Source organism: Myotis myotis, unplaced genomic scaffold (genome assembly GCF_014108235.1).
Source record: "Myotis myotis isolate mMyoMyo1 unplaced genomic scaffold, mMyoMyo1.p scaffold_m19_p_19, whole genome shotgun sequence".
NCBI classification, from domain to species: domain Eukaryota; kingdom Metazoa; phylum Chordata; class Mammalia; order Chiroptera; family Vespertilionidae; genus Myotis; species Myotis myotis.
The window spans coordinates 41,119,897-41,255,942 of NW_023416323.1; the positions used below are offsets into that span (position 1 = coordinate 41,119,897).

General features: G+C 58.8%; 3 protein-coding genes across 15 annotated transcripts; 1 reads left to right on the top strand and 2 right to left on the bottom strand.

Moving 5' to 3' along the window:
* Positions 1-5,278: 5,278 nt before the first annotated feature.
* NOD2 (nucleotide binding oligomerization domain containing 2) lies at positions 5,279-32,729 on the bottom strand. Of its 13 annotated transcripts, XM_036346102.1 has the most exons (16): positions 32,471-32,729; positions 31,167-31,443; positions 30,963-31,021; positions 29,316-30,175; positions 26,684-26,818; positions 25,848-26,314; positions 23,608-23,713; positions 20,112-21,918; positions 17,539-17,622; positions 17,269-17,352; positions 15,709-15,792; positions 14,692-14,775; positions 13,772-13,855; positions 11,389-11,472; positions 9,034-9,117; positions 5,279-6,918 (listed from the first exon to the last, which is right to left on the bottom strand). In XM_036346102.1, exons 4-16 carry the CDS (start codon positions 29,320-29,322, stop codon positions 6,846-6,848), a joined length of 3,183 nt encoding a protein of 1,060 aa, XP_036201995.1. In that variant the 5' UTR covers positions 29,323-30,175; positions 30,963-31,021; positions 31,167-31,443; positions 32,471-32,729; the 3' UTR covers positions 5,279-6,845. The 13 variants fall into 13 exon arrangements, 12 of the variants coding, with proteins under 12 accessions (XP_036201995.1, XP_036201993.1, XP_036201997.1 ...); XM_036346100.1 differs by lacking the exon at positions 32,471-32,729 and having other exon boundaries at positions 31,167-31,645; XM_036346104.1 differs by lacking the exons at positions 15,709-15,792; positions 32,471-32,729 and having other exon boundaries at positions 31,167-31,645.
* A 1,750-nt stretch (positions 32,730-34,479) lies between these two features.
* On the top strand, positions 34,480-39,486 carry SNX20 (sorting nexin 20). The gene is made up of 4 exons (XM_036346883.1): positions 34,480-34,772; positions 36,467-36,577; positions 37,041-37,192; positions 38,467-39,486. Exons 2-4 carry the CDS (start codon positions 36,475-36,477, stop codon positions 39,133-39,135), a joined length of 924 nt encoding a protein of 307 aa, XP_036202776.1. The 5' UTR covers positions 34,480-34,772; positions 36,467-36,474; the 3' UTR covers positions 39,136-39,486.
* Positions 39,487-54,889: 15,403 nt separating this feature from the next.
* NKD1 (NKD inhibitor of WNT signaling pathway 1) lies at positions 54,890-108,036 on the bottom strand. The gene is made up of 10 exons (XM_036346884.1): positions 107,839-108,036; positions 107,683-107,715; positions 106,881-107,011; positions 71,813-71,879; positions 64,014-64,120; positions 61,418-61,513; positions 59,473-59,620; positions 58,962-59,046; positions 57,313-57,440; positions 54,890-56,353 (listed from the first exon to the last, which is right to left on the bottom strand). The coding sequence occupies exons 1-10, from the start codon at positions 107,861-107,863 to the stop codon at positions 55,761-55,763; spliced, it is 1,413 nt and encodes a 470-aa protein (XP_036202777.1). The 5' UTR covers positions 107,864-108,036; the 3' UTR covers positions 54,890-55,760.
* Between the last annotated feature and the right edge of the window lie 28,010 nt (positions 108,037-136,046).

Below are 136,046 nucleotides of genomic sequence, written 5' to 3' on the forward strand. Positions count from 1 at the left end.
CGTGCTTCCCGGGCTCCACCTCCCATGCTTGGGTTCTGGCAGTAGGCTTAGCTGTCAAAACACTTGCAGGCTGAGTTTGGGGCTGTGGGTAGAGAGCAGTCCAGAGGAGGGCTGGGAATAGCATCTCAGGGTTCCGGGGAAAAGCAAAGCTTTGGAATCAAACCGAAGTGTGAATCCTTTGTGCTTTCAATAAGGAGACGCGTGGCATGGGGAACTCACAACCACGCTGAGCCTCCATGTCCGCATCTGTAAAGTGGAGATCATCGTAACACCTGTCTTGCAAGGAGTGTTGTGAAATGCACAGCAGGCGCTCAGTCATGTCAGACCTCCTCCTGGGACCTGTACCGTTTCTGAACCCGGGTGGCCACCTCTCCCAGGTGGGAAAGAGTTCTCCCTGAGGTGCTGAGGACGGGGTATCCGCACGCCGCCTCACTCAGATCTGCGCCCTCTGGCCACCAGCCAGGACTTGGGGTGTAGTTAAGGATCTCTCAATTACAAGGGAGGTTTGTGATTCCCAAAAGCGCTCAAAATATTTAAGGAAGTGCTTTTTATAATCAGTCCCAGGGCCTTGCAGCATGCTTTGCGGCACTGGATACTCCTGTTAATTAATTCCTTCTCCTTTGACATTCTAAGTACCAATTATAGGAGAAGGTGATTAATAGTGAGGGAGGAAGAGGTGTGTGTGTGTGTGTGTGTGTGTGTGTGTTTAATTGTGAGAGGGGAAATTTCCCCCGTGGAAAGTGATCTCTCTGAAGATCGAGGGGATTGAAACCAGTGAGTACATAAAAGAAGTCACACGAGTGATTACTCACAGTCCCAGTACACAGGCCTCCCATGTCCCTTGACATAAGCATCTAGAATGAAATGGACGTCTTTTGAAAACCTAAGCCTCAATCCATGCTCGTGCCTCCCTAGTCCACCCTTATCCTGTCTCCCAAGCTCCATGGCCACACTGCCTAGAAAACAATGAAATAGGAAGCCACAGTCCTGCTTGCAGTGTGGCCTTAGGTGACACCATTCTCCTTCTAGGTCCAGATTCTCCCATAGAGTCGGAGGAGTCAGAGGTCACAGTCTGGCTGTCTATGAGAGAAGTTCTGCTCGGCCCGGCCCGTGTGGCTCAGTGGTTAAGCATCAACCTATGAACCGGGAGGTTGCCCTTCGATTCCCATCAGGGCACATGCCTGGGTTTCAGGCTCGATCCTCAGTTGGGGATGTGCAGGAGGCAGCCCATCAATGATTCTCTCTCGTCATTGATGTCTCTATCTCTCCCTCTCCCTCTCCCTTCCTCCCTGACATCAATAAAGATTTTAAAAAAGAAAAGAAAAATTCTGCCTGAAGACCTTTATTGCCTGACCCACACAGTGGGGCCAAAGAGGACGTGGAGTGGGAGCGAAAGATGTTAAGTCCCTTTAGACAGGGCGACACTCCCCCTTCCTCCCTTTGCCACACCCCTCACCACTCCCTATTGTTCCCCCTGGCATACTTCTGTCACTGACATTAATTACTGGCTCTGAGGCACTTGAGTTTGCCACGCCTGGACGAGGGCATCTTGGCATCCTCTGTGATGATGGTGTTTGGAGCCGCTGGGCTTTCTTCCTACCAGCAGGGGGTCAGTCCTCCTGTAGCACGTCCTCTGAATCACAGGGTATCCGGTGTTGGCTTCATCAGAGAGATATTCTTCCAAGCCAGGCCAATAGCCAGGGCTTATCTTAATCACCATCTCCTCCCCACTGGTAATGGCTGCCTGGAATACGTGAGGAGACCAAGGCAGCCATGGGGTCAAGGGACTCCCCAAGGAGCCCCTTGTTTCCTGGGGGTGGGGGAGAGCAGTTGAGAGGAGGGGGGTGTGAGGCTGAAAATGTCAAGAAAGAAGTTGTTCCAAGTTTTTTAAATAAAGGGGGGCTGTGGAGCTCTTGTCAGAAGGATTTTCAGGGTGGCTGATGGGGCGGCAGCAATGCTTAGGGGATAGGATCTGTGGGTTGTTCCAGAAATGATGATAGAGGGGATTAAACTTAGAGCCAAAAGGGGGAAGCCAAAGATCTCAATTGCCAGTCTGCACAGCTGTAGGCCCGCCCCCACATAATTCTCCAGGGGAAACTGCCCAGGCCGGTCCCCAATGGCGTTGGTGACCTTGCCCTTCCCCTGGGACCTGCCAGCCGGGGCCTGAGGCCCTGCGTTCCCTTGCCAGGTGCGTGCCCGATGGCTGTGCCCCGATGGCTGTGCGCTTCGCCCACTGGGCTGCAGCATCCCGTGTGGGGAGGGAGGCTCCCGCAGACGTGTTGGTGCAATAGTGAAATGACACTGTGGTCTCAACTCAGCCCGCTTGGAACCGAGGCTACCGCCCACTCTTCTGGGGGTGTATTCATTGCGGCATCTGTTTTTGGTGCTGGGGGGGTGGGGGGGGTGCGGGGGGAGAAGACACTCAGATTCACTTTTTTTTTTTTTCTGCTCTAGGATGATGGTGAACATGATGAAAGTCTAAAGCTCTTTTAAAACATTCTCCATCTTGGCCGGCGTGGCTCAGTGGTTGAGCATCAACCTATGACCCAGGAGCCCAGGAGGTCCTGGTTTGATTCAGGGTCAGGGCACATGCCCAGTGGCAGGCTGCATCCCCAGTAGGAGGCGTGCAGGAGGCAGTGGATCCATGATTCTCTCTCATCGCTGATGTGTCTGTCTCTCTCTCCTGCTCCCTTCCTCTCTGAAATCAATAAAAATATATATTTTTAAAATATACATTAAAAAAATTCTCCTGTCTGCCACCTCGTTTTCTACATGTAAGAATGACGTCTTCTTAGCCACAAGGAGGCCTCTGCCTGCCCCTGGGTAAGCCACTGGCCCCCGGCACCCACCTTTCAGGTGACCTCCCCATCCGAGAACTCTAGGACGAGGAGTCCTCCCTCATGAGCGGCCTGCACGGGCCCAGAACGCTGTGCGTGGACCTGCTGGATTTTTCAAAGTTAGGAACCTTCTTCTCGGAGCCCTGACAGCAATCGCACACCCGGTTCTCAGGACCCGTCTTCCCTGAGCCCTCTCCGGCTCCTCTTTCTCCACAGTCTCCCCCTGGGTCACCCCTCCAGGCCCAAGGACCCCTCGCCCTCTTGATGCTGAGGACGCCCCGGCTGTCCTACGTGGCCGTGACCTCTCCCACAGGGTCCAGACCTGCACGTGACCTGAGGTCTTCACCTGACCTCTCCCCTCGGGTGTCTCAGACTTGACAGTTCTAAGCGCAAGCCCCGCCTACTTCCATGTTTGTTTCCGACCTGTGGCCTCCCGTCTCCCAGTCCAAAACCTAGGAGTCATCTGGATTCCTCCCTTTCCCTCCTCCTCCTCCTCATCCAGTCCATTTGTAAACCCTTGGCCGTCTACCTCTGAAATCCATCTCCTCTCCATCCCCACGGAGGCCACCTCCGGCGGGCCCACCACCGCTTACCTGCAATAGCTCCCAGGCCGTCTCCCCACTTCCTCTCCCCCTCGCTCCCAGCCCCATGCATTCCAGCCCCTTCTCCACCCAGGGGCAAGGGAGGTCCTCTTTAAATATCACTGGGTCACTTCTCCCCTGCTTAGAACTCTCCAGTGGCCTGCGGTTATTCTAAGGTCAAGCCCCAGCCCCTGACCTTGGCCAGCGAGGTCCTTCCCGACTGGTCCTACCCACCTCTTCAATCCTATCTGGCCTTGAGCTCGTCTCAGACATACGGTGTGAGTTTCCCGTGGCTGCTGCAACAGATTGCCATGAACTCGGTGGCTTACCATGGCACGGATTTATTCTCTTGCAGTCCCGGAGGCCACGGTCCCAAAAGGGTGGCAAGGCTGGACGTGCCCAGCGATTCCAGGGACAAGTGTGTCCTGGCCTTTTCTGGCCTCTAGAGCTGCATCCCTCGGCCCAGGGTCCCTTCCTCCACCTTCAAGGCCAGCCGGGGAGCATCTTACGTCAGCGGCCACACTGTCTTGTTCTCGTGGGTCAGACTCCCTTGGCCTCTCTCTCTGGCTGCGTTTGGGGGTCTGTCCAGATCATCCAAGAGGCTCTCCTCATCGCAAGACCCCTAACTTCATCGCATCGTTACAGTCCCGTTCGCCATCTAAGCAACATTCACGTGTCCCGGGATTAGGACCTTCAGGGGCCATCGCTTAGCCAACCACACAGACCAAGCTCCTTCCCACAACAGGGTCTCTGTACTGCTTGTCGCCTGGTCACCTGTCCCTTGCCTCTCCCTCCCCCTCCCCCCTCCTCCCTACAACCGCCTGGGAGGCGGGAACCGTGTCTCTTTTGTCCACCCACCGATCTTCCCAACATGACTGGCTGATATGATTGCAAACTGAAATGAGGGAAGATGCATTTGGCCCTGCTCTCCCTTTTCGGGAGGGAGGGGAGAGGGAGAGACACTCAGATTCATTGGTGTTGCTCAGTGGTTAGAGCATCAACTCACACCCCAAAAGGTCACAGGCTCAATTCCAGGTCAAGGGCCTATACCTCCATCCCAGGCCCCAGTTGGGGTGTGTGCAGGAGGCAACCAATCGATGTGTCTCTCTCACATGGATGTTTCTCTCTTCCTCCCTCCCTCCTTCCCTCCCTTCCTCTCTCTCTAAGAAAAATCCGTGGAAAAAATATCCTCGGGTGAGGATTAACAACAAAAGAAAAACAGGAAGATGCATTCCCAACCCAAGATGCATGAAGAGGCTGCTGTGTGCGCTGGTCGAGAGAAAGCAGACCCACCCTCTCTCCCTCCTGGTCTCCTCTGTCAGCAACCACGGTCAGGACAGAGCCACGGCCACCGGCCGGGAGAACCGCAGACACGCTCACACACGGGAGCCCCGCGGGATGCCGCCGGCTAACGAGCCAGGCGCACGGAACCTTCCAAAGGAGCGGGTTTCTCGCTGGTGAGCAGCCACCTGCGCCCCTGCTCATTAACCGCAGCTCAGAATTCTTCCCCCTCGGCCCACCCGGCGGAGGCTGGCAGGGGACTGCTGTGCCCAGTCGTCTCCCTCCCTCTCCGGTTAAAAGGCGCCCGGAGCCACGTGGAGGGCACGGAGGGGGGCCCGGGGGCCTTTCGCCGGGGCCCCGGAGGGTCCGGCACAGCTCAGCACGTCACGCCGGGTTAGGCTCTGCCAGGCCGGGGCCCAGTCTGCTTGGATGGCAAGGCTGTTTTCTAAGACTTGCTTTCGCCTGCAGCAATAACTCACCTGGTCGGAAACACAGCGTTGCTTTAATCCTTGACAAGCTGCAGGGACAGGACAAAACACACGTTCGGTCGCGACGAAGACAGCTTGGGGGAAACCAGAGTTTTCTCACGCGTCTTTTTTTAATAAAAATATAAACTTGGGAGAATAAAATAAAGAGGTGTATAAATAGTAACCGGTTTCCACGAGCAACGCTGTTGAGCATAATCACGCGTGCCCGGCACCTGCGGGCTCACAAAGGCTCTGTGCGCCCTTCGGGAAACCCCGGAGAGCAGAGAGCGTCGGCTTGGTGAGGAAGGGGCTCTGATTTGCTTCTGTAAACTTTTCATCCGTGACTTCACATCCCGGAGCATCTGGCAAAAACCAATTGCCTCGCCCAGCCGGTGTGGCTCAGTGGTTGAGCGCTGACCCAGGAACCAAGAGGTCACCAGTTCCATTCCCAGCCAGGCACATGTCCGGTTGCGCTGTGTCCCCAGTAGGGGGCATGCAAGAGGCAGCCGATGGATGATTCTCATCATTGATGTTTCTCTCTCTCTCTCCCTCTTCCTTCCTCCCTGAAATCAATTATTTTAAAAATCAATCGTCTCTTAGGAGGATAGTTGGGAGTCTGATGTCCGAGTCCAGCTCACAGGCAGCCCCCGGAGGGAGACCTGCGGAGGGCGTTCCAAATCCTGGCGCGGACGGATTCTTTCAAAGCTGCCTCCGGATGGCGAGGTGATGCCACCGGCTTCCCTGGAGGACCGGACGTCACAGGAAATGAAAGTCCGCGTGTGGCACCAGCTGCCGTGCGGTCACATTCTTCTCGCAGATCTAGACAATCCGGGGGACTCAATAGCTGCCGTGTGTCCCCTCCATTAACGTCTTAAGGACCAGAAAGGAGCGCAGGGCGAATGGCAGCCCCTCCCATCATGGGGCCGGGAGGTAAGGATAGCAAAGCGGAGGACACTGGTCTCCGCAGTCCTCGGCCCCAGAGGAAACGCCACGTGCGCGTCCAGGGTGGGTGGAGGGACCGGATGGGGGAGCAGCCTGGATGGTTGACCCACAGCATAAAGTTCCTTCCTGCCCGGCCCTCATGGCTCAGGGGTTGAGCGTCGACCTATGAACCAGGAGGTCACGGTTCGATTCCCGGTCAGGGCACAGGCCTGGGTGGCGGGCTCGATCCCCAGCGTGGGGCGTGCAGGAGGCAGCCGGCCCATGATTCTCTCTCATCATTGATGTTTCTCTCTCCCTCTCCCTTCCTCTCTCTTTAATCAACAACATATACCAAAAAAAGAGAGTTTCTCCCCGAACACCCCCGGCCCCCATTGTGAGAGGCGTGGGAAGGGGCTCCTCACGGGGATCCAGGTCCCCACCAATAGGCTCTCGGCAGCCTTCGTGGGCCTCCTGACGCGCTGCATCCGCCGGAGGCCGCCCCGCCACACGGAGGGCTGCTCCTCTCTGCAGCCGTGAAGCGAGGGAAGGACTCGGTGGCCCACGGGGACCGTGGAGACGTCCACTCCGAGGGCATGGATGCCCCTTCTGTGCCAGAACAAAGGTCACTGTTGAGCTGGCCTGGGCAGGACAGGGCTCCGTCCGGACGGGCGGGCGGGCGGGCGGGCGCAGGTGTCATCCAGCCCCTGGGGCTGCCCGGCTGCTCTCACACACACCAAGGGGATCCTCGGCCGGAGACATCACAGCAGGAGCCTGGCGTCCCTGGGGCCCAGCGTCTCCATTTCCTCCCGAGAGAAGGCGTTTCCCCGGAGCCTTCGGGGGACAAAGCAAAGAGAGGGCGGAGTGAGGGCGGAACCCGGCATTGCTTTCCCACAACGGAAGCGGAACCCCTAAAAGCCACGGCTGCCCCTGCGGCCCACAGCCTCCGGGCGGGCACCCTCTCCCCACTGCCCAGCATCCCTCGAGGGCGTCGCGCCACAGCCGCTGGCCCCGGAGAAGATCGCATTCAAAGTGCGGCTTCCCCTGAACGCGTCACGTTTGCACCGTCGTGAAGTCGAAAAATCATGTCAAGCCATTGTAAGGTGGGGCCCGTCTGTATTTTACAACTAGGAGATTCCCCCCTAAAAGTCTATACTTCAGGGTTTTTAAATAAAATAAACTTTTTTTAAAAGCTGGTAACGCTGGCTCCCGGGGAGGGAAGTCTGCTGGTTTTGCCCCGCGTTGGCCGGGGCAGCGCACGCGCCCCTGGGGGTGATGGCACAGCGCTCGGGGGCGGCCCGGAGTCCCCGCTGGCCCCGGCCGGCCGCCGCTCTCCGTTGGCGGCAGCAGAGCAGTCCAGGCGCAGGGAGCACTCCCCAGCTGCAGCAGCAGGAAGCAAATCGCATCAGAACCCTTAAAATATCCGCCTGACGCGGGCCTGCTCGCCCCGGACACAGAGCGTGACATTCCCGAGGGCTGTGCAATGACTTCAAAACAAAAACAATGCACACCCCTCCTTGCGTGCGCCCGGGCCCTGCGGACCTCACGGCCCCGGGGATGACCCGCTCGGACAGAGACATGCTCTCCACCACACGCCGCTTTGAGGATCATTATTTTTAACTTCGCCATTTGATACCTGCCGTGGCTGCCACCTTGCCGTGGGTTTCGAGGGAGGGGAGAGTCTGCCCCTTGAGAGCAGGGCCGCCAGCTCCCGGGGAGGAGGCGGGTGAGGGACCGCAGGCCGGGGCCTGGTGCGGGCAGCGGGCGTGGCGGGCGTGAGTCAGCAGGGCTGGCGAAGTGGGGTCTGTCCTTCCCCTACTGTTTCATTCCTGGCACTTTCACTGGGGGTTCAGAGGTACCGACCAGCTTCTTTTTTTTTTTTTCCTTTTTATTTATTTTTTTTAGAGAAAACCCTGAAGTATAGATATGTTTATTTTGTTCATCCTCATCTGAGGATATTTTTTCTATTGACTTTTAGAGAGAGTGGAAGAGAGGGGGAGAGACAGAGAGAGAAACATCGATGTGAGAGAGACACATTGATTGGTTGCCTCCCACACACGCCCCAACCGGGGCTGGGGATCGAGCCTGCGGCCAAGGTACGGGCCCTTAACCGGAATCGAACCCAGAACCTTTCAGTCCTCGGGCTGACACTCCAACCACGGAGCCAGACTGGCTAGGGCTGAAGTATAGATTTTTATGGGGGAATCTCCTAGTTGTAAAATACAGACGGGCCCCACCTGACAACGGCTTGACATGATTTTTTGACTTCACGACAGTGCAAACGCGACAGGCGTTCAGGGGAAGCCGCACTTTGAATGCGATCTTCTCCCGGGCCAGCGGCTGTGGCTTGATGGCCTCGCGCGATGCTGGGCAGTGGGAAGAGCGTGCCTGCCTGGAGGCTAGTGGACGCGTCCTGAGCATGTTTAAGGCGGGCTGTGCTAAGCTGTCATGGTCAGTGTATCCCATGCACTTTTTAAAAAATGTATGTTTTCATTGATCTCAGAGAGGAAGAGAGGAGGAGAGAGAGAGAGAAACATCAGTGATGAGAGAGGATCATTGATCAGTTGCCTCCCACATGCTCCCTACAGGGGACTGAGGCTGCAACCCAGGCATGGGACCCAGCCAGGAATTGAACCCTGACCTCCCTGTTCCTAGGTCAATGCTCAACCACTGAGCCACACCGGCCCGACTCCTCTGTTACTCTTCCCATACTCCTGCCTACAACACAGCTGTTCCAAATAAATACTCATGGTTTTAAAATAAAAAAATGGGTCCCTCCTCAGAGACGTGAAGGTGTCTCTCCCAGACAAAGAACGACATCCGCCACGTGCAGAAAGCCACGGAATGTGAGAACTTAGAAAGTCTCAAGCTCCCCTCTCCCCTCGCCCCATTTCACAGATTGGAAAACCGAGGCTCAGAGAGGGAGAGAGGCCTGCCCAGGGCGCTTACCAGACTTCCTGGATGGTGTCATTCCTTTCCAGGGCCCGCAGGAGGGCTTCCGCGCCTCGGTAGGTGACGCAGTTGTTGGACAGCCTGCAGAGGAAGAGGCACCGGTGAGCTTCCCGGATGCTCGGGTGTCCCCGTGGGCCTGTCCTGTCGCAGGAGGTGTTGGGAGCTGGCCGTCCTGCTAAAGCCGCCCGCCACCCCTCCTCACGCCCCTCTCCTGCTGAGATGCCCAGGGAGCTCCCCATAGAGGCGCGGGGCCAACGGTGAGACGGCGGCTCTCTCCCCCACACGCCAGGTTCGTAGATCTGACTCGGGCTGCGCCCTCGGGAAGGTGCTAAGCACGGTGGCTAGTACTAGCATCTCAGTGCCAGACTTCCTGGGTCCCGGTCCAACTTCCTTTCTGATCTCAAGCACATGAGTCCCACCTTCCTCCCCTCTGACATGGACCTAAATCCACCTCACAAAGGATCAGAATTAAAGGACGGTTTGTTCTGAACCGCGTGGCACCGTACTTAACGGGTGGAAAAGAATCAATGGCCCCAGCCAGTTTGGCTCAGGGGATAGAGCGTCGGCCTGCGGACCCAAGGGTCCCGGGTTCGATTCCCGTCAAGAGCATGTACCTTGGTTGCGGGCTCCTCCCCGGACCAGGCCCTGGTCCTGGTCGGGGCTCGTGCAGGAGGCAACCAATCGATGTGTCTCTCTCACATCAATGTTTCTCTCTGTCTCTCCCTCTCTCTTCCACTCTCTCTAAAAATCAGTGGGAAAACATCCTTGGGGGAGAATTCATAAAAAAAGAATCAATGAACAGGGACATTTCATCTTGGGGGTCTTGGGAGACAGGTTAGGGATGGGGAAGGGAGGTGTCAGGCTGTCAGGGCCGGGGGGATCGGCGGGGGAAGAGGCACGGGTTCCCCATCCTGTCCTTCTCATAACCCTGTCCTTCTTCTCATAGCTCAGCTAGTCAAATCACCTCCCCCCCTGCCTCCACGCCCTCCACCACGGCGGCGACTTCTCAGAAACGGACGCCGAGGCCATGCCATGAGTAATAACAGCCTACCAGGTGGAGTCCTACTGTGTGCCCGCTGTTACCTCCACCCTCTCCCGCTCAGGCCCCGAGGGGCGGGCCCGATGGTCATCCCCGTTCACCCCTGCGTGGCCGGGCCCTCGTCCAAGGGGCAGAGCCGGGGCTGGTGGGGCGGGTCCAAACCCAGGCATTGGTCCACAGCCCACACTCAACCAACGCTTGGCAGTGTGGTTACAAGAAAGATGTAGGCGTCTTTCTATGGGGAACCCAGAGGCGGGTATCGCTTAGAGACGCTGAATGATAAGCCACGCCAAGGCAGGGTGGGACAGCCCCTGGTGCACGGCCTGGCCTCCCTCGGGGCCGACTGGGCAAGTCCGTGGCCATGAGAGAGCACAGTGCCCCCTCCCGCACACCGGGTCCGGGATGGAGGGGGCAAGGCCACCGGTCTCCCTGTCCTTGAGGCCAGATGTCCCGCCAGGCACATCCCGGCTGCACCGGACTCCCAGCCACTTCGCCCATAAGGAGCAGAAGCAATTTCCCCAAATATTTGGCAACTGCCCGGCCCCTCAAAGCGACACACACAGCGTCCCCAGAGCGCCGGGCATGTGGGCAAAGCAGTGCTCTCCCGGAGGCCGCGTCTGCTTCCCTCGGCCTCGCTTGCCAGGGAAAGCGCCCCCCTCCAGCGAAAGGAGCCATGGCGATGCCCTCCGTGCCTCAGCGAGCGCCTGGCACCGGGGAGGGGGGGGGGGCGGAACATTCTCATGTCCACACAGGCACGGACACACGCACCCACGAAAGAGCAAGCATGCCTGCCCGCTTCACATGAGAGACACCCTGGAGGTGACATCATGAGACGCTTCTCGCCTGGGCCAGAGAGGCCTGGAGATGGGGGGCCGTGGCACCTGCTGCCGGCAACCAGCTGTGTCCCCTCAGCTCCCACCTCCCGCTCCGACGGCTGCTCGCTGGGAAGGCCCCGTCCCCGCCCGAGGCCTTGCTGCCGACCGCGGAAGATGCTCACGTCAACATGAGGTGGACGGGCAGCACCCCACAGCCCGGCACCAGCGGATGGAGCCCGAGACGCCTCGGGGATCCCAGACTTGGGGACACGCCGTCACTGTTATCTTCCCTTCCCCGCCTCCCTTCACGGCTCTGTCACCAGGGTTTGCTGGGCCCGCCTGGCCTTGCAATCCCTGCCTGCGTTTTGGGGGACCCCCCCAGCAATACCAGCCGGTTCCGCCAGGCCGCCTGCTGGGAGGTAGCCAGGCGGGGCCCCTGCCTGGGTCTCTGGTTCAGAGCGCCCCTCCCCGCCGCTCAGGCCTGTGCGGGCCCCTTACTTGAGGACTTTCAAGCTGGGATTTCTCCTGAGCCCTTCGGCGAGGGAGCAGACGCCTTCGTCTCCGAGCTGGTTCTCCTCCAGGCTGCGGACAAGAGGAGAGAGGGCTCTGTCGAGGCGGGAACAGTCGTCATGGAAGGGGAGGTCGCTGGAGAGGAGCTGGGTCCCCCCACTTAGCAAGGCCAACACCCCCAATCCACACTTGCAGATAAAGTAAGAGCAGAGAAGGCAGGTGTGGGGGGCTCCGTCCCAGGGACATTTTGGGGAGAGAATGTCCCCAAATTCTCCAGGACGTAAGAGGTCCCCTCGTGTCCCAGGGGCTCAATATCCATTTCCTCTTTCTTTTTTTTTTTTTAAATATATTTTTATTGGTTTCAGAGAGGAAGGGAGAGGGAGAGCAAGAGAAACATCAACAATGAGAGAGAATCATGGATCGGCTGCCTCCTGCACGCCCCACACTGGGGATCGAGCTGGCAGCCCGGGCCTGTGCCCTGACTGAGAATCAAACCCTGACCTCCTGGTTCCTAGGTCGATGCTCAACCACTGAGCCACACCAGCTGGCCTTCTCTTTTTTTTTTTTGGTACTCTTTTTTTAAAAATACATTTTATTGCTTTTTTACAGAGAGGAAGGGATAGGGATAGAGAGCCAGAAACATCGATGAGAGAGAAACATCGATCAGCTGCCTCCTGCACACTCCCCACTGGGGATGTGCCCGCAACCCAGGTACATGCCCTTGACCGGATTCGAACCTGGGACCTTTCAGTCCGCAGGCCGACGCTCTATCCACTGAGCCAAACCGGTTCTGGCCTCTTTCTTTCTTATGAATGGAAGCCTCATTTCGTTTGGGGCAGCCATGTGCTTGGTCAAACAAACAACAACAAAACTCCCAATTCCCACTCCACTGCAGCCAGGGCCGGCCAAGAGACCTCCCCGTGGCCATGGCCGATGGGCCCCTGGGAACGCTCTCAAAAGGGGAGAGACCCAGCCGGCCCGTGCCTTGGCCCTCCCTGGAAAAGTAGACTGCATCCTGGAATGCACACGGAATGTTGGAGGTGCTGCAGCCCTCTTGTGGTCATGAGGCAACCGACCGTGAGGGTGAAGCCACAGGCGGAGGATGTGATGGGACAGAGAGAGAGTCCAGAGCCCCTCTGGCCTGTGGCCACCCACCGGCCCTGCGCCGCCTGCCTCCGGGACGCCTGTACGCAGAAAACTGAGTCCTCTCCTGGTTGAAGCCACCGTAGGGGAGGCTCTCCCTCACCTGCAGCCCACGGAATCATAACTGACGCACTGGCAGCGGGGCACCCCTGTCCCAAGAAGTTCCAGGTGGCCAAACCCCGGCAGGACAGAATCCCTGGTCCGTGGGCGGAGCCAGCGAGCCCTCCCGACAGCCAAGGCCCACCCCACCTCCACTCTGTGGCGCTGCCTGAGGTCTCGGTCCCTTCTGCTTCCTGGATGAATCAGCGACTCATCTGCCTGAGAGAACAGGGGGCCGCCCAGGAGGCGTCATAAGGAGGCTAAGCTGGTGGCAACTACGATGGAAAACCTGGAATCCGCTTCAGATGGGTCCTGCCTGTATGATTCACGGTCCATCTTTCAACTCCACCCCCCCCCCCCCAACTCCCCAGCTGCCCGGGCGGCACTGCCTCTCACGGCCGCTGCGCTCCGGCCACAGACATGATGGGCCGCTGTCAGTAGTGACGTCACAGGCGGCTACAGCGGGTGCGGCGGCGGCGGCAACAGCGGCCACACCGGCACTGTGACAGGGGAGCATGTGTGAAGCACTTACTAAGCTCGTCCCGGGCATCGCCTCGTTTGATTCTTACAAACGTGTTTCTAGTTGGAGAAAACGAACTATGCACTGAACTGGCCTCTGATCACAGCCGGCCTTGCAGCTCAGCCCCTTGATTCCGGAATCCGTGCTCTCACCGGGAGGCCACCTGGAGGCAGTACACACACCAAGGAACCCACGGTGCAGCTCAGTAAGAAGAGCGGGCGCCTCGCCCGGCCTGTGTGGCTCAGTGGTTGAGCATCGACCTATGAACCAGGAGGTCACAGTTCAATTCCCGGGTTGCGGGCTCCATCCCCAGTAGGGGGGTGAGTGGGAGGCAGCCGATTGACGATTCTCTCTCATCATTGATGCTTCTCTCTCTCCCTCTCTGAAATCAACAAAAATATATTTAATTTTTTTTTAAAAAAGGGGGGACGAGCACCTCAATGCCGACTCGGTAAGCTTCGTTCGCCAGGACACTGAGAGATGAGTGCAATCAAGCAATCACTCCATCACAGACCTTTGTCTCGTCCGCACGGCTGCTTCCCCAACGAGGCCAGGGAATGAAGAGAGGCTGGCCTCTGCCCCCCAGAGCCGAGACTCCCCCAAACTCACCAGAGTTCCTCCAGTGCCATGTTCTTCTCCAGCATCGAGGCTAAGGCTCGGGCACCCACACTGCCAATGCGGTTCCCCACCAGGCTGGATGCCATCAGGAGCAAGAACGGGTCAGAGCGGGGAGGGGCCTGGGAGATAAGCTAAGCCAGGATGCGTGGCACACACACACACACACACACACACACACACCACATACATACACACACATACCACATATACATACACACGCACCACACATACATACACACACACCACACACATACACACACACCACATATACATACACACACACCACACATATACACACCACACATATGCATGCACACACATACATACACACACACCCCATACATACATACACACACACCACACATACACACACACCACATATACATACACACACACACACACACACACCCCACACATACACACACACACACAGCCCCAATTCCCGCTCTGCTCCATTCCAGACATCAATCAATAACTGATTATCGCATTCTTTTCCACCAAGCCCAGGCAACCAATCGATGTGTCTCTCACATCAACGTTCCTCTCTCTCTCTCTCTCTCTCTCTCTCTCTCCTTCCTTCCTCCCTCCCACTCTCTCTCCAGAAATCAATTGAAAAAATATCCTCTGGTGAGAATTTATTTTTAATATTTGATCCGTCCCAAGACCTCCAACTTACAGACAGGGAAGCAAGACCCTTGAGAGGAGAAGGGGCTGCTCCAAAGTCACCCAGAAAGACTGCAGTGTCCAGACTCCAGCCCTCTGGCCTCTCCCTCTCATCCCTCTGCCCAGCACGGGGCGGGGGGGCGGGGGGGGGGGGTAAAAATGAAGTTCCGAGACCTTCGGAACTGGCCCGGCTCCCCCCCCTCATGCAGGCTCCCCAGGAGGACGGCGGGACAGACACGGAAGCTTACCTGAACCATCTCAAGCTCTGGTGGTCGCTCAGGGCTTCCGCCAAGGCCTGCGCCCCCTTGTCCCCCACCTGGTTGCCCCAGAACCTGAAGAGGCCAGCAGAGTCCGCAGTGTCAGGGCGGACGCGCCGTGTGCTCCAGCCAGGCTGTGTGTGCTCCAGTGGCTCCTCCCTCTCCGCGCCCGCCCGGGGGCAGCACCGGCCCCCCAATCCCAGAAGGGTCTCAGTGGGGCTCCCGGCTCCCAGCCAGGCGGGCCTGCCTCCGTTGTTCCCACGGGACGGCCAAACTTTTCCCTCTGACTTTTCGGCTGCTTCACGTCAGACTTACAGGACGGCAGAGGCCCACCCCGCGCACACCCTCCGGCACGGGGAACTCACTCCCCACGGCGATCCCCATGGTTGGCATTTAGGTCAGATCAGCTTCCTGGGAGCTGTGCCCACAAGTGCCTGGACCTGCCGGGGGGTGTGGCCCCGTCCCGCACACAGGTGGCTCCACTCCGGGGCCCGGGGCCTGTGGAGCTGTGCACCCCAGCCTGTCAGACACCCCTCCCCTCGCCGCAGGCCTGGCGAGCCTCCCGCCAGCAGGAGCTCCAAAGGGCCTGGTCCAGCCGCCAGCCTCCCCCGCGTCCTTCTCTCTCCTCCATCAGCACCTCCTCTGGGAGCTTTGGAATGTGACTGATTCCGGGGCCCTGCCCTTAGGGGGCTCCCCTAACTGGTCTGCGGAGGGGCCCCGGCCAGGGCTGCTTCAAAGCCCCGCTGGTTCCCAGGCACAGACTGAGGTGAGAAGCAAGGACCTGAGCTTCCTGCCACCTCGCGGGCACTGCCCTCCCCCCTCCCTGCTGTCCTCAGCTTCCTGTTTACTGGGGGGAAAGCAAGTGCCAGGCAGCCAAGGAGGCTACTGGCTCCCCACCTCGCCCCCCGTCCCCCCACCAGAGCCCGGGCTGCCCACGGGGCCGTTAGGCTCAGGAGCTTCCCCGGCCCCACACCCCTCCGCAGGCCCCAAGCCCAGACCCCAACCTACCCCAGGAACTGAAGCGACGAGTTGGCCCTGAGCCCCCGGGCCAGCACCTGGGCCCCGGCCTCGGTGATGTGGTTGTTCCCCAGCCTGGAGGGAAGGGGCGGAGGCTGGGAGAGCGCGGCACGGGGAGGCGGGTCTGCTGGGGACAGTGCAGCCTGGACAGAGGCGCCTGGACAGACGCCTTGGGAACCTGCCTGCAGGATGCGTGTGTGCTATCCATGTGGGGGCCTGCCCTGCCTACAGGATGCGTGTGTGCTATCCGTGTGGGGGCCTGCCCCGCCTGCAGGATGCGTGTGTGCTATCCATGTAGGAGCTGCCCCGCCTGCAGGATGCGTGTGTGCTATCCGTGTGGGGGCCTGCCCCGCCTGCAGGATGCGTGTGTGCTATCCATGTGGGGGCCTGCCCTGCCTACAGGATGCGTGTGTGCTATCCATGTGGGGGCCTGCCCCGCCTGCAGGATGCGTGTGTGCTATCCATGTGGGGGCCTGCCCCGCCTGCAGGATGCGTGTGTGCTATCCATGTGGGGGCCTGCCCCGCCTGCAGGATGCGTGTGTGCTATCCGTGTGGGGGCCTGCCCCGCCTGCAGGATGCGTGTGTGCTATCCATGTGGGAGCTGCCCTGCCTGCAGGATGTATGTGTGCTCTCCGTGTGGGAGCCTGCCCTGCCTGCAGGATGCATGTGTGCTATCCATGTGGGGGCCTGCCCCGCCTGCAGGATGCGTGTGTGCTATCCATGTGGGAGCTGCCCTGCCTGTAGGATGTGTGTGCTATCCGTGTAGGGAGCCTGCCCTGCCTGCAGGATGAGTGTGTGCTATCCATGTGGGGAGCCTGCCCTGCCTGTAGGATGTGTGTGCTATCCGTGTAGGGAGTCTGCCCTGCCTGCAGGATGCGTGTGTGCTATCCATGTGGGGGCCTGCCCCGCCTGCAGGATGCGTGTGTGCTATCCATGTGGGGGCCTGCCCCGCCTGCAGGATGCGTGTGTGCTATCCATGTGGGGGCCTGCCCCGCCTGCAGGATGCGTGTGTGCTATCCATGTGGGGGCCTGCCCCTCCTGCAGGATGCGTGTGTGCTATCCATGTGGGAGCTGCCCTGCCTGTAGGATGTGTGTGCTATCCGTGTAGGGAGCCTGCCCTGCCTGCAGGATGCGTGTGTGCTATCCATGTGGGGAGCCTGCCCTGCCTGTAGGATGTGTGTGCTATCCGTGTAGGGAGCCTGCCCTGCCTGCAGGATATATGTGCTATTCGTGCTGGGGGCCTGCCTATGGCTTCTGAGACTCCATTCTCCACCAGCACAGGGACAGGAGGGGCAGAGCGGGAAGGGGGGGATGGGCACAGGCAGGAGCCACAGGAGGCAGAGGTCCCAGCAGGTGGTTTCCCAGGGGAGCGAGGTGACTCACTGTCACACTTTCCTCCCGGGTCAGTCCTCAGCCCAGCAGGCCCAGGGTTTGCTGGGAAGTCACAGCATTAGCAAAACCCTGCTCCCTTCCCTCTGTATTCGGCAGGAGTCACGCACCCAGCAGGGGCCGAGCCCTGGCGGACAGAGCTGTGGGGGGAGCCAGGCTCACCTCAGTGCCAGGAAATTCTGCCGGCACTCCAGGAGCCGCGCCAGGGCCTGGGCACAGCCGTCCGTCAGCTTGTTGTTGAATAAACTGGAAAGTTCAAAAGAGAGACATGGAGACCAGACACGGCGGACAGTGACCCCCCCAAACCCAGGGCAGCCTGTTCCCCAGGACAGGAGGCACCTGCACCCTTCAGCCACGCAACGCCCGCCCAGCCCGCCCCAGCTCACAGCCGCTCCCGGGACCTGGCCCAGCCCGCGGCCCAGCCCAACTCACGCGAGCTTCTGCAGCTCCTCACAGCGCAGGGCGTGCTCGGCGAGCGTGCACAGGCCGCGGTCCGAGATGTTATTATCTCTCAGGCTGCAAAACACCAAGCAAATCAACTGGAAAAGGGAGCTCAGGAAAGGGGGAAGAAACGAACCAGACCTCAAAAGGGACGTTCGCTCATCCCCAAAGCGCCAGCATCTGCGCTTCGGGAAACGCTGCCGAGATGGAGCCCCCCAGGAGGCCAGACTCCCCCATCCCTGGCCAGCTGCCCACGTCATGCACGGTGTGGGGGACGGCTCAGAAACGGGGGACCCAGCACTCCTGCTAAAGAACACTGGGCTCCTTTGGGAGTCACGGACCTTGGGGAAGGGAAACGGCCGTCAGAGGGGCCTCCTAGAAGGTTCCGAGGTGGAAAAATAATAATAATCCTATCTAATAATAGACAAAGATTGAAATTAACCATACCTTCGCTACACCTCCCATTGGCTAATCAGCGAGATATGCAAATTAACCGCCAACAAAGATCTAGTCTGTATATATAAAAGGCTAAGTGGCCCACCGTCCGACCAGCCTGCCAGTACATATGACATGCACTGGCAATTTAAAAATCAACGTTGACTCGCGCAAGTGTAATCATGACACATTAACTCTGTGTGATCTATGTATGTTATTAGATCCCATTTATAAACTGAGGCTCACGGACCCTACCTAAGGAATGAAGGTCACCGCTCAGGGATCTGTGTGTTTGGTCCACAAATTAAAAAGCTCTGCCCGGCCAGCGTGGCTCAGGGATTGGGTGTCGACCTATGAACCATGAAGTCCCGGTTCGATTCCCGGTCAGGGCACATGCGGGGTTGCGGGCTCAATCCCAGTGTGGGGCGAGCGGGAGGCAGCCGGTCCATGATTCTCTCTCATCATGGATGTTTCTCTCTCTCTCTCCCTTCCACTCTGAATCAATAAAAATATATTTTTAAAAAAAAGAAAGAAAGAAAAGGACGTCTCCTGCTTCGGCCGAGAAGGTATGGCGGCCTCGTGGGTTCCAGGAGAGGTTGGTCCCTGGATGAGGGCCCCGTGAAGCCGCCTGGGAGGCCGTGAGTGGATGTCGGCGTTAAGATCCAACTTCTGCTTTCTGAGAGGCTAGAATAGGGGCAGGACATCCCCTCCCGAGGCAGGAAGGCAGGCTGGGGAGCCTGCATCACGCTGGCCGTCAGACAGGGGCACACCCTCTGCGCTCATCCGGCCCAAGATGGGGAGAGAGGCCCACAGGGCCAGGGTAGTGACCTTCCAAAGGGGAACTCACCCTCAGATGGTACTGGAGGCGGCGAGGGTGACGCCAAAGCCTCGTCCAGAGCCAGCGCTACATGAGGAACAAAAGCTCAGGCGGCCTGGCCGGCGGGGCTCAGTGGTTGAGCATTGACCTTTGAATCAGGAGGTCACAGTCTGATTCCCGGTCAGGGCACAGGCCTGGGCTGCGGGCTCGATCGCCAATGTGGAGCATGCAGGAGGCAGCTGATCTATGATTCTCTCTCATCATTGGTGTTCCTATCTCTCTCCCCCTCTCCCTTCCTCTCTGAAATCAATTAAATATATAGGTATATAGATACATATGTAGATATAGAAAAAGCTCAGGCAGAATTCCACAGTCAGGTCCCTCTGGGGCCCCAGAATTCCCGTCTGGTCAGGATTTTAAAGTCTCTGATGGGGCACAAGTCACCCGTGATTTGGAGCAGTTGCTGACACAGGCATCTACGGTGAACGATGCTGCAAGTGGTGTCCAGGTGGTCAGGGGGCCTCTGGAGCCGTCCACTGACAGGCTGCCAGGAGGGAGCGGGAACTCAGAACCACGGGGGTGCGGCTTGTGTCTCCCGGCTCTGCCACTTCCCACTCGAGCCTGGACAAGTCACGTCACGTCTCTGAGCCTCAGGTGTAGGCTGATGGGGAGAAGAACGTCCCTGCGACAGCCGGGGTGGCTGTGCGGCTCAGAGGTTGCTCTGGGGAGTGTGTGGCACAGTGCCCATCACCAGGCTGTCCTATGAGTTAGGGTGATCGTTGTCATAGATTTAAACAAAGGCCCAGGCCCAGCAGGAATTATATGTATTACATGCAAATTGTATGTAAATAGTGTGATATATGTAAATTAATTATATGTAAATTATATGAGTGTTTTACCACGATGCTGTGCACCTGAAATAAATATAAAAAATAAAATAGCCCGGCCGGCGTGGCTCAGTGGTTGAGCATCGACCGCTGAACCAGGAGTCGCGGTTCCATTCCCGGTCAGGGCACAGGCCCAGGGTTGCAGGCTCGATCCCCAGTGAGGGGTGTGCAATCAGTGATTCTCTCTCATCACTGATGTTTCCACCTCTCTTTCCCTCGCCCTTCCTCTCTGAAATCAATTAAAAAAGCATTTTAAAATAATAACATAAACGAAGGCCCAGACTGGAGGAAGGACCCGGCCGGGGCTGTACAGAGAGGCTGCAGGCTGGCCCTGACCACCGGGATCCCCACAGGTGCCCCCACACCTGCACCTGCACGGTGACGCCATCCTCACCTCACCCACCAGCATCGCCCAGGACACTCACTACAGAGCCTTGCAGACGCCCAGGCAGGGCAGCAGCTGCTCCACGCCGACGTCGCCCACCGAGTTGTGGTCCAGCTGCAGGGCCACGGGCCGCCGGAGGTGGCGCAGCACGAAGGCCAGGGCGGCGCACTCGGCAGGGCCCACGCTGCAGAAGGTCAGCTTGAGGTGCCCCACGTCCAGGCCCCGCACAGCCTTGCGCGCCAGCCGCTCCTCCCGCAGCTCGTACAGGCTGCGGACCAGCCAGAGGAAGCCGGGCAGGGCGTGCATGCTCTTGGCCTCGCCGGGCAGGGCCGGCGGGATGGAGCAGAAGTGCTTGCGGAGGCTGCGGGCCAGACACCGGTGGGCACAGGCCTGGCGCCGCAGCAGGGCCTTCTCGGACGCCTGGCACTCGGCCAGCAGGCCCCGGTGCTCCCTGGACAGCAGCCCTGCCAGGAAGGCGGCCGTGATCTGGAGGTTGTGCGGCTCGGCCTGCTGCAGCCAGGCCTCCACGCCGCCCTCCTCGCTCGGCGGGCCCTGCACGCACAGCGCGGGCAGCAGCCGGGCCAGCGGCGAGCTCCCCGTGGGGCGGCAGTTGAAGAGGTGTCTGAGCGAAGAGGGCCTCACGTCGGTGCTGAGCACCAGGTAGAAGGCGGCAAAGAAGCACTGGAAGGTGATGTGCAGGAACTCCAGGGGCGGCGGGCTCCCGGGCGCCACGCTTTTGGCATGCACCAGGAAGCCGAGGGAAACGTCCGCCCCGTCCACGTGCGCCGCCTGGAGCTGCTTGGCCGAGAACACGTAGCAGCTCACGCCCAGGCCCCAGAGAGCCAGGCGGCCCAGGTGCAGGAGGGTGGGGAGCCTGCCTCTGAGAAGGCCGGGCCCCGGGCCGTGGGGGGCCGCGTCCGGTGGGGAGGCGTGGAGCAGGAAATGCTGCAGGATCAGCAGGTACATGTCCGTGGTGGTCCGCGGGGACCCCCCGCCCTGCAGCAGCAGCTCCTGGTGGCATTTGGACACCATCCAGGCAAAGACGGGCAGGTGGCACAAGCCGTGCAGGGCTGAGGTGGCCCTGAGCAGGCGGACGAGGCGGTCGGCCAGGCCCGGCTCGCGGTGGCGCTTCCGCAGGTACAGCTCGATGCCGTCCTCTGAGAAGCCCCTGAGGTGGAGCTCGGCCCGCACGTAGCGGCGGAGGCCGGCGGACACGGCGTCCGGGCGGCTGGTCAGCAGCTTGCGGGCGTTCTTGAGCAGGTTGCCCTGCAGGAGGTTGAAGAGCAGGTTCTGCACAGACGTGGGCTCGGTCGGGGAGCAGTGCCGCTCGCCGTCCGTGAACCTGAACCTGAACTCGTCAAAGCCGTCGAAGGTGAGGAGGACGCGCTCGGGGTGGGCGAGGAGGAACTGGAACACTTCCTCCTGGCCAAGGTCGGGCCAGCAGCAGTGCTGGAAGAGCAGGGCGCGCACGGACAGGGGCTTGGCCAGGCGCTGCAGCTGCCGGCAGCTGAAAGGGAAGACGAAGAGGAAGTCCTGGAAATCCCGCCCCGACGCCCACAGCAGGTGCAGCCGCTGCAGGAGCGTGCTCTTGCCGCTGCCCGCCTCGCCCACCACCAGCACGGTGTCCGCGTCGGCGTTGAGGCGGCCCCCGGAGCGGAAGAGGGCGTCCAGGCCCAGGGGGGCAGGGCTGGTCTGCGGGGCGCCCGCCTCCGTCCGCAGCTCCAGGGCGTTCTCCGTGTAGATGTCCTCCAGGCACAGGTTCTCCGCCCCGTCGTAGGAGCTCAGGAAGCGCGACTGGGCCGAGACCGTGGTCCGCAGCTTGGACGCGTACTTCTGACACGCAGCGTCTGGAAGGCAGAGGAGGAGGCTGAGCGGGGGCACCGGAGCGGAGGGGGGGCTGCGTGGGGCGGGGTGGCCTGACAGGTGGCCTCACACGTGGGAGACAAGAGCCAGCGGGCTCTTCAGCCACAAGCCGTGGACTTTGAGGACGGTCACCCCACCTTCCTTGCCCTCGGTTTACTCCCCCAGGAAGTGGGAGAGGCGGCCACGGTCCCTGCCTCCGAGGGATTTTATGTGGATCCGTGAAGATACTTCAGGTCAAGACCTTCATGCAGCGCTCGACACAAAACAAGTGCTCGGAAGACCCTCGTCAGTGCCCTCATTACCAGCGACATCGGGGAGAGCAGCCAAGGAGGAGGGCTAGGCTGGGTCAGAAGGCCCGCGTTGTGCCCTGGCCGGTGTGGCTCAGGGGTTAGAGCACCGGCCCAAGCACCGAGAGGTTGTGGTTTTGATTCCTGGTCAAGGGCATGAACCTGGGTTGCCAGTTAGATCCCTGGTTGGGGTCATGCAGGAGGCAGTCAATCGATGTGTCTCTGTCACATCAATGTTTCTCTCTTTCTCTCCCTCTCCCTCTTCCCTCCCTTCCTCTCTCTCTAAAAAGTAATGGGGAAAATATTCTCGAGTGAGGATTAAAAAGAGGAGGAAGAGGAGAAGGAGGAGGATGGGGGTGAGGGGGGGCCTGCATTCGAACCCCAAGCAGCCTAGGGGAGTCCCTGCACCACCCAGCCCAGCTGGATCACTCGGCTCAGCGGGGTCTTTCTAAAGGGAAGCAGAAGGTGTGAGGGCTGAGGAGCCTGATTTCTGAAGTCAGACACACCTGAGCTTGAGACCTGGAAGCCGAGGGCCCCCCCTGAGCTTGGGCGAGCCACTTTTCTGGCCTCGGTAGTCTCATCTGTGAACATGGGAACAATCCCCATCTTCAAAGATCGTTTCAGGAGGAAACGAGATCAAATGGAGCTTAGAAGAATGCCTGACCCGTGGCAAACTTCCAAAACGAGACCCACACCGACGGAAGCCAGACCCACCCTCGCCTGCCCGCTCTGCACCGCCCGCCCCAGGCTCCACATCTGCACAGCAGAGAAGCCACACGGAGACTGTAAACACAGCACCGGGCAGGGTGCCTGCAGGGCCGTGACCTGTGCCCTGAGAGCCGCCACCTTATCTAAATCCACTTGTTCTCGGGTTTCTGAGCGTCGGTGGCTGCCTCGCAGAGATCAAAAGGTTCCAGCCCCACGTAAGGGCTGGGGACGTCTGATCACTGCAGGGCACACCTGAAACTCAGGCACCACTGTCTGTCAATGGGGACTGAAAAACAAATTTAAAACTGAAGGAGAGACCAGCCCTGTGCCAACGTGTGCCCGTATCTCCTTGGCGCACCTCATGAGGGCTCGGCTGGTGAGGGGCGCGTGTAGTCAGCCCTCCACACACAGCAGCTCCCCCGGCCATTCAGGAAATAAGAAGCGCTAATACGATAATAGTGATATCGCCCACATGGATCCTGTTCATCCCCCAAGAGCCCGATGACACGGGGGCGGAGTTACCCTCAAGATGAGGAAGGACACTGCGTCTTAGGGAGCCCCCCAGCCAGGAGGTGGGGTTCTAACTGATGTCCCGCACGCTGCAGCTTCTGCTCTTACCCACGCAGCTGCACAGCCCTGCCCTCCTTGGCAGATGGACTAAAAAGAGCAGGGATGTACCTTCGAGAGAGAGGGCCAGCGGGTCCGGCAGCTCCTGCACGTGCTGTAGGAGGAAGGTGGCCAGCCCGTTGGCCTTCACCGCGGCCAGGTCCAGGAGCCTCCGCGCCTGTGGGGGAAGCGGACGTCATTCCTTCTCCAGGAGGCGGTGGAGGTGTGTGGGGAGGTCACAGGCATCTCCTCCCGCACCACACAAGCCAGGAGAGCAGCCACTCGGCAGCGCGGGTTTAAAGATGCTCCCACCACGGCCCTGGCCGGTGTTGCTCAGTGGATAGAGCGTCATCCTGCGGACTGAAGGCTCCCAGGTTCGATTCCGGCCAAGGGCATGTACCTTGGTTGCGGGCACATCCCCAGTAGGGGGTGTGCAGGAGGCAGCTGATCGATGTTTCTCTCTCATCATTGATGTTTCTAACTCTCAATCCCTCTCCCTTCCTCTCTGTAAAAAATCAATAAAATATATTTAATAAATCAATAAATAAATAAATACAGATGTTCCCACCACCATCGGGCGGCGAGATGCACACACCCACTCGGGTCCCCTCTCCAATAACGGATTGCTCATTGCAGACAGGCAGCCACTAAAAGAGTGGATAACTTTAAAATAAGATAAACGGACAAACAAAACAGGTCACAAAAAACAAAGTAGGTCCAGCCCCGGCCGGTGGTGCTTAGTGGTTAGAGCGTTGGCCTCTTCACTAAAAGGTAGCGGGTTTGATTCCCAGCTCCGGTCAGGACATGTGGGAGGGAACCAATCAATGCGTCTCTCCCTATCAATCAATCAAAGGAAAAAATATCCTCAAGTGAGGATTAACCCCCCCCAAATAGGTCCAGAGACAGAAGCATGGAACAGACAGACAGATCTCAGACGAAAGGGGGTGGGAGAGGTTAACCAGAGAACTTACATGCACACACGCACAGCCCATGGACACAGGCGATAGTGCGGTAAAGGCCAGGCTGGGGCAGGAGCCAGTGGAGGGGGACAAAGCGGGGGGCAATGGGGAGCATCTGTAATTCTCTCAACAACAACAATAATTTTTTTTTCAAAAGGACATCCGGCCCCTGACTCACACGGCCCCCCAGCACAGGGAACCTGTATGTCCAGGGCTCACTAATGACCTGGCCCCCCAGAATCCCAGAAGGGCCCTTATGGCTCCCAGAGAAGGTGAAGTCAGACCCTGTCCCCGAGACCCTGAACTCCCCTCAACCCCCGCTCCTGGGAGCCTCATTCCCAAAGGAAAGGCAACACTGCCCTTCCCTCCCACAACTGTATGTGTGCTCGCGACTCTGTTTTTCAAAACGAAAGGATAGGGTCGTGGTCGGCAAACTGCGGCTCGCGAGCCACGTGCGGCTCTTTGGCCCCTTGAGTGTGGCTCTTCCACAAAATACCACATGCGGGCGCGCGTACAGTGCGATTGAAACTTCGTGGCCCATGCGCAGAGGTCGGTTTTCGGCCTGGGCGAGTCTATTTTGAAGAAGCACTGTTGATATTTGCCTCTGTTGACTCATGAGTTCGACGACCACTGGGATAGGGTGTCGGGCCTGGTTTTGTCAGGCCCTAAAACCATAGTGAAAGCAAAGCAATGACTCACACAGAGTCCGGCTTGCGGTTGCCGCTAGCAGCTGTCATTGAGGACGGGCACAGGTCCTCGCAACACCCTACTTCTGCCCCGGGGTGATGGGAACACCTATGTTCATACCGTCACATGTGAAATCACGCAGCACAATCCCATATCAGAAACCCTAGGTGGCATTTAATCCATATCAGGACTTAGTGTGCTTATATGCATCATTAAATACAGATTTAATTTAAGGAATTGTTATGATCTGTTGAGCTGTTCACTGAAAACAGACAGCCATAGCCCAGCCGGCGTGGCTCAGTGGTTGAGCATCAACCTACGAACCAAGAGGTCACAGTTCAATTGCCCTTCGGGGCACAGGCCCAGGTAGAGGTCTCAGTTCCCAGTGGGGGGCGTGCAGGAGGCAGCAGATCCAAGATTCTCTCTCATCATTGATATCTCTCTCTCTCTCTCTCTCTCTCTCTCTCCCTTCCTCTCTGAAGTCAATAAAAACATATATATATATATATTTTAATGCAACAACTTCCCCCCGCCTGGCCCCCTCCTCAGGGGACCCTCTGGCCCACGGCTCCCCCTGGGACTGGCTGCACGGAGACCAGCGAGTCTGGTGTCGAAGCAGCCCCTTTTTCCTGAGAATGCTGAGTGCGCAAGAAGCAGGCGCCTTACCCGCTGGGATGACGTGAAGATGGGCAGCCTGATTTCGTCACACTCGTACGGGCTGAGGAAGCCCCGCGCCTGCGCCAGGTCCAGCACGCCCTCCACGTGGCTGTAGAGTCTCCGGACGATGGCTGGCCGGTGGCACTGCAGGTCCCGGGCCGGGTGGGGGGAGTGGGGGTCCCAGTGGCCTCGCAGCGCGGGGGACCGGCCGTCGGCCTGCGCCTCCTGCACCGCCGCCAGGAGCTGCTCACAGCCCCAAGCACCCTTATTCCATACGGTGTCCAGGAGGCGCCTGGCCGAGTGGGAGAGGGGCTGGCCCAGGACGCGCAGGCCCTCATATTCCTCCCAGGACAGCACGTCCCAGGAGAGCAGCCAGTCCAGGACGCTCTCGAAGGCCTCCAGGGACCCCGAGCCCAGCAGCCCCACCAGCCGGCTCCTCTGGGCTTGGAAAGCTTCCTGCGTGCACATGTCATGGCCTGCGGAGGAGAGGCGGTCAGCAGGCAGGCGTGCGGGGCAGGGGCAGGGGAGGGGCCGGCCAGCCCACCAGAGGCCAAGCCTGCCATGGTTCTGCCCTCGGACATTCCCCAATCCAAGTTCCCCATTGCACAGATGCACAAACTGAGGCCCAGCGAAGGCAAGAAAGGACCCGCAGAGGGTTTGAAGTGGGTGGGAGTTCAATCAAGCTCCCCTATCCATGCTTCATCTGAGCCAATAGGAAGAGCAATGGCCCCCAAGGGATCCAGAAATTAATTCTCTCTGAGGCGGCGACAGAGGGCTCCCCCATACTGGCTGGGTTCTGGCCACAGCAGCTCCCCCTTCAATAACGGCTGACGTTCATTAAGCACCTACTATGCACCAGGCACCATTGTAGGCAGTTTCCTGCGGGAATTCATTTACTCCTTCCGTCCGCTCTGAAGTCGATGCTATGGTCAGCCCCATTTGACAGATGGCAAAACTAAGGCACAGAGAGGCTGGGTGGCCTGCACAAGGGTTCCAGAAGCATGCCTTTAATTCCCTTAGAGTTGGGGTCCCCCCACCACCACCCCACGCCTGTGCAGGGAACCCTCTGCTCCCCCAAGAGACAGAGCCAGAACACTGCTGTAAAGAGCCGAAACCCAGCGAAGCAAAAGTCACGGTGCAGACTAAGTGGTGTCAAAGCTCATGGGTGCACTGATCCCTCCCCCCTGCCCCGGGGCCTCGCCGCCCTCAGCACCAACCATTGTGTGCCCGTCACCCCTCTGTCCACAGCCTGCTCTGGGCTCAGAGCAAGATGGTCATGAATCAAAATCCCACACGGGGAGGGGCAAGCCTGGGACCGTCTGTGCCCGCCGGCACACGCCCGCCACGGTGAGGGGACGGAGCAGCCTCCAACCAGAAGCCTGTGCCCGCGGGGTGAGGAGACCCAGGCACATGAGAGAGGCAACTGATCCATGTGTCTCTCACATTGCTGTCTCTCTTTCTCTCTCTCTGTCTAACCCCATCCCTTTCACTCTCTAAAAAAGTCAATGGAAAAATATTTTTTAAAAAGCTGAGCAGGTGTGGGTAGAGGCAGGGCCCAGCAGCTCGGGCCGGCCTCGAGCAGGAACAGCCTGGCCAGGTGACACAGGACCGGCAGGTCTCGAGCTGCCGGGGGGAAACCCCAAACGGATGGGCCGGAAGCCAGTGTCGGCCAGCCAGTTGGGCAGAACAAGGTGATGCTGGGCAGTCCTGGCAGAAAGCCTTGTGCAGCCACGTGACCCGCACTGACAAACCCCAGGGGAACCGAGACACGCCCATGGGCGTGCTCACCCACCGGGGGACAGACAGGCAGGGCCCTTCCTGAGGACAGAGTCTGGGGCAGCTGATGGATGCCTGAGCCACACGTGCCCAACTAGGGATATCAGGACTCTGTGCATACCGGGGAGGGGGGTGGGGAGGGCAGGGCAAGGCCATCGCATTTGTCACTCTGCCCTCCTACCAGCAGCTGGGAAGTCCCATCTCTGCCCAGGCCCTGTTCCAGAAACATCCGAGCAGGGAGATTCCCCAAGGACCAATTTGACCAGTGCCCCGTCTGCCAGCAGGCATTGCTGTTTCGTCTCAAACATCCAGGAGGGAGGACCTGGCCTTGTTGCTGTCCTCACTGAGCAGCTCAGGAAGCTCCTCGTTATGTCTAGCTTAAGTTTCCCCTGCTCCACTGTCAATTGGGAGACAATAAAAAACAAAAAAACACAACAGATCTCTGCCCATCACTTATTTGATAAAAACTGTCCCTAAAATCCTGCCTCCTGCCCTGTTATCACCTGCTCGGGCTTCCCCACTTCAGGCTAAATACAGCTGTGCATCGTCACTGCCTTTTCTTCTCCGCCTCAGTTCCTACCCCTTTGGCGTTGTCATAGTTTTTCCTCGAGGAAGGTGAGGCCCATCCATCCAGAGGAAAGCGCATTTCCACGCTGAAACGTGGAAAAGGGGCAGGCCCTCCCTAATCCCCAAACCCAGGCCCAGGCCCTGCGCCTCCCTCCTTCCTGAGACCACAGCCAGCCTGGGTCCCCGGGGCCTCGGGCAGCTGATCTGCTTCAGTGATGAAATCCCAGCCGCTGGGCCCTCAGGAACAGAAGGCGGCTGTCCTGGACCTCAGCTGGGGCCCCGTCTCCCTCCCTCCTGCAGCGACCTCCCCTCCTGGTCCCCTTAACCCGCTTCTCTCAGGGGTGCAAACAGACCCTAACTTTACCCCTTCTGGGTCCAGTCCTATCTCTCGGGCCCTTTCACAGCAGGACCCCTTGTCTGCTGTCCTGACTGACCACTCCAGCCCTTCCAATCGGGTCTCCCCTACCCCCCAAAACTGCTTTTGTCCTGGTCACCCCTGACCTCAGAGTGAGCCCCCGCATTGCTTGGTCCTCAGCCCTCATCCCGCTCAATCGGCCAAAGGCATGTGTCCTCATGGCTCCCCCCTCCCCCTGGAAGCCCCTGCCTCGTGGCCTCCACGGCGCCCCAACGCTCTGAATTTCCTCCCTGGGCGCTCTTTCTGCCCCTTTGGCTCGGTCCTATGCGGGGAGCCCCCGAGCTCCCTGGTGGGACCCCTTCCCCTTCTCCCCGCTCTCCGCTCCCCACCCCCACCACTCTCTCCCTAAGGGGCCTCCACTGCTCTCGCTGCTTTAAACGCCAGCAGCAGCGAGGATCCAGCGAGGATCGTCCGGGCACTCACCACTCACAGGCAGGCGTGGAACAGACGGGGAAACTGAACTGAGGCCGGCAGAGAGGAGCGAGGAGCCCCCGCTGGGACCTGAAGCCTGGCCTCGCCCCGAGCCTGAGGACTTCGCATCCCAGGGGCTCCCCCCACATACACACAGACCCCGCCCCCAGATCACCGCCTCTCTCTGGATCTCAAAGGCTCTCGGGGCCCAGAAGTTCTACCCGTGTCCCCAAGCCCCCTCTTCTCCTGGAGTCACAGTCCGCCAGGGGGCTCCCTAACCTCCGGATGCCCCCTTTCCAGCTACCTACCTTCCATTCAGATCCCGGGACCCCCCAGGGGAAACCGAGGCAGCCCTTCCTCAGCCCCGCGGCGGCCAGAAGGGCTCAGGAACCAGTGTCTGAATCCTACGGGCGAGACCCTCGGCGCCCGCCCTCTCCCGGCGCCGGGCCGTGGAGCACGCAGCTCGGGGAGGCGGGGGGGGGGCGCCCCGATTCCTCCTCTAATTGGTTGGGGCCACGTCTGGAGGATCCCAAGGCTCCTGCACTCAGCCCAACTCACGTCGGGCCCGCCACGCCCCCTGCCCGCGCTCGCCACGCCCATCCTGCGCCGACCACGCCCCTCCTGTCCAGCGCCTCCACCCCCGCTGCGCCCGCCTCCCCAGCTCTGCTGAGTCTTGCCCGCTGCCTGCAGGGCTGGGCCACCTGGCTGCGTGGCCCTGGCCCTGTGTGTCCCCCTTTCTGGGCCACCTTTCAATTGGAGGGAACCAGAGCGTCTCCCAGGACAAGCCCCCCTTCTCTCTCTCTCTCTCTCTCTCATACACACACACACACACACACACACACACCCCTGTGAAACAGAAGCCAGGAAAGCTCTGGGTGACAAAATACAGCGCCCTCGGAGGGGTCAGCCAGCCTTGGTATAGTGAAGACGGGGAACAGCGCTTTGGGGAGTGCGGTGGGTTCCATGGCAGGTGCGCCCTCTTTTGTCGTGTTTCTTTCTGTCCCGCTGTGTGCGTGGAGGAGAGGGTCCCGGGGCGGTACCAACAGGGCTCGCACACCTGACACTGCCCAGAACGTCCTACTGTCCCCAGCCAGCGCCACCGGTTCTCCAGTCCAGGCGTGAATATAAACGTTCCTCTTAAAATACTTGTGTTTGGAGACGTTAAAATCTAAAGTCAATTGAAAGGAAAAGAACTGACATTCACATAGTTATTATGGGCCGGGCTTCACATACACCAACTCAGTTAATCCCGTCTCGGGGCATTGGCTATCATTACCCCTAACTTATCGGTGAAGAAACGGAGGCACCGAAAAATGAATTAACCTACCCAAGTAGTGACAGCAGAGCCGGGATTCACCCCCCCCGGGCACCTGGCGCCAAAGTTCAGGCTCTAATCCACACACACACACACACACACACACACACTGCCTCCAGGTGAATTCCTCTCAGGTAGCACTCAGTAGGTTGGGGTTGGGAAATGCTGCATTAGAAGGACTGAAACTACCCCAGCGACAAGCTAGAAGCCTCCTAAATGCCCCACAATAGGAAATCGCTTAAGAAAACTGACAGGGGCCCGGCCAGCGTGGTTGAGCATCAACCTATGAACCAGGAGGTCCCGGTTCAATTCCCCGTCAGGGCACATGCCAGGGTTGCCAGCTTCATCCCCCACGTGGGGCATGCAGGAGGCAGCCGATGCACGATTCTCTCATCACTTATGTTTCTATCTCTCTCCCTCTCCCTTCCTCTCTGAAATCAATAAAAATATATTGTGGAGGGCGGGGTGGGGGGGGGGGGACTGAGAGAGCAACTGGAAAACTTTGCCAACTCATCTTGCATCCCCCATGGCCCACCTGGTAGGAAGTTTTCCAGCTTGACCTGCAAAATACACCCAGAACGCAACCGCTTCTTGCCAGACCTCCATGCCCACCGGGGTCCCAAGCCCTGGCATCTCTTACCTGGGTGACAGCAGAAGGTCCTAGCCATTGGCCAGGCTTCCAGCAGCAGCAATGCGAACCTGTTTAAAAATAAAAGTCTGGGTACGCGTCACTCCTCTGCGTCAGTCCCTCCAGGGTCTCCCCTTTCAGAGCAAAGGCCAAGGAGGGGCTTTAGGATTGCTGTTTGCACCCCGCACCCTTGGGGAGCCCCCTCCTCACGCTCACCCTCATTCGCTCTGTGCCGCCTGCTGCTCCTGGGCTGTGCCAGATGCGCCACCACCGCTGGGCCTTTGCATCCACTGTTCTCTGCCTGGAATGCTCTTCCTCTAGACACTTACATGGCTCCCTCTCTCCCTGGCTGATTGTGCGTTTTTCTCCATAGCGGTTATCTGCTCACCGAACGCTATGGATTTTCTTATTTGCTGTCTTGGGTGTCAGTCTCTCACCCATATAGGCATGGTATCCTTTTGAGTTCGTGTTTTCATTTTCTTTGGACAAATACCTGGGTGGGGAACTGCTGGGTCAGATGGTGGAAAAACCACTAGGATTTTTCAAAGGCTTGGGTGTGCATGCCCAGTGAGGAGACATAAAGCTGACATGACTACCCACACCTCGCTGGCTTGGGTTTTCGATGCCAGGCCTGTGGAGGCGCAGCTGTCAGTGATCAATTCTTGTTGCATTTACCCCCCAAAAAAGTGTGTGAGTGTTGGGGTTCCCAACTGGGAGACGCCTGGGGGGTGGGGAGCGGCAGTGTACCGTTTCCCGTTGCTTGCTCAATGGCGCAAGGAGGATCCTCAATTACCTCATGTTGCAATTCCGGAAGCTGACACGCAGAGAGGGGCGGCGGCTACCCCCCCCGGGCACCCAGTGAGTCAGGGCTGAGCTGGAGCCCAGCCCCAATCGCCATCCTCTGCGTCACCCACCCATGCATTCATTCATTCATTCATTTATTTGCGCAAGTTCTCATTCCTTCATGCACACAGCACCATGGCAGGTACTGCTGTAGGGACAGACCGCCAACACGGAGCCCCGCCTTCCGGGTGTGGGAGACCAGCAATGAAAAAGCGAACACATAGGCAAACAATGCAGGTCTGGACAGAGGGGCCAGGGAGGCCGCCAAGGGTGAGACAACCACGCTGCACGCTGAAAATGAGAGCAAGGCGCGGAGGAAGCAAGAGAGGGCATTGCGGCTGCAGGAGGTGCCAGGGACGGGCTGGGCGTGTCTGAGGCCAGAAGGCAGTGCCCACACTGTTGAGTATAAGTGACGCTCGCAGGGGGACCACACGCAGTGGGGGGGTGGGGGGGTGCGTAGGGAGCCAGGCGCAGGAGGGGTCTGGATTACCACGAATGCCGGGAGAAGCCGCAAGGGCCCAGGCAGTTTGAATTCTAGAAGAGCCACCTGGACTCCGAGATGCCGGCCTTCCGTTCCCTGACGCCCCGGGACCCCTCGGTGCCCCTCCTCACCACCTGGCCCCAGCACTCCAGGGGGGCCCACCCAGTCCTTCCCCCCTCAGGACAATGGGGCCTACCTGCCTAGACACGGGGAGCTCCTCACCCCAATCCGTGCTGCCGAGAAGCCAGCTCCTGGCGGTCACCTGGGCCAGCTGGGCTCCTCCTGCCCGGCCAGACCCCTGCGTCCGGGGTTCCACAGAGCGCCTCCTGCCCCCTCAGAGGAAGCAGTGACTTCCATGCTCTGCCGGGGCTGCTGGCTGTGGGTGCGAGGCTCGCAGGATGGCAGGGAAGGGCTGTCTATCTAACTGGCATCTTGCAGGTTCAGTCCAGGTGGGGGGCGGGTGGGGGGACTGGGGAGCTGCAGGACAGGGCCAAGGAGGGAGGGGAGAGTGAGCTGGCCTCACTCCACACCGACCCTGGGACCCCCGCCCCCGGCTCAGCGGGCCATCTGCGGGCAAGATAGAGTTGAATGAGGTGCAGCCCCACACTCAAGGGCTCACCCGCTAGCAGGTCAAGCCACAGAATGCAGGAAACGCCGCTTGAACAAAGCAGACCAGAAAGAAAAATTATCCAATCAAAGGTGAGCCATGGCTCTGGCCAGTGTGGGTAAGTGGTTAGAGCACTGGCCCTGGCACCAAAGGGTCGCGGGTTCGATTCCCAGTCAAGGGCACGAACCTGGGTTGCAGGTTGAATCCCTGGCCCTGGACGGGGCACCTGCAGGAGGCAACGGATTGATGTGGCTCTCTCACATCGATGTTTCTCTCCCCCGCCCCCTTCTACTCTCTCTAAAAATAAATGGAAAAAAAGTATCCTCAGGTGAGAATTTACAAAAATAGTGAGCCATGGACTTGAACAGACACCTCACCAAAGAGAATAGAAAGATGGCAACAGCCCGGGAAAAGATGCTCAGCACCACTGGTCAGGAGAGGATGCAACGGAAAACCACGGCGAGGTGCCACCGCCTGCCCCCCCCTCCCCCCGTGGCCAGGAGAACGGCTAAATGAGAGGCCGAGCACAGCAAGTGCCGGCGAGGATGTGGACCGCCCGGGACGCCCATGCACCGCGGTGGGGATGCAGCCTGATACCGCCGTTCGGGTTTGACACAGTCCAGCTATTCATCCCGTAAGACCCCGTCATTTCACCCCAAACACACACGGGCTCTCGCGTGCATGTGGCAGAATGGTCCCAGCAGCATCGAAAGTGATGAAACAACCCAAATGGGCAGCCACAGGCCAAAACGAGGCCAAAGGAGGAGGCATTGAAGCGATGGAGCAGATAAACATCACAGAACCCCAGCTACACACCAACACGCAGGACTCCCAGTCACATACACGTGCCGTGGAAGAAATCAGACGCAAAGGCATACAAATCGTACGCGTGGCTCAATGTATAGAAAACCCCAAACATGAGCAAATGCAGCGATTGTTCGGGGTCTGTCCACAGGTGGTCCACTAAGAAGAGCAAGGACGGGGCCCCGTGGGAATCGGGTGGGGAGGGACGGAGTCAGGAGAGGCACAGAGTGGACTCCCAGGTTGTAGTCTGCGTCTTGCCCCCACCTCCCGCCCTCGAGGCCGCAATACCGGTGGCCAGGAACCACCTCACTCCCCAGGGTTCCGGCCTCCCTGGTGCTTTCTGTCCGGAGTGTGGGCTGCGGCGTTGCCCAGAGAAACGGGTCACGAGGGACGGCGAGTCTGCCCCACCTCCTTCCACACCCCACACTGACTCTGGTCCCACCAGCTCTGTGCTCTTAGCCTCCGTTTCCCCATCTGTCAAAGCCTAGCTCGTAGGATAGGACAGCAAACACGAAGGTTTGGGAGCCCTGGCCGGTTTGGCTCAGTGGATAGAGCGTCGGCCTGAGGACCAAAGGGACCCGGGTCTGATTTGATTCCGGTCAAGGGTATGTACCTCTCACAGCCGGGTCCCGGTCAGGGCTGGTGCAGGAGGCAACCAATCGATGTGTCTCTCTCACATCGATGTTTCTCTCTGTCTCTCCCCCTCCCTTCCACTCTCCCTAAGCATCAATGGAAAAATGTCCTCGGGTGAGGATTTAAAAATAAAAGAGCTTTGGGAGCTAAGGTTCGAAGGCCAGTGGTTGTGGGGGGCTCGGAAGGACAGCCAGGCCACTGCAAGGCTGTGGGCAGCGAGGCCCCGCTCAAACCCGCAGGGGTTTCTGCTCCCCTGCCCGGGCGCCCCACTAGCCCGTCCTCAGCAGCCAATGGGCTGGGGCGCCCGGAGCAGGCCACACAGCCTAGTTCCTGTTTTCAAATGGGGAACTTAGCAAAGTCACGGCCCGGAGCCCGAATGCAGAGCTGAAGGGGGCCCCATGACACCCCTCCCGGATCCCTGGACACCCACGGGGCCAGAAGCCGCAGGTCAGAGGTCAGTGTCGGATCCCACATTTAGTGCCCCTCTACCCCCGGGGGCCTGAGCCGGGCAGCCCGGGACCCACCCTCAGTACCTGTTGGGGGAAGGGTGGCCCGAGAGGGGTGGGTGGCAGCCTCGGTGCACCTTGGGACAGCCCAGGGAGCCGCTCCTTAACCCTCCGCGGCCTCAGTTCCTCCGGAAGTGCCAGGCGCTTCTGCAGCCCCTCTTGGACCTGGGGAATATGTGTTTCTCAAACGGTGGTGCCAGGGAACCCCTGCACCAGCCTCGTCCTGGGTGACTTGGGGAGTCCAGGGCCCACCCCCAGGCCTGCCAGACTGGACTCTGGTGCTGGGAGCCAGGGAGTCTGCTTTCTCCAAGCCCCCAGCACCCCTCCCCCGAGGAGGCTGCAATGGCAGCGGGGACAGTTCCAGCAGCGTGGCCCCCCCCTCTGTCCAGGCCACAGGAGCACAGGGTGCAGACCAGGCCTGGAGTCAGACAGGCCAGAGCTCAAGCCCAGCCCCACCCCAGGACCCACCCGCAGACCCAGGCCACCTGTACCCTTCGTGTTTTGAATCCCTGCTAATGTGTTCATTTGTCCCTTTTTCTAACCTGCCTTAGACGTTTACAATGCTGCTCCAACTTCTACCTTAAGAGTCGTTTATTTCTCAATTAGTTCTCAAAGCACCTACCGCATGTCAGATAATGAGAGGGACTGTTAGACAGTGCGGGGGGGGGGGGGGCGGCCAGGGGGGCCTGAGCGGATGCTGCCCATGGACACCAGCCTCAGGGAGTGGGTTCTGTTTGTATAAAGGAAACTGAGGCACAGAGAAGGTAAGGAACGTGCCAGGCACCCGGTCATGTCATCCACAGGGGTTACGGCATAAACCAACCCGGACAACCGGGCACCCCGCTGCCTCCCCGTACCTCCCACCACCCCCCCCCCAGCAGGTGGAGGGGACCCTGAAGGCAGGCAGGCTACCTTCTGTCCCACCTCAGGCCCTGCCCACCACCGACAGCTCTGAAGTCTCGGTTCCTTCACCATAAAGCGGAGGTCCCACGCTCCTCCACCCCAGATTCCCGCGGAGGGAGGGAGCGGGCACTGCGGCCAGAGGCTCTGCCAGGGCCTCGCGCACTCCCCAGCCATGGGACCTTGGGCCAGCCCTCCTCTGTTCCTGGGAGTCCCCACAGGTTTGGGGGGCAGTGAATAAGACAGTGGGTGTGAGAACCTGGGGGACTAGGAAGTGGGGGAAGAAGTGGTGGGTGGCCCTGGCCGGTGTGGCTCAGTTGGTTGGAGTGTCGTCCTGGGCATCCAAGGGTTGCAGGTTCGATTCCCAGTCAGGGCACATGCCTGGGTTGCGGGCTCCATCCCCAGTAGGGGGCATGCAGGAGGCAGCTGATCAGTGATTCTCTCTCATCATTGATGTTTCTCTCTCTCCCTCTCCCTTTCTCTCTGAAATCAATACAAATATATTGAAACAAATAAATAAAATAAAATAAAAAATTCAGAGCAACGGGTAACATGAGGATCCTAACAAGAAGGCAGGACAGCTCGGCCTTGGGCCCTGGTTTGGCATCCGGCAGTGGCCAGACAGCTGGATGGGCAGCGGAGGCCCAGCCGTGGGGACCATGAGACGGGTCCTAGGCCTCCCAGGACCCACCAGGGCCCCACCCCGAGTGGCTCTCACTGTTCTCTCTTGTCCCCCTGGCAGCCCGGAGCATGGCAAGTGCCCCGCACCCCGGGAGCCCCGGATGGGCAGGACTCATGGAAGCGCCCACCGCCGGCCCTGGCCTCCCGCCTCCAGGACCTGAAGGGGACTCCGGTGAGCAGAGGCATGGGGCGTGGTCGGGGGAACGGAGGTGGGAAGACATTGAAACACACATGTGGGCACCTCAGCAGAAGCCAGGAGACAGCAGGGCACCTCCCTTAGCTTGGCCCATCCCGCAGGGGACACGGAGCTGGGCCGCAGGGGCCCGCCTACGGGCCGGAAGTGGAGCCTGTGACACACGTTGCATTTTGCAACCAGAGCCGCCTGGGGAGGAGGGGCCACTTCAGGTCATCCGTCCGGTCCGGGGCAGGATGGGTTCAGCCAGGTGGGGCCCAGGGTCGGGCTGATGCCCAGCTCGCCCTGTTCTTGGGGGGATGGGGGCGGGGGGAGTCGCAGCTCTTCTGGGAACCCCATGTCCCATTCAGACGGACCCAGGCAGACCCAGGGACACCCCCCCACAGGCCTGGCCCCCACGTGCACGGGCCTGGTCCAAGGCCTCGGGGTGCTGTTCTTGCAGACGGGGCCGGCAGCCCGAGCGCCCACTCCAGCATGACCACGCGGGAGCTGCAGGAGTACTGGCGGGGCGAGAAGGGCAGCTGGAAGCCCGTGAAGCTGCTCTTCGAGATCTCCTCGGCCCGCATCGAGGAGGAGAGGCTGTCCAGGTTTGTGGTAAGCACCGGGGCGGGTCTGCGGGCTCACACACACGCACCCGCAGTTCTGCTGGGGAGATGCTGGGGAGCAGGGCCAAAGAGCAAGATGGCGCGCTGGGCACGTGCGAGCTGCGTGAGGCCCGGAGGCCTGTGAGCCACGGCCCCCGATCCCCACGAGGAGCGAACCCTTTGTGCCAGGTGACCTGGGCTTGGGCATCTGGGTCCCCGCGCCGTGTTGCCACATCCCTGTATCAGTGACACTGTCACTTACCTAGGAGTTTCCTTTAAAATGGGTCACGTCTTGGAAGACACTACATAGATGCATCTCTAGGAAAAAGCCTCCAACAGGAAAGCCAGGCCCCTGCGGTAAAGAGAAGGCGATCGTGGTGCCCAGGCCGGTGTGGCTCAGCGGGCAGAGCATCGGCCTGAGCACTGGAAGGTCTCGGGTTTGATTCCCAGTCAAAGGCACGTGCGGGGGTTGCAGGTTCAATCATGGCACAGATAGGAGGCAACCAGCTGATGTCTCTCTCACATCGATGTTTCTCTCTCTCTCCCTCCTTCCCACTCTCTCTAAAAATCAATGGGAAAAATATCCTCCAGTGAGGATTAAAAAATAAATTTCCTGGTGGGACAGCTCTGGCGGGGGGAGCTGAGGTCACAGTGGACGTCAGCTTGTGTTGGGGGAGACCTCACTGACCCCAGAAGGGCCTCACCTTTGGCGCAGCTCCTCCGGGCGCGTGCAAAGACAACCAATCGACATGAATGTTTCTCTCTGTCTTTCCCTCTCTCTTCCACTCTCTCTACAACAGTGGTTCTCAACCTTCCTAATGCCGCGACCCTTTAATACAGTTCCTCATGCTGTGGTGACCCCGAAACATCAAATTATTTTCGTGGCTACTTCATAACTGTAATGTTGCTACTGTTATGAATCGTCATGTAAATATCTGATATGCAGGATGTATTTTCATTGTTACACATTGAACATAATGAAAGCATAGTGATTAATCACAAAGACAATATGTAATTCTATATGTTTTCCGATGGTCTTAGGCGACCCCTGTGAAAGGGTCGTTCGGCCCGCAAAGGGGTCGCGACCCACAGGTTGAGAACCGCTGCTCAGGTTGAAGATGAACATATTACCAAAAAAAAAAAAGCGGGCATTTTCAGGGTGTGCTTTAAATCCCGATCATCATTCTTCCCATCGCCAGGCTCGCTCTGGCAGTGCAAACCCTCCTTGGGATTCACTCCGAGGCCATCTCTCTCTCTCTCTACCGCCCCCCCCCCCCCCCCCAGATGTACCAAATCGTGGTCATCCAGACGGGCAGCTTCGACAGCACCAAGGCCGTCCTGGAGCGGCGCTACTCCGACTTCCAGACGCTGCAGCGCGGCCTGGCGCGGGCGTTCCCGGAGGAGATCGAGGACGTGGCCTTCCCCAAGAAGCAGCTGCTGGGGAACCTGGCGCCCGGGCTGATCGCGGCGCGCACGCGGGCCTTCCGCGACTACCTGCGCCAGCTGCACGCCATCCGCTGCGTGCGCCGCTCGCGGGAGTTCATCGACTTCCTGACGCGGCCCGAGCTGCGCGAGGCCTTCGGCTGCCTGCGCGCCGGCCAGTACGTGCGGGCGCTGGAGCTGCTGGGCCGCGCGCTGCCGCTGCAGGAGAAGCTCACCGGCCACTGCCCCGCCGCCGTGGTGCCCGCCCTGTGCGCCGCGCTCGTGTGCCACCGGGAGCTCGAGCGCCCCCTGGAGGCCTTCGCGGCGGGCGAGCGGGCGCTGGAGCGGCTGCGGGCGCGGGAGGGCCACCGCTACTACGCGCCGCTGCTGGACGCCATGGTGCGCCTGGCCTACGCGCTGGGCAAGGACTTCGTGTCGCTGCAGGAGCGGCTGGAGGCCAGCCAGCTGCGCAAGCCCGGCCCGCGGGGCCTCACCCTCAAGGAGCTGGTCGTCCGCGAGTATCTGGGCTGAGCCGCGAGCTGCAGACCTGGGATCGCCATGGCTCTTCGGGCTGCTGGGGCGCCTCTTGGATGGAATAGCCACGTGGGGGCACTTGTCGTCCTCCATTTCCCCAGCTGTGTCCAGCTGAGCCCCCCTCCCCTCCCCTCCGGAGTCCTTGGAGCCTCTGCTGTGTCCTGGGTCCTGTGTCCCTTAGATGCCTGGCTCACTTGACCTCAGAACCACAAACCCAGCCCCGGCGGCGGCGTGGCTCAGTGATGGAGCGTCAACCTGTGAACCCGGGAGGTTAGGGTTCGATTCCCAATCAGGGCACATGCCCAGGTTGCAAGCTCGATCCCCAGTAGGGGCCGTGCAGGAGGCAGCCGACCCATGATTCTCTCTCATCATGGATGTTTCTGTCTCTCCCTCTCCCTTCCTCTCTGTAATCAATAAAAATATATTTTTTAGAAAGAAAGAATGCCCAACAGGGATTGGGGAGGGGGGGTTAGTAGAAGATTCGGGCAGCCAGCTGGGCGAGCTAAGAGTTGGCCCGGGATGTCAGGGTCCAGGTGGCATCAGCCCACTGGGTGCAGAGGGACAACGAATGAGGGACACGTGAGTCTAATGGGGCACTGGTGGGGATGGGGAATCTTCTAGAATCTGCACTGCAGGTTTTGGGTCTGGATACACACCCCGTGGCCTAAGTTCTTCCACAGGGAGGTCTTGGCAAAGTGGGGGGGGAGGGGGGGCTCGGGCAGGCACCTGGCACCGTGAGAGCCGACTCTCTCCAAAGGAAGTCAGCCTCAGACCAGGCCAGTGGAGAGGGGGAAGCCGGATGCAGGGGTCGTGTGCACCTCAAAATCACACATATTCGGTGCATGCGTGCAGTAGAGAGAGGCTTTTAAAAAACCTAATAACGGGTGGAGGGGACCTACAAAAGCATGTCAGGGAGCTCCCCATCAGGACCCCTAAGGCGGGGCGCAGGGAATGGACTCACCCAGGTTTCCTAAAGGGGCTGCCCACCTGCCTCTCCTGCTGGCACTCGGCGCCGCCCTCCCAGGTGTTTGGCAGCGGTGGCCCGTCGGTCTCCAGGGCTTCTGCCCACGGTCTTCCTCCCTCACAGGCGTCCGAGGGCCTGGGAGGACCCACAGGGGCCGTCTCCTCCTGGCGCCTCCCTGTTGCTGGAGAAGTCACGGACCCATGCACTTCTTAGGTTCTGGAACAAGTCCTTCCGCTCCTCATGCCACCGTCTCCAGGGAGCCTTCCGCATGGCCCACCACAACCCCGGGCCTGGGATCAGAACCATCAGCCTCTCCGGGAGCGGGTCAGCAATGCCCAATGTCAGGCCCCACCCGGACCCGCTGAGTTAGAATCTGCAGGTGACAAGCTCCCTCCCCTTCTTCACAAGTGATTCCTGTCTGCGCAGGTGCAAGCAGGAGGCCCGCGATGTAGGCAAGTTAACGTGACGTGGAGGTGCCTGAGAAGCAGCATCAGCTCGGCCTGTCCTCACCCTGTCTTCCTGCCTCCCAGGCCCGTCCCCACCACACACACACACCTAGGCTCCGCCCACACGCTTAGGCCCCTCCCACACACCTAAGCCCCTCCCACACACATAGGCTCCTCCCACACATATAGGCCCCTCCCACACACCTGGCCCAACCCAGGGCCAGGAACCTGCAGCTGGTAGCCCAGGCCAGCTCACTCGCACCTGGCAGCCGCTCTGGGCCCTCTCCCCAGGGGCTGCGGGCTCCTTCAGACAGTAGCCTGCTCCAGCAGCCTCTCTCTCCTGCCCTGTGGCCCCCCGGGGGGGGGGGGGTTAGACATGCCCTGAGACCTGTGACTGGGACGCCTTCCCCAAGCCACGGTGGGAAACGGCATGTCAGTGGCCGCCTCTGTGCTGAGTGCCCAGGGCTCCCCCCGCCACTGCCCGTCCAGCTCTGCCTGGGAGGAGTCCTTATCCCATTTAACAGGCAGGACACAGACACCCAGAGCGGTTAAGTGACTTGCCCATCGAGGTCACACAGCCAATGATGAGCAGAGCAGGAAATGCAGGGAGCCGAGGAGAGGGCTGGAATATCCTTGGCCCTCTCACCCTGAGGCACCCTTTAAGGAAGTGGTTCTCAACATGTGGGTCGCAACCCCTTTGGCGGTTGAACGATCCTTTCACTGGGGTCGCCTAAGACCATCGGAAAACACATATATAATTACATATTGTTTACAATAGCAAAATTACAGTTATGAAGTAGCAACGAAAATAATTTTATGGTTGGGGGTAAAAACATGAGGAACTGTTTTAAAGGGCCAGAAGGTTGAGAACCACTGCTTTAAGGTCTCTTCACTTGTGTCTGTTTATAGGTGGGGAAACTGAGGCTTGGAGAGGGGACTCCCTCAAGGTCACATAGACAGGGCAGCTCCAGGACAGAGTGGGGTGTCCACATCACAGCGATGTGACCCGCAGTGGAGCAGACAATAATCCCTCAGCCAAGTGGTCAGGGAGGGCTTCTCGGAGGAGGAGGAGGTGTAGCAGGAGCCACCGGGGAAGCTAAGGAGGTGGCCACGGCAGCCTGGGGAGGGGAGAACTGTAGGCAGAGGGGAAGCAGAAAGGCAATGTTGAGGCAGGAACCTCTTCCATCCCTGGGGACCCAGGACGGGACCCAGAAAGGAGGCAGCCCCTACCCTGGCTGAGCCCGCTGAGAGGAAGGTTCCAGGTGCCCAGAGAGAGACGCCTAACAAGCCACATCTGTGCCTCCTCCAGTAAGAGGCTCAAAGTGAACGGCCCGGGGGGGGGGGGGGGGCTGAGTTCAGGGCACACAGACCCTTTAGTGTCAGGAGACAGAAAACCTGTTAACCTGACGAGGGAGCAGACCAGCTTGAAGCCTTGTCACCCAGTCCCTCTTCCTCACTTTCACTTTCTCTGTGTCACTTCTGCTTTCCTGGGCTTTGCCGTCTCTCTCCTCCTGGTGACAAGATGGCCGGGCTCCCATGCTCCCTTCTCTGCAACCCCAGAGGCCCCCTCGGGGTCTGGTGAAGCTTTCATCTGGAGGGGATGCAGGGAGCACCCACAAGTCCTTTTCTGGGCAGGGCAGCCCCCCCCCCCCCCCCCAATGCAGCAACCAGGATAAGGCCTCCTCCTGCCTACAACAGGAACAGGTCGCACACGGCTTTGTAACCTGCTCTGTAGATGTAATGGACTTTCTTAGAGCAGTTTTGGGTTCACAGCAGAATTAAGGAAAAGGTGCAGAGGTTTCCTATTGACCCCCTGCCCTCCACATGCATAACCTCCCCCATTAACAACATCCCCTCCTGAGAGGTTCCATTTGATGAAACTACCCTGGCACATGATCAGCCAGAGCCCGCAGTTTACATGGGGGTCATCTTAGCGTCAGAGAAATGTCTCCACCATTAACGTGTGTCCGAGTATGAAAAATTACAGTGTGGTTACATTGTATCAGCATGCCGTCAGCAAGTCCCTGCAACACAGCATCCTTCCCTGCTATGGCTATTGGTTTCATTGTGTCCTTCTGGCTTCATGGCCCTGGTTGGGTTAACCGGCTTGTAATGTTCCCGTTTCCTTATTTCAAGCAACCAAGCAGCAAACGCCGAGGTTTATTGTGCATTTCCTGGTTCCTGGTCAGTTTCACAAGCTGACTGGTCATTTCTGTTGCCGTTAAGGTTACAAAGACGTTTCTTTTCCCCCTTTGCATCCGGCGCTGCTGGAGGGAGGCGGCATCTATGGACCTGTTCCTCAGGTTTGAAAAGCCACCGGCAGGGGGCGCTGCCGCCCTGGAGGCTCCGCGGGCGGCGCGGAACGAGGGAATGAAACCGGGGGGATCCAGCCTTTCCCGAAAGAGAAAAGAAGACTTTGAAAAGCCGTTCAAAGCGGTCGGAAATAACGCTGGAAGTTGGAAAGCTTTGCTGGGAAGGCGCGGATGGTTCGCTGCCCCCTGAACCTCCCCCACCCCGCCACTGCCAGTGTTGGCTGGGGTCCCCGGCGACCAGGACTTGGGGTTCGGGACCTCCCCGCCTGGGTGTCTGTTCCCCAGCCTCTGCCCCGCAGCCCGGAGGCCCCCCAGGGGCGGAAGGAAGCCTCCGCGCTGCCACCTGCTCCGCCTCCTCGGCGATCAGAGAGGAGCCCGTGAAACCCCAACAAAATAGGGCGCGTAAAAATAGCCCAGGGGGCACGCAGCCTCCCCTGTGCGACCTGCTGGCTCCCAAGGGGGGAGGGGTGGGGGGAGGGGGGCTTGCTTAAACCTCCCTCCTTATGGGGGAGGGCTCTTTTTCCAACAGGAGGGGGCTGGGTGCCCAGAGCGCCACCGCATCGCACTCCTCCCAAGCCCTCCCCCCACCTCCCAGCTTCTAGGACCCAGATGATGCGGGGGAGGGGGACCCCCTCCATCTGCTCACCGGCGTGGGGGAGGGGACGGGACTCCTGGCCGCACACCTGGACTCTTTTCACCTTCCCACACCTGAGTCCCCTGCAGATTGTGGGTGAAGCACGGGTTGGAAGAGGGAGAGGGGAGCGGGAGGGAAAGAAGGGAGAAGTCCCCCTTGCTCGTTAGAGCGCGAATTGGTACAACCACTTGGGAAAAGCGCGCGGCCACCCTCTCCTGAAGCCGGACTTGGGGGGACTCTAAGAGGGCCCGGCACTCCCACTCCTAGGAAGGTGCCCCACAGAGAGACGGGCGGACCTCACCCCAAAGCCCCGACTAGAATCTCAGAGCAGGACCATGTCCAACAACAGCCCCCAACTGGGAACAACCCCAAGGCCCACCGACCAGGAGACGGATAAGCACACCGTGGTCGGCAAACTGCAGCTCGTGAGCCACATGCGGCTCTTTGGCCCCTTGAGTGTGACTCTTCCTAAGCCTTAGGAGTACCCTAATTAAGTTAATAACAATGTACCTACCTATATAGTTTAAGTTTAAAAGATCTGGCTCTCAAAAGAAATTTCAATCATTGTACTGTTGATATTTGGCTCTGACTAATGAGTTTGCCAACCACTAGGCCCGGAGGAATAGTATACAGCCCTGAAAACGGCCTGTGCTCATGCAGCGTGAAGGGATGAATCCCACACGCTGGGGTGAGTGAAAGCGGCCACACTGCAGTCTAGCCGCCTGGAGGAAGCAGGTTGTTTTGTATCTATATACATTTTGGATTTTTAACCATTAAAAATTTTTTTACAGATTTTTTTTATCTTAAAATTTATTGATTTCAGAGAGGAAGGGAGAGGGAGAGATAGAAACATCCATGATGAGAGAGAATCATGGACCGGCTGCCTCCTGCAGGCCCCACATTGGGGATGGAGCCCACAACCCGGGCATGTGCCCTGACCCGGAATCGAGCCTCGACCTCCTGGTTCATAGGTCACTGCTCACCCACTGAGCCACGGGCTGGGCCACTAGCTCGCTCTTATTGGCAAATCCAACCTCCTGCCCTGCCCACTCCCCACCCCTGCCCAGCCCCCTTGGTCTCAGAACCACCCATGCGGGGCCTTGTCACCTGGAAGAGTGGCTGGCAGGGTAGGGTCATGGGCGGTTGACCTCTGCGGCTGGACAGGCCCCCCTCCCTGAAGGGTTCGTGCGCGCTGGAATTTGCGATGCTTCCCGAACAGCCTCCCCACATTTTCATCTCCCCCCCCCCACCAGCCCCCCTGCCCCCCGTGAATTATACCCACAGCCTGTCCTGGTGCCTGGCCGATGAAAGGCCCTCAACAAAGAACTGCTGCTTGTCCCACAGCACCCCTTGAAGCAGGCGGACCCTGTGCCCTGCCTCCCCCAAATCGCTTCTGAGGGGCAGAAGGGGAGATTGGGGGGCGGGTGGGGTGAGGCGGGGGGCAGGAGGCAAGGCCACAGGACCCGCTGGCCATTCAGCTTCAACAGCCCCAATTCCTGAGACTCAAGGTCTGGGCTGCGACTTCCCCCCAGAATCTCCCGTCCCCCAAGCCCCTTGGGGACACCTCCCCAACCTCAGGGCTCCTTGGCCCATTTAAACCTGAGCTGCAGGCGGCCCCTGAGCCGCCCTCAGACAAGCAAGCCGGGAGCCTGGAAACCAGGGTTTTGCTTTGAAAGCGGCTGCGAATGGCCTCCCTGCCTGGCGCTGGGCAGATGCTCACAGGCTGCATTTTAATCCTCTCTCTCCTCGTGCTGTGATCAAAGGCCTGGCGTGTTCCCCTGATGGGTGACAAGAGACGTCGGAGAGACTAATGAGAGAGTGTGGCTGCCCCCCCTTCCCTCCTCCTGGGGCGGGAGGACCCCAGGCGTCCTGGGCTGGGTGGCCTTTAGGATCCAAGGCGGGGAGGGTGCAGAGATAAGGGTAGAGGCTGCAGGCAGGGGTGGGGTGGGGGGGGGGGCTGGGCTGGCAGGCTGATCATTCGGCGCCAGGAGCCACCATGGGTTGGGTGGGCCTCCCAGCATGCACTTCCCCTTCTTCTGGCAGAGGCCCCAGTTACACTTTAGGGTGCCCACCCTTCCTCCACCCTCATCTGGTTCCGGGGGTGCTGACTCCAGCCCCAGGCATGGGCTGCATGTGGGACTCAGACCTGGCAGAGTGGAGTCGGGGACTCTCCCGGCCCCGGCGATGGGCTGCAAGGTGGGCAGGAGCCCATCAGAACCACCGAGAAGCAATCCTGGGCACCGACTGGGGCGGCCAGGAAGCTTGCAGAGAGGGACTGAGGGACTAGAGCCCAAGGTGGGGGCAGAAAGGGACAGACGCAGAGTCCGATGAGCTGGAGCTCCTGGATCAAACCGTACCTGAAGGTGGCAGCAACGAACTCCCTTTTCTCGCTTAGCATGTGGAGTTGAGGCTTCTCTCTCGTCAGGACAAAACATGGTCGTGCGGTGATCATGTCTGATCATTGGAACGTGTGTTCGGGCCTCGCTGCCCACGGTGCCCCCAAGGACTTGGCCAGCACGGCTTCCTCCGCTCACACATTTCCAGGACGAGTCCAGCCCCTTCCGGCTCATCGCACACCGGCCCCGGAGTCCTCTCTGTGAGGAGGCACAGCCTGGAGGGGACACGGGCTGCCACACCCTGGGTGGTCCCTGCGTGGGTAGCTCTCCATTCCAGCGACAGTCCAGAGGGAGGAGTCCCAGTCCTCACGCCCTGCGACTACCGCAGCCTATGTCGCCCTCCTGGAACCTGCAGCCCCATTTTACAGGCCCAGGGACTGAGGCAGCGGGGACGGGGACGGAGACATCTGACACTGCACTCTCATCGCCCGGCCTTGCCCTGACACACGTTCCCGCTTACCACCCCCCCCCACCCCCACCCCCCCCCCCCCCCCCACCCCCCACCCCCACCCCCCCCCCCACCCCCCACACACACACACACACACACACACACACACACACACACACACACACACCCACACACACACACACACACCCCTCCACGCAGCTGGGAGAGGGGGCTGAGTGCTCAGACACTGACTTTCTCCTGGCTTCAGGGGCGGACGAGGCTGGAGAGACATGCTCAGGCTCCTAAACCCTCCTCCCAGTCACTGCCACATGCAGCCCATTGGCCAAGAAGAGCCGCCCTTCACTGCCCTGTGCAGCCCATTGGCCAGAACCATCCGCCCCCTCACTGCCACGTGCAGCCCATTGGCCAAGAAGAGCCGCCCTTCACTGCCCTGTGCAGCCCATTGGCCAGAACCATCCGCCCCCTCACTGCCACCTGCAGCCCATTGGCCAAGAAGAGCCGCCCCTCACTGCCATGCGCAGCCCATTGGCCAGGACCAGCCACGTGGCCCCGTCACATGGCGGGGAGAGTTGGTGACCAATAGCAATCTCTGCTGTCCACCTGCTGGGCACCCCGGCTGTGGTCCACTCGCCACCCTCCACGGATCACTCCTTCCCTCACAAACACCTACGAGGACAGGACGACTGAGATCCGGGCACCGTGTCAGCGTGGGGTCCGCCACCCCGAACAGGACAGACACGCTCCCAGTCCTTAGGGCGCCTGGGCGGCCCCTCAGCGCAATGCCGCGGCCTCATCCCTGCACCCGCCCCCTTACAGCATCACTTCCTTTCCCACTTGCCCACTAAGCTCAGGCAGCTCTCCAGCCTCGAGTGAGCCTCGGTGTTCCCCTCTGTGCAATGGGCATAATAGGAGACTAACGAGTCACCCAATCACAGGGTCTCAGGTTGGTGCAGCCTCGCGGCCAGGGGCAGAGGAGCCAGGATTCCATCGACCCGTCTCCTTCTCCCTGCCTGGGGTGGCTCCTCAGGGTTCTCCTCCCTCTCTTCCGCCTTCTATAAGAAGGAGTGGGTCTGAGCCCGGCCGGTGTGGCTCAGTGGTTGAGCGTCGACCTATTGAACCAGGAGGTCAGGGGTGGATTCCCGGGTTTCCGGCTCGATCCCCAGTGTGGGGCGTGCAGGAGGCATCCGATCCGTGATTCTCTCTCATCATTGATGTTTCTATTCCTCTCCCCCTCTCCCTTCCTCTCTGAAATCAATACAAATATATTTTTAATTTTTTTTTTAAATGGGGGTCTGAGAGCCCCCCTCCCAGCCACAGCCCAGGTCTGCTGGCCTGGCTGCGATCCCCTGAAGACAACAGTCCAGCACCACCTCTGAGGCATCCCGGCTCCAGCTCCAGTCCTTCCAGAAGGGCCAGCTCCGGGGAGAGGCCAGGTCAGCCCCCAGCCCCTCTCCCACAGCCGAGCAGATGTAGATGTGGTTGCAGTTCCCCCACGGGACCCACGAGGCCACCTCTGCCTCCAGGGGAAACCTGGCCGCCAGGCGCTGATTGCAACCAGGAGGGGGTTTAATCAGCGGAGCCACATGTGAGTGGAGCGGAGATGAAAGGACCAGCGATAAGCATCGTCTCTGAAGGGATGTCGTGAAGGGAGAGCACCAGGGAGGACACCTTTCATCCTCCCGCAGCCCTGCCATGCTCCCTCCATCGGGCAGCGAGGACCCTCCAGCCCGCACCAGGCAGGGGTGTCACTGTGTTTGACGGTGGCCCCGCACCCACGCCCCGCACAACTTCTAAAAATACAACGGATGCCTATTAATGATCGTTTCCCAACCAGCCCAACGAGCCTTCACTCGCCTAATCGCCTCTTCTGTGTTATCAGGAATTGTCTCCTTCCCTAAGCCCTGCATCCGAAGCCACCGGCCCGCCCACCCGTGGCAAAGGGCACCTGACGCGGGGCTGCCTGCTCCTGGGAAGGCCTGCCTGGCCCCTGGCCAATCCAGCCCCCCAACCCCCCTCCCCCTGCCAGCCCACGAGAAAGGAAGCCTCTTCGGGCCTCCAGAGCGTTCCACGTCCCATGGGGTGTCTGAGGGGCAAGGGGCCTGGGATGGTGGTGGACGCTGCCATCCACGGAAGCTGGTCTGGCCGGGCCCAGGTCAGATGGAACTGGATCTAATCAGTGTGTGTGTGTGTTGGGTGGGTGGGGGGGGGGGTGGATGGAAAGGAGGTAGGGGAAAGGGTCAGCATCTTTGGCGTCACTGCCAGCAGCCCTGGGGACCACCCTCCGGTCCCATCGCCAGTGATGTGCGGTGTCCCTGACCCCAGTGCCTGGATGGGGACCCCGAGACCCACGGAGGGAAATGCTGTCCTCAAGGTGGCAGAGCGGAGGGCTTAGAGGAGCCAAAACTATCCGTAGAGAACGCCGGCTACCTCTCTGAATTGGTTGAAGGTGAGGAAGAGGAAGAAGGGGAGGGGAGGGGAGGGGAGAAAAAAAGAACCTATCAGAGTAAAGTTGGCATGTGGGATGCCCAGGAAGCCTTACAAGCTCAAACACTCGTGAACACTAAAACCACACTGTGCGTTGAAGACACAAGACTGGCTTAGACCAAGCGCGTGGCGCAGAAGGCATGCTGGGGTCAACCACAGGGCGAGAGGTGCAAACACACCCTACCCCCCTTCCCGTCCGAGTCTCCCGCTGCAGACACGGACATAGGGAAAAGACAGAGCTGGGTGACCCTCCATGCCGTTCATTCATTCATCCCATCCCATCATTAATTCATTGAGCCATTCATCATTCAATCATTCATTCATTCAATCATTCATTCAACAGGCACATATTGAGTGTTGACTGTGTCCCTGCCCTCCAGGAGCTCACAGGCTACTTGCTGGTCGGGGAGCAGGGGAGGCAGAAACGCTCAGGGGGCCGGTGAGCAGGTAGCAGAGGCAGAACGCAGGGCTCCTGACCCAGCTGTCTCCCCACCTAGCATGCCCCCCTCCTGCCAGCATCATGCCTGCAGGAGTTTTCCCGAGTCCCCAGGCCTCGGGGCTCCACCCAGCCCCTAAGTCCCCTAGGGCCTCACTTGGATGGACCAGGTCCTGGGCTGACAGGGCCTTGGCTGGCTCAGAAGTGTCCCCTGTGTCCATTTGTCTGTCTTCCCCTTTAAGGGCGAGGGCTCCAAGAAGGAGGGAACCGTGTCTCCAGGGCTGACCCACAGCCTGGCCTGACCTTCGGGGCCCCGGTCCCAGCCCCCACTCCCGCCTCCTGGCCTCCTCCTCCCCGCCCGCCGTCCATTCCTTATTTCATAAAAATCAATGTCCGCCCGGCTGTGTCGCGCACATAAAAGACACGGCATCAATTAGCCTCCTTTGTCTCTCTCGCCTTCTCCCTTTCTCTTCCTCGTCTTTTTTGGAAACCTCTTTGTTAGGGAAAACCTCCTATTTCAGCAATTTGCATTATCCACACACTCCGCTTTGAAGCCCTAAGTTATGGTAAGAAAAGGACCCACTTATCTGCCCATAAAAAATGTTCAAAGCTTATAAATTCCCTGAAACAGATGTACATTATCATTGGATTTGCCTTTCTTTGGGCTGGAGCAGGCCTCCTAGAGCCCGGCCGCCGGCCCCGCCCCGCCCCCTGAGCATCTTGTCTCCGCCTGGAGCCCGCTCCCCACTGGGCCCGGCCCGCCCGACTTCAAAGGTCCCGGGCCCGTCTGTGGGGAGCGGAGCACCAAGGGGGAACGCAGGGCCTGTTCAATCCCCCGCGTTTCAGTCAATATCGTGCTGCCTCCCTCTCCTCTCCTCTCCTGGCATTTCCGATTCGGGGAGGAAATCGAGGCCGCGTTCTCTCTGCCTTTGTCCTCTCGCTCCTTCCAGCTTCACTGCCCTGCCTCCCCCCACTTCCCATTTATTCAGCAGCGGGGAAGGCATTGCTGATCCCCAGGGTCCTGAGCAGTTTTATGGGCAGGAATGTCATCAGCAACTTTTACCCGACAGGCCACCCCTGGGCGCCCGCTCGCCAGGCCACTGCTGCCAGCCCCTTCTCCACTCAGTGGCCAGGCGGTCCCGTCCTGTCCCGCCCCCGCCCTGTTGACCCTCCAACTTCTTGATGTTTCCCCCAGAGCGATGCACAGACTCTCCCCTGCCCACCTCCCCCCTCCCCCCCAGGCTCTGCTCACCTGGGCTCCCCTGCCTTGCTGTCCGCGCTCGGCCTCACTGGCCTCCGGGTGGTCAGTTCATCCGATGGCCCGCCCACCTCCCACCTCAGGGCCTTTGCACCAGCTGCTTCCTCTCGCTTTTCGCCTGGCTAGTTCCTCCTCATCCCCAGAAGTGGTCACAGTTGGTAACAATGTAATTTTTGCGTGACAGCTGCCCTCCCCCCCCCCCCCCCCCCCCCCACACACACACTGGGCTGAAAGCTCTGTGAAGGCAGGTAGGGAGGGGGTCCGTTTCTTTTAGTGCTGAGCATGGCTCCTGACACATAGTAGTTGATCAGTAAATATTTGAAAGGGCGGATGGACAGAGGGGTCTGGAGATGGACAGAGGGGTCTGGGGGAGGGGTCCCAGCCCACGAAGCTCGTCTCGGGGTCCCTCTCCTTCCCGAGTGCGGACAGGTCTCCCAGGAGCCATTATGAGTGCCGGCGCCTGGCAGAAATGGCACTTGGGGTGCAGGCAGCCTCCAGCCCCTGCCCCGTGAGGAAGCCCCCCCCCAGCCTGTAATGATCTGACATCTAAACGTGGAGAAAGGGGGGTGTGGGCGCTAAAGAAACTGCTCCCCGCTGTTTCCTTTGCCAAAACGTGTGATTGGCATCGCTGGGTGGGGAGTGCACGCACCCCAGGCCCCAGGAGGTGAGAGTGGGCCATGGCAGCTGCAGACCTCACCTGAACACCCCGGGCCACCTCGGTGCCCAGTGGCAGGTCAGCAGAAACGGGGCATCCGGGCACCAGCGAGTGCTTGTGTGCAGGTGGGCGAGGCAGGAGTCCAGTCTCCCCGGCAACTGCTCAGGCCTCGACTCCACGAGCTGGTGCTCAGAGCTGGGGGCCAGGCCCAGGCTCTAGAACGGGGTGGAGGGATGGGGGGGGGGTGTCAGGGGTCGATTTGCAAACAAAACAAAGCCTCCCCACCCCAGCCTGCAGGGAAATGTGCTCAGAGCCTCCCCAAGGAGCACTGTTGACCGCTGTAGTCCCCCCTCCATTTCTCTCTTCCTTCAACTTCTAAATCCCGTGTGCAGCTTCCAGGGGCCATCAACAACAGCATCCAAACGGAAGTCACGTGCTCCTGAACTCTGTGGTCGGGGCTCCTGCTGGTGGGCACCGAGGCAAGCCAGGCACAGGGCCCTCTCGGGCCCAGGGTGAGCCCCACATGCCTGCAGGGAGAGGTGGGGCCGCCTCCCCGAGTCCAAGCAGCTGTTGGAGAGAAGGGCCCCGAGCTGCACGGCCCGCCCGGGGAGCCAGGTCTCCAAAGACGGGAGGTCACAGAGACCAGGCCTGAGCACGAGCGCTATGCTCCCGCTCGGGTAAAAATAAAGGCGTGGGCCCGGCCGGGGGATTAGGCGGTGACTGCCATGTTTTCCTCCTTAAAAATAGATCTGAAATAAACATTGCAAAAGGTCCGCTCTTGTAAAGCCCGGGGGAGGTCAGAGTCGCTGTGACACAATGTTTTCTGCTCCAAATCCTGTTAGAAATATTTTCAAAATGAACAATAGTGGGGGTATGGGGGAGATGAATAGGCGGAGGGTATTTAGTGAAAATAGTCTGTATGATATTATAATGATGGATACATGTCACTACCCATGGAATTTCCAACGAACACCGGCAGTGAGCCCCAAGGCAAACTGTGGATTTGGGTGATTGTGATGTGTCCATGTAGGTTCATTCTTGGCAAAAAAAAAAAAAAAAAAAGTGCCACTCTGGCCCTAGCCAGTTTGGCTCAGTGGGTAGAGCATCAGCCTGTGGACTGAAGGGTTCGATTCTGGTCAAGGGCACAGGCCCAGGTTGCAGGCTCGATCCCCAGTGGGGGGGGGCATGCGGGAGGCAGCCGATCGGTGATTCCCTCTCACCATTGATGTTTCTCTCTCTCTCTCCTTCTCCCTTCCCCGCTGAAGTCAGTAAGAATATACATTTTAAAAGGCACCACTCTGGTGAGTGAAGTTGACAATGGGGGAGACTGTGCGTGAGTGGGAGGAAGGGGATATCAGGACACTGTACCTTCCTCTCCATTTTGTTACAAACCTAAAATGGCTCGGGGGAAAAAATAAAGTCTTTTTAAAAAGTTAACAAACTTTAAATGGGGAGATATGGTCTATAGATGCATTTATTCTTGTAAATAGTGGCAGCGAGCACTTTATGTGCTCCCAAGGGTCAGCCACAGCGTTAGCGCAGTGAATTCTCACCACAACTCTGTGGGGTGAGTCTTCTCTGACCCCCTTCCCCAAAGGGGAAACGGAGGCTCGAGAGGCACAGAATCCCGCGTGGAGCAGTCAGAGAGGCTTTGAATCCAGGCGGCCTGGCCCCCGAGTCTGTGCTCCCGGCCACCAGGCCACGCGGGCGGCCCTGGAAGGTGCCCGGGAGGGAGTCAGAGAGGCCGAAAGCAAGTCCTTTTCACGGCACAGCTTTTTGGATCCTTTGGTCTTTTATCTGTATGAGCCACTATTTCTCAAAGTGATTTTTAAATAAATCCTAGTGACCAAGAAATAGACCCCTGACAGCCGGGGGGCTGGGGCGGGCAGCATGGGACCTCCTCACAGAGGCCGAGGAGCCGCCCCACGGCCACCAGGCCACAGAGAGGCTCCCTGCTCGGACCGTTCCTGGTTCGTTGCCATGGTTGCAGCAATTCTGGGCTTGGGCACCAGGAGCTCCTGTCTGCTCAGCATCCTTCCTCTCCTTCCTGGCACAGACCCCGCCCCCTTGCCACAGGTTGGCCATGTGACCCCATGTGGGCTACACTGATTGGTCCAGGGATGGGCACAGGCTCTGGGCCCAGCCAATCAGAATATTCTTCGGGGATTCGCCTAGTGCAGTGGTCGGCAAACTCATTAGTCAACAGAGCCAAATATCAACAGTACAACCATTGAAATTTCTTTTGAGAGCCAAATCTTTTAAACTTAAACTAATATATGTAGGTACATTGTTATTAACTTAATTAGGGTACCCCTAAGGCTTAGGAAGAGCCACACTCAAGGGGCCAAAGAGCCGCATGTGGCTCGCGAGCCGCAGTTTGCCGACCACAGGCCTAGCGTAAGATCCTTTCTCACTTGGTTGGAGGTCCAGAGAGCTGGCAGCACCCACACTGTGACAAAGCACCTTGGGGGGGGGGGGACTCCCTCCTCCTCCTCCCTCCTCCCTCCTCCCTGCCTTCCCTGCTTTGGTTACATTCCCATCAGTTTGTGTTGGACACTGACTGTCAGAGGCCCAGACGCAGTGGTTCAGGGGCGGCGGGGAAGACTAGAACCCCAGCTCTGCCACCTGCTGTGTGATCTCAGGTGAGTTACTCAACCTCTCTGAGCTTCAGCTCCCCGAGCTGCCACTGGCTGCCTCCGAGGGTTGTCCTGAGGATGAGCTGTATTAATCCATTGCCAGGCGCACCGGCACTAACCCAATCATTTGGTGACAACCAAGCCCAGTATTTTCAAAAAGAACCCCTTTCCGGCCGAAACCGGTTTGGCTCAGTGGATAGAGCATCGGCCTGCGGACTGAAAGGTCCCGGGTTCGATTCCGGTCAAGGGCATGTACCTGGGTTGCGGGCACATCCCCAGTAGGAGGTGTGCAGGAGGCGGCTGATCGATGTTTCTCTCCCATCGATGTTTCTAACTCTCTATCTCTCTCTCCCTTCCTCTCTGTAAAAAATCAGTAAAATATATTTAAAAAAAGAAAAAGAAAAAAGAACCCCTTTCCGACCACATTGAATCCAAACCAGAGGCTCTGGGAAAGGGGGTGGCAGCTGGGAGACCAAGCAGTGGACAGGCAGGCAGCTGGGCTCACTCTCCACTCTCTTCTCCGCCCGGGAAGGACACCTGCCTGCCTGCAGGGGTGCCCCCATTAGCAGCTTCCCCGCCCTCCAGCTCCCCATGGCTTCAGCACAACAGGATGCAGGGCGGGCAGGAGAGGGAGGCTGGATGCCAGGTCCCTGCAGGGTCCCCACAGGCTGGTGGCATCGCTCACCTTCTCCACCCCCTGCAGGCCTGGGAGTGACACCCCAGAGTTGGCCTGGATCCTGCACTCCTGGCTTTGCCCGCACGGTGTGGCTCTCTCCTTTATTAAACTCTCCTCAACCAGCGTCATATGAGTGTGTCCCGACGGGTGGAGAGCGGTCCTTTTCTGGCCCCTCCAGGCCCCCATCAGACAAAAGCTTGCTCCTGGGGCCAGCTCTGGCCACTACCCCCCCCCCCACACACACACACCCCAGTTCCTGAGCCCCAGCAGGCCTGTCCAAACCTGTCAGACCCTGAACCACGGAAGGGACCCCCAAGGACAGATGAGCGGCTGTTCGCATCCGATGGACCGTGGCCCCAGCAGGAGGCGCGCAGGGCCACGTCTGGGCTCAGAGGGGTCTGGGGAAGTGAAGCAGGGACTCGGGCACACGGGGAAGGTACCTGAGAGTGTATATTTATAGAAAGATACATCGACATGGACAGGTGGTGTCTAGCTATAGATACAGAGCCATCAGGGAACCGCGTCGGGCTGCGTGGATTTTTGCCGAGGGTAGAACTCGAGGTTCCCGCATCTTCCCCCGCTGCCCGGCCTGGGGAAGCCACGATGGCTGATGTGGCCGGTTCCCTCTCGGAGGTTTCCAGAACGAGGAGTCTGGTTTCGGGGCAGTCTTTAACTGTGTGCGTATCTTTCTAAAGAAGCGAGGAGGAGGAGGGAGCGGAGACGCGTGTCTTCGGGTTGTGCGGGCAGAGAAGACGGCCGCGTTCCGGGCGGGCGAGCGTGACCGCACTGGGAACGATCCCGCAGGAAGGACAGCGCAGGCTCTGGGCTGGGACACACACACAACAGCCGGAGGCGGCCCGCTGTCCGCGGAGAACCTCGGGGCGCGTTACCATCAGTCCAGGGCAGAAGGAAACGGGAATAACACTAAGAGGTAGCAGCTGTGTATCTTCTCGGAGAGATTTCGAGGGTCTCTGGGAGCCGGCGGAAAGGGTGCCCTCCTGGGAGCCATGGGGGCGCGGCAGGGCTCCGGCCCAGGGCTCCGGGGGAGGGGCAGGGGGCTGGGAAGGGCGTGGGCCTGCGAGAAACCACAGCTGGGAACCCGAGGGAGCCCGGAGCCCCGTCTCGGGTGAGTGACGCAGTCCCCACGGCATATAAATAAGGTTTAGTCCTGTGTGTCCATACATCTTCTACACGGAGGCTAGCTGAATATTAGTGGAGTAACAATAATTATTAATAACAATAGTCATCATAACAATAATTAATAGAATAAGAAGGCCTGGGGGAGGGGGGGTTCTTGGCGTGGTGGCAGCCGGGGCCTATGTCTGGTAGAAGTGGTGGTAATGGTGGTGGTGCTCGTGGTGGTGGTGGTGCTCGTGTCTCTGGACCGCCTGGCCGGCCTGGCCGTCGTGCGCCACCGCGGCCGGCGCGGGCAGCTCCCGCAGGTGGTCCCGGCCCGGGCCCGAGCCGCCCGCCAGCGGGGCGTGCAGGGCCCGGCACCCCTGCTGGCCCTCCCTGGCTCGGTGCCTGTGCTTCCTGTGCCCGAGGGGTGCCAGGGTGGGGGGGAGGCTGGGGCTGGCGGCCAGGTGGGCGGACGGGGACACCGCGGGGACGGCGGGTGCCACGGGGGGTTTGCTTCTTGCCCCTCTGGCCGCATGGCCCACGCCCACGTTCCTGCCCTGGGCCTTGGGGGACCTCACAAAGTGCTTGCTCCCATCCTGGGCGCCCCGGAGCCGCTGCTGGGCCTCCGGGACCTTGGTGAACGGGGTGTCAAGGCCGTGGGAGGAGCCTGGGTCTGCGCCTGGGGGCTTTCGGTGGGGCGCGTGGACGGCTTCGGGCTCGTGGGAGCGAGACCGCGTGGGGTTGGAGGTGCGGGGGGGCAGTTCTGACTTCTGGGCCGCGGACGGGGAGCCTAGGAAGCAATGCAACAGGTATTTCATGAGCACCTACTGTGAGGGTGCTGCACTGTGCCCCACAAATCACCTTAAGCCCGGTTCGCCCAGACTGAGGAAGGCCGGCTGTTCTTTATCAGAGTCCCGTCCTCCGCGCCTCCTCCTGGCCTCTGGGGACAGCGCTCTGCAGTGGAGCCCTGCCATCTGCTAAGTGGGAAGAACTGTGTCTGTGTGGGGTCTTTAAACGGAATTCCCCTCTCTAGGGAGAGCTGCGAACGAGAGGGAGGCAGAGAGGGTGCCCATCTGGGGTCGTGGGGCGTGAAGGAGACCTGCAGGCCTGTTCCCCAACTTCCAAGGTAACCCCAGAAAACCAGCATGGAGGGGGCGGGGTAAAGTTACCTGAGCTCCGTTCTCATTGGTCTCAGCAAGAGCTGGGACGAGAGCTGGGACGAGAGCTGATACAGACAGAGCTAGGGAAGTGGGGTCCTCCCTGGGCGGAGAAGGGCACAGGGCAGGAGGGCAGGGTGGGTGTGGGACGACTGGTCTTCACTGTGTTATAAGCCCTGATACTCTCTGATTTGGTTCGCTTTGTGCCTGTGTTAATTATTTTTTTAAATATACTTTTATTGATTTTTAGAGAGAGAGGAAGGGAGAGGGAGAGAGAGATAGAAACATCAACAAGAGAGAATCATGGACCAGCTGCTCCTGCACAATCGGGGATCGAATCCACAACCTGGGCATGTGCCCTGACCGGGAATCGAACCAGCGACCCCTTGGTTCATGAGTCAATGCTCTGCCACGGAGCCACGCCAGCTAGGCATTCCTTTACTTATTTTAAGGTTTTTAATGCCATCGCCTCCAATAACATCTGGAACCTGTCCCATCCAAGCCGTGCCTTCCCCCAGCCCAGGGGGGACGGTGACCACTACCCGCCTGACGCACCTGCCGGCCTGGCCACGCCCGCCTCAGCCCGCCTTACCAGGCCCAAACTGGGACGTGTAGTTCTCTATCCCAGCGAGGTCTAAATAGTGGTTTCTCCTCTCAATGTTCTCATCCACGCAATGGTGGTAGCAGCCCGGCTGCTCCAGACGGCTGTCCCCCTGGAACCTGTCACAGGAAGGCAAGTGAGTGGCGGGTGCTGGCCCAGGGCGCTGGGGTGGCGGGGAGTCGGGGGGGGGGGGGGGACAGCCCCACAGTCTCCTGGGAAGCCACGGGACAAATCCTCCTGGACCCTTTGCTGATTTCCCTCTGGTCCTGGGGAGGGTGTGAGGGGGGGAATGGTCCATGGAGACTGCCCCCGGCCTGGCCTCCCTGGGCTTTCTTGGAGGAACAGGCCCAAAGCAGGGGTCAGGGGTTACTGGTCGACACGTAAGGATGCCCCAAAGCCAGACTTCAAGCCCCGTGTGCCTGCCGCACACCCCAGACAGGTAGCCTGGCTCCCGCCTGCTCCCTAGGGGGTGTGGGCGGCAGAAGCCCCCCAGCCAGGGGACTTGAGGCTGGTACCTGCTCCAGAGCCCAGGGCCCCGAGCGGGCCTTCCCTGTGTGTGCATGGAAGGGCGGGGCGAGAGGCGCCGCCGGAGGCCACCTTCCTCCCACAGGGCCTCAGTGATCTGCACGTCCCCCCTCCCGGCCCCCTCTCCCCAGAAGAGCCCCCCACCTGCAGCGAGCCCAGGTACCTGTGATCGTCAGCCCCTGCCCACACACGCTGAACCCCCTGCGTCCCCCTTCTCTCTGTTCCCTGTGCTGCTGCTTCTCAAAGTCCAGAACTTTCCTTCCATGTTCACTTAGGAATCAGCGTACCTCCTGTCTCAGACAGCCCTGCACTTCACTGCCCTGGGCTCCATGCTTCCTAAACAGCCCCGTTCCCCTCCCACCTCTCCTCCTTCCCTCCTGGAAGTTAAAGAACCAGCACCGGGGAAAGGGACTGCAGCCTCAGTGAGGGCCTCATGCGCAGTCCCAAAGCCCCAGTGCCTGAAAGCAAGGGCTTCTCCTAACCCCCTGGGCAGCCACGCCGGCCCTAAGCGAGGAGAGGGCAGCCATGGTCTTTATGCCACCTGGTGTGGGTACTCGTACGTCTGCCCGCAGAAACACCAACGTGCAAAACCCCAAGGTGACACCCAGACCCCAAAATCACACTTGAGGAATACACCCTGAGCGCCTGTGCCAACCAGCAAACGCCCAATGCCAACGTCTCTGGCCTAAAGCGTTTGGAGAAAGCAATGTAGACCTGCACTCAGTTATTTTTTTAATTTAAAATTTTTTTTTATTGATTTCAGAGAGGAAGGGAGAGAGAGAGAAACATCAATGATGAGAGAGAATCATGGATCGGCTGCCTCCTGCACGCCCCCTCCTGGGTTTGGAGCCCACAACCCGGGCCTGTGCCCTGACGGGGAATCAACCACAACCTCCTGGTTCATAGGTCAACGTTCAACCACTGAGCCCCGCCGGTCGGGCAATACTCAGTTATTTTTAAAAATCAAACTTTGTGAGCCTGTCGCCTGAAATCACTGCCCCTGAAGAGAGTGCAGAGGGAAGCCTCCTGCTTGGGATCCCTCAGACAGGTACACAGCTGGTGCTTAACCATGCTCAGGTGCCCTGGGCTGCCCGGCCCGCCCCTGCCCGCCGTACCTGAGGGGGGCTCGCTGCTTCTTGTCCCAGCTTCGCAGCTCCTCCGCCGGCTTGGTCTCCGCCCGGGGCCTGGTGCTCTGCAGGTCTGAGTCCCGCCCAAGACACAGCCCGGTGAGCAGCTCCATCCTGTCCCCGCCGGCCTCCGGGTCCTGCCCAGGTTTTCCAAGCTGCTGGCCCCAGCAGCTGCCCAATGGCTCGGTGGCCAGGCTTCTCAGAGCCAGGGCCAGACCCAGGGGTCTCACAGCCACCGGTCCTGCACAGCTCCTCCCCACACTGCAGGGCTGTGCTTCACAGCGGGCCCACCCATCACAACACAACACAACACAACACAATACAACACAACACAACACAGCACAGCCTCTGCCCGGGCTGCCGGCCACACACCGCCCAGCTGCGCTGTGCTCCCTCGGGCCTTCCACCTGGAATCCTCTCTCCACCCAAACCCCACCCCCTCAAAGACCTGCCACCACCCCACCTGCCCGCAGGGTAGCTCCCAGCGCCCGCCCCTCACCGGGGTGGTTGAGAAGGATGCTCTTCTTGCCCTGGCTCCCGTCGGGGGCCACGGTGAGCTTCACCCGCAGCGTCTTGCTGGACGTCGGGGAGTGGTTGACGGAGGAGTCCACCACCTCGTAGATGGTGTGCAGCAGGCTGGTGATGTCCTGGCGGCGGGAGGGAAGCAGAAACCGCGCGGCCTTAGCCACAGCGCGTCTGCAGCGGGGATGTGCGCTCTCCGGGCTACGGCCTCGGGTGGCAAAGACCTGCCCAGCGACCCTGCCCGGACACAGACAGACTGGGCTGTCTGGTCACCCCCACCCGCAAGCACCGCCCTGGCCAGGCAGGTGTGTGCTGCCCCCGCCACAGCAGGCGGCCGCCCGAGTGCCACGCAGGCTGAGAGCATCTCTGAGGAGCCAGGTCCAGCATCCTGTTAAATCTCCAGAACCTCTGATACTGGCAACTCATTTTTCTTCTCAATTCCCTATCCCCCTCTTCCCCATGCCCCTGGCAACCTGCATTCTACACTGTCTATGTGTCTGACTCCTGTGGGCAACTCTTATGAGCAGAATCACATGGCATCTGTCCGTCAGTGACTGGCTCGTTGCACTCGGCATAATGTCCTCGAGGCTCATCACGATGTAGCCAGCAGATCCAGGATCCCCTCCCCTTTTCAAGGCTGAGTAATATTCCACGGCAGGTGCAGCCCGCCGTGGGTTTATCCTGATCGGCCGACGGGCACTTGGCTTGTGTCCACGCTGGGGCTGTTGTGGCTGATGGGGCTATGAACGTGGATGTACAGGCATCTATCTCTTCAGGACCATTCTTTTCAATGTCGGGGGACACATGCTGAGAAGTGGGGGGCTGGGTCCCATGGGGGTTCTGTGTATCATGTTTTGAGGACCCTCATGCTGCTTCTCTCAGCAGCTGCGCCATTTGACACCCCCAGCAACAGTGCCCAGGGTTCCAAGTTTGCCAGTTGCCCGGCAACACTTACTTTATTTTCTCTCTTAAAAAATAAATAAATAAATATATATATATATATATATATATATATATATATATATATATGTATATGTATGTATATATAATTATTGATTTCAGAGAGGAAGGGAAAGGGAGAGAGAAACATCTATGATGAGAGAGAATCATGGATCGGCTGCCTCCTGCACGCCCCCCATTGGGGATGGAGTCCACAACCTGGGCAAGTGTCCTGACTGGGAATCGAACTGTGATCTCCTGGTTCATAGGCTCACGCTCAACCACTGAGCCACGCCAGCCGGGCAACACTTGCTGTTTTCTGTTTGTCGGTAGAGCAGCCATCCTCGTGGTGTGAGGTGGGGTCTCATGGTGGTTTCGACGTGTATTTCCCTGATGATCGGTGACGCTGAGCAGCTTTTCATGTGCGGATTGGCCATTGGTACATATTCTTTGGAGAAAAGTCTGTTCAAGTCCTTTGCCCATTTTTGATAGAATTACTTCATTTCCTATGTGACATTTTAGGCGTTCTCCATACACAGTATTCTGGCTGTTATTCCCGTATCAGATCGAGGATTTGCAAATGTTTCCTGCATCCCGCAGGCTGCCCTGCACTCCGCAGGTCCTGTCCTTGGGGCACCGCGTTTACATTCTGATGGAGTCCCCTTGATCTACTTCCACTTTCCTGCCTGCGCTAATTTAACTTTTACCCAAGCCCTCTGCGGGGCTGGGCCAGAACATCCGGGGCCAGACCAGCATTGTGGGAGCTGCCTGTTTGAGACAAGCCGCTTCCCAGCAGGCCTCGGGGCTCAGCACCTGCCTAGCCTCGTTCCCACCACACCCGCTCCCTGCACCCTCCTGCTTCAGTTCACCTGCAGGGACAGGCCCTGCCTTCGCAGAGGGGACGGGCAGTCACCTGGCACAGGACCAGCACCCCTGTGCCCCAGGGCACGGCCCATGGCCAGGGGTCAGGCGGGCACACTCACCTCGCGGGTGACCTTCCCGTTGTTGTCAAAGTCATACAGGGTGAAGGTCCACTCCTGCCGGCTGTCCTCCTCCACGGACACGTCACACTGCAGCTCCTGGACAGACAGACAGACAGCACACGGCGCTCTGTCACCCAGCGGCTGGAACACCTGGAGGCCAGGCCACGGGGCTGCCCCTCCCGCTGCAGAGTAATGACCAAGATGTGACAAGCCCGGGAGAGCAGCCAGGCTGGGCAGGAAGGCTTGGCCTGAGGAGAGATGCCCGTACGGGTGCCAGACAGGCTCTGGGTCCTCACAGGCTAAGGGACACTGGGGGAGGGTCTGAGAGAGGGCTCTGTGGCCTTGGGAAGACTGAGCTTGGACCCAGAGCTAGAAGCTACCCTGCCCACATGCCTACACACACACATGCATACACACACATGCATGTCTGCATGCACTCACACCTGCACACGTGCATGCGCCTACACTCATGCACACCTATGCACATGTGCAGCCTGTGCACACCTATACCTGCTTGCACGCACGTGCATACGCGCGCACACACACACAAACACACACACAGGACATAGTAACTTGGGAAGCCGTGTTGCGGCTCCCAGGGTGGCCACCTGACCGGAAGGCAGGAGAGGGGTGGGCACAAAGAACTAAGGTCCGGCCAACTTCAGGTGGCAGCCCGCGTGGCCCTCCACAGCTGTGTGCCCTCCGCCTGGGCACGGCTTCCCTGCGCCTCAGTTTCCCTGTGTAAGTTACGGAAGCGACGGTGTCGCCCTCATAGTCTTGTCGGGAGCAGTCACTGGCCTGCCCCTCCGCCCTCGGTGCTCATCATAGCTGTCCAGACAGGTCCCGACCTCCCACCTCCAGCCCCTGGCTTCTGTGTCAAGGGCAGCCAGAAGGAAAAGCCAGGGACGGCATGCCCAGGGTGGGGGGTGAGTGGTGGACGGTACCCCAGCCTCCACGCCCCTCCAGAGGACAAATCTGAGGGCACCTGTGGGACTGAGCCTCACCTGCCCTTAACCTTCGTCGGCTCCCCTCCTTCCCTGCTCCTGGGGATCACCCCGGGACCCTTGTCTCGGGGTCTGCTTTGGGGGAGCTGGAAACAAGTGTGGAAACTGGCTGGCACGCAGCAAAGCCCGATGAATGCTAGTAGCCGCTCATCTTTGTAATGATTCCTAATACAGTGACGTCATACTGCTCTCCCACCCGAGGAGTCTGAGCACGGGGACCCTGAGCGGGCGTGGGAGCTCTGCCGCTGGGGGAAGCGTGCGGGGCCGGCTGACCACCAGGGCGTTCTAGGAAGGACGCTGACGGGGAGAGGGAGTCCGGAAAGGGCCTTTCCGATCCACGAGGTTCTCTGAAAACAAGCAGAGAGGCCCAGACCACCCTGTTCCTCGTCCTGCCCCGGCCGGCGGGGCGTGCGGACAGACTCAGCCCCACGCGGGCGGCACTGGCTCCCGGCCGCTGGAGAAAGCGTGGCCAGGCGCCGCGCCCTGCCCCCAGCCTCTGCCGCGCACAGCCAGCTCCTCCCGCCGCTCTGGCAGCCACGCTGAGCTCAAAGCCGCTCTTCCCTCAGTTGTGACATGTCCGTCTGATACCTGCCAAGTGCCCGCTCTGCTCTGAGGAACTGCTTCAGGCGGCACAGCCCTCACCCCGCACACACGCACTCACACACGCACACCTAGACAGGCATGCACACACCTGCACACACACGCATGCATGCCCACACAAATGCACACCTGCACACATGTGCACACATGCTCACACACCCCTACGCACACGCACACTCACAAACGCATGTGCACACACCTGCATGTACACATGCACGTGCTCACATATACACAGTTGCACATGTGTGCGCATGTGCTCGCCCACACACTTACTACACACGTATGCGCACATGTGCTCACACACACACATGCATGCCCACCCACTCATGCATGCACATATAGAGTTTAACTGACTCCCCCTCCCTGGCCCCTCTGATTAGCTCCACAGGAAGCCCGGGTTTGAAGTTCAGAGACAGGTTGAGCAGTTATTGCCACCCCCCACCTCCAGGTGAGCCCTCTCCAGGGACCACAAACAGTCCGGGCAGGCAGCTGCCCCTCCAGAAACAGGCCCCCTCGGGCTCCCAAGGGTGTGGGACGTCCATACCTGGGCCTTCCCTCTCCTGTCCACGCAGGAGGTGAGCGGCCTCCACATTGGGCCAGGCCTCAGCTTCCTCCTCAAAAAGCACCACCGAGCCTAGCCAGTGTGGCTCAGCAGATAGAGCGCCGGCCTGCGGCCTGAATGGTCCCAGGTTCAATTCCAGTCAAGGGCACGTGCCCGGGTTGCAGGCTTGATCCCCAGTGTGGGGCGTGCAGGAGGCAGCCGATCCATGATTCTCTCTCATCATGGATGTTTCTATCTCTCTCTCCCTCTCCCTTCCTCTCTGAAATCAATAGAAATACATTTTAAGGAAGAAGAAGACGAAGACGAAGAAGAGGAAGAGGAGGAGGAAGAGGAGGAGGAGGAGGAGGAGGAGGAGGAGGAGGAGGAGGAGGAGCACCACCGAGAAGAGAAAACCCTTCACTCCAGGCCCAGCGCCAGGAAGGGAACTTACTTCCAGTTTCAGCTGCTTCTTGGAGCCCGGGCAGGACTCGCTCAGCTTCTCCATCCTCTTCTCATCTCCACTGGCCAGCCCGTCGGTCTTCTCGGGGGGCAGGGCCACTGTGGGGGAGGCAAGGGAGGACGCGTGAGGCTTCGTGCTGGGGCCCCTCCCTGCCGCCCGGCCCACCTGCTGGAGTCAAAGCTGCTTTGCCCTCCAGGGGGCCCCTTCCAGGGCACACCCACGCTCTGCCCACGGGGGACATGCTGTTATCATGACCTGCAACATGCTTTATTCACCACCACCACCCCCCGACACACACACACACACACACACACACACACACACACACACCACTCCAGAGGGCGGGGTGGGGGCTGCAGAGAAGAAAAAGGAAAGGAAGGAAGAGAAACAGAGGCCAGCTCCATCTTCAAAGCCGCTGCCTCCTGCGCGGAGGTCCTGGCTGGAGATGTAAGCCGGCCAGGCTTATCGGAACCAAACTTCAAGTTCAAAGGGAAGTTATCAGAAAACCACCTTCAGGTTCAATGTTGCCTTTCAAGTTCCACTTGATAAAACCCAAAGAAAAGAAACCTCTGTCCCGCTCTCTCCTCTGGGGCTCCCTCCTCCCCTCTGAGCAGAAACAGCCTGTCCTCCGTCAGGTCCTCCCCTGCCTCTCCTCCTTCCCCTCTCCCAGGAGGGCGACATCCCTCCCACCCCTCCCCCGCTGCACGTCTTCTCTGCAGATCAGGGTGGCCTGGCTTGTCCTCCCTTCACCAGCAGGGCCTCATCCCATCCTGGCTCAGAAAACCACCCAGACACCCCTGGAGGGGGTCCTTCCCAGCAGGGGCCGGGCACACAAGGGTAGGAGGACTGGGAGCCATCCTGCCCTGGGGCCCTGGGGGCCAGGAACAGGACAGTCAGCGCCCCCTTGCTCCACCAAAGATGGCCTTTCACCCTCTCACTGCCCCCTACCCAATGGCTAGAGGAGGCAGGTGTCACAGAACCCACCGATCAAAGCCTTGCGGACCCCAAGGCCAGGGTCAGGGGCGGGACTCAGGGGTCATGCTTCTACTTCCACATGGACCCTCTGGAACCAAACGAGGCCAAACCAGCACCCACCCCCAGCCATCCCTGTGCAGAACAAATCGCCCTCCACCCACCTACCCATCTATCCATCCATCCATCCATCCATCCATCCATCCATCCATCCTTCATCTATATCTAGCCATCCATCCACTCATCCATCCATCCATCCACCCACCATCCATCATCCATTCTTCATCTATATCTAGCCATCCATACACTCATCCACCATCCATCTATCCACCATCCATTCTTCATCTATATCTAGCCAGCCATCCATCCATCCATCCACCCACCATCCATCATCCATCCTTCCATCTACCATCCATCCATGCATCCACCATCCATCATCTACCATCCATCCATCCATCTATCCATCCACCCACCATCCATCATCTACCATCCATCCATCCATCCATCTATCCATCCACCCCCATCCATCTACCATCCATCCATCCTTCCATCCATCCATCCACCATCCATCTACCATCCATCCATCCTTCCATCCATCCATCCACCATCCATCTGCCATCCATGCATCCGCCACCCATCATTTGGCTCACGGGTGGCCTGGAGGAGGGAGAATGGTGCCTACCACAGGCTGCCAGGGTCCAACCTCAGTGAACAAAACTAGCCTGGAGATAGGCTTTGGCACAGGATCTGAGCCCATTCTCTGCCTCTTGCTCCTTGTGCAGCTCAGGGACATGTTTTCCCAGAGATGATCTCTTGGGGGGCCTCATTTCAGGGGGAGCCTGATCACGCTTCGATTGCCAGGCACAGCCGCAACAGGAGACACTGCTCGTGTGAAAGAGGAGGGAGTCGGAGGGACGGGAGGAAAGGGACAGAGCAGGAGAAAGCAGCGCCTGCCTTGCCTCTGGATGCCCCTGGGTGACGGAGCGCAGGACTGGCAAACCACGCCCCATGAGCCCAAACCTGCCGCCTCCTGTTGGCATAAATGAAGTTTTATTGGGACACAGTCCTCGGACACACACTGTGTATGGCTGCTTCCCTCCACAATGGCAGAGTCCAGTAGTTGCCACAGAGACGGTCTGGTCCACGGAGCCAAAAACGCATACTCTCCCGGCCCTTTACAGAGAAGTCTGGGACCCGCGCTGCGGGCGAACGCAGCCTTCACCCGCACCGGGCACCCGGATCCACCTGCTGCTCACCTGCTCCGCTGGGAACCCTGGTGCACGCACCGCCTGCCCAGCCATGCATGGCAGCCATGGACAGAAATGTCCGCGCCGCCTCCTTCAAACCCGCCCTCGGCTCAGAGGAGTCTGGTGCAGCGGGTGAGGCTCCTTTTCTTTTTCTAAATATTTTAAATATGTTTTTACTGACTTCAGAGAGAGGAAGGGAGAGGGGGAGAGAGAGAGAAACATCTATGAGAGAGGAGCATCATAGATCGGCTGCCTCCTGCACGCCCCCTACTGGGGATCGAGCCCACAACCCGGGCCTGTGCCCTGACCGGGAATGGAACCGTGACCTCCTGGTTCCTAGGTCGACGCTCAGCCACGGAGCCACGCCGCCCTCTTCTTCCGAAACGGCTCCCCGTCCCTCCTCATTCGGTCCCTCCTCACTCCCGGCCGCTGCGAGGAGCGGAGCCGGAGCCGAGCCGCTGTGTTTACCAGATGATGCTTCCCCACCCTCCCTCCTGCAGCCTGGCATCGCTCCACCCCCAGCAACTGCCAGATTAAATGCGTTACTTGACCATCCTCACCCGCTCCCTTTGATGTTCCCTTCTCAGGCTTCAGAATACCTTTTGGAGGGAGATCAGACAGCATTAAACAGAATTACTAATTAATTAAGCAAAGTTAAATTTTAAACACTGTTTGTTGTGTTAGCCAAAAGCCTGAACAGAACAGACTTTTTTCCTCCACGGAGATCAAAGACAGCCTCTTCTCTCTCCCCTACCCCCCCCCCCCCCCCCGCCGTTTAAAAAAGGGAGGGGCTGGGGAGGCAGTGAGAGAGGAGTGCTGGGGACACTGGGGACAGAGGGGACGGTGGCTACTCTGATCCGGGTTTAAACACCCATCCGGCACCCCACCCGTGGGCCCCAGGAAAGGAGGCCCGGGCTCATTGGGGACGGCGGGCTGGGGGAGCCACGGCCACTTTCCGGGGACTGTTTACCCTGGCAAACAGCAGCGGCCCGGGGAGCAGGAGGGTGCGGAGTGGCACGGCCGACCCAGCACCAGGTGCTGACAGCTGGCGCCACCCCATAGCACGGGAAGAGGGAGGCTGCGAAGTGAGAGAGGCCGGCCGCACCCCCCCCCACCCCCCCCCCCGCAGGACGAGCACCTCTGGGCTCTTCCTCCCTCGCCTCGCTCAGGGGCAGCCTTCTGGGGGCATCGGGAGCCTGGCTGTGCCAAGCAGGCCGTGCACGGTACCCCTCTAGGAGCGCATGCCCGTGCTGGGCAGCGTACATCTGTGGGTGGCGAGGACATTTTTGGAACAGACAGCGAAGGTGTCGTGAGGAGGGTGAGGAGGGGCCCCTGCTCCTGATTTGCACAAATGCTATTTGTCCCTGGCAGGATGCTGTCCAAACGCATCCCGTCTAGCCGGGCTGGCGTGGCTCGGTGGGTGAGCGTCGACCTAGGAACCAGGAGGTCACGGTTCGATTCCCGGTCAGGGCACACGCCTGGGTTGCAGGCTCCATCCCCAGGAGAGAGTGTGCAGGAGGCAGTTGATCAATGGTTCTCTCTCATCATTGATGTTTCTATCTCCCTCTCCCTTCCTCTCTGAAATCAATAAAAAAAAATACATATATACTAGTATATATATTTAAATCTAGACCCTGAATGGTACAGCAAAGGCCGGCTTACTGTAACCATCCAGAAAGGCCTGGTTGACATTGAACTTTGCAAGAAGACGCAAATTAGAACACAGGGTAGTGACTACATGAGCCCCAGCGAAGACCAGAAATGACCAGGACACTGCGAGGCGTGGCGGGCACCTCTCCGGGCCCAGGTGCCTGGCGTGCGCTCAGCACGATGTCAGATTTAACACAGGCACGGCCTCCTCGCTGGACTCCGCACCCTCGCCCGAGCGTATCCACCGCCCCTTCTTAATGGTCCTCGCACAGATTATCGGCCACAAATATTTCCATCTCGGGGTGGATTGCCGGGATGTTTCTGACTCCCCAGCCCCCCGACAGCAGCTGTTGGAGGGGAGGCAGATGAGCTTTAATATTAGCCGATGCCAAATATAATTAGGCGGCTAATCTGCTGCGTGTAAAAAGAGAAAGGGATCGTGTGTGCATTCCGGGCCAAATGGTTTCTTGCGTTCTGGGCAGGAGGCTCTCCCCGGGGAGCGAGGGTCCCCGAGACGCAGCGATCTGCCCGGCCGAGGGCTGTACCCAGGCCCCGGCGAAGTGAGTGGGAACACACACTATTCCCCCGGCTCCCCTCACTAACGCCACGCAGGGTGTGCCCAGGCCCCGGCGAAGTGAGTGGGAACACACACTATTCCCCCGGCTCCCCTCACTAACGCCACGCAGGGTGTGTCGCTGCTCACGTTTGACAAAGGGAGAGACTGAGCTTAAAGAGCAAACTCGAGCCCGGATGGTGCGGATCAGTGGTTGAGCGCCGACCTATGACCCAGGAGGTCAGGGTTTGATTCCCGGTCGGGGCACCTGCCCTAGTTGCGGGCTCCATCCCCAGCGTGGGGCGTGCAGGAGGCAGCCGCCGATCCACGATTCTCCCTCATCATGGATGTTTCTCTCTCCCTCTCCCTCTCCCTTCCTCTCTCTCTGAAATCAATAAAAACATCTTTTAAAAGCAACTTGGCCACGCCATTTCCCTTCTAAAAAGGAACGCCCGCCCACGACTGCCGCTCAGCGCATCCCTCCCTGGAACTGCTCTGCATCTCCTGCCCTGCCCCACCCTCACACTGTGACCCCTGCCCCGAACACTCCCTCTGTCTCTCCGATTCCTGCTCATCCTTCGGGTCCTCGGCTTGGGCCTCCCCACCTCCGAGAAGCACGCCTCCATGCCCCCCAGAACGAGGCTAGGGTTCCTGCGCAGGGAGCCCGTATCACACCGTGGTAGCCGTTACTCAGCTAACTGGCCCCTCCTTCAGCGGTGGGTGCCCCAGTGGGTAGCCCAGAGCCTGTGGCACTATCATCACCAACAGGAAACGAGAGCAGCAGGCCAGCATGGCTCAGTGACTGAGCACCAACCCATGAACCAGGAGGCTGCTGGTTCGAGTCCCGGGTTGCGGATTTGATCCCCAGTAGGGGGGCGCGCAGAAGGCAGCCGATCAATGATTCTCCCGTGATTGATGTTGCTGTATCTCTCTCCCTCGCCCTTCCTCTCTGAAATCAATAAAAATATAAATTTAAAAGGAAAAAGCGGGGGAGAAACCCTCCCAACCAAAGCTCTCTGGCCTTTTTCTCTCCTTGCAGCATCAGGTGCATGGCCTCTGCCCGTGACGTTCAAATCGGACTAAGAAGGGACGTCTGTTCAGGGAGGGAGGGGGCCACGCCGGGGCAGGGACAGAGAGAGAGAGAGAGAGAGAGAGAGAGGGGAAAAAGCCTTCTTTGGGCTAAAAATATCATGTCCCTTTCCCCCTCCCCCACCCCCACCCAAGTTGGAACCGGTGATGAAATTCAGCTTTTCAAACCTGACCCCGAGCCACCTGAAACTAGGGACGCCTCCCGGGATGTGACGGCGGCAGTCTCCGTGGTGCAGGCGGGGCTGCAGGAAGAGGGGACCTGAGGGGAGCTGCCGTGGGGCCAAACCCGGGCCTCCAGGGCCTGCGGGGTGCAGGGGGCGATGGCTCTGAGCTGAGGGAGAGGAGCCAGTGCCCGGCCCACCTGCCCCCTGTCGGGGGACAGTGGGAGTCCCTGCTGCTCTCCAGTGAGCACCTCCCTGTCTCAGACTCCAGGGCCCCCACCCACCTCAGGTGCTCAGTCAGTACCGGAATGAGGACTCCGCGGCCGGAGCTCAGTCCTCGGTTGGCTGTGTGACCCTGACAGGTTCCACCCCTCTCCATCCTCAGCTTTCCAGCTCCACGTGAGGGGACCAGAGGCCCGCCCAGGGCTGTGCAGCGTGATGGATGGCTGAGCCCTCCCCCAGGCGTCTGGGTGGACTGGCCCGGGCCCGAGGGGAACACACCGCCAGGCCTGGTGGCGGAGGGAGAGGGTCACCTGACTGGGAGAGGCTTTGAAAAGAAGTTTTGCCTGAACTGGACAAGGAAATGACCAAACCGCCGTGGGTCCGTCATCAAGAAAGGTGGACCTGAGCTGGCTGGTGTGCTCAGAGGTTAGAGCATCACCCCCCTGCGCCCCATTCGAGCCGCGTGCCGCCCCTGCCACACCCCACCGGCTGGGGCTTGGGTTCGATGTGGACTTTGTTCTCCCCACAGTTCAAAAGGAACTCCGCAGCCCGGCCCTGCGCACCCGGTCCGGCCTTAATCTCCCACCCCATGTGCGTGCTCCCAGCTGGCCGTTAAGGCGGCTAAGACGCTGGATTAGGGCCGGCTTTACATAACAACGCGGGAGCAAAAGCCAGCCTCTCCCGGGATGGGTAAAGGCTTCTTTTCATCTTCCTGCCTCAGATGGCCTTTCCTTCCTCCCCTCCAGCCCGCCAAGAGGCAGTAAACTTGGCCAACAGGAAGACAAAGGAGAGATTCAGGATTCCGCGAGCTCTCCCTGGCCGGCGCGCAGAGGGACACCCACAGCCTCCCACCCCCACCCGCTCCGGGCCAGGTGGGTGCATCCCCGAGGCCAGAAACCACAGCACCTGCCTGCTGTGCGGTGGCCTGCGGGTCACAGCCGGTCCCCGGCCCTGGGGCGGGCGCCAGAGAGCCACAGCCCCAGTCTCCCTCGGGCAGCAGCCAGAGCAGCCACTCTCCCGGCTTTACTTACTTCTGTGTCCCCCGTTTAACGCCGTCTTTCACCCTTCGTTTCCCAAGGAATCTGGGGCGGCATTCTCGTAAAAGTTAACGCGTGGGTCACAGCTAACGCCACGGTCCCCTGCACCCCTCTCTCCCGCGCCCGGGAGCGGCTGCTCTGGTCTGCCTAGGCCTCTAGCCACACGGCAGCACACACATGAGCATCCACACGTGTGCACAGGGACGTACAGAGCGGTGCCCGGCGGCCTTGCTCCGTCAAGGTTAACGTGCTTTCTCTACGTGACGGGTGTCTGCGCCCGCTCTCGCCGCCTTACGGCCCGGGCTCCTGTGTGAGCCTTTGTTCGAAGGAAGGGGCCGAACAACTTGACCACCGACAACCCCGTCCAACCCCTCCTCTAGGTCCTAGTTCTTTCTTCAACGCGGTGCTTCCCCTGGAGGAAAGGAGGCGTGACAGCGGAGAGGCGGGAGGGGAGGAGGGAGAGAGTGCCCACACGCGTGTGCTCCAGGGAGTGGACAAGCGGAGAAGGGGGACCAGCACAGCTCCGGGAGGGAGCGCTCACTGCAGCCTGACACTGTGGGTGGGGCCCGTGAGGAGCCACTGCGCTCATTCCCTCCGGGGCAGCTGCGGTCAAAGAGCCCATCCGAGGCCCCACAGCGGCCACACGGCAGGGCCGGGACGGGGACCCATGTGGCCTGGCTCCACTCTGGGCCTGGACTGTGGGAGCCACACTTCCCTCTTGCTCCTCAGCCCTCCCCCCCAGAGTCCTGCCCTCCGCCTGGACCACAGGTTTCTGGAGGGTGTGCCGGGCATGTGGTAGACCAGACAGCCCCATCCCCTCCGCCCTGCCTGTTGGGAAGAAAGCAATGCAGACCAGTACCTTCCAGTCGAAAGTCTTCCTCCTCCTCCTCGCTGAGCGTTTCTCTGAAAACCTCGCCCACCAGCTCCTAGAGGAAGGGAAGGCAGGGAGATGAAGGACACCCCGGGGTCAGGTGGCACCTGGCATCGGGGGCGGAAGACATGGCACCATGAGCATGTGGCTGCCTGGTCGCAAGGAAGCTGGGGCCCTGCTCTGATTGTCCGATGGGAATGTGGGCCAATGAGGCAGGTCCCATCCCACCTGAAAAGCTGGTCATCGGCCTGGCCAGTGTGGCTCAGTGGTTGAGCGTCAACCTATGAACCAGGAGGTCACAATTCAATTCCCAGTCAGGGCACAGGCCCGGGTTGTGGGCTCCATCCCCAGTGGTGGCGGTGGGGGGCATGCAGGAGGCAGCCGGTCTATGATTCTCTCTCATCATTGATGTTTCTCTCTCTCTCTCCCTCTCCCTTCCTCTCTGACATCAATAAAAGTATATGTATTTTTAAAAAGTTGATGGTCACACTGCTATGCAGGTGTTAAGTTTTCTCAGCCTGCAGACACCACAAAACACAACACGGGACCACACTTCTCCCTCAGAAAGAGAGAGAGTTCCCCCCCACCTCAGCAAAAGGCAAAGAGAGGATCATAAAATGCCCCCATCTCCCCCAAAGGGGGAGAGCAAGCCTGCGTGGTGGCCTCAAGAAGAGATCTCAGACTGGCCCCTCCTCCCATAGCGGGTCCCGGGCGGCGGTCCCGGAGGTTTGTAGAGGGCGGTGTGCTCTGGGGGGGCTCCGACCGCCCTTCCCATAAATCAGACGCTTCAGCACATGTTGGACCTCCCTGCTCTGGTTTCCATACGCCTCCCTCATCTCCCCAACACACACACCAGCCGGTCACCAGCCGATCCCTGCACACGCCTTGCCTGGTCCCCTCCCGTGGGGTAAAGATGTCTGATAGCCCGCCCTGGCGGGTGTGCTCAATGGTTAGAACGTCAGCCCATGAACCGAAGGGTCTCGGGTTCAATTCCTGGTCAAGGGCACGTACCTGGGTTGCAGGTTCAAGCCCTAGCCCTGGTCAGGGCACATGTAGGAGGCAACCAATCGATGTGCCTCTCTCACATCAATGTGTTTTTTTTTCTCTCTCTAAAAATCAATGGGAAAGAATTTCCTCAGGTGAGGATTAACAAAAAACAACGATGCCTGGTAGCTCATCCCCGAGGGCAGAGGCTGGCAGCTCATCCCCAAGGGCAGAGGCTGGCAGCTCATCCTCGAGGGCAGAGCGGTTGCCTCAGCGGTCGTGAGGGGCTGTGGGGTTGGTGGGGATGGGGGGGAGCTTGGTCAGTCCTCAGGCCGGGTCATTTCTGGGATATCCACAGAGGTCCCACCTCTCTGCCCCCTGCCCCACAGGATGACTCCAGACGAAAGGCTAAGACGAGCTGTCAAACTGTCTTCTGTATTCATTGGTTTTCTGCCAAGAAGAGTTCTGGGATCAAAAAAGATTATTTTAAACGAAGTTAAACAACGTCCCTTCCTGCAGGACTTACTATGGCAACGGACCCCGTGAGTCACCGTATAACATGGTCCTCACGTGGCATCCCTCGAACCCCATCAGACCACGGAGTTTTATTTCTCAGAAACACACCGTGGGATCTGTGTTCCGAGGAACCCACTTTGAGAAACGCTCCTCTTTGTCGTGAGAGAAGAGTTCGGGGGAACCACACTGCCTTAGCTCTCCCAGGGCCCACAGTGACACGGCGGCAGCGCCCCTGCGACCACAAAATGACAAGCGATAAAAAGGGCCCACGCTCGGCAGCTGTCCCAGCTTCCCTTTTCGAGAAAAATGAAAAGGAACAGGAAAGCACCCTCTCCCAGAAAATTCAGGGGGAAGTTCTGCCTCTCAGATGCTCGACAGGAAAACCAGTGCTCCTCCCGATGAACAAAAACATTAACTAAACGTTTAAAACTGCTTTGTGGGGTCCATCCATCTTGTCCACTGGACTTAGCCGGGGGCCACTCTCCGTTTTCTGTTCTGTTGGGAGGATACACAGCTAGCGTTTTAGGGTCGGGCTTGGCCTTCTCTGTTCCCTTCCTTCAAACCCCCGGGGGCACTGCCTTCTCTTCCTTAGAGGTGGCTACAAGGTGGCCATTCAGACTCGGTGCCCCTGACCCAGCACCAGGCCCCCTCCCCCCTGGCTCAGGACGGCTTCCCTCCCCTCCCCCGCCAATGACCGAAACCCCGAACATCTCCTGGGCTGGTAGACTGGCTGTTTGTGTTCACAGAGCCGGAGCTGACAGGGGAGCTGGGAGATGTGACAGGAAAGGGACACACTCAGGTGGCATCATTAGGCAGCGGGGAGGCCCCGGCAGCCAATTAGGGCCGATCTTTCATGCCAGGGAGGCGATGGGCTGGCAGGCGGCACTTTCTCGCAGGAGCCGGGGACTGCCCTCAAGGGCACAGCGGACCCCTGCGAGCTGCGGTTCGTCTCCCGGAGCGCGGGTCTCTGTGCTGACCCGGCCACCACCACCCCGGCCGCTCCCGGCCCGGCCGACGGTGTCTGCGAGACAAAGGCCGCGGAGTCTGCGTGTCTACAGGCACTCGGAGTTGAAAGACTCCAGATGTCACCGCCAACAAAGCGTCTGTCCGGGGCCCGTAAGGATGCCTCGCGGGCGCGTCACGCACCCACAGCCTCCTCTGACGGCGGCTTCGGGCTCTCCGAGAAGAACTGTCTGCTGGGAGGACCTCCCTCTCTGATGAATGAAAGCAGAGTTCTGGCAAGTCCTGGGGCCGGCCTCTTCCGGCTAAACCCTGCTCAGCTCTGCAGGACGCTTCGAAAGCCCCTCAGCGCCACGGTCCGCTGACAGATACTCAACTATGGGGCCCGTTCATCTCAGCCACGGAGCCCGATGCCCAGGGCGGGGCAGCACCGTGTCCCGGTCCCCAGGCTCTGATCGCTAGGCCAGAGGCAACATGGGATAGCATCCGGCTCCATCACCTCCCTCGCACCTGGACCTGGAGCCACTGCCTTCTCGGAACCTCAGTCTGCCTACCCCTTAAATGGGCACAGTGAGAAACCACAGCAACACCAACACGACAGCTTGCCGGGGTCCAACCCCAGCAGGTCCAGGGGTCCCCAAAGGTGTAGACGGAGACGGCGAAGAAGGAAGGACACGGAGACAGTGTTCAGTTGATCAGCAGCCTAGCCAGGATCTCCAGCCAAGTTCTGGTCTGGATCTCCAGAGAGGTTCTGCTTAGGATCTCCAGCTAGGTTCTGTGTCCATGTTCTCTTGCTAGGTTCTCCAGCCAGGTTCTGTCCAGGTTCTCCAGCCAGGTTCAGTCACCAGGTTCTAGTTAGGTTCTCTTGCCAATTTCTGTAGTCAGGTTCAGTCCAGGATCTTTTGCCATGTTCTCTCCCTAGGTTCTGTCTCTAGGTTCTGAGGCCAGTTTCTGTCCAGGAACTTTTGCCATGTTCCCTCCAGCGAAGTTCTTCTGTCTCTAGAGAATGTTCTGTGTAGGTTCTGTGCCTAGGTTCTGTCTCTCTTGGTTCCGTATTCTAAGTTCTGTGTCTTGCTGTCTTGTTACAACTGTATTTATACCAGTTGATTCAATCCTATCAATCTCTATTACAAAGGTTAGGGCGTTTCTTATCTCCATTCCAGGGAGTAAAGATTATGTAGCTTAAGCATGATTGTTCGTAGTTAAAGTGATTAATTACCCACCTGGCACTTAGTTAAGAGGTTTTATTCCCTCTCTAACTTCAGGGGAAAATCCCTACCTGGGGAAACAACCTTTCTCAGAGACTTTGGTTAAAACACATAGTGCCAAGAAGGTGAGCAAAAATATTAAGAACAGTATGCCATATATGCCAGGTCCCTTGAAACAGCAAGCATGGACCGGCTCCCGGCAACAGCTGACACTTCCGGTGCATTCCTTACGTGCCGGACGCCGTGCCAGGCACCTTATATAAAGAGTGAGTCCTTTAAGCAACACAACGGCCCCGCTCTTTCCATCCCTCGAGGAATAAATGCCCATAAAAACGATTTGCAAATTGCAAAGCAACAGGTATGATTGTTATTAGGTTTCTTGCCTACAAAGAAAATGCCCTCAACCCCCAGGGGCCATGTGAGACGGGAAAATAATGCCAAGACAGCCACTCACATCCCTTACCAAGTACTTATGGTCCCCCCAGCAGAGCCTCCATAGAAAGGGGGTCCCACTAGCCCGTGTTTAAATGAGGAGGAGGCTCCTAGAGCCCAGGTGCCTGGCGCTGCAGCACCAGCCGATGAGGGGCAGGGCCCCGATTCCAGTCAGCTCCTTCGATGCCCGCCTGAGCTTGGACCGTGGCATCAGGGCTCCTGTGGGCACAGGGGCAGAGGTGGCCCAGGGACTTGGCACTGGCCAGGGACCAAGGATCACGCTTAAGGAAGTACAAGACAACCAGCCTGGCCAGCAGCTCTTGTGGGTCAGTGGCCCAGCAGGCCCAGCTGTGGTCTCAAAGGTGCCCACAGCCCTGACCCACGAAGTGTGGGACTTGGCAGAGCCCCGGGCGGGGGCCCTGCAGGCAAGGTCCCGGGCCCGGTCCTCGGGGCCACCACGCAGGAGGCACTCGGGCCCCTAGACAGCCAGGAGCTCCACTAGGAGCCCCGGTGCAGGGGTGCAGGGGTGCGGGGCACGGAGTTGGCGAGACCGCAGTTCAGATCCCAGCTCTGCCTCACACAAGCGGGGTCAACCAGGGAAGGAACTTCATCCCCAGTGTGTGCACAGGGCGGGGGGCCCTCACGCTGTCTCGGGGTGCGTGTGAGGATCAAGTAAACCACTGGATAGCAAGTGCTTAGCATTCTGCCTGAGACCACGCCTGGAGCCCAAGGGATCAGTGGCTAGTATTCCTTCTACTCTTTTTTTTTTTTTTAATCCTCACCCGAGGATATTTTCCCATTGATTTTTTTAGAGCAGCGGCTCTCAACCTGTGTTCGTGACCCCTTTGGGGGTCGAACGACCCTTTCACAGGGGTCACCTAAGACCATCGGAAAACACATATATAATTGCATATTGTTTTTGTGATTAATCCCTATGCTTTAATTACGTTCAATTTGTAACCATGAAAATACATCCTGCATATCAGATATTTACGTGACAATTCATAACAGGAGCAACATTACAGTGATGAAGTAGCAACGAAAAGAATTTTATGGTTGGGGGTCACCACAACATGAGGAACTGTATTAAAGGGTCGCAGCATTAGGAAGGCTGAGAACCACTGTTTTAGAGAGAGTGGAGGGGAGGGAGAGAGACACAGAGAGAGAAGCATCGATGTAAGAGAGGCCCACGGATTGGCTGCCTCCCACACTCGCCCCATCGGAGGCCAGGGATTGAGCCTGCAACCGAAATACATGCCCTTGAACAGGAATCAAACCCGAGACCCTTCAGTCCACGGGCCGACACTCTAACCACTGAATCAAACTGGCCAGGGCATTACTTCTACTCTCGCTGCCAGATGGCCACAGATCACTCCTGGGGGAGATGGGAAGGCTCCCACAGACATCTAGGCACACGCCCCCAGCCTGGCACGCCCTTCCTCCTGCTCTGCATCCAGTCTTCACCGCAATCCTTTGAGTGGTACCGTTCCTGCCCCCACTTCACAGATGAGAAAACTGAGGCACAGACATGAACGACTTGCCCAAGGTCACTCAGCTCGTGTCAGAGCCAGGACTGAAGGCAGGTGGTGTGGTTCCAGCGCCCATGCCCTTCACCCCCGCCCTGTGAGAAGCCCTCCCCTGCCCATCCCCCCACCGCTCCTGCCAGGCCCGCTCTCCTCTGGCCTCCAGCACGGAGCCTCAGCCTCTGCTCCAAGTTCTCATCAGACCCTCCGGGATCCCCAGACCCCCGAGCCCCTCCCCAGACTCTCTGCCCGCCACCCCTTCCCCCCACCTCCCAGCCTGATGCTGGGCTGCTTCCTGCCCAGTGGCTGGGCTTGGTGGCCTCTCCGGCCACAGGGCCCAAACCTGCCTCCCTCCCGAATCCCAGCACTGCCCTCCTCTGCCCCACACGGGGCCCCAGGAAGAGGCCAGCTCCTCGGGCGCTGGGTGTGCAGCCAGCTCCAGCCGGAGCCCAGAAGCGCAGGCTCGATGCCTTATAAGGCCTCGGGGGACGGGAACCACATCAAAGCGGGGCCTTGGGGAGCGGGCTGGAGTTCAGCTGGGCTTTTTCCTCTTTGTCTCCGGACTGACTTCGTACTCCTGAGCGGAATCTCTCCCCCCGCCGCCCCCCGCCGCCTGCCCCCAGTGCTTTGTCAACCTTCCTGTGCGCTAAGAGCTAACAGATGTTGGTGCCCCGGGTTTCAAAAAAAACTCCTGGTACCCACAGAACCCGGGACGGCTCAGAGGTCCCAGGAATGCGCAGGGCTGGGCCCGGCCAGCGGGAGGCGGAGGCCGGAGGCAGGGCCTGGCCACCCTGAAACCCTTCCCTCCAAGCAGTCTGCCCTGGAGCCGCCCCAGGACATTCCTGGCGAGCTCTCCCCTCCCGGCTGGGCAGCCGGCTGCTGCGTCCTGGGGAGCCCACGCCTCGGCGGCTGCCTCGCTGAGCTGCTCCCCGCACCCTGGGGTCGAGCCCCACTTGTTCTCTGGACTCCAGGGTCTGCCTGTCAGGAGGGTGGACCTGGGTGGGTGGTGGGAAGGCAGAGCTTGGCAGGAAGGCTTCCGCCCTGGGGCCACAGGCAGCCCGGCCAGCAAAGTCTACTTCCTGGGCATCCCCCCAAGCAGTCGTCATCCACACACCTCCCCCCAACTCCCCCAGAACCGGGTCCCATCTGGGCTGCCACAGTTGTCTGTACATCGGTTCTCTCTCTCTCTCTCTCTCCCCTCCCCTCTCTAAAATCTACTCTTGCCATAAGCAATAAGATCAGGGAAATCATAGGTGTGTGAGGTCCTAGGGGTTTTTTTTTTTAAATAACGCATACCCTGACCAGCATGGCCGGGGCATCGGCCTGTGCACTCAAGGGTCCCAGGTTTGATTCCTGGTCAAGGACACGTATCTGGGTTTCAGGTTCAATCCCCAGCCCAGGTCGGGGTGCGTGCAGGAGGCAACCAATGGATGTGTCTCTCTCACATCGATGTTTCTCTCTCCTCCTCCTCCTCCTCCTCCTCCTTCCTCCCCTCCACTCTCTAAAAAACAATCAGCGGAAACATCCTTGGGTGAGAATTACAGACACACACCCTGTCCACCATTCCCCCACGCCAGTGTCCTGTGGAATGGGGGTCATGCTTTGGGAACCAGACACTTTAAAGAGTCCTGCACAGCCCTAGCCAGTTTGGCTCAGTGGATAGAGCGTTGGTCTGTGGACTGAAGGGTCCCAGGTTCGATTCCGGCCAAGGGCACATGCCTGGGTTGTGGGCTGGGTCCCTGGTGGGGGGCGTGAAGGAGGCAGCCGATCAATGACTCTCATCATTGATGTTTCTCTCTCTCTCTCTCCCTCTCCCTTCCTCTTTGAAGTCAATAAAAATATATTAAAAAAAAAAAAAAGTCCAGCAGGGAGGTGCCCTCCCCCCACCCCTACCCCGAGCCACCGGGCTGGTTCCAACAGGAGGGAAGGGGTGGGGGAGGGGGGACACCAAGGGGGACAGCACCTGGTGACGATGGGGCAATGGCGCTCGCGGCCCAGCGGACGCTCCCCGCACCCGACCGCAGGCCCTCCTGGGAGGCTCCGGTTCTGGAATGTGATTGCTGGGCCTGGAGAAAACTGGCTAATGCCAAAGGGAAACGGCCAGGTTGGGCATTACCCAGAATCCTGCAGCCTTTGGGGTTTCTGAGCTGGGATGACCCAACGCCAGGCGGACTGTGCAGGACCGGGGGCCCAGGGGCTTGGCGTCACTGGGGTTGCCCTCCCGGTGCTCGGAGGAGCTGCTCTGGTGGAAAGCAGGGTCCGATGGGCTTGTGGCAGTGACTGAGTCATGAACACAAACCACCCAGAGACAAGAACAACCTGCATTTCTTCAGCGAGGGCCTGGCCCACGCCCAGGGCTCTGCTCAGCCGGGAGGTCGTGGCTGACCCCTCCGACGACCCTGGGAGCGGGTGCTCCACCCCGAGGAAACCGAGGCCTCGAGAAGGGAGGTGACTGGCTCTCGGGTCTGATGTTCAGCCCTGGCTCCTGCCGCAGCCCCGACCCACCCAGCACCCACCCCGCCCGGCCACTGCCCGCCACACAGCCAGCCGCCACCCGCGGACCTCCACCGCCGCCTCCCGCTCCACTGCCGCGCTGACACCGGGAGAGGCCGCAGGGCTGTGACAGGCTCTGATCTCCGAGCAGCTGGCACTGCCCCTGCCAGCGCTCCTGGCCCGGGCACAGGCCTGGCGCTGCTGCCAGGGTCCAGCGCGTGTGCCCTGCTGAGCAGAGTGGCCATGAGCCAGGCTGCTAGGACAGACAGCACTGTCATCCGCCCCCAAAGGACAGGGTCCCCACAGACAGGGCCACCTGCGGGGGGAGGGTGTGCACCTCTGCTGGGCGCAGGGCCGGGCATCCTGCGCCTCCTTACTGCACAGGGGATGGGGTCCTCTCCTCTCCACGCCCCAGGAGCCCTGACTTTCAGGAGAGGACGCAGAACAACGCCTGGGCCGGACGCTGCGCGCCTCCTGCTGGGCGCGCACACAGCACACATCACACACAGGTACACACATGATACACACTCTCGCACTCACACACACAAACTCACACACACTCTCCGTCACGCACACCTCACGCGACACACACCTGCCACACGCCTGCAGTCAGGAATAACAGCAGAGCGCTGGAGAAGACACCGAGCGAAGGGAAAGCAGCCGTCGGCGGGACGGACGCATCCTGGCGGTGAGCTTGGCAACTGGCCAGTAAAACAGGCGATCTTCTGATCCCAGCTGGGCAGGAAGGGGGAGGCAACGGCTCCTCTGTCCCCGGCCCCACCCCCCACTCCCACAGCCACGCCACACACGGACCAAGATGAGACCACGGCCTCTCCCCGCTCCCGGCTGTCTGTGCACACGTGGGAAGCTGGGGGCTGGCAAGACCCCTCTCTGTGGCCATGCGATGCAGGCAGGCCTTGATCTCAGAAACAGCATGAGGCCAGCCGAGCATGTCCAATGGGCTGTCCCTAGGTGCAGGGAGGGGGGCAGCTCTCCCCACCCCACCCCACGGCAGCGCACCAAGTCCAACTGTTCCCACTCTCAGGCAAGCAAAGATCTAAAACCAGATTTTATTATTATTTTTTAATCCTCGCCCGAGGGTATTTTCCCATTGATTTTTAGAGAGAGTGGAAGAGGGAGGGAAAGAGAGAGAGAAACATCGATGTGAGAGAAACACATCGATTGGTTGCCTCCTGCACGCACCCTGACCAGGGCCCAGGCTGAAGAGGAGCCTGCAACCGAGATACAGGCCCTTGACCGGCATCGAACCCGGGACCCTTCAGTCCTCAGGTGGACACTCCATCCACTGAGCCAAACCGGCAAGGGATAAAAACACACTTTTAAAAAGGGACTCTGTCACCACCGAGTGGTCCCCTGGGAAGTCACGGAGGTCATGGTACGACCTTGACCTTCCTTGGAGAGCCACCTGCCTGAAGCGCGCCAGACCTCACAAATAAACACGCAGGACACGCGGTCACATTTGCATCTTAGACTCAGTCATGTCTAGTATACATACGTCCCATGCAGTATTGGGGATATGAAAACTGTTACTTACCTGAAGTTCCAATATAACTGGGTGCCCTATATTTTATCTGAGAACCCCGCCCCTCGGCACTTTCATCCATGAGGTGTGGACAGGGTTGATCTCTCCCCCTAACCACAGGGTGGATGCATGTCCCAGGCCTGACCCCTGGGGACTGTACACATCCCTGGCCACGAGGCTGGGCACGAGGCCCAGGCCGGGCCGGAGAGATGCAACTCAAGACAACTGCTCTCTTCTGCTGACATGAACGAGATGAGATCTGGCACTGAGGGGAACATCTTACCTCCTTACCTCTTTGTCTAAAAAAAAAAAAAAGCCAACACAGAAAAAGCAGATCCAAAAGGGGAAGCGATAGAAAATGGGTCCTGACCACACTGTCCGAGCACCTGGATCCAACCATACCTGACGCTCGTATTCCCCTGGGCCTTTCAAGGAAATGAACCTCTCCCTCGCCCCCTTTGCTTGAGCCATGAGCTTCTTTTCTGTTACGAACAGAACCGCTGAAGGAGTCCTGCCCAACGCCGCCTCCTCTCACCCACCCACCCCGGGCACCACGCTGGGCACAGAGTCCGTGTCCGGAGAACAGTTAAGTTGCATCTACCCATAATTTTACACTGCACTGTGGACGGCAGCGAGGGACTATGGCAAAGGCTGGGCTGTGAGGTCAGACAGGCTCCATTCCCACCCCAGCTCCGCCCCACCCTCCCCTCATTCCAGGGTCCTACACAACGAACTTGAGTCTCTGTGAGCCTCAGTGTCCATGTGGGTAAAACGAAGGCGCTAGCCCCTGGGTCTGGGTGTCCATATAATTTTACTGCCCAAACTGGGACCCTTGGGAGAGTGAAAGGGGACGCTATAACCAGGCGTGGCTCAGTGGTGAGGGTCGATCTCAGAATCAGGAGGTCACGGTTCAATTCCCGGTTGGGGCACATGCCTGGGTTGCAGGCTCGATCCCCAGTGTGGGATATGTAGGAGGCAGCCCATCAATGATTCTCTCTCATCATGTTTCTCTCTCTCTCTCTCTCCCTTCCTCTCTGAAATCAATAAAAATATATATTTTAAAAATAACCAGGCCAGGACAACAGGAGTGATTGAGACTGTCACAGGTCAATGGGCCCCCGGTAGCCCTGCCTACAACTCTCCCAACCCCACCTTCCCCACGGTCAACTCCTTCCATCCTGTCTCCCCTCCCCTCCCCATCCCTGCCCTCTGTCCAAGACGCTCCCCATTCTCTCCTATCTACTTCCTCATTCCTACTCCAGCCTCAGCTGTGATGTCCCCCCTGAGCCCCCAGACTCAGTATGGCCCCCCGACCGCCTGTGATGGCCACGGTCACCTGAGCGCTTTGCATCATTGTCACTTGTGGATTGCCAGTCTCCCCGACGTGGGTGGGAAACTCACCGAGAACAGGGGCCAGACAGCCTCCCTCATCACGGAAGGCCCTGAGGGGCTGCCGCAGTGTCTAACACAGACGCAGCCAAACCCAAACCACCCCCCCTTCCCTCCTCCCGCAGGTCCTGTGTTCTCTCTGTGGATGAAAACACCCGGGGTGAACTGTCCAGCAGGGGCCTGATCGGAGTGGGGACGGTGGGCAGGGGGCTGAGTCGGGTAGGACCGCCCCTGGGAGACCAGGACATGCTGATAATGTTCTCCGAGCTGCTGACTCCGGGGACAGCAACCCCGCGAGGCCCCGCCCAGCTCGGCGGCTGTGCGCTGGCCCTTGATGGCTTCCACTGATCTGGGGCCAACACGACTGGCCCTGGGCCGGTCCTCCCTTCCAGAATCCAGCCCTGGCTCCGGCTCAAAACACAGGCCCGGCGACCTCACCAGCTCTGCCCACGGCCGCGGCCAAGTCACTGCCCAGAATGCAGACTGGACAGGTGCAGAGGCCTCTCCAACCCGAGGCCCCGGCCGGGATGTGCCACACGCAGACCAGGCTGCTGCACCCCTGGGCAGACAGCGGCCCCTCAGGTCCCTGGGCCCCGTCCCACGCACAGGACCAGGGCCAGCCTCCCGGAACGCCGGCCTCAGGAGCGGAAGTGCTGTGGGGAGCAGGGAGGTCATCTGTGGATCTGAATGTGTCCCCCAACCAGACTGGATCAGCCCTGCACCTGGCTCTCGGGCCCCCGCGCCCAGCCCCAGGGCGCTGCCGTGACCACACAGAGATGCGCAGCTCCAACTCAGGAACTGCAAAGCTACACCTGCGTGGAGTGAAGGGCGGAAACACAGCTGCATGAAGCACCCAGGAAGGACCCCACGGCCTTAACCGCACAGTAGGTTGAGTGCTAACAGCCCTGAGCACACAGTGGGGCCACAGAGAGCCAGCAGCATCGCCGAGGGGCATGGGGCCCAGCGTCTGCCCCTGGCTGCCTGGGGTTTGGGTCTTGGCTCTATCACCGACCAGCTGTGTGATGCTGGGCAAGGTGTTCCCCTCCGCCCTGCCTCAGTTTCCTCCTCTGCAGCACAGGGCAACAATATCCACCTCATGGAGCTAGCAGGATGGTGACCTAGGTGACATCTGCACCGCACTCAGGACAGGGCCTGGCTCGTCGGAAGCGCTCTAGAAATGTGTGCGTGATAAATGAAAACAAAGGTTCGCGCAAAGTACATGGAGATTAACAGAAAAGGAGGCAGACACCCCCTCCCCCAAAGGGGATGACCACTCGTGAACGCCTTCAGCGTGTGCCGGTCTGGCATGCAGGAGGCATGAACGTGTGGGCGTTCCTGCTTCTCCCCTGGGGTGCCTGCCCGGCCTGCCCGAGGGGCGCCGTGCTCTGGAGCCTGACCGTGAGCGGCGATCGCAGCTCCGCGCGTGAACTGACCCCTGGCGTGAGGACAGCGACAGCCCCCCCAGAGCCAGGCACACAGCGGGCACCGCATCCGGTAAACACAGGCACAGTGGACAAAGGCGCCCTCGCCACACAGAGGAGCGGAGAGCCTCCTGGGCATGTGCGTTAAGCAGCCAAAGACACGAGGAAACCTGAACGTCACGGCTCGGCTCGTCTGGGGCCAGGGGTAAACGGCCGCCGTTACTGCTGCTCTGGCTGCCCTTGTTTTTACTGCTCGTACAGGTTCTCGTTGGAGAGAAGAGACAGAAATCGAGGCAGATGATTTCCCGATGCAGCCCTGGGGGAGGAGAGGAGGGAGGCTGAGGCACAGAGAAAGGGATGAGGGATGGGCGCCTGCAGTGGGGGGGAGGGGGGTGTAGGGAGGAGGGGAGGCCTGGCCTGAGCAGGCGCTTGGCGGCTGGTCTTGGAGGCAGAAGGCCTCTGGAGAGCCAGCCCGGCCTCAGAAGTCAGGCCAGCCTGCAGTTCCCGGCATCCCGGCCCCAAGTCCCCACTCGGCCGGCTGCCCAGGGTGCTCAGGCCCTTCCAGGGCCCGGGATGTGCGTCCAACGCAGCTTCATCTCAGACTCGGGCCCAGAATTCCTTGGCCGCGGGGACCACGTCTCCAAGAGGCTGATAGAGCGCAGCTGCTGGGCGCCTTCTCCCACTCTCCCGCCCCGGGCCCCGGCCAGCCTCGGCCGGCTCCCGAGCAGAGGAGCCTGAAACTGCCGGCGTCCCAGCCCCGGTCCCAGGCGCCGATTCGGTACAAATGCCGGTGAGGGCCTTGGCCCCTTGGCGTCCGAATGGTGGCAGGCACCACGTGGTCCAAATCTGAATCGAATGACAGGTCTGCCCACCCTGGAACGAAATCTCCGGAAAGGCCACGTTTTGAAGGATAAGGAACAACGACGATGAAAAGAAAATGAACCCTCTCTGTTCCCCAGAGCAGCACCTCCTGAAGGTCGCAGCATGCCTGACCCTTCAGGGGAGAAGGGAAGAGGCCCCCCAGTCTGGAAGGCGTGAGGCCGCCACGCTCTTTGCAAAGACGTGGGTCTGGAAACGGCCACCTGTACGATCTGGCCTCCCTCGGGCCCGGGAGGGAGCAGGGCTCCCCCAGCACAGAGAAGAGCCTCATCTTGGCGGGAGCTCCAGGCACAGGCCCGAGGGGCTGCTGCAGGGAGAGCAGCGCTGGGAGGGCCCGTAATCGTTTAACGGAAATCACATTCAGGCCTAATTAGCAGACAGCCCCACACTGGCGATCTGAGGCCCATCGGCGCTCGCGGACTAATTAGCCGAGACATCCTCGGGCGGGCGATGCACGCTGGCCTCCTCAGAAGCATCCCAGGGAGCCCCGCAGATCAAGGCTGGCATCTGGTCCAGACGCGGCCTCACTCTGGCCGGGCAAAGAGGCAGAAGCATTGCTGGGCAGGAAACGCACCTTCCCGCCCGCTCAGCTCAGGGCGACCGAGCTGGCAACCTCGCTCTGCACGCACGATCCCACCCCCGCCCCCCAGACCCCCTCCTGGAGCCCTGGAGGCTCACAGCCACTGAGGGGTGTTGCACAATAGACCAACAGCATCCCGGATCAGAAAAGCAAGCCACCGGCTCTGTGGGAGCCCACAAAGTACCCGGAGCCACAACCCGACCACAGAGAGTGGGCACTGGCTGTGCCGCCAGCTCTCCCAACCCAGTTGCTTCTGAGCAAGTGGGGGGGGGGGGGGGGGGGGGGGGCCTCACACAGCAAGGAGGACTCAAAATCTCCGCGAGGAGTTCGAAGAAGACAAAACCTTTGCAAAGGCAGAGGCTGCATCTTTGAGAGGCCCTCAGGCATCTGGCAGGAGCAGGTGCACGCATCAGTGTGGTTCCCGTGCGGCGTGAGCGCAAGAGACAGCGACCGCACCCAACCCGGGACTCCCCTTGGGGCTGGGGCAGCGTCAGATGCCTGCGCCAAACACTCACTCTCCCCCTTCCACGTGTGGGTTGTCAGGGGAGGTGGCTGCCCAGGTGGGACTACATTTCCCAGCACCCCTTGCATCTTGGGGCCATATGATTATGTGCTATGCGCCACTTCACACCCAGGGATCACATGAAGTGGGTAGTTTTTCCATTCTCTCATTCCCCTTTCATCAGCTGGAAGCAGAGAACTCAGAAGCCCTGGCAGATGAATGAGCCAAAAGATGGAAGGAGCCTGGGCCACTAAATCAGTACCTGGGTGACAGTCACCTTCCAACCAAGATACCTGTTTCAGACAGGTATGTGATGATAAATATAATTCTAGTGTATTAAGCCACTGTAGTATCAAGATTTATTTGCTCCTAGAGGCCCGATGCACAAAATTTGTGCAAGAGTAGGCCTTCCTTCCCCGGCTGCCGGCACCCCTCTGGCACCCGGGACTGGGGCTTCCCTCACAGCCCCGGCTTTGTCTGGAAGGATGTCTGGCCTAATTAGCATATTATGCTTTTATTAATTTAGATAACAATGAGGGTTACCCAATCCAAATCAGGAGAAGAAAGAAAAAAAAAATGCCATGAGTCTAGAAACCAAATCCTCACCAGGTGGGCAGCTCAAGGCAAAAGCAATGCAGGAAAAACTCACCTTGCTACGCCAGACCAGCCACTGCCTCCTACATGCAGCCCACCAGAGTCTCCAAGTACAGGTCAACTTTACGACCCCTGGGTGCTCAGTTATGCCTACTACCTTGATCAGGAATAAGTTATAAAAACTTATTTTGGAAAAAACAGTTATTCACCAAATGTATTCTGCCCACCCACCCAACGAGGGGGGGCGGGAATTAGTCTCAAGTTTGAACAAAAGACAAGAATAATCCAAGGAGCTAGCAACCAATCTCAGGAACTCAGAATGTTCCAGAAGCCAGGAGTGGGTTTGGAAAGCTCTGAAGCCAAGGAGAACCCACCCACCTTGGCATTATTGATGCACGCGGGGGGAGGGGGGGGGCGTCCTGTGCCATAGGATGTCTAGCAGCACCCCGCCTCTACCTACCAGGTACCTGTAACAGCCCCCCACCAGGCCATCCTAACCAAGACTGTCTCCCGCGAGCCTGCGCCCCTTGTTCCCATGGAGCAGCCCTGCTCTTCAGGGCGCCCCCTAGTGGCCATGCCCACAGATAGGCCCGGTGTTTCCAGATCTCCCATCCTCTCATATCTGGACTTTTCTGTAAAATGTCCAATTTTTAAATGCTGGCAACTAATGGATGAAAAATAATTATTTTATCCTGTAAGAGCCAAAACCACGGTGCAGGTCACCAGCTGAGCCTCTGTTACATCCAGGGGGGAAACGAGACAGGGCAGGGCCCCCTCCCCGGCACGGGAGCCCTTAAGTACCCTGAAGGCCGAACTCGGCCCCACAGCCCTGGGAAGGAGCCCGCAGACCTGAGACACACACCAAGGCAGAGACGATGAGAAATCCGAGTTAGTTCTGGGGGAAACTGAGCACTCGGGCTGACCGACCCAACGTCCCCACCCCCATCAGCCTCGGCTCCCCCACATCCAAGCACCTCCCCGCTGCAGTGCCCAAGGCCCCGGCCCGGAGGTTCTGGTCTACAAAGCAAATGCTCCTGAGCCCAGCCTCTGGGCGCCACGGAACCTTTTTTTTTTTTTTTTTTATATATATATTTTTTAAAATATATTTTATTGATTTTTCACAGAGAGGAAGGGAGAGAGATAGAGAGTTAGAAACATCGATGAGAGAGAAACATTGATCAGCCGCCTCCTGCACATCTCCCACTGGGGATGTGCCCGCAACCCAGGTACATGCCCTTGACCGAAATCGAACCTGGGACCCTTCAGTCCGCAGGCCGACGCTCTATCCACTGAGCCAAACCGGTTTCGGCGCCACGGAACCTTTTATTTTTAATTTATTTTATTAATTTTTTAAAAAATATTTTTTCATTGATTTCAGAGAGGAAGGGAGAGAAACATCAATGATGAGAGAGAATCATGGACCAGCTGCCTCCGGCACGCCCCCCCCCCCCCCCACTGGGGATCGAGCCCGCAACCCGGGCCTGTGCCCTGACCAGGAATGGAACCGTGACCTCCTGGTTCCTAGGTGGACGCTCAGCCACGGAGCCACGCCAGCCAAGCCACCGCTGCATCTTTTAGAGCTGACGTTCGCCCAGGACTGGTGCCCCTGTCTCCGAGCCCCTACTTAAAGGACTTGTTCTGAGCCAGCTCCCTTCACTTCCAGCGAAAACTGGGTTACTAGGGGGAGGGCAGTGGAGGACCTAATAAATCTTAGAATATACTTCTTGGCTACAGGGGGAAAAAACACACCCTACTTACTGGTATCATGAAAGGACTCTCCGCGACTCTGTGAAGAGCGCGGGTTCAGAAGTTACTATTGTATTCAAGCTGTATTAAATCAAGCTGTGAGCAGCGCCGGGTTATGCTTTTAAAGAATGCCCTGAGCCAATTCTGCTGTTTAAAGGGAAAGGGGAAAGTTTCCAAGCCTTCCATAAATTCCGACAAGAGGAAGTTTCAGACCTGGGTGTTCGGTGCGGGGCCCCCGCGTGGAAACAGCTTGGTTTCATGTATTTGCTTTTACTGTTCAAACTTGAGGGTCTTTTAACTTTTTATTTTTACAGGGCTCAGAAGAAAGGGGAGAGAGAGCCATTTGCTCACCGGGTGCCAAAGAAAACCCCCGGGCCTCCGTCAGAGGGCCCCTGCCTGGGCGGCGGGGAGGGGCCCCCCGGCTGCAGCACCCCCCAGTGCGGGCCCTCCCCACCCCCCAACACCAGGCCTGTGCACCCGGCTGCTGATGAACTGGGCCGGATCGATTCAGGCCGAGCGTGTGCCTGGAGCCCAGGCAGGACAGTCCCCTGGCCGGGCCTGAGCTCCGGCTGTGGCAGCGGGAGGAACAGAATGGAGTCTTTCCAGAAACAGGCCACCAGCCGAGGAATATCCTAAATATAGCCCCCGGGGGAGGCTGTGTCAGCTCAGCCCGGCACCAGAGAGGCCCAGCATCTCGCGGAAATGTCAACCAAAGCAAGCAGGCCCTCCCAGGACACCTCAGCCCCAAGCCCTGCCTTCAGGGAGTCACCTTCCGAAGGGAGGGGTGACTCATGCACCCCAGTTTCCAATGCCCGGCTCCACTTGCCAAGCACTGTCTGCCCAGGAGGTGGTCCAGGCCAGTGCCATGTACCCATCTGACAGGCAGGAAAACTGAGTCCCAGGAGAGGACGTAGGGAGCGGAGGGAGCACAGGCGGTCCTGAGTGAGGATCCAATATCGAGATCCAGCGCTCGAGCCCGGGCAGGGTGGCTCAGTGGTTGAGTGTCAATCTCTGAACCGGAAGGTAGCAGTTCAGTTCCCAGTCAGGGCACAGGCCCAGGTTGTGGGCTCGATCCCCAGTAGGGGGCGTGCAGGAGGCAGCCGATCCATGATTCTCTCTCATCACTGATGTTTCCAACTCTCTCTCCCTCCCTCTCCCTTCCTCTCTGAAATCAATAAAAATAGATTTAAAAGAAAAACAAAGATCCAGCACTTGACACCCATGACCTGGAAGAAGGGACCTTGTCCCTCAGGGCCTCACTTTTACCTTCTATAAAATGGGAGTGAGGGTGTTTACTTCAAAAAGCTGGGATAAGATAAGGCACAAATAAAATTTAGAAATGTATAGGTATGAATACACACGCAACACTCACATATACATATGTAAACATACATGTGTACATATGTACTCATATATGTATGTGTGTGTGTTAAAAGGAGACTCCTGGGCCGCACCCCAGATATAGATAGTTAACAGCTGTTGCCGGTGCAGCTGGGCACCCTGCCCCCATCTGTGGCATCACACCCTGATCCTCCTCAGGCCGCCACCCCTCCCCTCCTGTCCCCGTGGCTGAGGCGGGCCTGACCCATTTCCATAAGGGACACGGGCACTACTGAGTCAGAGTCGCCCCAGGTGGAGAAGCCCCCAGGTCACTCCGCTGCCAGAGGCGGTGTGGGCACAGCCGCCAGCTGTCTCAGGAGGGCTCGGCTGCGCTCAGAGAGGGTCAATCCCAGGTCTCAGATCCCAAAGGGCTGCAGGGCGGACCCTCTCCCAGCCCCGACCACGAGGACAGCCCACGCGGGAGGTCCATGCGGCGGGTTCTGCTCTGGCCCAGGGAAGCACTGGCTGGCTCCCAGGGCAGCTCGAGGGGGGATGGGGGCCCAGACTCCAAATGGAGCCTCCCCTGTCCCCTTAACTCTTGACCGTAGCCCCTGGGGGTGGGAGGGGAGGGTGGTACCAGGACATCCACCCACCCACAAGCAAATGCAGCGTAAGGAAGTCTCCATAGCAACCCTCCACCTGGAGAAACTAAGGAGTTACCTGATGGCCACACGGGTGCAGGAGGACAGTGGCGGGACGGGGAGAGGGTGGGCTGTAGGCAGGGGGGTTCCAGAAGGAAGGAAACCACAGAGACCTTTCCACGGCGGCGAGGGGAAGGGGGGTTGGGGGGGGAAGATTCCAGAAAGACTTCTATCTCATTCCCCCTCACAAGAACAGTATCATTAATTGTAACAGAGCAGCCGTACTGAGCACCTCGCTACGCCAGGCCATGGGGGCTCATGGGCGAGGTCTACTGGCCTCACACTCCAGCCCCAAGAGGGAGGGTCAACTCTAGTCCCATCTTCCAGATGGGGAGACTGAGGCCTCAGAGGTTAGGAAAGCTGCTTAAGGTCACGTAAGTGGGAGGTGGCAGCATCCAAACTCTCCCAGCCCAGAACTCAGTGTCCCCCTCTCCTGCCCGAGGTCCGCACCCTCTGCCTCTGCAGCCCTACCCAGGTCAGCCTGACGCAGGCTCGCTCGAGCCCCAGCGCCATGCTGCGCCCACGCTGGTGGATAAGAGGGACCTTGGGGTGCTGAGCACCCACATTTAGGGAAGGACCAGTGGGTGCACAGAGGATTTCTTTTTTTCTAATAAATATTTTTATTGATTTCAGAGAGTAAGGGGCGAGGGGGAGAGAGAGAGATATCAATGATAAGAGAGAATCATGGACCGGCTGCCTCCTGCCCACCCCACAGTGGGGATCAAGCCCACAACCCGGGCCTGTGCCCTGACCGGGAATCGAACCCTGACCTCCTGGTTCCTGGGTAGATGCTCAACCACTGAGCCACAGCAGCCAGGCCACAGATTTCTAATTCCCGGGGCCCCACAGCAGACCCCCAACCCTGCCCAGCCAGAACACAAAGGGAGGGGGTGGGCACGTGACCCTGCAACACCCAACCTTCCAAGTAACCCATGGGCCCAAGACCAAGCCCAGGGTAATTCCCAGAAAAGCCCAAGATGGGAGCAACTGGGAAGTGCCTGGGTCCTGCCACCCCCCATTCGCACACAGGACGGCTGCAGCCAAGAGAGCGGAGGGGCCTCGTCCACGGTGTACAGCAGAGCAACTTCCTTCTGCACGGACTCCTGGGCACGTGCCCCCCAGCGGGCCAGGCCCCAGGGCTCTGGGGTAACCGGCCCACCCCACAGGGCGGATGCACCTGCGGGCAGTGAGCTGTCACCAGTCGCCACATGAATAAATCACCGATGAGCGCTGGTGGCGAGCACCTGAGGATGAGAAGGACGAGGACCAGGACAGGGACGATGTGGCAGGAACAGAGCAATGGCGAGGAAGGAAACTGGTTCTGAGCAGGGCCTCCGGGAAGCCTGCTCAGAGGTGGTGATGTGGAAGTTGAGTCCTGACGGGTGAGCAGGGGAGAACCGGGCCAAGAGTCCCGGGAAGAGCATCTCAAGCAGAAGGAAGAGCATGTGCAAAGGCCCTGGGGTGGGGATGTGCCCAAAAAGGAACCCGAATGGTGAGGAGGAGGCTGCAGGGATGAGAGGTGGGAAGGTCTCGTAGACTGTGGGAAGGCCCCTCACCACCCCTGAAGGTCGAGGGAGGTCGCTGTAGGGATTTACGTAGGAACACGATGCTGTAAAAATCCTATTTGCGCTGTAGGGCAGCCTGGCTGAAACACAGCAGATCAACCCGAGGCTGCTGGAATCCTCCAAGCGTGTTCGGATGGGGGCTCAGGCCGGGTTGGGGGCAGCCGCGAGCAGGGGACACACTTGCGACTCACTGAGTCACAGAATTGAGAGAGAATTCCTCAATTCAGCAGAAGGAGGGGAGATGGCCCCCTCCAGGCCCGAGCTGAGCAACACGTACAGGGAGGGCCGCTCACTGAGCCTGGACCGCGATGCTGGCGGTTCCACAGGGAGATGCAGAGGGAGGTGCAGGCCGGTTATGTTGGGAGCCTGTGAGTGACACCGAGAGGGTATCAAGCAGAAGGGACAGGCTCCAGGCGCCTGAAACTCCCAAGACGCCAAGGCCGCCACTCGCACCAACCCTGGCGCTCCGGGCAGTCCACCAGCTACGCTGCCCACCAGCCTCACCATCGTCATCGCCTCCTCCCCCAGGAAGACCATGGGAGTGTCTCACACTGTGATCTCCGTAGAGGGAATTTGGTTTTGTACTGGAAGGCGGCCGTGTGCGGTTCCCATGTCCCTGACAATTTCCAAGTCCTTGAAGGTCTCCTTTAATCCAATTGTCTGCGTCGGGCAGCCAACGGGCAGCCCCTTCATCCGCCTCCGCCTTCCTCCCAGCGCTCCCTCTGAGGGCGGCCCCAGGGAGGCGATGCCCAGCACAGCCCAGCCGGGCCCTGACAGCTGGACGCCCGCACACCGGGAGGGTCGGCCATGACCCAGGGAAGGCCACCAGGACCCGCTCTCCATGCAGAAACCCCCAGAACCGGCCCGGGGCCTCCAGCCACATCCACGCTCAGCACACAGCACTGCGCAGGTCTTACATCCACCCAGCAACCCATTGTCCAGATGGAAAAACCGAGGCTCTCAGACATTCCGGTCACTCTGTAAATTCCGGGGGAGAAGCCCTGCCCCGTTTGGCTTCCAGATGCTGGATATCAGTTACATTCATATTAACTGCTTCGGGCGCGGGGGTGGTGAATGAAGGTTGGGGGCTGCAGGAGAAGGAAGAAAAGGGGCCCCGAGGATAACGGGGGGCAGGTGTATTTGCAGGGAGTGACGCAGTCCTATGCCTGGATTCCCAGGGGCAGGGGCCCTGACGAGGCGGGAATCCTGGGCGTTGTATGAGCAGAGTCCAAGTTCAGCCATCTAGTCCCGGAAAAGCGCCCACCGCCCAGCCCGTGGGCCCTGAAGCCGGCGGAATCCAACTTCCCAAAATATTTACCCGAAGGCTCCGGGCACCAGACTCCATTCTGTAAACTTGGACGCCGTTCCCAAGCCGGAACGACAGATCTCCCGCGGAACAAGATAAACTCTGCCTCAGGTTCGATAGAGCGCAGGGCGGCGAGGAAGGGGATGGGATAAGTCCAGCCTCCCGGGCGGCCCCACTTGAAAGGGCCCGTGGTCAGAGGCAAGAAGCGGGCAAGGATGCGCCTCCTTATCAGGCTCAGGGCCGCTCCAGACACAAACAAAAGCCCTGGCAGGCATCCTTCCTCTGCCACGAGGGGGCGGGGGGAAGGGAAGGGGCGAAACCTTCATCCGCGAAGGTCAACCCCCTCCCCGAGCACCATGGAGCCAGCACGTCTTCCCCCAACTTCCCGGGGAGAACGGTCCACGGAGGGCCCGCAGTGTGTGGAAGGGGCCCGCCCATCCGCCACGTGCTGGGGTGGCCCAGGTCCCCCATCCACTGCATCGTCAGACGGAAGCCTTCGCTCGGGACTCAGGAGACAGCGCCCTGCAGCCGAGGGCTCCAGCCCAGGCAGCCACCGGACAGGCCGGAGCTGGGACGTGGATGGAGGGAGGCCCGTCGGCCGCCTCCCACGGTCACCAGCACGCGCGGCGTCAACAGCACCGTAAGCGCGTGACACGGACGGTCTCGTTTAACACCGACGACACGCGACGGGACGGAGAGCTGTTATCCCCGATGCACACGTGGGAAACTGAGGCTCGGACGGGTGGGGACCCAGTCACACTGGCAAATGGCAGAGCCCTGCTGTCTCCCCAGTGGGGGGCCTCACATACTGGGGGACCCCTCCTCTTCTCCCGTTTCTCCCCCTCTCCACCCTCCATGCCCAGCTCACAGCCCAGCTCTGACCTCTTCATTCACTGCTCTGCACCAAAGGCTTCTCTACCTGCGCCAGTTCCCCGGGGAGGGTTCGGAGAAAGGGCTGCACCCTTGGGGTCCCCGGGGCCACCGCACCATCTCACGTCCCCCGCTCCCCACTCCAGAAACGCGGCCGGGCCCGGCCTCTCCAACAGCCGGTCCAAGAAGCGGGCCCCCCAGCATAATACTTTCCCCCCACGGAGCGCGGGAAGAAAGGGCTCTTTGCTTGTCTCCTGAAATAACTGGCCTTCGCCGTAAAGCAATCTCCTGCCCAGGAAAAATATTGCTGTAACGCTGGGTAACTCTATCTGTGGCTCCTTTTCTGAAAGTCAGAAATCTTGGAGAGCGGAACATGGCAGGGCCGACTGCAGGGCAGCCCATGACGTCATGTCTGCCCACAGTCCCTCCTCGGCGCTCTGATTAACTGGCCTCGAACCACAGGGACTTTGTGTCTTAATACTCTCAGGGCAAAGTACCGGTTCGGATTTCTACAGAACAATACCTCCACCCTGGGTTTGGGGTCCCGCCAGGCGGGCCGGGGACCCACTGGCTGGGGCTCAGGGGCTGGAAGGAGGAGCTCCATCGGCAGCCATCAGGCACAGGTGAGCTGTCACCTGTGGCCGGTCCTTGTCTAGGCAGGAGGCTCCAATGAGAAGCGAGGGGCGCCCTCTAACCAGAGCGTAAAGCCACTCACAACTAACCCAAATGAACCCCGAGGCCCCTGGGTAAGTCACTGAGAGCTCCCCAGCCTCAGTTTCCCCATCTGGAAGCGAAAGAAATCCATCACATGGCAACTCCTGAGCGAAGAAGGTGGTTTCTCTTCACCCGTCGCGCAGCACCCGAGCGTGGCCAGGTGCCGAGCTGGACCCGGACAGAGTGCGTTTACCGGGAACCGTGCAGACATCCCGGCAGCTCCGGCGGCTGCTGGGGGCGCTACGGCCGCCACAAGCCGTTCTGCACATCCTTTCATTTAATCCTTGAAATGACTCCAGGAGGCGGGTCGTCTTCCCCCAGTTCACAGATGGGGAAACTGAGGCCCCACACCAACACGAAGAAACCAGACCTGAAGCCCAGGTTCAAAGGTCTGTGCCCCTGGCACTGGGAGGAGACCCATATGGGGGAGAAAGTTAATAAAATCAGGTTTAAAAAACTAGCCATACGAACTAAGACAGGCATTGTTAACTCTGGGGCTGTGGCTGCCCTGAAATTGGAGTGAAAGGTGTAGGAGCATTCATTTGAGGGGGACGCCATGAGATTTGCGGACGCCCCAACGGGTTGGTTACCCACCCACTGAGGGTTGAGAGGCTGTGACCCATGTGGGCTGCATGGAGGAGGTGGCAAGCCACTGGGCTCTTCCAAGATCCGTGGTCAAGGAGCAGTTCTCCCGGGATGGTCAGCTGCCTTGTTCCCACCCTGCTGGCCAGCTGCTGACCAGAGCTGCGGGCAGTGAGCCCTGCGCCAGGGGCCAGGCTGTGCAGATGTTCATTCCATCCACCCAGCGGGCACTCCACAGCCTTCTCCTCACCAGTGGTTTTTCTTTACGGAACCACCCACCCCTTACCCTCCTGCCCTTGAGGTTTGGGGGCGCTAATCCCAGCCCCCACTCCATGAGGCCATGTGCCCCAGGACCGTCAGAGGCACGGACATCAGTTATGGAACGGGCATGTGGCCCATCTAAACAATGGACGTCCAGCCTGGGCTTCGGCTGGGACCCTCTCTTCCAGCCGGAGGTGGGAGCCCACACTGGTGGGGGCACACTACCACCGCCTGGGAGTCTGTCTGAGAATGTACCCAAAAGAACCAGAGCTGAAGGTACAGACCAGGGCCCTGGGACAGAGCCAGGGCCAGAGGATCCAGCAGTACCTGAATCCAATCCCCCGCGAACTTCCCCGTCACATGAGCCAATGACGTGCCTTCGTGTAAAACAGTTGAGAAAGGCCATGCTTAACCGCAAACTCCTCCACAGCCACTTCCCTCCTGGGTCTTGAAGACAAAACCTGGGGGAGAGACTGGCTTTGCCGGGAAGGTAGTAAAGCCACCCACGGTGATGACATCACGGTGTGCGGTGTGTGAGTGGCGGGGGTGGGAGGGTGGAGTGGGGCGGGAGTGGGGTGCGGAAGCACAGCCACAGAAACCCACACCATTGATCTAACTCGGCCCACTGACTGGGGCCCGTGTCATGAAGCACGGTCCATCCTCACATGGGAGGCCTGAGAGCTACAGGGCAGTGAGATTATATGCGCGGATGTGGGAGGATTTCCAAGAGACTCTGTGAAGTTAAAAGGGCCAGGTGCAGAACCAGATGATAGCATGCAGCGTGCGTTAAAATGCGTAAGGCCTCAATCGCTTTTTTATGGTGAGCTTTTCAGTGAACCTACCAACACCAGCCCTTCCCCGTCTTGCGGGCTGCGAGGGCTCCCGCGGTCTGTGCCGGGCACAGCGAGCAAAACTCAGACCATGGGCACCTGGGAGGGGGCACTGGGAGGCCGGTGGACCCGGTGGACGGAGGGGCTTCCTCTTCTTGCATCCCCTTTAGGGCTGATTTGAACTTGCTTCCCTTTTGCTTTTTGCCAGGACATGACTTCCTTTATTTCCCTCAAGAGAAGAGCTCAGGGGAGAAGCGAGCAGGGTGCTCTCCCATGGCCCAGAGCAGCAGGAATCTGAGAGAAGCAGCAGGGATGTGGGGGGCCAGGCCCCGAGTCCCTGCCCCCTCTGAGGCGCTGAGCCCCCCGGCCAAGCCGCCAGGCCCCTCTGAGACCCACTCATTCACCTGCCAAACGTTCTCTGAGCCTCTGCCCGGGGCCTCACAGCGCAAAAAGCCTGAGGATATGGCAGGAGCCACACACAACCTGCCCCATGGACCTCAGACCTCAGACCTCACAGCCTGCATTTCCCCAGGGGCTGACAAGGGATCCGGTTTCTGCAAATAGCGACTGCCTGACAAACCACCCTGAGGAAGACTCCGCCAACCACAAAGCTCCGCGTGCACTCCAGCTCCCGCCCCTGGAGAAAGCGGGCCCTGCCTGGCGCTGCTCCCGCCCGAGCCGGGGGTTTTGCTGGCAGCACCCAGACCACAGCCAAGGGGAGCGTCCTCACCCAGCACCCAGCGCCCAGAGGCAGGTGCCAGGCAGCACCTCCAAGGTCAGGAGGCCCCGACTGATGACACCGGGAGAAGGTACTCCAACCCGCCCCCCGGAAGGAGCCCCACAACCCTTCCCGTCACTGACATGTTGGTGACCAGCCGGGGCTGCCTCCTTCCACGCGGGAGCAGAGCCACGGCTCCCAGGGGCTGGGAAGCACCCAGGAGGTTTCACCAGGGCTTCTGGGGGCGGAGCTTTCTTCCCACCACCACCTGCTGCGAGCAACTCCTTGGACGGCCGCAGGACGGGGGTTTGCTGTGCTGCGGTTACAGTTAGGGTGTGGGTTGGGTTAGGGTTAGGGTTACAGTAGGATCAGGGTTAGCCAGCTGCATTGCAGTGCCAGGGTCTTCTCCATCGGTCCAGAGCTGTGCTATTTAAATTGACAGTTAAACTGATCCAAATAAAATATATTTACATTCAGCTCCTGGCCACAGTAGCCGCATCCCAAGCGCTCAGAGCCTCGGGTGGCTAACAGCTCCCAGCCAGGGCGGAGCAGACGGGGAATTCCCAGCATCACAGGAAGTTCTGGGGGCACGCACAGTGCAGAGGGCCTGTCACAGCCCCTTCCTCCCTGGGAGAGGGGCCGGGGGGCCGTGACTGTCAGGAATGTGCTGAGGCCACTTGTAGGTTTAAGGAGCCACAGCCACGGGGAAGGGCATAGGAGGAGATGGACGTGGACTGAGAGCTTGGCACAGCCAGGAACTGTGCCAGCTTCTCCACAGGGCCTCGCGCTGGATCCACAGTCTACACGTGGGGAGTGCCATCCCCGCCCAAGCCCTGCCCACAGCCTGTACCCCCGCCCGCCAGCTTTCCTATGGAATCCCCAGCAGCTGGTACAGAGAGACTCTGACTCAGAGGGCTTCAGGGACAGGGACCCATGGCTCAGTGGTTGAGCAATGACCTATGAACCAGGAGGTCTCGATTCGATTCCCGGTCAGGGCACATGCCTGGCATGTGGGCTCAAGCCCCAGTAGGGGGCGTGCAGGAGGCAGGCTGTTTGGCTGGCCAAGGCCCTGGTCTTGAGTACAGAGCTGGGGCCTGGAGAGAGCAGAACGGAGCGGAAAGGGCCCCATGAGCAGGATGGGCCTGTCCACCCTCAGGCCGCAGGGGAGGGTGGGGAAAACCACAGCCCCCGACGATGTTTTTCTAACTCCAGAAAGCCACGTGGGCTGGCCCCTTGCACAGAAGCGATGGCTCAAGGCGGCGCCATGGAGCGGGCTTAGGGGTGCTGGTTAGGGGTGCCCCTCCATGTCTGGCTTCCAGAGGAAGCCTGGTCACGGGGTGGTTTGACCTTGACCCTGTTGCTTTCCCCTCCTTAGAGGTCAAGAGCAAAAAGGAAACTACTACAAACCAGGGGCAGAGCTTCAATCAGCCTCTCAGATGTCCCGCTGCCTTCCCCATGCATGCCATTCCACCCAGCAGACACTCAGCGTGCTCTTCCACGTCCCCGCCCCTGGCCTTGCTCACCACCGCTCCGTCCCCATTCACCTTTGGACTTGAATCCCAGCTCCTTCGAGACCACCTCTGACCCTAGACCAGTGGCCACTTGCTGCCCCGGACCCTCAGTGTCCCCAGAGCGCCCTCTGGCCATCCTTAATATGGCCTTCGCTGCTCCATATCCATCTTTCCAAACTATGAGCCAAACAATCTAACATGAGTTTCCATACAAAACTCCTACATAACATATAAGTGGATCAAACAGAGAAACACTGTAAAACAGCAATCGATCATGACGAGGATTTAGGAGTGCAGACAGCTGCGCACTAGGAAATCTAGCGATGCCCATCACGCACACAGATCATACGTTCGGGAAGAATGGCGACCTCCATCAACACCCCAGCAGCAGTTCAATAATCATTCCCGCTTTTACAAAAACTCTTAGCAAGCCATGTGTTGAAGAAAGCTCTCTTAGGTGGATCAGCAGTGAGCACCATTCCTAACAGTTACTAAGCAGTGCAGGAGATGGTAACCAACGCAATAAGATAAGAAAAATCAACACAAGGCAAAGACGAACGTTTAGTCCCTCTGAACGCTAAGTTCTCTGAGGCAGGAACTATGTCCTGTTCCCCATAGTTTCCACAACACCCTGAGCACCCTCAGAGATTTGGGGAGTGAACAGCCACCCAATTAGGTCTGGTCCCCATTACATGTTCTCAACGCACCCAGTTCTCCTCCTCTGAGGCACATATACCACAACTTAGACTGTGAAATTTGTTTTTAAAAATACTTCCCACTGGAGTGTAAGCTCCAGGAGAACGAGGGCCACCCTCGACTGAGAGAGCGAATGTGTACCTGGCCGAAAGCGGGTCCCCGGTGTCCTGCACCGACGCACAGATGACTCGAATAGAGTGCATTCAATAGGTAGTTGCTGGACTAGAATAAGTGCCTTCTCCTGCTCCTCAGCTGGAAAACCCAAACCAAAGAAGGGAGGGCCCCTCCAGCGGATGCCACCCCACTGGGAAGCCCACCCGCTCCCGGGGGTCCTTCTGAAAGGCGTCGGCCACACACACACACACACAAGGCCACACACACAGGCCGCAGCCCACGTGGCTCGCTGAGTAAGGAAAGCAAAGCCCGGACCAACTGCACGGTGCCCTCTAAGCAAACACACGCCGGGGCCAGCCCTGGCGAGAGCCCACGGTGCCACCTTCCTGGGGCCGAGGATGACTTCAGCGGCGGCACCTGAGGCTTCGCTGCGAGCCCCGGGCAGGGGCCCAGGCGGATAAACAGCCCCCTCCGCGTTCCCGGGAAGTTATCAAAGAATCACTTATGTCTCTGGGCACGCTTGTTTGGAAAAGGCCCTCCACCCCACCTGGGCTTGGCAGGAGCGGCGGCCTCGCTGGGCCTGGCCTAGGGGACTGAGCAGGCTTTTCCTCCGCCCTGAGGGAGCCCGCCGGCCGCTCGTCGCGGGGAGAGGCTGCAGCCAGCCATAAAGGAGCAGGCAGCGTCCCAGCATAAACGGAGCACGGTGACATCAAAGGGCGCCTTCCAGATGAAACAACCGAGGCCTTCAGCTCGCGCTGGCGCGTCTTCCCGGGGACGCTGGGCTCCTGCCTCAGTTCTCCCGCACATGGAATAGCAGATAGTTTGTTTGTGCGAGTCTGAAGTTTTCCTTCCTCTGGGAGAGGGGAGGGGGGGTGGCCGGGAGGGGGAGAGTGAGAGCGAGAGGAAGAGAAAGAATGTCTGTGAAAGACAAGAGCCACAAAAAGAACATGTGTGAGTGAAAAAAAAAAGAGAGAGGGAAGCCGGGGAGGCAGCCAGAAGTGCCTGCTTTGGAATCCAACAAGCGGCCTAAAAATTCCAAAAGTTCCTAAACCAAAGCACATTGGGAACCCACAGCCGGAGAGCGAGGCTGCAAGAAGCCCCGGACTAGGAGGCTGTGGGGTCCTGACACCAGAGCCAGCAGATCGCAGATGGCGGCGCTGCCCATGGGCCTGCGGGTCACCCTGCGCTCCCCTTCCTGGGACACATCTGGTAAACCGAGGCAAGGCCGCCCTTCCCTTGGGCTCCCGGCAGTGCTGGCAGGGTGAGCTCGCTCTGGGGTTGGCTTGTCACTCCTCTAGGCCCCTGGCCCTTGGCCAGCCAATCCCAGCCCCTCAGGCCCCCCCCTCCCCCTCCCGCTTCGACTCCCCCTCCCCCACCCACAGGGCAGCGGGGGTCACCGGTCCATCTGAACAGCTGGAGGAATGTCCCCACGCACGTGACACTCCCCAGTAACCGGCTCCGAGGCGCCTGCTGGTGGCTGGGGCGGCGCACTGACTGGCCACCTGCTCGATCCCGCACACCTGTCCCGGGGGACAGCGCAACCTGCCGAGAGCCACGAAGGCACAGGGCTTTCCAGAAAGACCGCGCACCCGGAGAGAGGCCCAGTCCCCGCAGGCTCGGAGACAGGTGGCGCCCACTTCCCCTCTGGATGCCCAGCCCGACTGCCACCCATTCCCACGGAGGAGAGCGCCAGGGCCCCTCCCTGCACACGTGCCACCCTCCGCCCACCCTTGCCTCCTCGGCTTTCAGGTCTGGCTGAAACGCCGCCTCACCGCGTCTCATGCGTGGTGGCCGGTCAACGTGCCGTTTTCTTGCCTCTTCTTTTAGACCGGAAGCCGCAGGAGGCCAGGGGCCACGCCTCTCCTACTCGCTACCGTATCTCAATGCTCGGCCGGGCGAGGGAATTCACAATGAATGACAGTTCATTGTGGCTCGTGATTAAGCGCTGAGTGCCTGAAGGAGAAGGCCTAACCCACTGACTCCTCCATCCAATGCCATCGGGCAGGGGAAGAGGCTGGGGGAGGAGGAGGCAGGGATGGTGACCTAATCTCTCCTCCGTTCGTTCGTTCATTCGATTCGTTCATTCATTCATTCCCTCGTTCATTCAGCAAGCAGCATGTGAGCGCCCACTATGTGCCCTGGGGCTCCCACAGGGCAGACGTGTTACCCAGAAAGCCACTCTGTCCTCGCTGACGGTTCGGCCTTGCTTTTTTAAGCTCACAAGCGGACAGCTCAGTCCCTGAGCATGGAGCCTGAGCCTCCCGGTACAGAGGAACACCTTCTGCCCATCCGTCGCCCACCTTCTCCCCTCACTGTCGTCCCCACTGGGAGAGGAGCTCGCGCAACACGCAGCGATTGTCTCGGGTTCAGCTTGTCCCCGGTTTATCACAGTTTGTACAGAACGCAAATGCATGCCCTGCCCGGATGGCTCCGTGGTTGAGCGTCTGCCTAGGCACCAGGAGGTCAGGGTTCGAGTCCCGGTCAGGGCACAGCCCCGGGTTGCGGGCTCGATCCCCAGTGTGGGGCGTGCAGGAGGCAGCCGATCCATGATTCTCTCTCATCATGGATGTTTCTCTCTCTCCCTCCCTCTCCGTTTCTCTCTGTTTCCCTCTAAAACCAATAAAAACATATTTTTTAAAAAATGCAAAAGCAGGGGACTGTTCCCGAGTCCAGGAGACTGAAATACGCACACGGCGGGTCTCAGGGAGCAGGCCTCCTTCTCAAAGGAGAACGTTTCCAGGGGAGGACGGGACACCCCTCCAGGCCTAACGCTCTCCGAGGGGGACGGCGCCACACGCAGCATCCTGAGGGGCGCAGGCTGCTGGAAACCAGAAGCCACCCTGGCACGGCGCCCAGCCCGGGCTGCCCGGCCCTCCTCCCGACTCCCTAGGGGCAGGGGGGAAGAAAGCTCCCGGGCAGGGCTGCGACGCTGGCCTGGGTGCCATGGGCAGGGGAGACCTTCGGGAAGCACTCGAGATGCCAGCGAGCGGAGGCCCACATGCCTCCGCCAGCCTCAAAGCAAATCATCTTTTAATTCCAAAACACCAAATATTTAATTTATGCTTTACCTCAAATGTCAAGTCCACCTCCCGGCACATAGCTTTGAAACCACGTAAGGAGGCCTAACACTTTCCATATGCTGAAGACATGGGGCCTTTTAATTGTGCCAACTGGTATCATTCAAGGGTAATTCCCCGGGAATCCGGCGCTCCGGCGGCAGCTGGGCCCGCCTCCAACCTCAGCGCCCAGCCCCACGGGGACCCGTGGGCCGCAACCCGGCCTGTGACCTCCGATCTCCCCCAAAAAGCAAAACGCACTGGGTGTCCCCTCATCACAGCCCCACACGGCCTGGCAGCACCTCTGCTCCAGGCAGCCCCGCCGGCACCGGACTCGGCTTCCTGCACAGAACAGAAGGGCCACACGGGGTGGGGGGCGGCCCACTTAAATCCGTGCGCACACAGGAGCACACGGGAGCGTGCACACAGGCACACCCGCCCTGCTAGCACCCGCCCTGCTACTCGGGGCTGTCCCAGCGACGTCGCTACGTTGCTAAGCTCTCTTCTTTCACCCACTATGGCTTCCAGACCCCAAAGGTGCACTGGCTTTCCTCCGCAGCCGCCTGTGGCTGCCTCCTGCCTCCAGGACCATCCTGTCACCCCCTCCTGTGCTTATTTCAGTTCTCGTCGCTGAGCACACCGCTGTGGGGCACACAACTGCTCACCTTAGGGCTCTTCTCTCGTCGGGCTTGCGCACCTCCCCTTCCTCATTATTTCTCTCCCCTGAGCTCATGTTCCCTCGGAGCTGACTTTGAACCCAGGAGAGGACAGAAGCCACAGCCTTAGCCGGTGTCCCTCCAACTGAGTCTACAGGGTTAGGGGCGGGGTGGGGGGGGACTCTGCTCTCATAATCTGGGCCCCCCCATCTCCACCGCTCCCCGTGTCTCAGTGACCCTCCGGTTTGGAAGCGTCATCTGCCGTAACCCGGCCAGGGATGAGGATGTCCTTATACCCATTTTGCAGATGAGCCCATTGAGGTGTAGGACGGTGACATGGCTCGTCCAAGGTGAGCAGCTCTTGTGGCAGAGCCTGGCCTCGTCTAGTTTTGCATTCGGGAAGACGGGCTTGGGCTGGGGCCAGTGGGGCTCCCCTCTGGCACCCCAGGGCCTTGCCTGTGACTCGGACCTATCCTGAACGCTTACTAAGCTACTCAGGCCCCGTCAGGGAGGACGAGGGCAAGCAGGGGCCCCTCCTGCTTCTGTGCACCCCAAAACCTGCCTTACCCCAAAGCACTCGCAGCGGGCAGGCTGCCACCTCTCTGGGAGGCAGCAAGTGCAGCGCCCTCTGGGCAGATGCTCGGCCCAGGGCTCGGCCACATGTGGCTCCCCACGTCCTAGAAAGCGCTCCAGAAAGGGGCAGAGTCCCCACCAGCTGGCTGCTACCCCCACAGGTTATGGGGAGGATTAAGAGAATGTAGGCCAAGGGCCTGACACATACAGACACTTCATAAGTAGTAGTTATCACTGCCATACGAAGAATTGATGAGCCACCAACGTGTCCTCAGCGACTTTGGTGAAAGGCCCGTGAAGGGGTTGAGACAGAGGCCAACCCCAAGGCAGGCCTGGGGCGGGTGGGGGCACCCCTGCCAGCCCTCGGAGCCGCAGACATTGGAGCCCACACCTGCCACGTCCTGATGACATAGCGGGAGAGCCTGCCGCCCCCTCCCCCTGCCTCTGGGAGTCACGGAGAGAAACTAGACCGAGGGCTGCCCACCCCCCCATCCCATCCCGTTCGTGTCTCCCAGACTTTGGGCATTCCGTTCCCCCAGTCGCCATTTTGGCCCCTGGCACTTCATTCCTTTTCTCCTTTAGACTCTCTCTTTCAGCTTCATCCTAAGCAAGGATGTCCGTGACGCCGCGGGTTTGATGTCCTAGTTCTTCTGCTTGGGATAAAAGGAAAGCGGACTATCAGGATGAAACATATCCCTCCAGGTACCACCTGAAATCACCGTGCAGGCCCCCACCTTGGGCTCACCTGACCTCTCCCTGGGGTGCACGCGCCACGCCCCCCTCTGCAGGCTCAGCAGCCGGGCCTGGGCCGGTGCGAAGCCAGGTGTCCGGATCCCAGTCACAAAGCACAACTCTAAGGAGCAGAGGTCCCCGCCCCTTAATATCTTGAGGGCAGAGCCCACCCCCAACCCCCAACCCCCAGCCCCCACCCTCCACCCACCACCCAACATATGTCACGCTCATGGTTCGATGTCTCACATCTTCAAAAGTGCTTTGAACAAACAGTAATGACCCCTCAGTGTTTCTCTGAGACGAGGGGCGTAGGGAGGAGAAGGGGGGCGTTGAGGAAGGGAGGGGCAGGCCGTCCCGTGCTGTCCTCAGCTGGGGGAAGAAACCAGGCAGCACAATTCCGTGACTTCACCAAAGCCACCGACTTAAGCCGGGGCCCCTCCCGCCCTCCCTCACTTCCCCCCATGGCAACTTTTACTGGCTCGCATTCCTTTTGCTGGGAACACCACTATTTAATTAAAAACGACAGACTTTTGTTTTTCTCTCCTTCCTTCCTCCTCCCTCCCATCCTCCAGGACTGGATGCCAAGGAGACCCACCAAAAACATGCGGGGAACATTTGTTACGGCTTTGAAGATAAAAGTCGGTTGAAGTAAGCCCGCGATGTATTTCAAGTTTCCCCTAAAGCATGGAGCAAGCTGCCTGGCAGTTTAGGAAAAGGGGGGAATGGGAGGGAGGGAGAGGGAGGGCCTACCAAAAAAAATGTCATTCTGCAGGAATACTTTGTAAAAATAAACAGGCGGAAGAAACCCCTAACTTGATTAATGGAAATCCACTCAGTCGGCCTCTGTCTTGGGCCACAAATGCGTTTGTTCATGTGGCTCGATTGGATCCTTTTCATGGGGCTTTAAAACAAAGATGTAGACCATAAACTAGCGATGCTGGGGGGAGGCGGGGAAGCTTGCAGGTCTGCTTTTAAAGGGCCCTAGCGGCAGAGCCCCACCCACCACGTTCTGGCCTGGACCAGGGGACAGACAGCAGCTCCAGTTCCAGCCCAGCCTCGGGATGCAGAGACAGGCAGACGAGAAAGGCCCAGCTCAGGAGGCGGAGGTGGCGGAGGGGCAGATGGGAGCTTCTCCCAGAATCAGAGGCGATTCCAGACGTGGCCTCACCTCCCAACACTGGCCCCTGCCACGGAGCGGCACCCAGCCCAGGTCCGGCCACTCAAACACACACACACACACACACACACACACACACACACACGCATCTGAGAACTCCACTGGCCCCTCCCCAGCCGGTGGACAAGACCAACCAGACCTGAGACTCAGCCCGTTCCCCTCAAAGTTAAAAAAAAAATTAAATGTCACATCAAAAAGTGGATCCATGCTTTGATCTGGGCTCGCCGGAGTTCCACGCAGACCATCTGAGAGCCCGTGCAGCGCTCAGAGCTCCGAGGGCCTCTGTGAACGCCAGTCCCAGGCGGGGCGCTGCACTGGACTCACTCCCTGTCACATCTACTGCTTCCCAGGGACTATCCCACCGCGGGGACCTCAAGAGGGGGCCCCGGCTGGAGCCGAATGAGGCGCACTCTCTCTCTCCTCCTCCTGGGCCAAGCTGGGGGGTCCACCAGCTCTCAGTGGCCCCCAAGCTCTGCCACCCAGATGGCAGCCTGATCTACAGGCTCCCGGGCAGATGGGACTGACGGATGCACAGACACACGGAACATATTTGGAAGCCAGCACCGTCCCCGACACGCCTCCATACCTGCTCTCTCCCCAGCCCCACCACTAAGTCCACCTTTGAATGCTGGCCACAGAGGGAGTCAGAGCAGGGCCCCAAGTCCCCCAGCTCAGCTGGGCCTGCACCACCTCCTCACCTAGGACCCGTCCCCAACCAGACAGGACTGCCACCCCTGTCACTGCTAAAGTTCCTACAGGCCTGGGGCAAGGGGGCATGTTGGGGGGCAGGGGCAGCTGAGAAGGGATTCTGGGCTTAGCTGTGCCAACAGGGTGCTAAACGTTGGGGTGGGTGGGTATGGAGACCCATCTCCGAGGTTGAAAAGGGGGTGTGTGGGGGTCGTACCCGGGTTCCTCTGCCGATAGTGCCTGCCGCCCGCAGCTGTCGGGGTCCGGAGCCGCCTGGGCAGCGCTGCCTCCCGATCCACTCCTCAATGCCCTTCCGGGCCCAGGCAGCGCTCACCGCGAAGCTGTCACCTGGGCGGGAGGACACAAGCCCCTGAGTCTGGCCTCTGGGCCCAAAGTTACCGAAGAGAGGGGGGACTGGTGGGCACTGCCGAGCAGCGGAGGGCTGGCAGGGGGCTGAGAGCTGGGGCACAACCCGAGAGACCCACCCAGGCAATCAGGAGAAGGGGGTTCAGAGAAGCCCCGAGAGCAGGGACCCAGAGGGGAGCGCGAAGGGGGAGCAGTACCCTCCCAAGGAGGAAGGGTGTGGGGAACAGAAGAGCGAGCCCCCGGAGGACAGGACCACTGAGGAGATGGGGAGGAGGGGGGGGTCTGAAGGCGGTGCATGAACATGGGACCAGGCGAACTGAGGGTCAGGGGAAGGAGCGCAGGGGGCGCAGGAGCCACGACCTCGGGAGAGGGGGCTGGGGGCCTGGAAGAGAGGGGACAGGGGCTTGGAGGTCTGAAGAGAGGGCGCAGGGAGCGCGGAGGGCGGGGACCGCGAGAGGAGGGGTTGAGGCTCCGAAGAGGGAGCGCAGGACCGCGGGGAGGGGTGGGTGGGACAGAGACGGGGCGCGAAGGCTGCTCCAGGAGCGGGTTTGCGGGGCTGGTGGCCAGAGCTGGGGTGGGGGTGGCCCTGGTAATGAGATCCCGCGGGCTGGGCCATTCCATCCATTCCCCGTCCGTGCCCCGCGCGCCCCTACCTTCCGGGCTCTCCCTGCGCTTGCACACGGCGGCTGCAGGCACATCGCGCGCGGCGGCGGCGGCGGGAGCCGGAAAGAAAGGAGAGGCAGAGAGTTAGCGGTCGCGGAGGCGAGGGCGGCGGGGGCCCGGGGGCGGCGCGCGGCGGGGGCACTGACCCGGCTTGGAGTGAAGTTTCCCCATGCTGGGCGCGCGGCGGGCGGGGGCGTCCTAAGCCATGCGCCCGGCCCGCGGGCCCCGCGGCTCGCCGCCCCTCGCCTGGCTCTCCTCCTCCTCCGGGAGCAGCGCCCGAGCCGAGCGGAGCCCGAGGCGGCGCCGGGACCAGCTCCTGCCGCCGTAGCCGCGGCCCGACTGACGCCCGGGCGCGCCGAGCCCCCAGCCCGCCGCCGCGGCCCGCGCCTCCCCGCGCGCCCATTGGCCAGGCGCGGCGCATCAAAGGCGAGGCGGGCCGCCGAGGGGGCGGGGCGGGGCGTGGCCAGCGGCGGTGGGGCGTGGTCAGCGGGCTGGGGGCGGGGCGCGGCGAGACGCTGCGAGCCTGCCACAGCGCCCCCTCCAGGCGGCGGTGCAGGTCCCCCAGCCGAGTGCCGGGGGCTAGGGACGCGGGCTGGGACCTGGGTGGAGGCTCCGGCCAGCAGGCTCCTGGGGACACACGCCCTCGCCCTCCGAGGTCCTGAGCTCCTGTGGTTCCCAGTCCAGTGCCTCCCTCCGCTCTGCTCCCTGGAAGCGGCTGGGCGAGACTCGGAGGCTCCGGTTTGCAGGTGATGAGACTGAGATGGGCGCCGGCGCCTGCTGCACGCCCCTGGCTGCGACGCCCCTTCCTAGTCTAACCACGACCTGCCTGCGCGCGCTTCCTACTCGCGCACGCCCCGGTGTCACCTCTAGGTCTTGATCTGAGAGTCCAGGCGAAGCTCCCACCGCGCCCACAGCCAGTTGTGCACCCAGCCCAGTCCTGGCAGCGACAAGTGTCCGGGAGACGCGCGTTGCTAGCCGATCGCTCGGATCCCCCAGACGGGAGGCCTGTGGGTGCCCGCCTGGGGTCAGGGTGCGCCGCCAGCTGCGCGGCCCGGAAGGGGGTAACCGCTGGGTCTTTGATCTTCCTTGGTTTCCGCTCCCTGCTGCAGTTCGCCAGACCCAAGGGCTTGTTTGTTTTGTCTGGGGAGGTCTCCGCCGAGGGGAGGGCGACATCAAGGGGTTCCACCCCACCTTTGTGGTTCCCTGAGAGAATGCCCGCTCTGCTGGGGGGACATCGGAGGCCTGCGGTTAGGCTCCTCCTGGAACAGGGCAGCCTGGGTGTGGGGAAAAGAAACCCACTCTGCCCTGGGACTGCATTCTCTGTGAGAGCCTCAGTGTCAGCATCTGTGAAATGGAGACTCAGTCTTCCCTTTCTGCCCACTCCTTAGACTGGCCCTGTCCAATTTTTTATTTTTTTAGTTAAAAGAGTCCGGCCGGTTTGGCTCAGTGGTTGAGCTTGGACCCATGAACCAAGAGGTCACTGGTTCCATCCCCTGCCAGGGCCCAGTTGCAGGCTGGATCCCCAGTAGGAGGCGTGCAGGAGGCCGCTGATCCATGATGTTTCTCTCTCATGGATGTTTCTCTCTCTCCCTCTCCCTTTCTCTCTCTAAAAATCAATTTAAAAAAAAAAATTTTAATGTGGTGGCCAATGGATGTGTCTCTCTCATTGATGTTTCTGTCTCTCTATTGCTCCACCTTCCTCTCTGTCTCAAATCAATTTAAAAAATATTAAAAAGAAATAAACCAGCCAGTGTTGTTCAGTGGCTGAGCCAGCAGGTCACGGTTCAATTCCCTGTCAGGGAGGAATATTAAAAAGTTAAAAGAAACAGAGGAAATTAATTGTAATACTATATTTTACTTAGTCTACTATAGTCTACTATGCTGCAGTTTCAACATATAATGAGAGATTTTACATTCTTTGTTTTGTGCTACGTGTTGGCAATCCGGTGTGTGTCCTACACTTAGAATACATCGCAACCCAGGCTAACCACATTGCAAGCGACCGACGGCCACACGTGGCTGGTGGCCACGGTATTGAACAGCTCAGCTCTGGAGCATCTGCGTGTCCCTGAAGGACGCTGGGAGCTGCATGGCCGTCCGGAGTCATAAGTAACCTTCACCCGACAGTGGCTCAGTGCCATCCCCCACACTTCCTTTTTTTTACACACCCTTTTTTGGTGGAAATGAAGACCAATCTGATGAGCAGGCACATCGTTGTCCATTTTATATTGCAATTCATCCAGTACCTGCCACATGCCAGCCATTGTCTAAGTCGGCGATTTTCGACGGGTGTGCCGCAAGAATTTTTAAAACCTGTAATACCTGACTAGTCAGGGCACTGACCTCTTTTCCCTTAGGTTGTCAAATTAAAAAATGACATCATAATAGCCATCTGGTGTGAATGAATCAAAATGATACCTTTTTTTTTGTCAATTGACAAAAGATACATTTTTTGGTGTGCCTCAGAATTTTAGTGATTCGTTTATGTGTGCCGTGAGATGAAAAGGGTTGGAAATCGCTGGTCTAAGTCATGTGTAGCCCTCACAACTAACCATTCTCTGATGCAGGCTTGTCTTTGGTCTACAAAGGAGGGAACCTACTAGGCTCAGAGAGGTGAAGTCACTTGTCCAACGTCACACAGCAGCCGGCGACCTGGTCAGGAAAGAACCCCAAGCCTCTGGATCCCACTGCTGTGCTGTTCTCCTACCTCAGGCCGCCAACACAGGCCGAACTTCACTTTCCGCCCTTGGAGAGAGTCCCCGGTCCAGGAACAAAGCCGGATTCGGTGCCCGCTACGCAACAAGCACTGCTTTAGGCACTTACGGTACATCCGTGAACAAACTAGGCAATCCCCACTCTCAGGCCACCCTCTGCTGGGAGAAAGGCAGACAAGAGACAGCCAATGTCAAGTGTCCCATGATCTCACTCATAAGCGGAATCTAAGTAACAAAATAAACGGATGCACAGAGCGGATCCAGGGTCACAGAAGCGTGGAACAGAGAGCGGAATCTCGGAGGGAAGGCGGGGAGGGTGGGTGGGTGGGAAGTAATCAACCAAGAACCTCGCGTGCATCGATGCACAGCCCATGGCCACAGACGATGGGGCCATGAGGGCCTGAGGCAGGGGCGGACTGGAGGGGGCCCATGGGAGGGGAACATAGGTAATACTTTCAACAGTGAATTATTTTTTAAAAAAGAAAGAAACAGTCAATGTGATGCACAGGCAACAGAGTGGTACGTTAGAAGGCAACACCAGCTATAGCCATGGTTCTCAACCACAGACAATCTGCACACACACACACACACACACGTGTGCACACGCACACATGCACACATGTGTGCACACATGCACGACGCATGCACGCACGCACACGCGTACATGGGGACATTGGGCGATGTCTGAAGGCATCTGGCAAGAAGCAGCCAAGGCTGCTGCTAAGCACCCCACAGTGCATAAGGCGGCGCCCTGAAAGAAGGCAGCACCCAGCCCCAAGTGCCCACAGTGCCCGCATGAGCAGCCCTGGGCTCTCGCAAGAGGCCAGAGCAGGATGGCAGGTGCGGGGGGAGGGGGTGCGGGGGGGGGGCCCGAGTGTCTGGATCAGACCCCCCTTCGGTGGGAACGGCCTTCGGTGGGGGTTGCCGTCTGTCTCTCTCGCCCCCACCCCACCCGCCACCCCCCACCGGTGCCGGGGTGCGTGGAAATCAAAGGCCAACTCTGCGTGTTCTTTCTCACAGCGCTCAGAGTCGGCTACTTCCTTAAACCAGTCGCGGCTTTCTTCTTTCATGAGAAAAAAGTAGCCCCCCTGCCCCTGGGGAGTCTCTTTTTGCAGTTCAAAAAGAGATAAAAGCAACAGCTAAAACTCGCAGTTACCAGCCTGAGTCTTGGGGGAAGTAAATCCCCAATGTCCAGCCCAGACACAAAGGCCCCTCCACCCTCAGCCCGGCCCTCCCCAGCCCGCAGGCGCCCGGGGCCTGGTTGTCTTGGAACCCGGACACCCCCACCTGGCCCTGGGCAGGGAACCCGCGCGACCACGGGCCTCACACGGAAACCTTAGCCTGGTTAGGGCTCTGAGGAGGGGCTCCCCACCGCCACCAGCCCACCACCCACCTGGGGCGGCTCTGTGGTCTCGGCCGGCTTCCCCAGCCACGACTCACAGTCTTTTTATGTTTTAATAATTTATCTGGCCCACTTCTTGGGCTGTATACTTACAGTGACACATCTTTTTCTTTGAAGATTTCCCATCCTTGGGGGGAGGAGAATGGGGAAGGAAGGCAAGGGAGAGATAAGAGAGACAGATTATAGCAGAAACGGTTTCACGGGGCTTGAGATTTGGCAAGGCTGGGTGAGGTGAAGTGTGTCAGACGCGGAGCTGGAGGCTGGGGGGGGCAGGGGACACCACCCCCACACTTGTCCCCAGGTTCAACCATCTGATCTGGCCCCCTTCAAACCCTCCTCCCATAGGAAGCCCTCCTGGACCTTCTAACCTAGGAGCTCTGACCACTCTGAATAGACTAGGTCCCTTCTCCTCTTTCTCCACTTGCTGCTCCTTCTGGGGTCTTGCCTGACCTGCATCTCTAGATGCAGTACCCAGCCCTGCCCATAGGGGGTGCTCTATGTAGAACAAGAGAAACCCACCCAACCTACCTCTGTCCTTGGGTGTGTAGCGATCAAGAGAGTGGGACGGACGGCTGCCAAGAATATGATCTGGGGGTCTGGCTGGTGTGGCTCAGCGGTTGAGCATTGACCCAGGAACCAAGAGGTCACTGGTTCGATTCCCACTCGGTAAGGGCGCATGCCCGGGTTGCAGGCTCGATCCCCAGTAGGGTGCATGCAGGAGCAGCCATGATGTTCCTCTCATCCACGTTTCTATCTCTCCCTTCCTCTCTCTCTAAAAATCAATAAAATCATATCTAAAAAGAAGAAGAAGGAAGAAGAAGAGGAGGAGGAGAAGGAGGAAGAGGAGGAGGAAGACCTGGAATATACTAAAGAAAAATGTACTGTCCAAGCATACTGGTCCCTTCCGGTCCCTGGAGCGCTTCTCTCCACAGCCCCCAGCGACTGTAGGCGCGGCTCAGCGGCCTGGATGGGGTGAGGGACGAGTGAAACTGCCCTGCATGCGAAGGGCACGGGGATTCTGGAGATGGCGACCAGGAAAGGGCAATAGAGTGTGAGAAGAGAGAAAGAAACACAGGCAATCAAATACCTCCTACACAGGAGGCCCTGTGGGTCGGGGACTTCTTAAAGCCACAGCTCGAGGTGTGAGGAAGAGCAGCCACGGGAGCGATGCTGGCAGTCCATGTGCCTGCCTCACCTGCCTTCCTTAGGAGCTTACCTTCCTCTCCCCCTCCTCTCCCTCCTTCATCTCCCCCTCCCCCCGCTCACAGAGCACAGCCTCAGGGTGGCCTGGCTACCTTGCTGGGACCACAGGACCCCTTCACTCCTTGGCCACCGCTGATGGGACGCCGGACCCAGAAGCCTGACCAATCAGCATCTCTCTGCAGAATTGGAATAGAGAGGCCCAGGGCCTGGGTCCATCCCTGGGGGTCAGGGCAGCTGACGGGCTCCCAGTCCCAGCGCTGGAGCAGCCGACGGAGTCCATGTGGGCTGACGAACCAACAGAGCAGAAGCAGGAGCGGAGAGCAGGAGAGCTAGGAAACCAGGAGGAGAGAGACCGACACGCAGACAAGCTTGGCCCCCATCACAGCCGATTCCCAGGTCCAAACCTTGTGAGGTCTGCCTGTATGTTCTGGCCCTGGGTTCCTGGGGGACCCTTGTCCCCCTTTCTTGCCTGGGGTCAAACGGCCTAGATTAGGGCTGCTTGGGATTTAGTGTGGCTCCCCTGCTGACGGCGGTCCGGGCGGGACCTGGGAACCAGCATTCCTAGCAAGCTCCTGGTGAGACTGTGCTGCTCGTCTGCAGATCGCACTCAGAGGCTCTAGACCAGCGGTTCTCAACCTGTGGGTCGCGGCCCCTTTGGGGGTCGAACGACCCTTTCACAGGGGTCGCCTAAGACCATCGGAAAACACATATCTAATTACATATTGTTTTTGTGATGAATCACTATGCTTTCATTATGTTCAATTTGTAACAGTGAAATCGGGGGTCACCACAACATGAGGAACTGTATTAAAGGGTCGCGGCATTGGGAAGGTTGAGAACCACTGCTCTAGAAAGTTCTGGTTTCTCCGCAGCGACCAGGGTGATATAACGAGTCATGGTACTGGGAAGGAGGGACAGAGTCAGGGAGGAGGGCCCCAAGAAATAGAGGCCTTTCCCTTTCAGGAATGAAGTCACTCGGCAAAGACCTGTTGGGGGCCTAATGTATATCCAGCTCTTATGTTATCTTTGTCTCTTAGACAGAAGCAAATCAGTGAGGTGTAGGGTGTGTCCATGGGGGAAAAAATCAAGTCGGAAAGAGGGAGAAGAAGTGCCAGGGGAGGGGTCGCCATTTTCGGTGGAGGGTCAGCACGAGGGCTTGCAAATGAGGAAGACACCAGGGGAACGCCGGTCCAGGCAGAGAGAACAGCAAGTGCAAAGGCCCTGGGGTGGGCACATGTGTGACTATCTGGGGAACAAGGAGGCCAGCGACTCCGAAGCCGAGGGGGGAGAGGGGCTTTCAAGGAGGAGGAAGAGGTGAGGTTGGAAGGTGGCAAGGCTCAGTCATGACAACCTCAAAGGCCTCTGTGAGGGCCGCAGCTTTCACGGAGGGAGACGATTGGGCCGCCATGTTGGGAGCTGAGTGTGAATTAGAGAGTGGTGGCCGGAGACCAGGCAGAAGTAAGGAGACGGGCGGAGAGGTGACTGTGACCGTGTGCTCAGGCCTGGGTGACAGCCTGGAGGAGGTGAGAAGGCCGATGCCGAATGTATTTGGAACTTAGAGCGAATACATTGGAAGGTGGAGTGGGAGAGGAAGAGGGAGCTAAGGAAGAGGCCCAGGTCGCTGGCCTGAGCGCCCGGAAGGAGGGAGCGGCCATTCACGGAGCCGAGGCTACCTGCGGTGGGGCTGGTCTGCGGGGCAGGCTAGCGCCTCCGGTTTGCACACGTTAGAGAGGCCTGTTGAATATCGGAGCAGCGAGACCAGTGGGCGGTGGGATCTATGAGCCTGGAGTTCAGGAGCGGGTGTGGGTGGAAAGATGTGCCCGGGACTCATGGCACATAGAGGGCACTTCAAGGCTGACATTGGATGGGACCCCTGGGGAGTGAGTGTGGACAGTTTCATGGACAGAGGCGTAGGGGTCAGCAAGAGTCTGCCCACCTGCTCCAAGTCCACAGTGACCTCTTGACCTCCATTCAGTCCTCAGGGGTTCCCTCTTAGGGAACCCCCTTCTCAGTAAATCCTTCTCATACCTGCTCACTACCCCGCCACCCTCCCCCCCAGCAGGCAGGATTCCTGGCGCAGCAGCTAAACTCTCAAAGCACTTCTTTGTTCAAAGCAGCCCTGGAGGTACACGAGATAATGTGTGTGCGACGCTTCGGGCATCCGGTCCAGCCGCAGGCCCCGGGGTGCCGCTGGCCCCAGAGGGGCTGGCACAGCAGAGCACCCTGCCCGCCCTGACCCCGAGTTGGGCGTGCTTGTACCCACCTCGCACCACTCGGTGCCTGGCACACAGGAGGGACTTTAGAAACGTTAGCTGCCGGCAGGCATGGCTGAGCAAACGGGCCACCTGACCAGAGGTGACGCTGTCCCCCACGACGTTTGCGGCCTTCCCCGGGCCCATGCCATGTTTGTTTCCTCCGCCTCTGTGCCCACGGGCAGGTCCCTGCCACCCTCGGGCTCCACACGGCTCTTGCCCATGTCACACGCACCCAGGGCAGAGGAGGCCGCTGCGGGGAACCCAGCACCGCTGTCCCTTCCGCCGACGCCACACACAGGGCCCGTGTCTCCTGAGAATCTGACGGGCAACTTCCAGCAGCGGGCGGGGGGCGTCCCCCACCTGGCGTCGCTTTAACTTCATCGTCTGCAGGCCTCTCTGGGGAACAAGTATCTTTGTACGGCGCCCCCCGCCCGGCCCTCCTCTCTGCCCGGGTCCCACCTCCTCACAGGCTTCCGTCTGCACAAAGGAACCATTGAGAGGCGGCCGTGGGGCGCCGCCTTTGATCTGGGGTTCCAATAACGTGTGTATGTTTGCGTCCCAAAACAATGCCCAGCCTGGCAGGAGGCAGGGGAGGAAGAGAAGGTGGGCAGGAGGGTGCCATGGAGGCCTGGCCCTGAGTGCTTCCGCAGGTTCCCTCTGGTGAGAACACGCCCTCACACACCAAAGCCCTGACTTGCCAAACTGAGACCTGAACGGTCACCAGGACTGCCCACAGGCTCCACAGAACCAGGAGCCACCAACCACCTTGCCAGGGATGGAGCAGGAAAGAGAGAGAGGGGCTGGGACCAGATAGATCTGAGGGCGCACACCCAGCCAAAAGGGACAGTGACAGCTCAGTGACCGCCGGAGGGCTCGGAGCTGCTGGATCTTTTGATTTTTCAAGAGTAGCTGGCAATACAGGTTTCTAGGTAAAACCGCCAAATTTTACTATTGGCCACCAGTTTAAAAAAATTTAAGTCATGGTGTGGGCCAGATAAAATGTGCGTCCCTGCTGGAACCCAGCCTGTGGCCACCAGTTCCGCCCTCCGCGTCCCAAGTAAAATGTACCCTGGAGGCAGGGAAAGGGCGGGAGGGCACAATCGGACTGGGCTCCCGCCCACAGGGAAAAAGACCGCCCTGGCTGGTGTGCTTAATGGTTAGAGCATCAGCCTGGGCATTAAGGGTCAAGGCTTCAAGTCCCAGTCAAGGGCACGCACCTGGGTTGTGGGTTCACTCCCCATCCCTGGTAGGGGTGTGAGCAGGAAGCAATCAATTGATGTGTCTCTCTCTTCCTCTCTCTCTCTCTCTCTTCCTCAATCTCTCTCTCTCTCTCCTCCCCCCCTTCTACTCTCTGAATAAGCAATGGAAAAAATATTCTCATGTGAGGCTCAACAAAAATAGTGATGGAACAGCCACACAGCCAGGCACCCCCTTTTCCAGGCTCCCTTGCAGCTACGTGTGGCCGTGTGTGGACGGGAGGTGAGCAGAGACCTGTGCTGGCCCTTCACCTCCTCCTTCCTCCTTTGCACGGTGCAGAGGTCCAGGTTCAACTCTGGGGACGGGCAGAGAATGAGATGGAAGTCGCCTGGGCCCTGAGCCACTTCCTTGGCCCAATCGCACCCCACTCCCAGACTACCTCTTAACTTGGAGTCTTACACAAGAGAAAAAACTTCTATGTCATTTAAGTTGCTGTGTTTAGAGGAACTGTTAGCAGTTCACCCTGTGCCCTAACTATCCCTCCTCCCCCAGCTTCTGCTAAATTCTCAGAGCTTGCCAGCCAGGACGCTGCAGCTAATCCCCACCGAGAAGAGGGGAGAGATGGGGGAGATGGGGAGAGATGGGGAGGGGAGGGGAGGGGAGGGCAGGGGAGGGGAGGGGAGGACAGCGCTGATCGGACGCTCACTCTGGCCCAGGCATTCATCGCCACTGTTCTGAAAGCTTGAATGTTATCATCGGCAGTAAATAGCCTCCATTCTTTTCCTCGCGGTGCCAGGCACACTTCAGGCCTTTTCAAGAAAATGTCTGTCGAGTCCAAATAACCATCATTTCTCTCCAAGTACAAATGTGTTCAGCGCGCGAGTCAGACAATGGTGCAGGCACGTTTCCTGAGATAACGGTTGTCTCTCGGCGTGCCGGAGACATGCTGCATGCATTGCACTGGTCACACACAACATGAAGACAGCTGTATGCAAGGACGGAGAAATTAGCAAATCAATCCATGTTCCCGCTTTCAGGACATTCTTTTTTTTTTTTTTTAATCCTCACCTGAGGATATTTTTTCCTTTTTTTTTAGAGAGAGGGGAGGGAAGACAGAGAGAGAGAGAGAGAGAGAGAGAGAGAGAGACATTGATGTGAGAGAGACACATCAATTGGTTGCCTCTCATTCGAACTCCGACCGGGACTGGGGATCAAGCCTGCAACCAAGGTATGGGCCCTTGACTGGGAATCAAACCCATGACCCTTTGGTCCATAGGCCAGCATTCTAACCACTGAGCAACACTGGCCAGGGCCATGGCATTCTTAAGTGATGCCATCTCTTTTTCTGGTTTTCAACCAGCACGTGTATGACAACCTCACCTGTATACACCAGCTCCTGCACACCCAGCTCCTGCACCCCCGGTTCCTGAACCCCCCTCCTGCACCTCCTGTACCTCCTGCTCCTGCACCCCCACCTCCTGCACCCCCGGTTCCTGCACCATCAGGGCAAATGTCCACACAGCAAAACGGACACAGGACATCTCAGTGTCATTAGGAAACTCGCTCTGACCTTGCCAACCCCCTGAAAGGGTCTGGGGGACCCAGGCCTTCTCAGACCACACTAAATTTCTCTTCAGCATTTCCTTCCATAAGTATACGAACATGCACACACACACACACACACACGCACACACACATGCGCACGCTCACACGCACACGCATGCACACACATACACACATACACACGCACACGCACACACGGCCTCTGGCATTTGAATTTCTTAAAGGCATTTGAATACCAAACAGAAGAAGGATGTCACGGCAGCAGAAAGGCCGGCCCGCTGAACCGCGTGCTCTGAGGCTCTCGAACAAGTGGCGGCATTGTCTCTCCTCCCGGGTCTCGCCAAGGCCAGGGGGCAGCGGTTGGCACGGGAGACGGTGTTTGGAGGCCGCCCCCAGCCTGCCACAGCCCTTCCTGCACAGATGGCAGAAGTCCTCACCCGATGGGCCGCAAGCAGGGCACACAGCTTGACGCGGTCAGCAGAGCTGGGCCCTGGGGTTGCCTGGCGCCAAGGGGCAGGGGGACCCTGGGCAAGCTCTCACCCCACCCCCACCCACCCAGGAGAGCTGGGGCAGAACAGCCACCGCAGCCCCCCACCCCGCCCCGGTGTGCATGGACTCGCTTATGTCTGAAGGGGGTGGGCCTCTCGCTCCCCTAGGAGGGCCCCAGAGAAGTGTGTTTGTTTAAAAATATATTTTTATTGATTTCAGAGATAAAGGGAGAGAGAGGGAGATAGAAACATCAATGATGAGAGAGAATCATCGATCAGCTGCCTCCTGCATGCCCCACACTGGGGATTGAGCCCGCAACCCGGACCTGTGCCCTGACCAGGAATCGAACCGTAACCTCCTGGTTCATAGGTCGATGCTCAACCACTGAGCCACACCGGCCGGGCAAGAAGCAGTTTTTTTCATTACCACCTCTGCTTGGCCCCTGCCCAACTCCCATACCCCCACGCCCCTATTCAGCATCCCCTGCCTGGGGTCATCCTGTAGGAGCCACACATGCCCACTCATGTGCACAGCACACACACATCTCTCACACGCACACACTCCCCCTCCCATCACGTAACCTGCATGGGGACTCCCCACCATGCTCACAGCCCCCTTCTCACTCTGCTCCTGGGGACACAGGATGCCCAGGGCCCGAGGGCGGGGCAGCCACTTCAGACAAGTCCCTTCTCCTCTCCCAGCCTCAGCTTCCCAGCTGTAGGGAGCAGGTGGGGGGGCGGGGGCTGGAGAGGGCGCCCGTCTCTAGAGACCCCGCCAGCCCAGCACCCTGGGCATCTGAGACAAAGGGAGAGCATTTGAGGGCCACCCCAGCAGCCACTGCGGGATGGACAGAGAGTGGGCGCTGGGAGGCAGGAGGGGACAAGGCGTCCACCCTGAGGTGCAGGCAGCTGGGACTACCCAGGACTGGGCCGGAGGTGGGGGGGTGAAGGGGGAATTTGGAGGCAGTGGATGTGACGTGTGGGTGAGCACAACTCACAGGTGTGTTGGGTGCAATGAGGGGTGCTTACTGGCAAGGATGGGGTACAGTCAGTTCACCCCGGGAAAGTGCTACCGTGGCCCCCAGAGCGGCAGGTGGCTTTCTGTGTGCACGGAGCATTCCCCGGCAATGCCAAGCCCATGGCCTAGGACACATCCCTTCTCCCCTTCACGGACATGGCTTCTGGGGCAGGTGGTGGTGATGGTGAACTTACGGGTCAACCAGACTCGGCCACGGGGGTGCCAGCCACTGGCTCATGCATCATCTTGGGTGTGATGGGGGGGGGGGGCGCCTCAGGATGAGAGTGGACATTTGAACCTGTCCACTGGGTGAAGCAGAGACCTCCCTAGGCTGGGGGGCGAGCCCATTGAAATCCGCCAACAAAGGAGCCGTCGGCACCCAGCACGCCGGGAAGGCAGAGGCCCTCTGTACTGCGCTCCGGGCCCCTGTTGGGCTTACACACAGCAACGTGGGTGGCCTGTTAGTGGACAGAGGTAGGGCTTCAGGAACCTAACTTGAAAGTTGGATGGATTTCAAACATCTGCGACCAGTGAGAAGAAAAAAACCACAGGTGTCTCTACAGCCACCTCCAGGGTGGCCTCCTGGATTTCCCTGTCCGGGCACTGGCTCGACCTCCCAGGCTCAGGGATCAGCATCTGTTCCAAGAGCTAAATCAGAGTCTCCTCTCCAGAACCCCGTTTCTGGGACCCTCCCCCTCTTCCACCACCAGAGGATGGGAGACTGCTGCATCCTCAGAGTCACCCTGTCTTCTTACAGTCGTTTCTCCTGTCACTGGGGAGACAGCAACAAGACTTATACCCCCATTACAGGGACTCGCTGGTAACTCAGAAGCAAGGGATGTCAAGTCATACAAATTAGCTGACACTCATGGTTAGAAAAAAGAGAAGAAAAGCTGAAGGAATTCCACGTCAAGGGAAGGACTCCCCCTAGTCACACGTTACAGATAAACCCAGACGGAACTCGGTTTCCCGGGAGCAGGACCCCATGCAGGGAGAGAGGGGGTGGAATTTCTCTTGCCCCCTCCACACGGAGCCCTGAGAGCTGGCTGGGTGACTTGGGTCCCCATTACCCCAGGAAGTGTCTGCTCAGGGGTCCCTGCCCGCCAGGAAGTGACAAAGATCGTCTGGGACAGAACGCACCTGGGCTTTCTCAGGGGAAGGAATCACCAACTAAAAGGGGGGAAGCCCTGGTGGGTGGGGCTCAGTGGCTGAGTGTTGACCTATGAACCAGGAGGTCACGGTTCCATTCCCGTCAGGGCACAGGCCTGGGTTGCAGGCTGGATCCCCAGTAGGGGACATGCAGGAGGCAGCGGATGGATGATTCTCTCTCATCCTCTCCCTTCCTCTCTGAATCAATAAAAATATATTTTTTAATGGATTTATGGAAGGAGTCACACCCTAAGCCAGTGATGGGGAGCCTATGACACGCGTGTCAGAGGTGACACGCGAACTCATTTTTTTGGTTGATTTTTTCTTTGTTAAATGGCATTTAAATATATAAAACAAATATCAAAAATATAAGTCTTTGTTTTACTATGGTTGCAAAGATCAAAAAATTTCTATATGTGACACGGCACCAGAGTTAAGTTAGGGTTTTTCAAAATGCTGACACGCCGAGCTCAGAAGGTTCGCCATCACTGCCCTAAGCCGTCGTGGCGCCGTGGGGTGCGGTGCACATTCGGAGCAGCATGCGCGGCAGCCCCGGTGACGGACATAACGCGGTTGGCACGTTGGAGATGCCAGGCTGTGCCTCCTTCCGCGGAAGCTGACACATCACCCATGGACCTGGCTCAGCGTCTCCCCGGCCCCTTCCTCCACGCCGAGTGCGTGTGGGCGCTGGGGAGACCTGCCGTCCAGGGCACGAGGGTCCCGGCCTCCAAGGAAGCAGGGTTTCCACAGGAGGGAGCCAGGCCCTGCTGTGAAGCGGGAGCGGGCACCCCCAGCAGGGTGATGGGGACGGGCAGGGGCAGCAGGGGCGACTCCCACGGGAGGGCACGGGGAAGGTGCATCGAGTGAGGGACAGCGGTCACTCCTGGAGGAAGGGGCGCTGTCCGCTAAGGTGAGCAGGGGCCTGCTTCAGGGAACGGGCACCCAGGCTGAGGGTGGCGGCCCCTCGCTTAATCCACTTCAATGGGCCAGCTCCCAGAACCCCGAGGGACCTCGTTTTTCTGTTCCCCTTCGTTACCGCCACTTAGAGCTTTTATTTTATTACAAACATTCTTTGGCCCAGTCCCGGCCGATCTCCTAATGGGAGCTGCTGCCCCCACCCCGCCCGGATCAAAGCCGCCCTGTTTGTTTGTGAGGACAGAGGATGAACCGTCTTGCTGGCCTTTGAACATGAAGGCCCCTTTGTCTTCCCGCTGAAGTCATCCCTGGCACCAGGCGGGAGGCGCGGGGTGGGGGAGGGCTCTGCAGCCTGGAGGAGGCTGGACCGGAGCCAGAGTGGGGGCGGCTCTCAGAGGAAGACCCCAAACCTCCCCGCCAGCCCCAGGGGGGCGTGTCTCAAACGGGCGGGCCCTCGGTAGGTCTTATTTGACCCCTGTGATGATGTTTTACTTAAATACTAATGCAAATATTAAAAGACTTAAAAATATATCAGGTCTTGCCCCAACTGGTTTGGCTCAGTGAAAAGGGCCTCGGCCTTTGGACTGAAGGGTCCCAGGTTCGATGCTGGTCAAGGGCACAGGCCCAGGTTGCAGGCTCAATCCCCAGTAGGGGGCATGCAGGAGGCAGCCGGTCAATAATTCTCTCTCATCATTGATGTTTCTATCTCTCTCTCCCTTCCTCTGAAATCAATAAAAATATATTATATATATATAATCAGCTCTTAAATATTTCATAAAGAAATAGAATATTTTATTTCTAATTTCTCTTTAAATATCTGGCAATCCTGGGCCTCAATGGAGGGAATGAAGTAACCAGTTTTCTGAACTTTTATTTTTTTCATGATCTTCAGGGCATTTGAGTTTTCAGCCCTATTCAGTACCTTTGTTTCTTTTTAACAAAGCCTGTAAACAACTGTTTTTCTTGAAGTTCCTGATTTTCTATCCCCGGGCCCACCAGAACCTCACCTCTGCGTTGGAAGAGGTAGTGGTTAGTGGGGAGACGATTGTGCCCATGTTACAGATGGAAAAACTGAGGCCCTGTGGCATTTAAATAACCAGCCCAAGGTCACAAAGAGGTTAATGGTAGACTCAAGAAATAAGACTTAGAAGACAAAGGGAATTAACATGGATTTACCTCTTTCATTTTAATATTATTGTCCATACGGCTATTTATAAAAAAAAAAAAAAAAAGGAACCAAGGGGAAGATGGTGGGGGAAATAGTGCAAAATCTGAACTCAGCCCTAGGGGGCGCTGTCAGTGTGCACAGCACATCACAGGTGGACCAGGGAAGAAGGCGTGATTCAGAGGGTCTCCAACTCACATGCCTAGAGGCTGGCCCGTCGAGGCGGGAGGATGCAGCCACTGCTGCCACGCGGGCTGCTGGGCTCACCCTGCCAGACCTTCCATAAAAAATTTTAACCCAGAAATCCAACTTTTATTCGAAATCTCTTTAAATATTATAAACAGATTCTAATTAAACACACACACACACACAAGAAACACTTTGCATTGTATCCAGAAGATATAAATTACTTTCAAAGCCTAATTAAAAACAAACTACTAAACAAAAGATTTGGACGCGTCATTAAAGAAGATACACAGATGGCAGATAACCACGTGAAAAGATGTGTAACATCCTTAGTCACCGGGGAAATGCAAATTAAAACCACAGGCAGATAACACTCGGCTCCGATGAGAATGGCTAAATTGTTTAAAATTTGACAGTATCAAGTGCTGACAAGCACAGAGTGAGACTGGAACTCTCTTACATTGCTGGGGGGCCCCAGGAAGGGGAATGGAGGAAGGGGGAGGAGAGAGGAGGTTGGGAAGAGCCTAGCATAGGGGTGGGGAAACTTTGCTATATCCCAAGGGCCACTTGGATATCTGTGGGCCTTGGCATCATTCGTGGGCCATGCAAAATTACCAACTTAAAAAGCAGCCTGCTCTAGGTGGTCAAACATGTCATTCACTCACCCCTCATGCCTTGGCAGGGCCAGACCAAATGATTTCGTGGGCCTGATACGGCCCTCGGGCCGGAGGTTCCCCACCCCTGCTGTAGGGGATTCAAGGCCTAGGGGATGGGCTATCGTGCTGAGCTAAGCTGGAAGGCATGGGTTCTCGCCTCTCTCTGGGCCTCAGTTTCCCCATTTGCCTAGTATTCTTCTTGCTCCAAGATTTTGAGTCCCCTTCACCCCTTTTTCGGTGACAGCTTTGTCCCGATGGTCACCTTCCCACATCCCAGACCTAGCTGGTTGTTTGGAAGTGTCTCCGCTGGGATAGACGGACAGAGTGACAACCTGGGAGGAGGGGCCGAGAGGATGCCACAGAGGAGGCCGAGCTAGAAAGGGAGGTGAAAATCGAGGGCCAGGCCGGACCTCAGCGGGAGGCCTCTGTGGTCTAGAAAAGGCCGAGGTGTAGAAGGGGCGGTGAGAACAGACCCAGCGGCACAGTCGTTTTCTGGGTGGTGTTTGGTCCGTCAGCCAGTCAGTGGGGTAATTTATAGGAGGCCCGCTCGGACCCTCCAGCTTGCCCTGCCCCCCAGCACCCCACTTCCCGGGGATTCCATGGGCCACGCTCTACAGCCCCCATCTGAGTCCTGTCCTCCTGGGGCTGAGGGCTCTATAGGAGCCCATGACGGGGAGCAGAGAAGACTCCAGCACCCCCTTGTCCCTCCAGCACCCGCAGGCCTACCCACGCCCCCACCCCCCGCCCAGGCTCTCCCCGCCTGATTCACACAATTACGGGGGAGCGATCGGTGGCGGATGTCGGGGCTCAGGCGGGTTTGGGTCGCCTCGTTCAGCCATTCCTCACCGCACAGAGGGGAAACTGAGGCTGGCGGCGTGAGGCCGTCCTGTGTCAACGAGTTAGCGGCTGAGCTGAATCAATAGCCATCATTCGATCAAGAATGATAATGAGAATAATCAACGTTTGTGGAGTTCCGTCTCCTCTCCCTCACCCCAGGATTGAAGCCCGGGGAGGGGGTGTCGGAGCTGAGGGGATCTCAGAAGCTCGCCCTGAGGAGCCTCCGGGGCCTCGCGGGTCATCCTAGCGAAGCCTGCGGCTGCGGGCGGCCTGAGTGGGTCCCAACGTGGACATTTTTCAGCGGATTTCTCTCCTCACCCCCACCCCGCCCCTCCCGGCAAATGGGTCACAGGAAACAGCCCGCCTCCTTCACTGTCTTTCATCTTCCCCTCCCGGGCAAACTGCGAAATCAAACGCTAACTGTCCGGCGATCTCATCATTGTCAACAAAAGCCAAGCCTTGAAGTCCGAGTCCTCTGAAACGCTGACACATTAAACACAAGAGGAAACTGCGCGCATGTCATTCCATAAATAAATACGGGGGTGCGGGGGGGGGGGGGCCTAGAGGGCTGGGCAGCCGGCACACGGAGGGCAGGGAGGGACCGGCCGTCAGAGACACGGGAGGACAAAGCGACTGAGCAGGCGACTGGGGGCCGCACCTTCGGAAAAGCCTGGGTCCAGGGGGCTGACGGCCGTCCTTCCTGTTTGTATCAGCGCGGGCCGGGCAGGAAACAGATGGCATCTTCCAGGGGGTGGCTGAGGGGAGTTTATGATGACGGGGCGTTTATAGGGGAAGGGGAACCAGAGGGGGTGGGCACCATGGGGAGCCTGGGAGGACGAGGGACAGAGCAGGTACCGGACTAGGAGGGTGGCGTCTGGCGGCCACAGCTGGGAGAGAGAGGGGAGCCAACAGCCTGACTGCTCTCTCCCGCGCCTTCCGATCCCCCATTGGCCAAACCCCAGCCAAATTTGGAGGCCACAGGGTGTGGGAGACGCAGAAGGAGAGATCAAGCTCCCCCAGTGCGGGGCAAGACCTGGAGGGGCCTCCGGTCCGCCTGGGACACCCTGCAGCCTCTGCACCGGCCCAGCTCAGCCTGCACTCGCCCAGGGACGGGACACTCACCCTCTTCCACCTGTGAGCCACCTGCCCACGGCTGAATGTTCCAAACTCAGTTCCTGGCAAAACCAAGCTCAGGGCCCGGCTGGTGTGGCTCAGTGGCTGAGCGTCAACGTATGAACCAGGAGGTCACAGTTCGAGTCCCGGTCAGGGCACAGGCCCGGGTTGCAGGCTCCATCCCCAGTGTGGGGCGTGCAGGAGGCGGCCGATCCATGATTCTCTCTCATCATGGATGTTCCTATCGCTCTCTTCCTCTCCCTTCCTCTCTGAAGTCAATAAAATATAATTTAAAAAATAAAACAAGTTCTGGGTTTGGGGAGCAGGTCCTGTGCATAGGGAGGAGCAGGCTGTGGTTCCCTGTTGGGAGGGCTGGCTGGGAGGCCAGCTGCCCGGGGACGGTGAACACAGAAAACCAGGTGTCCCCGCCGCGTGCCCCTTCCTCTTGATTCCTCTGACAGCTCTGAGAACTCTCACAGGCGCCATGACCACCCACTATTGATCACCGATGGGAAATGGGGCTGCAAGGTGTGGCCGGGATGTCACTGCCGGGCTTTGTGCCCACAGACTTTCCTTTCTCTCTGCGCCCGAGACGGCTGTGCAGGCGGTCGATGAGGGACAGGGACTCAGGGCACGGAGGTGTTGCCTGCCTCGGCCACTTCCTGTTGCGTGGCCCTGAGCAATCTCTCTGGGCCTCAGTTTCCCCATCTGACAAGGAAAGGAGACTTGGACCCTGATCTTAGGCAGCCCAAGGCCCTAACATGGAGAACATTCCCCTCTTCACTCTGCAGACCCCCTCCCCAAGCCCCTTCCATTCAAAAGAGGCCGGTGGCTGCTTCGACACCGACAAGTTACAAAATTCAAGTTTTTCAATTGCAAGAAACTCCTGTGAGCACCTGGATGTCTGCAAAGAGCCTGTCCGTGGTGTTGGTACGGTTGGTATGTTGCCGACAACGCCCTCCGTTCTGCCTGCTCAGCCATAATGTGAGCAGGAGGAATGAGGGAGGCCCGGGCATCCCTGACCCTCTCCTCAGGCCAACACCCACCTACCCCTCCCCGGTCCCACCCTCCTTACACCTTGGCTACGTGACTTCGGCAGGAGAGTTCAGGGCTCTGAGCCGCGGCCTCCTCACCGGTAAGATCAGGGCGCTAATCACCACGCGAGTGACAGCACACAGGGCATTTGGCGCATGGTGGGTCCTCCTTCCCGTCCACAAAGAACTGCTGAGGGGCCAGCCCCACCTCCTGCCCTCCCTGGGGGCGGGTGCAGGGTCCCTCTGCAGAGTCAGATGGCTCTGGCACCCGCCTGTCCAGCCACCAGGTCGGTCCCCAGCACTTTATTCCCGTCCTCCCTCTGCTCTCAAGCCAGGGGCAGCATCTTCCCCGGGAGACGATGGGAACGAGGTCGAGGAAGCCTCTACAGGATGCAAAGGACCGCCTGCCCCGAGGGATTAAGAAAATACGACTATCTTTTCACCTCTATGTGCCTTGTCGACAATAAAGGCAGAAGTAATGTTTATTGAACACAGTGGGAGACATGACAAGGGCTCCCCAATACCTGGCTCCCTTTTCCTTCCTGGACATAGAGAAAGCTATACATCCCAACACCCCGGCTGCTCGATGGAGCCACGTGAGCATTCTGGCCAAAAATGGAGAGCAAGAGTGTCCTGCCCAATTCTTTAGCTGATCTCTTCGTCTGCCACCGTGAACAGGGAGGCATCTTGTTGACATGGCAGAACCAGAACAGGATCTTCTGGATCACGTGTCCCATGCGGGCAAAACACAACCATGAGCTGTGCACCGGACCTACGGCCAAGTCTGTAAGAGCGTAAAAGAAAACTTCTGTCGCGGTACGCCACTGAGCTCGTGGGGATGTTTGTTACTGCAGCATAGCCTCGCCTGGACTGACAGATACAAACACTAGAATGTGCAAGGATTCCCACCTGCATCATTATCTCGCCTGGTTCTCACCACAACTCTGGAGGTGGGTGTGAATGTTACCTCCACTGTCCAGGTGAGGAAACAGACTCCAGTGTGTTAGGTAAGTGGCCCAGAATCCATAAGAGAGAGACCTCAAGAGAGAGCCAGGTCCACCTCCCTCCTCAGCTCCGAATCTTAACAAGTAGGTGGGTGCCACCACCCAGGAAGGGAGGTTTGGGAGCCGGGCATGGAAATGCCGAAATGCCCCGAGCCGGTTTGGGATCTTTGTGGAGTAAATCTTCGTCCTTCCAATGTGGCCTTCGAGCGCCTGGGAGGAATGTTCCCAGCTAAAAGTAGCTACAGCCGAGGGTCCCAGCCAAGGTCCAGCTCCAGGCTGGCAGGGTGCGCGGACGGCCTGGAATTCCTGCTGGCCGGGGCTCCACTGGCATGGCCGTGTTTACGCTCGCCTCGAATGAGTTCTCCCACGCCTTCCCCAGCCCCGGCCCATATTTGGGATGGAAAAGGGCCCACGATTCCCAGTGGGGGTTTGAAAGCATCAGGAAAATGCCGCAGGGGCTGCAGCCTCTCTCCACGCGGGCCGGGGCTCTGAGCAGTCCCATCCTCGGTCCCTGGCACCTGGACCCTGTGCCCAGCAGGGCAGCCAGGCCAGAAGGACCCGAACCCCCTCGCGCACTAATTCAGAAGGAAGGCGTTTCTAGAAGGATTCCAGGAGGTCCGGTGCATCTCCGTGGCCAAATGAAGCCCCAAAATGAGAAAGACAAAAGGACCCCACTTCGTTTCTTCTCTGTGGAAAATGGGCTTTGATTTCTCCCCCAAGAAGGCATTAGGACTCAGGGATGGCGAACCTATGACACACGTGTCAGAGGCGACACGCGAACTCACTTTTTTGGTTGATTTTTCTTTGTTAAATGGCATTTAAATATATAAAATAAATATCAAAAATACAAGTCTTTGTTTTACTATGGTTGCAAATATCAAAAAATTTCCATATGTGACACAGCACCAGAGTTAAGTTAGGGTTTTTCAAAATGCTGACATGCCGAGCTCAAAAGGTTCGCCATCACTGCATTAGGTGATTAGGTTGCCTTCAGCCGTGCGGAGCAGAAACCCCAAATCACAGCGTCTTCCCGGGAAGGAAAACTCCCAGGAGACCATGCAGCGTGCGCCCTTTTCACAGGCAGGACTGCAGGCACACAGCCGAGCTTCATCAGGAGATTCCTTAAAGTCAAAAGGCTTTAAAGCTCCCATTTTGCAGTCCTGGCCATCGATCCCCGTGGCGGCTCGATGGCAATTCATCCAGGAGCTTTGTGGGCTCCTGCCTCTCTCATCAGTCCTCTTCTGACTTCCGGCTTCTTTCCAGCCCAAACCCTCCGAGACTGCCTACCTTCAGGGCCTGTCTCAGAGCATCCCTCTGACCTCTGGGTAGAACGGCCCAAACTTGGCAAAGGTACTACCACGCCCCCTCCAGTGCCCGTGGTAGGCATCACTAATCGATCAGGAGAGTCTGTTCCCTACTGAGCGAGATAAAGGCCTCAGATCGTATCCGTCAACCATCCACTCATTCGGCACCGGCCCCTGAGGTAGCATCCATCTGCCCGCTGTCATCCATACCAATCTAGTCACATCCTTGGTCCCTCACACCTGGACGCTGGCATCTTGGGAAGATCACTTCTCCCGTGGCCTCATCTTCTTCGCATAGAGTATGGAGTGATTTTGATGTCCCCACCAGCTCTGTGACCCAATGAATTCTATGATAGTGGACTGGAGCATTCTACGCTGTGGGCAGTAGAGGGAAATTCTATGGTGTTTTTAATCTATTGTTGGCAGTGGATCTGCCCCCCCTGATTTATTTCCATCACGGGGGACATGGAGCCAGGCATCGGGCGCTGAGTGTCCTCCCGGCCGGCCATGTCACCGGGCCATCTGGAGGCCATTGCCCGCTTCCTGGAAGGCCCCGGAGCCCAGAGAGGCCTAACATTTTCCTTCCAACTGGGATACTGCCACCCCACCCACCCCCTCCCAGGCAAGCGAGCCAAGATTAACATGACTACCCCTCACACGGACCCCGCCTGTCCAGTGCCCTGTCCTGGGAGGGCAGCTGTGTCTGTCCCTCCACTGGGGCCTAGCCAGCCTCTCTCACTCGCCTGCCCGCCCGCCAGGCTGCCCTCTCCACCGGCCCTCCCTCCGCCAGCCAGATGGGAGGCATCAGAGGGAGGGGAGAGGACAGGGCCGCCCCCTGGCCACCGCGCACTATAAAAGAGAGAGCATTAAATCTTGGCCCCCACAGGGAACTGCCTTAATTAGGGTGGCGCCGAGCAGGACGCCATAATTAACTGCGTGTCTGTGTTTCCATCCCAAACACGCATTTCCAGAGCTTTGTGATCCAGCTTTCTACAAGGAGCCCGGCCAGGAGCTCGGCACGGGCAGCCCGGAGGGGAGGGACGGCCGGGTTTCTCCCACTCCTTCCTCTCAAAGGCCCACTCGGGGTGAGTCTCTGCAGGTGGGAGCTGTGGGCTGTTCCTCTGGGGGTGTTACTTACGGGCTCGGGGCTACTGGCTCTGCCTGGTCCCCAAAGCCAGGGAACCCCGAAGGCATGGTGTCAGGGCACCTCTTCGTTTTCCTTGGGCAACACCCATTATTCCGGTAACTCTCATTTCCTTTGGGGAAACAGCCGCCGCCACCTGTAGCTGCAGGGCCAGCCAATCAGAGAGCTCCGCTCCTGGCCTCCGGGATTGGGTTCAGAGGGGGTCATGTGATGGATGGTGGGCCAATGAGAGTCCGGGCGGACAGACTGGGAAATGGGTACTGGCTTTCCACTGGCTGGGATGCTAAGCTGGTAGGATGTCAGCCCAGAGCTGTGGGGACCACCTTTGCCACCTCTTGGGGAGAGTCTGCCAAAGAATGAGGCCAAATTGAACAAAGCATTAAAAAAAGGTGGCTCAGTGGTTGAGCATCGACCTGTGAACCAGGAGGTCACGGTTCGATTCCCCGGTCAGGGCACACGCCAGGCTGGCAGGCTCCATCCCCAGTGTGGGGCGAGCAGGAGGCAGGCGATCCATGATTCTCTTTCATCATTGATGTTTCCATCTCTCTCTCCCTCTCCCTGCCTCTCTGAAATCAATAAAAATATATATATATTTTAAAGTGGCAGGTGCCAGAGAGAGAGACCTGTAAGCGAATGAATGCAGCCAGACCTAAAGCGAGGAGCCCCCAGGGGCTCTGATTATAGGAGAGGCGGTGCATTCCCGTGTGTGTGTGTGTGTGTATGTGTGTGTGTGTGTGTGTGTGTGTTGATGTGAACTGTGTGCGCTGTCATGGCAACGTGGGGATGGAGGGTCCATGGAGACAGGCCACCTGGCTGTCACTCGCCAGGTGGTTCAGCCCCAGCCCGATGTGAGCCCAGCCGAGCCCCATGAGCCCCAGACCCTGGTGCCTTAGTGCCTGCCACAGCCCGCCCATCCCGGGCCTGCCCCTTCCTCCCGGGACGATGTCATATCAGAGGCCTCCCGCAGCCTCCCGGGCACCAGTCTTGCTTGGAGGCCCCTCCTGTCCACTTGGACAAGTTTTAATAACTTTGAATGTCAGGAAGGTGGTCCTCCCAGGAAATACCAGAGTGTTTTACAAAATTTCCCACGCTTTTCACATTAGTCTTCAAGCTCTGCATGGTCTCTCGCTGAAATACTGTAAAGTTCTCCTCACTAGCCACACACACACACATACACACACACACATGCACATACATATATACATACACACATGCACACACATATACATACACACACACACACACACACACACAGGTTAGGCATGACTCAGATTCTGGACTGTTGCTTTGCCCCTATCTGCTGTGCAACCTTGAGTATGTAGCTTAGCCACTCTGTGCTTTTGTTTTCTTTCTTTCTTTTTATTGATTGATTTGAGAGAGATAAAAAGGGGGGGGGGAGAGAGAGAGAGAGAGAGAGAGAGAGAGAGGTGTGTTCCACTTGTTTACGCATTCATTGGCTGATTCTTGTGCATGCCCTGGCAGGGGTTGAACCAGCAACTTGGCATCTGGGGCTGACATGCCAACCACCTGAGCTACCTGGCCAGGGAGCTTCCTTATTTCTAAGAAGTGGGCATGATGCCTCTGTGTGGGCACCGCCGAGGATTAAATGAGATGATGCGTATAAAGCCCTTCATCGTCAAGACTCAGAAACCGCGCCTGTCCCGTGACCGCCGCGTCTCAGCTTCCGCGCAGTGTTTCATTTTTACCACCGGAGGTCCGCGGCCCCTGGGAAGGCAGCAGCAACTGAGGGCCAAAGAGGCCAGGGGATTCGGCCCAGGTTACAGGGGCAACGCATGACAGTTCTGGTGGTCGGACGCCCGGTCCCAAGCTCAGGGCCCCTCCAGGGTCCTGCTCCTCCCAACCTTCACCTGTGCGAGCCAGATACCCAGCTACCCTCTGGGCTGAGCCCTTGTCCTCACGGGGCTGGGGGAGCAGGGTGGCTGCAAACACCCAGGAGAAGGGAGGGGTATTTCCAGGTCAGGGCCCATGAAAGGACAGCAGCTTCTTAAAGGACCTCCAGGGAGGAGAGACCTTCTAAAGTGCAAACCCAGAATATAGAGTCTAAAAAGACAGACGCACTTAACCACACAAAAACGTTACTCTCTGGCCAGGTAAGAGACACCATAAGCAAAGTTAACAGACAAACAATAAACTCGGAAAAGATGTTTGTGAGGCCGAAGGCAAAGGGTTAGCATCTCTAATATACAAAGGGCTCTTACAAATTGAAGAGAAAAGGGCAAACAACCCCAAAGAAATGATGGCAAAGGACATGAATAGGCAATTCACAAAAGAACGAAGGCAAATGGCCACAAACAAATGAAAAGATGCTCGCACTCATTAGTGGTCCAGGAAAATGCAAATTAAACTGACAATGAGATATCACAGAGGAAAATGTAAAAGAACAATCACGCCATTGCGGGCAGGGACTTAGGAAAAGGCTACATTCATGTGCGGTTGCCGAGAATGTAAATTATTACAATCTTTTTGAGACGAAGTCTGGCAGCACCAATTAAAACTTCAGGAGTGACATGAAAACTTTGCATTGAAAAACATGGATAGAGTTTCTTTGACCCAGCAATCCTAACCCTCAAAATCTGATAGAAAGTAAACTACCGTAGCCTAAGGACAAATGACAAAAAAAAAAAAAATCTATTGAATTATTATTCACTAGAGGCCCGGTGCACGAATTCGTATATGGGTGGGGTCCAGCCAGCCCGCCCCAATTGGGGCCGATCGTGTGGGGAGGGGCCATGGGCAGTTGGCCGGCCAGCCCCACCCCCTGGTCTAACTCCTGGTTGAGGGGACAATTTGCATATTCGGCTTTTATTATGTAGGATAATTGGGGGGGGGGATTTAAAACAAGGCGTGGCAGAGACTGCCTGATAGGGAAGAGACCACGTGACTGGGTTCTGGCTAATGGGCTGGGGAAGAAGGGATGTGCGGTCACGAATCCCACTGTGTGGCCCTCTTCCTGTCTTTCCCTTGAAGGAGCTGCCAGGACCCTGCTCGCCGAGCGAGTCCCTGTTGGGAGAATCATCACCGAGGCTGCCTGGCCACACGGCACCGGGCAGTAACTAGAGGTAAACGCTTGTGTGAACATGGTCCAATCTCAGGGCATCCTCGGGGCACAGCACAGCCTAGCTCACACCCAAGTGCCCAGCAGCAGGAAATGACTGGCTCACAGCACTGCACACCTGGTTGGCACTTGGCCTGTACAAGGACTTAGAGACTGAGCAAGAGCTTCCACGCGTCAGAGGAGAAGAGTGAAATGCAGAAAAACATCCACCATGTCTCACTTGGGAAATATACTCCACGGCCTCCAAGGCCTCTGGCAGTGCACGTGTTCTGTGTCTAGGCGTGTGTGCATCTGTGGCTGTGTGGGAAAGAATGAGGATGTAAAGGACGCTACCAGCTTGCAAGCATGCCTGGGGAGGGGGGCGGGGGTGAGGAGGGAGAAAAGACGCTAGAGAGCACCACCCAATGCAGTGGGAAAAGCACAGCGACACACATCGTTGACCTGAGCACATTTTTACACTTGTGAGTGTGCAGGTGTCAACATACAGCAATTCACTACTAGAGGGTAAAGCCTTTCTTCTTTAGCGCAAGAGGAAAAGGCACCCACACAGCCTGTGCATGCAAGAGGGAGGGGGCGCCAGGAGCGGTCGGATCCCATCAAGCCTTTCTGTCTGGCTGAGTCTGGTCAGGACATCTCCCCAGTTGAGATGTGGGTACAACACAGGGAAAGGAAGGGAACCAGGCTCATGGCCATACTGGTTTGGGGGCTGGAGCCAGCAGGTGGGACTGCTTCCCAGTCTCCTGAGAAAATGGGGGAGCCTTCAGCCAACAGCTCAGGAGCTAAGCTAGCAGGTTGGGGAGAATCTACCAAGACAGAAGGGCCCTTAGGAGTCACCAGGGTCAAAGGCCACAAACCGGGAGCCTAGAGGCCAAATCCAATCCTTGCACAGTGATGTCTCAAAAAATTCAAATTGGTTGCCAACGTATTCAAATTGGCAGATTTCATAAACACATACACACACACTCTCTCCAAATTTAATGTCTCCAGCTTATAGTGAAACCACTGAACTGTGCACTTTAAAATGGTGAAAATGGCAAATTTTAAGTTATGTATATCTTACCACAATTTTTTTTTAAAAGATTTGAAAACAAGAGGAAAAAATATTCCCATCACAATAATAACAACACAGAAGGCACCTTGGAATAAACCCAACCAGAAGTCCACAGGACTCTGGAGAAAAGAGTAAAACTTTACAAGGAGATGTAAGCAATGTGAATAAGAGAAGATATACCATGTTCATGGAGGGAAATAACCAATGCTGTCAAGAGGGCAAATCCTCCCAGATTCATCTATACTAATAAAAGGGTAATAGGCTAATTAGATCAGACATCTTCCAGAAATCCTTCTGGACAAAGCCATGGTAGCAGGGGCGAGGCAGAGGCAGTTAGGGGCAATCAGACCAGCAGGGGGAAGCAGTTAGGAGCGATCAGGCTGGCAGGCAGAGTGGTTAGGGGCAATCAGGCAGGCAGGCAGGCAAACAGTTAGGAGCCAGCAGTCCTGGATTGCGAGAGGGATGTCTGACTGTGGGATCGGGCCTAAACAGGCAGTTGGACATCCCCCGAGGGGTCCAGGATTGGAGAGGGTGCAGGCCGGGCTGAGCAACCCCCCTCCCAGGCACGAATTTCATGCACCGGGCCTTTAGTCTATAATATAATGCAATTCTAAGCCAGACCTCAACAGTATTTTTCATTGAACTCAATAGGCTAAAAATCCTTGAAGAACCATAATACAAAATTAGCAATATGCTCAGAAAAAATACACAAATTAGCAGTGTACAGCTCAATGAAGTTTTACACACTGACCATACGCAGGTCTCTGAGACCCAGATCAAGGAACAGAATATTGCCCCTGAAGCCCTCTGTAACCCCTGCAGTCACCACCACCTTTGGGGGTAACCACCCTCCTGGTCTCTATCTTGATCAACTAGCGTTGCCTGTTTTTGAACTTTCTATACATGGAATCGAACCACCGGTCCTCTTTTGTTCTCTGGCTTCTTTCCCTCACAGCTGCGCAGGGCATCCACATTGTTGCCTGGGTTGTCGATGGCGGATTCTCGTGTCTTTATTCTCAATAACCCAGTGTAGGAGCGTCTCGGCATATATCCATCCCTTCTACTGTGCACAGGCATCTGGGTGGTTTCCAGCTTGGAGATGTTACAAATAGCTTTCTGGTCCTGGTCCTTTGATCCGCATTTATGCACAAATTTGTTGTGCATGTTCCTAAGAGTGCAACTACTGGGTCATCAAAAAACAATTTTTTTTTTTTAAAGAACAGAGGATGTTTGTGTGGTGGGTGGGCATGGGGCAGGCTTGCCTGCCTGCAGATCAAAATGAATGATAACGCTGTCATAATTAAAAGGCACGCATATTAGCACATCCCCAAATCTACACACACATCCACACGAGCATACACGGGCATGCACATGGTCCTCATGCACACACGCATCCACACACAGGCGTGTCCTCCCGCCCCATGCACTCCACCAGGCAGCACAGGCAACTCCCGGCCGGACTTCCCAGACCCGACAGATAACTGAGAGTCGCGGTCCCTTTCAAGTGGTATCAGAGCGCAAGCTTGCGAGTATCCAGGAGACGGCTGGTGGAGAGGGGGAAGGCGAGAGAGAGCCCCCCACACCCGCCCCCTGGCTTTAAAGGGAGAACAAAGTGAGCGGGATCAGAGGGTGCGAGGTGACGGCAGCGATGCCAAAGCCATTTATCACGGCTCCACGGGTGAGGATCCAGGCTGCGGGGCATGCTGGGAGTGCCACAGGGGCACCTGGCCCCCAGACACAGAGAGAAATAACCTGGCCAGTGGGCAAGGGACCGAGGCAGGGCTGCAGGGCCCTCGTCTTGACAAAATGACAACGTGCTCTCTTTTCTGTCCAGCACAGAAGGGGCTGGGGGCGGGCCGAGGCAGCAACAGCGTAATGAA

Coding starts and splice junctions, on each gene's coding strand:
- NOD2 (XM_036346102.1), bottom strand. Junction 23,714..25,847: donor TCTTCACGTCATCCCAGCGG/GTAAGGCGCCTG, acceptor CTTCCCCCACAG/GCGCGGAGGCTCCTGGACCT. Junction 21,919..23,607: donor GCTGGCCCTCTCTCTCGAAG/GTACATCCCTGC, acceptor TCTGCCTTCCAG/ACGCTGCGTGTCAGAAGTAC.
- SNX20 (XM_036346883.1), top strand. CDS start 36,475: ATGGCAAGTGCCCCGCACCCCGGGAGCCCCGGATGGGCAGGACTCATG. Junction 36,578..37,040: donor AGGACCTGAAGGGGACTCCG/GTGAGCAGAGGC, acceptor CTGTTCTTGCAG/ACGGGGCCGGCAGCCCGAGC. Junction 37,193..38,466: donor AGAGGCTGTCCAGGTTTGTG/GTAAGCACCGGG, acceptor CCCCCCCCCCAG/ATGTACCAAATCGTGGTCAT.
- NKD1 (XM_036346884.1), bottom strand. CDS start 107,863: ATGGGGAAACTTCACTCCAAGCCGG. Junction 64,121..71,812: donor GGAAGACTTTCGACTGGAAG/GTACTGGTCTGC, acceptor CCTCCCCCACAG/TGGCCCTGCCCCCCGAGAAG. Junction 57,441..58,961: donor AAGCAGCGAGCCCCCCTCAG/GTACGGCGGGCA, acceptor TTCCTGTGACAG/GTTCCAGGGGGACAGCCGTC.